This window comes from Epinephelus lanceolatus, chromosome 17 (assembly GCF_041903045.1).
Source record: "Epinephelus lanceolatus isolate andai-2023 chromosome 17, ASM4190304v1, whole genome shotgun sequence".
NCBI lineage: Eukaryota > Metazoa > Chordata > Actinopteri > Perciformes > Serranidae > Epinephelus > Epinephelus lanceolatus.
This window is the reverse complement of record NC_135750.1, coordinates 35,516,168-35,660,346: the sequence shown is the minus strand read 5'-3', so window position 1 is coordinate 35,660,346 and position 144,179 is coordinate 35,516,168. Positions and strand designations below refer to the sequence as shown.

Genomic DNA, 144,179 nt, shown 5'->3' with positions numbered 1-144,179 from the left:
GGTCATATAAGAGCGAACAATTGCTTATTTAAAGTTTTGCAGTACAAGCAAACGTACAAAATAAGCTTTCATGTGGAGTTGTGTTTCTGGTCACCTGACAAATATATTTCCAATATTCACTCTTCTTTTGACTCTGTTTTGTTCATTGGCAGGTGAAGGGGACGTTCCAGCAGCATTTGTGCCCCCAAATGTGGATGTTTTTAGCAACCCATTGCTGCATCTCCAGCAGCTTTTCTAATTCGTCACTATATTTTCAGCCGCCATTGTGCCACCACGCGTGGGTGTTTTTTCATGACCTAACGCTAGAATTGACCTATGGCTAAGCCACGCCCCCCTCCACTCATTTGGACAAACTATCAACATTCAGTGACCGGCGCTATGGCAGGTGTCACAGTACACGGCATGTCGCAGGAGGCAATTGCTGATTTTTGGGGACATAACGATCAGATGTCATTGAGAAGTAAGCAAAAGGGCCTAAACTACGCATTGGGGGGATATATTCATCATTTTATTGTTGAGCAGGTCGATGAAAAGCTTACAAGCCGAAATTTACAGGTCGCACTGTACGCTTGTGAACCTCATCTTGTTGCCGTCGCCATCAAAGACAACAAGTTAAAGTGCCACTGAAGTTAAGGTTTTTGGCTCAGAATATAAGAAAAGGATAACGGCCTTTTTACCATCTTTACCAAGAGTGTCTCTCCGTTAGTTTGGTGCTACAGTATTTACACTGAATCATTCAGCATAACGTTTGCCAACCTTTGCTATCTCTGCGATTACAGATAAGTTAATGAAGCTAAGCTCCAGAAGTTAACGTTAGCTTATCTAGAGCCCTTTGGACAACAGCTAACAATGATGTACGATCACTAAAGTACAAAACTAGAACAAAATAGGCTAATGAACTCCCAGCAAACAAGGTGACATGATGAACAACGCAGCTAGGAGCTAACGTTAGGCTAACTTTAGCTAACGTTAGCTAGAGATGTTAAAGATAACTTTATATTTCTTTCCAGCAAAGTGACAATATGTTGCCTCAAACACAATGTTGACTTACCTTAGAACAGATGTAGACATCATTGTTAATCTTATTCACGTTGAGTTGATGTTGTGGTCTAATGTTACCACACAACTTTATCCAAAGGAGACACTTTTCTCGGTTGAGATGTGGTTTAAAGTGTAAAAAATACAGCTCTTTGTCCAGCCTCTCAGGATACCTTGTGTCGGAGTTGCATGATGTACCCCATGCACACTGTTTGACCATTATTAAACTTCAAATCTCCGAAAAAGCTCATAAAACCGAACAAAACTGACTTTCTGTAATGCATTTCAATGAACGTCCAGGCAGAGAATGTCCGAGGTTATGGGAATGGCTATACACACTGTGATTGGCTGTGAGGGCGGGACTTAGCCATAGGTCAGTTCCAGCGGTGTTTGTGCCACCTACAGTACCTGCAATTCTAGTGGCACTTGTGCCACAAAATGTGGGTATTCTAAGCCAAAACACATCTATTCCTAACCATGTCAAAGTTTTTTTTGTGCCCAAACATGACCACGTTATCCACAGCCTTGTTGAAATATAAAGAAACGTTAACTTTCAACATATCCATCATACAACGTACATGTATCTATGGTTTACAGAAATGTATAACATTTATTCTGCCAGTTTGGTTGGATAAGTCTTTGCAGGTTAATCACTGCAGGCAACACATTTAATCATTCAATCCATCGTCGATACAAAAATATTGATGAGTGCAGCTCAAAATTTAAATTGTTGGCATTGGCAGATCCTGCACTGCCAACAGAGTGATGAGAAGGAGAAGAAAGGTTGTCGTGATTAAAGTAGTTCTTTAGCAGATGTTAATAATTGAAAAAATGCTGCAGATAAAGTGAGCCAAATACAATGAGAAAAAGAAAAAAATTCAAATTCATGACAATGGGAGGAGTGAAGTGACTAAAGTCCCGAGAGGACAATGTGCTATCATCCTTGCAGCTTGCAGGCCCTGCCTCCATAGCAGAGGAATGAGGTAGCATTACTTTAACAGCTGTGCAAACATAGTTAATGCCTGCTACTGCTGTTTCCCCTCTCAGTCTGCAACACTGCTAATCATAGCACATAGCCCCTGTGACTTCACCTAGAAGCCCACAGAAGCAAACCAATGTGCACCACCAAAAATAACGTCCTCCTCCAGCTCCCACCAAATGACTCAGGCATTACAGAGAAGATTAGATTGGTCTAAACCTGAGAGGGTTTAACTGGAGGCGTGCAATTAGGTGACTGCATTTCAGGTCATGCAACAAAACAAAGATACCAACATCAGCTGTACAACCCTGACCATTGTTCTTAGGTCAGGCTCTAACCACGTTTAGTTTTTCTAATGACATCTTTTGAGACCTTATTAGATGCAGGAGTGGACACTACAAGATCATAATACTCAAGTAAAGGTGTTGTGGTTGATGAATTTTTTGTCACCTGCTCCATCCTCTTCTTCACTAACTGCTATCAGCCTATGAAGCCTCTGCCTTTTTTTGTTTTCTTCTGATGTATCTTTTTGCAGTTACAGCTATCCCTCACCTTCACTCATCCACAGTGTGCTTTCTCGATCTGGCACTCCCCTGAACTCCTCACCTTTTCCTTATGTGCTAACTAACTTCGGTGCTTTAAAGATATTAGAAAGAAAATGTCTGGTGGTTGAATATATTGGAACACTGCAATCTGCTCCTTGACCTTTAAAGCATTGTTTCTGATCATCATTGATGATCCTTTTAGCCAGCTGTGGAGTGAGAGGACATGGAAGAAAAAGGTCACAACCATGTCCCAGGAGTGGGATTGATCCAAAGATGAGAAAACAGCTGCCAATGTCCACACAGGCAAGTAACACCTGGAAGTTTGCACTTAGAATTTCACATTGTTTTTGACGGTCATTTCTGTGGATTGGGACCAGGTTGTAATAACTGGGATGGTGTTCCATGACTGAGAGCATGTCGAGGAGGCAGGCCAACACTATGGAGCTCCTAATGATCAGTGTAGAGTTAGGAGTGTCACAGTAACACCTGCCCTGTTTCGTTCTCTTCCCCTCCAGCCTCAAAACATGTTTCTCTCCAGCCCTTGCATTTTTAGACCTTTAGACCTTGTCACACCTTTCACACGTGTCCACCAGTTGCCCTCACAGTGTGATGTCTTTACTAGTCACTTAACCCTGCGCTTCTCTGCACATTGCCTCACATTAGCCTCCACAGTACAGAACAGGGTAATACAGGGCAAGAATTGAAAGTCTGCCCGTCTGAAAATCTTATGATCATTGACCATTGTGACCTTGGTACCAGGCTCTCTACCTGTACTTGATTGGTCAACATTCGGGTGTGTTCGTAAATATTTACTATCGCCCCTTTACACCAAACACTTTCAGTATGGCACCTTTGGAGCCAAAAGTAACCCTTCAGACATGGTACATAAACCCTAGGTCCATTTAGCGTTTTCAATGCAAACAGTACTCTTAAATGTAGGCGGGGTTGTTGTCACTCACCGCTCCATCCAGCACTGTATTTGCTCTTCACTGGTGACACAGATGGAAGTCTGCACCTTGTTTATTGTCCACAGAACGAGGTTTTACGCTGACATTTTCAGAATTAAATAAAACAGGAGAACAGGCTGGAGTGAGAGTGTCTCTCGATGTTTTTTTTTTTTTTTAAAAAAGTGCATTTAACCCTTCTCAGGCAATCACAGGGGTTGAGGGTTGCTGTAGCCCAAAGGAACGACATTCCAAAATGCTTTTTTTTTTTTCAAGTGAGAATTAGAATATATGGAGTTCACATAATTCAGTCAAAATTAATATATATTTTTAAGGCTTGAAGATCCACTCATTACTAAAAGTGTATGTCATCCAATAGAGACAATAAAAACTAATGGAAGTTGTCATATTGAAATTTAAGGTGTGCGGATAGATTGACGTTGTTGACTCATGCATTGAGTAACAATACAAGTACACGTTCCACCTTTAAGGTTGACAGCAGTCAGCTCAGTGAATGAAGTTTTTTTGTTTTCTCAGACTAGAGAGGCAGCAAAAACACCCTTTCATTTTATAGATACTAGTCCATACCCATTAATTGCACAGTTGCCCATGTACAGTTTCACATGGTGTGTGTTTGGGATACAGGTCATAGGAAATTGCAGATTAAATAGTCAACTGAACCCATTAAGAAGAGCAAAGTATTCAAACAGAGTTTTGGGGGATTTGATAGCACGATTGCTGCCACAGCGATCTGTCGCATTTTAGCCATTTTTCTGTTGTTATAGCACTACCCAGTTGCTAATTAGAGTTAAATTTCTCCTGTTCTACATATCTACCAAGTTTAGTAAAAATCGATATGGCGGTTAGGCCTAGATAAGAAATCAGCTCTCTAGTGCCCCCATTTTGTTTGATTGGGTCAATAATGGAGGGATCCCCTCAGATTATGTGTGGTCATATGCCTACAAAGTTGCGTGGTGATCGGTGAAACCCTTGAGATGTTATACACCTTTATGTGATGAGCCACGCCCTCTGCAATATTCATTGCCTTATAGAAGCTCAGTTTTAGTAAGTTTTCCAACTTTTGCCAAGAGGGAACTTTAGATATTGGTCCCTAGATTATGTTCACCGAGTTTCATGCAGATCGGTCAAACTTCCTAGGAAGAGATCAATTTTAAGTGTTTTTCAAGAAATTCAAAATGGCAGAAAATCTATATGACCGGAAGTTATGGGTTCTTGAGGCAAATTTGTTCCTCATGAGGAGAGGCATCTCTGTGCAAAGTTCCATGTCTCTACCAGTGTTGGGTAAGGGTTACTTTAAAAGTAATCAAAGTACGTTACTGCGTTACTTTTTAAAAAAGTAACCAGTTACTTTACTGCGTTACTCCCTGAGTAAAGTAACTCAATTACTTTAAAAGTACTTCCAACGTTACTCCCTGAGAAAAGTAACTCAAGCACTTTTAAAGTACTTTTGAGTATTCTACATTTCCTATTGGGCAATGGACCACAGGGCGCTAAGCCTACATTATTTTGTCTCCAAAATTAAAGTTATGGACCACTTCTCCTTCACTGAGATCCAATTCTCCCATCACAGCCGTCACTCTGACCAGTAGAAACACAGAACGATCTGCTGCCGTAGACAACTGTATGACAACAACACCCCAGCATTTTTAATATTTCCTCTAGGGATGTTACCACACAGAGTAAAAGGCGGAAATGATGGTGTGAAACAGCAGAGGCACTTTGTCAACCCGCTGAGTTAACGTTACTGTCATTAGCATCAAGCTAGCAAACAATGGTACATCCTCACGGTCGGACATAAAGTAATAACATTAACAAATAGTGGTGGGGCTTTTACTCACCACAACTGCAGAGGCTCCCAGCTTCATTTGAAACAGACTACATTATAGACGGTCCGTTATTTATTAATCCCTCTGTGTGTTTATATATTTACTTTTTATCCGCTCTGTTGTCTTTGTAAAGTTAACATATCGCACCGTCATTTCAAACTCAACACTTGTTTCAAATTAAAAGCCCCTTATAACCTCGGCTAGAGAATCCCTCCATTTTCTAAATAGGCTTTTATTCTGAAACATTTGTCAGAACTTCCTGTGGAAGATACAGTAGCTTGATAGTTTACATATGGCGCTTCAAATGTAGCTCCTGCCATCTGCTGATGCTTTTAGGTGACTACAACAACATTTTGGCTGGCACATGAACAGACACACAGTGACTCAAATAATAGTAAAAGTTATTAAAAACAGGACAAGAATAACCCGATGACATCACACACATCGTGAAAGACGACCGGGGATAATTGGTGAGTACCAGCGTGTAGTGTGTACCAGGCATAATGCAAGTCCTGAGTCTGAAATATGTCTGTCAGCGAGTCCTACTCCACCTATTTAGACTCCACCGTAGACAACGGCAGCATTTCTCCGACCACGTAGCGAGCCACAAGCTCTGTGGCTTCTTTCAGACTGATAGGTTTAACGTTATCTCCGTTATTAGAACCAAACGACAGCCGTTGCTGTTTCAGAGCTGAAGGACCAGCGTTCTAAAAGTAACAGAAGTAACTGATGTCTTGTTTGAAAATGTACTTAAGTATTTGATTACTCAAACAACAAACTAACGCTTTAGGTTACTCGTTACTGCAAAAAGTAATCAAAGTACTCTAACGCGTTACTTTGTAACGCGTTATACCCAACTCTGGTCTCTATGGCATATAGGGCATGAGATATGCCCATTCAAAGTTTGCAATTTCAATCTAAAGCTATAGCGCCCCCTTTGGCCAGTTGATGTAATATTGCTTCATTGCATCCTCCCATGACCCTCTACCACTGTGCCAAATTTCACATGGATTGACCAAGTCAGTGAGGAGAAAAACATGGAACAGACACACAGACAGAGTTTTTGTCATTATATAGTAAGATAGTTAGTTATACGTATATTTATGACTTGCCACAGTATGAATAGTGGTTCCATAAAAACTTTCTCTCACAATTCAGTGCTGAGCAAGAATGACCCTCCACTATTGACCATTCAACAGACTGCAGTGTTTCTAGCTCCACCTTTTAGTACCAGATCTGCGTGCTAGGTATCCCAACAGAGGGGTGACCAAAAATTGGGACAGTTAGTAACAGTTCCATTGGTACCATCCACAACTTTTCACAGTGGAATCAGAAAAAATACGTACCAATCTGAGCCTTTCCGGACTGCTTGGTCGAAACAGGGCGTATGAGCACACTCTGGCACCAACTGGACCGTTTGTGAATTTAGAGTGCTGTTAGAATATGCCTTTTGGTTATTTATAGCACCACACACAGAGCCCTAGTTAATATGGACAAAGATTATTTCTGAAATGGTGCTTAATAGATCTTTTTTATTTTAAAACGCTGTTTGAAAATGAAAACGTATTATTGTGGATGCTGCCTAGGTTACTCTGATTAGGAAATTAGTAACATTTACACTATTACTGTCTGATGCACTGGACTAATATTTGCCTTTGAACAAAAATCAAATATTGTTCAGTCGGCACATTGTCGATATATCATACGATGGATACGATGCTGTTTATTTATATTTGCATTGATTGATACACTCAGTAAGAATACCTGAATTGGATTCGTCCCGGACTCTCACCAAGTGGACACTGACCAGCAGCACTGAGTGAGTCTTGTATGCAGAGATACAGTATGTTAACCAGACAGGGACGCTGCAGCACTCATGAATAATACACAAAGGACATCATAGACAATACTGCACACACAACTCAGCTGCCCCCCATACACTCCACCACCACCTACATCTCCTCCCTCTCCTGTTTTCCATAAATAATGCATTAAAAGGAGGAAGTGCTTGTTTACTTGTGGTTTGTGTGGTTTTTCTCAGGCAAATTATTTTCCTCTGTTTGACTGATGGGTCAACATAAGGCGAGGAGGAGACTTCATTTCCAATCTCCTTTCCCTTTTTTTACTTTTATGGTTCTTTTTTCGTGTGTGTGTGTGTTTGTATGTGTGCCATACTGCAAAGAAATAAAAACTAAAATAAATATCCAACAGAGACTCCTCCGTATTTCACATAAGCAGCGGTGTATTGTGGGAGGCAGATCCAGAAGCAAGACTGTCAAACTAACAATGCTGGACAAGTGGTAAGTGTGTATAGTAGTGGTCTTTTTACGAATAATTTAAATGTGTGACATTGCTGAAGGTTCAGAATCCGACAGAAATGCCCACACAGCCATACTGGACTGTTAGTGTAACCATCAGCAGGCTGTCAATTGTTCTTTCTCAAAAAAGCGAACACTTTCACAGTTTGTTTACCTCACCAGATGCCACACCAACTAGTGAGGAAAGTCCTTGGTCGTGCAAAGACTTTTTCAAATAAATCCCACCATTTGTCTCCCCAAGCAAAGTGACGACGCAAAGCAAAACGCAACTCCGCCAGAAATGCAATATGTGTACAGTACCTAGAGACAATTAAAACCCCAGTCTATAATGAATGAAATAGGAGTCTAATGAAGAGGCTCAGACAGAGCATCGCTGACCCTCTGACCCCCACATGAAAAGAGAAGCAGTCGGCAGAATGCCTACAAAGTGTCGTCCCTGCCTCTTTGAAGTGACGTGGAAAACTCGCCATCTGGCGTGATCATCACATTTTCACTTTGTCAATCCTCGAATTCTCACACTTAAACCAGCGGGCTGCAGAAGCTCTGCTCTGCCTCGTTTCTAGTCCATCATAACACCTCAACTGCAACACAGCGCAGGCCCATTTCCTGGGAACACAGTCCTGTAGCTTGGCTTTTTGTGCTGTAAAGATAGCACTTTTGAAATTAACCTATTTGTGTGAACAGCTTATCTTCCCTATCATAAGAGACTGCAGGCATAAATGAAAAGTGCTTCAACTAGTGTTGTGTTAAGACTGCAATATTGGTCATGGTGGTGAAATGTTTTAGTCAAGACCACCTTTACCGAGATCAAGTCATGACCAAGATCAGTGTATCAAGACCGAGACAAGATCAAGGGGTTGATCTCAAGGGGTTGAGATCAAGTCAAGACGAATGCCAGACTAGTGCAAGTCCAACACTGCATGACACACTTCCTGTGTGAGAAAATGTGGAACATGCAAACCATAGATACTCATGCATCTATTTGCATGCAAACTGTGCACATTAATGTATGTATAAGTGTACCATGAGAAATGTCCTAAAAAGATAATCAAAATACATTGCAAAGGTGAATTCTATGTGCAGGAATACAAGCTAAGCTAAATATGTAAGCTAAAACCAACTTAACCATCTTTGTTTAGCCTAATACTTGTTTTTATCACAGGCAATTTAATGATATCCCTGCTGCTGTGGTCAGAGGCAAGACTGAGACCTTCATAAAGTGTTCTTGAGACCAAGACCAATCTCAAGTACTATAACAGTATGTTAATAAACCTTGATTTAGAAAGAAGTGAGATTGTTGGGTGGGGTGTCCCATTCAGTGCTGGTACTACTTCAGGACGCTGTCCTATTCAGACAAGGGGTGTCACAACATACCACTATTGACAATAACCTTGATATTTAAAAATACTGATATCCTATTAATAGCACACAAACTATAATATTGTGTCAATAATCCAGCATCCCTTAAATCACTTCTGTTTCAATTCTCGATTTGTCTCCTTTCCTCAATGTCTTGTTCACTATGTATTAAGTGTCATTGCTCTTTTTGTACTCTTTTGTACAGTCATGGTTACAGACTCTCTCTCCACCACCCCACACTCATCTTTTGAGTGTAATTCATTTGCCAAGAACAAAATGCATAATAAACAAATTTAAAAATGTATTTGACTTCAAGCATTTCTTTTTCTTTTCAAATTTTCTAGAGATGTTGCAATATAATTATTATGATGAATTCTTTTAGCCACGATAATTGTGTGTAAAATTCTGATATCATATCAGCCCTAATGCAAACCCATAATCTATAGCTTATTGAGAATTATTACATTTTAGCGAAGCATTTCTAATTTATCTGGCATACCATTTGTAGCACTGATTTAGCAACCACGAAACTCACACACTGATTAAATATGTCAAATCATCTCACACTAGGCTACTCAGCCACTCAAATCGAGGCATTCCAATGAGCGTTGTGACTTGAGTGAGTGAGATACATATACGGAAGAGATGAAATGAGAGACAACACTTGGAGGACAAAGAGTCTAAGAAAAGTAATTTCAAATGGCATGTTTTAAAAAGAGAATAAGAGACAGGGAAACAGAGCTTTTACCCAAAAATGGACTCTTACATGTTCCTACAGACAGTTCAAGCAACCTGCTCTCATTCCCAGATTGTCAAATATTGATGCTTTGTCACACCCCTTGGTGACTTATACCAATGAACAGAGCATACTTTAGTCTATCTACATTGTTATACATGTTATAGTTAATATTTTGAAACTATTTGGGCAATAAAACTACTGGGGTAGGCTTGGAAAAAATCAGGTTTTGGGTTAAAAGAAGTACGTTTGTTACCTACTGTAACCTGCTGTAAATGCATCATGAGTGACACTGGTGCAAGATGACTTTACATAGAAACAACTGGATTCTTTAAACAACTTTGACTCTTGGTTTCATACTGGACACAAACTGCTGGATGAACATTCAGTTTTGTTTGACCCATCCACCTCTCGTCCCCTACACCCTACAAAGACTTTCTCGTTCTTATACCACGCCAGCTGCTATTAATGTCAAGTAGTGTTGCGCATCTCATAAAGATGCTAAAGGTTTCCTTTGGCATCAGTAACACAAGCAGAGGGATGTGACAAAGCGACAGCATTTGTTACCCTGGGAATGAGAACAGGTTGTTTCAAAATCAATATGTCTCATCATAAGTTCTGAGACTGTAGCTATTATAAAAGGCGGCATTGCAAAGTGCCAATTTTTTTTTTTTTTTTTTGAGCAAACATTGCCACTCAAATCCAAACTGAGGGCACAGAAAATCAAATGTATATGAATATCAATACACACACATTAATCAGGGACTGCAGTTCACATTAGTAGAAACGTTTGCTGTGTGACATCGCCACAGTGAATCTGTCATTGTTACTCTTAAAAGATTTTGACCTTACATATACTATACAGATACCTAACAATTTTAATACATTTTCATTTTTTAACCCCCCAAAAATTTGTATTGAGATTCATTGGCGTTAACTAAGAGATCACTTAAAAATGAGATCGAGCACAGTGAGATATGGTACACATCACCCAGAAAACATTGTAATCTGTAGAACCTCATATGTTTTCTCTGCCCCCTGTTCCTGTTGAAGAATAAACTCTGCTTCTTAAGTGTTAGTGATGCCACACCTCAGTGCATCTAAATATGGCTTGTTGAATCCAGAAGTGTTAAATATGCACAGCAAAATCCATCTTACACCATTGGTGTAGGTGCAACCGTCACCACCACTGCCACCCTGTCCACCCAACCTGGCAACACACAAGTGTGAGCCACATCATCAAGCCCTCAACCTGGCAACAGAGACGTGTGATCCTCACTTCAAGGTCTATAAATTATTCAGGTCAGACAGTGATGACAAACCCATCAAGTTTCCTTTCTTGATAGCAACGCTTGATGTCGAGCAGTCAGCAGCACACTGAAACTCTGCAGGCCAAAACAATGACATCAGTGGTGTTTTACAGGCTGCAGAGTGCTGTTCCTGTGTCAGTGCGAGCTGTTTATGTCATCCAATTATGATTCATTCTCGTGAATTATGGTGTTCACCTGTAAAAGCAGGAATGAAGTGAGGAAATAAGATCACCAGCTCACTGGATTCATGTAAACGTGCAGAGAAGAAAGTGTGTAATAGGTTCCCAAAAGCAGAGCATTCTTGAAACGAGTCAAAGGCTTTGACTCGAGTTACCAACACTTTTCTTCACTTACGTAGAAGAATAAAGCTGAACACTCACAGGCGACGCCATGGCGAGGCCAAGCACACACTGGACACATCACGCTGCAGCTCGTCAACAGATGACTACGTAGTTAGTTACTAGTTGTTTTACTAAAAGATCTGTACTTCCTCCACCTCTGCATTAGCTTAAATGTGTGGAGAGCCCCTAATTAAACTTGATTTCTCGCCAACACCTCACCATTACATGTGATGTAACCTGCAGTATTCTCATATAATAGCCTAACTGACAAACACTTGTGTTCCAGATTCAAACAACATTCTGATTCTTAGCAGGGTTTGAATGGCGGTGGTGGTTTGATATTTTAAAACCCGAGTTAGTCTTGTAGTCGAATCACTCCAGCCATGATACAGCAAACCTTAACTTAAAACAAAAGTGAGCTAGGGGCATAAAGTGGGGGGCACTGGCTGATTCTTGGCCCCTACTTCTGGCACCTTTGCTCGGACTGCACCAAGTTCACCAAGTTCACCAGCCATCCAATAAGGCATTGTAAGCCCTTTTTACACAGAGATTAACACTATAGGGCTGCTACAAAGTCCTTTCTTTATGCTGCCTTTGCATTTTAACGCCAAACCAAACAATGGTGGCATCATGCCGTGCCAGTGTGTGATTTTTAGATAGCATGCTGGCATTGTGAAAGCAAAAGAGTAATGACAGGCTTGGCGTGTAACCAAGTGGAGGCTAAAAAAATAAAGCCAATGCAGAAGTGCCAAAAACTGCAGTTCCTCTAATGGCCACTTGAGACTAGCTCAAAAACACAATTGATCCCTAGTCCTATAGTACAAAAGACAGTTTTGGTCCCTATAGCTAATTTCAACATTCATGACAACTCCACAACAGTCTATGAGTCAGATTCACCTCTCACTCCTCATAGCTCCACCCTCTCATCCAAACAGGCTTCAAAACGGCAGTCCACAAACAATTGGGTCAGCCTCTAGTGTGACGTATAACATACATAAGCAGCACTTTATAGACAATAACAATGGCATTCAAATTGCAATAACAATCATTTACCGTCCCTGCGATATGGCGGCTGATGGTCCTCTGGTCAGAGGGTAAGGAGCTGCCAGGCCTAATTTGTTTTTCCAATTTGTGGACATTTTCAGCTGCTGTTCTTCTTTGAGTTAGCTGCTACCAATCAATCAATCAATCAATCAATCAATTAATCAATCAATTTTATTTATAAAGCCCAATATCACAAATCACAATTTGCCTCAGAGGGCTTTACAGCATAAGACATCCCTCTGTCCTTAGGACCCTCGCAGCGGATAAGGAAAAACTCTGCCCAAAAAAACCTTTAACGGGGAAAACAATGGTAGAAACCTCAGGAAGAGTGACTGAGGAGGGATCCCTCTTCCAGGACGGACAGACATGCAGTAGAAACCAGCTACTTTTTCAATCTCCCCGCGGTGTGTCACCAAGTGCACCACCTTCAGTGCTAGCTTAAAGGCAAGACAACTCTGTCCCCTCATACAGCAATCTTTCCTTATTTACAGAACAGTGAGGTGGCATAACGGTGTGAAACTCCTGCCTTGAAGAGGCAGTGTAAAGGGGCTTTAGACTCTGTCACTCTGAAGTTGCTGCCATTAACTGGAGTATGCATCAAATCCAGTAAACGGGTGTGCATGAAATTCATAAGAACTACATCCATGCTAAGTGGCCTCACCCACCGTCTGACAGCTGATCTCTGGGATGTGCAGCACAGAAACACCACGGTACTCTGTTTAAAATACAGTTCTGTCATGTTTTTGATCCCTGTCCAACAGCACCTTGTTTTTGTCCCTGCTGCCGCATTTCACCACACACTCAGCATGCCAGACTGATATTCACTATTTTTTATTGCGTGTGAATGTGCTCCTCATATTTTACTGATATTTCACCTGCCCACTGGGTGTCATTGGAATATGAATGTCTGTGGCCATCTTCCAATAGATATTACCACAAGGAATTTGGGGATTAGTTAGGAAATAAAAAACTTGGTGACAAGAGATGATTGCATACGTGCGTGTGAATGTGTGTGTTGAGATTTCTCTCTTTTCCTTGTGCATGTATATGTGTGTGTGTATGTGTTAATGTTTAAAACCTCATGCACGTTGCTGAACACGTGGCTACATGCATGTGTGTGTGTATATGTGTGTATGTGTGTGTGTCACGTACGCCGCCGGTCACAGGTGAGTGTCATGTGTGATGATCATTATTGCCATACACCTGCTCCGCTCCTGCAATTAACTTTGCCGATGCAAATGAGCCTTATTGCATCACCGAGGCCTAGCCTCCTCCCCAACAGACTAGACGATGTTCATCTGCTGGATCTAATTAAGGTAATGAGAGAGGGAGGGAGATGGAAGGATGGATGGAGGAGTGGAGGAGCAAAAGAGAAAGATGGAGGGGGAGTGGGAGAAAGGCGCAAGGTGGAAAAACAGGGAAAAGGGGATGAAAGATGTTGGCACAAGAATACAAAATATACAGAAACGGTACAGAGAGAGGTGGAGGTTTAACTGTGTGTGTGTGTGTGTGTGTGTGTGTGTGTGCGTGTGTGTGTTTGATGTGTCAGTGCATGGTTTGCAGGAGTGTTCTCAATCCATCTGACTATATACAGTAGTGACATGACAGCAAGGGAAGTCCCCCGCAGTATATGTGTATGCAGAATTTCATGTGTTTGTGTTTCCATGTGTGTATAGGATCTTTTTATAGTGTGTGTGTGTGTGTGTGTGTGTGTGTGTGTGTAAATGATGAAGTGTCTGAAGAAAGGACAGAGAAGAGAGAGGAGGGGAGGAGACAGCAGGTGCGCTGACAAGGACAACAGCCGTCTCTCTCATACACACACACACACACACACACACACACGCACATACACACACACAACACAGAGTACAATAGCATTATGCACATAAACATACAAACACAAATAAAGAAGAAAAATTGCTTGGACATTTGCAGAAATATACACACGTGTGTCTTCACTACATCCGCACACACAGATATAAACACTCACATAAACAGATGTCCAGGCACACCAGATTTATACATGTGACCTCCACACTTCTGAGTATGGTTGTTCACACACCTGAATGTTTCTCACCATCACTCTCAAAATACCATCTTTTCCCACATAATGCTCACCTGACTTAAGTTTAGCTTAAGGTTAGTGTTGTGTCATTCAAGAAATTCATTATAGTTAAAAAAAAAAAAAAAACTAAAAATTGTGCCTATGAAATTGTTGGCTGCGGTGCTTTTGGAAAACAAAAGTCTAAAGTTCTAATAGTATCCCCTGTAGCATGAATGCCATAAACATTTATTGGTACAAATGATGAAGCTGAGTGATTGTACTCAACTTCAGCTATCAAGAATGATCAGCATTTATACTGAGTAACAGAAGTTAACCTGCATTAAAGGTTCAATGTTTAAGTTTTAGGGGGATTCAGTGGCATCTAGCGGTGAGGATTTCAGATTTAAGCCAGCTGAAACTTCTCCCAATTGCATTTCCTTCAATGTTTATCATTCAGGAGGTTTTCACCAGGAGCTGAACAAACAGACCAGAGGCCTGCACTATGAAACTATTTCAACTTACCCAGCATATCTTTGACAAAGCTGGTTACAAACTAGTTCAGTCATCTCTGGGTTTTCCTATCCAGCCACGAGCATGTTCATGTGAAAGAGGCGGGGGTGTTAATTACAGGTGACATCAACCATGAATGATGTAGGCTACTTCATCTGATATGTAATGAATATGTACCAAGACAGTGAAATGTAGGTGGTGCGAGATGCAAATCATACTCTGTAAAAAAAAACTGAAAATGTAGAAACATTGGCAATACAATCCAAAAATTAACCATCATCCGAGACTTAAATTACGTGTAGGTATCACTAAGCTGTATGTGACATTAATACAAAGTATTTTTTGCTATTTAGTTGGATGATGATAAAACTTTTCTGAATATGTCAGATGAAAGACTTTAGTGATGCCAGACTGTTTCTGTTACCTAAGTTATGGGTGGAAAAGTAGCCTAGTTAGTGACTGATGAGGTCTATCTGGCCCAAATGTTGCATTTATAGTAACGGGAGTCAATTAACAGTGTGTGGATTATTTTTCTAATATATTTTGAGCTGCAGTGATGGAATCAGAGTTTGATATAGCCACACTATCACTGCAGATTAAAATAAAGTTTGCGTAAATTAAAATCCTGCTAAAATCATGTGTTAAGTGTGTAAACGATCTCTCTGTTTGTTAGAAGCTCTGTTTTAAAACCAGTGGAAATAGAGCTCTGAAACTATTAAATGATTCTACTGACTTATAACAATATATAGGCTACTCTTCTTTACCTAGGACTCCGAACCTTTGTCCATGGCTACTTTTCACGTCAGTGATCTGATTGGTCAAAGGTCGTGGTGTTGACAGGCTGTGATCCAATACTCTGACGTTAACATGCTCTGGAGCACATTAGCTGTTCAGCATAAGTTACCATGGTGATTTATCCCGGGAAAAAGAGAACCAGGTTGGTAGTAATGAAAACCTACAGTTAACCCTGAAGTTACCTCACTATCTCCTCAAATCCTGCTTCATAGTACAGGCCTCAGGTGATTGAAACCAGTATAAACATTTTGCAAATCAGTGTTTCTTCTATGCTAAAACACACATTTGAACCAAACCGCGTGAAAATCAGTTGAAAATTCAGTGAGTTATTCTATTTTACTTGTGCATACAGCTCCTTCCTCAATAGAAGTGAATGCACTGTGGAGGCGAAGCAAGACCCATCCAAGATGGCGGCCGGCTAGGATGTCGGCTCCAATAGGCAGCGGCAGTCAATGCGGCGTCTATGTATATATGTCTATGGTTTTGGTAAGGAACCGGAACCAGGGCGAGTGAGACAGGATCCGGAATTCGATGGATGCGCCTTTCCGTCAAAATAAAAGCACCAAGCTAATAAAAATGCAGTGAAACTTTAATTTAAAGAATATAATTTACAAGAAAAGCCCCAAGCCATTAAGTTAATCGATTTTCTTACACCCCTCATCACCCCAAATCAATGGTCGCCAGAATTTAAAGTTTTACTTTGGCGAACACTTTTACTTTGGTGAATTTGGTGAATTCGGCATCCACTCTCTAGACTGGAACCAGAATCCAGACAAAATTCAGAGTGAATAGAAACCAGGCTCTTCACTTTATGTGAAGAGCCTAGTGACGCGAGGCTACTTTCACTCTCTGAGTGTTTTGACCTGACTTACCACAACAAACAAAGCTTTGTTGAGCTGTAGCCTACAGACAAAGTTAATATTGTTAAAATTTCAGTTATGAATGACATGGATCAAAGATTTGTGACTCTGTTGAACTTATTGAATATACATTCATCTTCATAATTATTTTATATCTATATTTCACATAGTGCTGTCAAAAATAGACAAGGCACATATTATCATTAGCTTCTGGGACGCTTCTGAATTGCGCTGCACCACACTGGCTGGAGTTACAAGAATTGTCTACAGAGGTCATGGTCAGCTCAGGTGACAACTTGGCCACCTGGCAGAGATCTGCACTCTACTGAGTGTGCTTGTAGTTCTATATTTGTTACACTTTCTCTCTAAAGAATTAATAAGTTTGCCATGCTTAAAACTGGGTCTTTTGGCCTGCTAGAGAATACCAAACACACTTTATGAATATACAGGATACCATCCATTGACCAGTCACCTTAGTGACAGTGTTAACTCAGGTTTATATATGACAATATTCAGCATCTGTAACTGTGACAAGGGAGGTCACAAAAAATTACCACATGCATTATATATATATACGGACTATAATAACATTATTATGGGTCATTAATATGGTCTTTGCCAAAGGACAGCCAGGCACACACACACGCACACATGTGCACCTTGTGTGTGTGAGTCAGGATTGGCATTTCCACTTGCATTATGTCCTATATGTGGAAATACTACTACTACTGTTTCTGCATCAAAATCAGCATGTTGAATCATCATTTCTTATTTTTCCTGTATTGTTAGCTAAACAGAACTTGTCAGCTACTGTTCATACATTCATTTTTTTCATTACAAAGTCAGTCCCTTTGTTCTTTGTTTCTTAAGTTCACAGTGCCATCTGTGATAGTTTCTAGGCACATCTTGGGCTGTGAAATATTGCCCTTAAAAGGGTTAGTGCTGGGTCAGTGCCATGTGGTGCAAGGCCCGTCCTGCTGTAAACTGGCCAGTTGTTATTCTTTTGGTGTCCTTCATGTGTCCTGCAAGCCTGCTCCTAAACCCAGGGGTCAGGCCAGTGGAAAGGTTAAAGAAAGTTTATGCAACTTTCAGTGAAGGGAAATGAAGTTCTGATCACGCTACACCCCTATGAGCTACAAGTAGGTTTATACCAGCAGAGAGGATAGCAGGGGCACCGAAGGAAACATTGTGGGGTTATCATTAAAATAATTCAACCTCAAGAGAGCATGAATGGATGCACATTTCACATAAAAGTTAAATATTACATTAAGAAATACTAGGCCTTCATGTGTAAAGTTGACATTTTGAGCTAAGGGTGGCACTGGTTGCTTCATGTACCAATTACAGGTCAAAAGCTCACCAGATTTACCAGGTGCTAGAAAGCTGCATTGGCATTGGGATCACATGAGAGCCAACATAAAAATTAATAAAAATATAGCTTTAACATTGCTGCAGGTGGGAGTGGATACCACGCTTGATACAGAAATACAACTTGTGCTCAGTAGCTCTGTCGCTACTGTTGCTGCTGTAAAATGGTGGATAAATTATTTTGAGCGTCACAACCCACAAAATGACTTGGTTCATCATGATCAGTCCCTATGACAGTCAGCACAGGGCTGAAGTGATAAGCAGCTCAGCAGGCCGAAGTCTTTTGAGCACATGCCTATTTCATGAAAGAAGTAACAATAACCATTTCTGGAGTGTAATTGGCCTTAAAGGGCCAGTGTGTAATATTTGGCATGGTTTATTGTCAATCTGAATCTGAATCTGAATATTCTACCCATTAATATGTTTATACAAGTGTATAATCGCTATAAAATAAAATTTGTTTGGTTTTCGTAGCCTTATAATTATGCTTTTATGTATATATATATAGCAAGGGCCTTGCTTTAGAGAGGTTGCCATCTTGCGCCGCCATGTATGTACAGCAGACCGAGCGGACAATCCAGCCAGCCAGAGAACGCGTTTCGCGTGTATAAATGAACCAATGAAGACAGCGGGAGGAAAGAAGAAGGAGGAGGAAACAGCAGAGAGTGTTAGTCATAGAGAGTAGTGAAAAGTATTTTTAGTTATAAAGTTTGCGAATGGACCACACTTACCACGCAACAGGAGAAAATGAACCCGAACCGTCATCTGCGAGGAAAAGAAGATGCAACTTCACTCCTTGTGATGCACTCTCTGCGGTGCTTTTCCTCCTGATGATATATCTCCCCAACGATGGCAGCAGTAGCACCAAATCCCATTCTGTGCATTCAGCCTCTCTTCTCGCCCGCTCAGCATCAAACACATGGAGTTCCTCATCTGTGTGCTCCGGCTCAAACAGGTATGGCTCTGGGTCTGTGTCCGCTACAAGAAACTCTTCAAAATCGCGTTCAAAGTCGTCCATTGCAGCTGCTATAGTCCGGAGATATTGCTAGGCTAAATAAACAGCTGAGCTCTGTTTACAGGCTACGCTGTCAGTCAGTGTGAGGTCTGGAGATTGGTGGAGCAGAGAGGGGAGGGGGGTCCCCACTCGGGATGGTAAACAAGTATGTGTGTATGAAGTGTGTCTGTTACGCTAGAAGAGTCAGAGTTTGGGACGGAGTCTTTTACCCCCTGGGGTGTTACCGGAGTTTTTGGAGTGCTCAAATAAACTGGCCTTTTTCCTGAACGCTCCTCTGGTCTCCTGCTCGTGAGGGATTCATTACAATATCGTAACATGGTTTAGATTTCTAAATAAATATTCACCTCGTCGCTAGATAGACCTACTCCTGAAAAACTCGTGCACAAGGCTTTTTGTGCCTACGAGGCCACCGTCATTTACCCGATGGGAGGGGTGAGCGAGTGAGCCCAGCCCTGCAATCTAGAATTTGACCACTGATGTCACTGTTTTCAACCCATTTTACACACTGGCCCTTTAACACATGACACAAAATGTGATAAACATTTGCATTTTTTGTGTTTTGGGTTGCACCAGTAACTGACTGCATGCCCGGTTACATAAATCAGTCAGCTATAACTGACCACACGATCAAATGCACTGGTGACGTTCAGAGTCATAAAGCGAACTGTTGCTGAAAAGAAATGGCACGCTGTTTTTCTACGGTTTCCAACTTTTTATAGCTATGTTCCAGCGTAATCTTTTCATCAGGGGCCACGCTCAAGACCTGTAACAGTATACGCTATGTTGCTGTTGCCAGCCTGCACTGCAGCTGCTAGTGCTGCCCCACTGATTACAGATACATTTTGTTGTAGAACCAGCATGCATTATTGTCATTATCAATGCCAGTCAAACAGCATTAGTAGAGGTCAACCTGTTAGCCAGCACAAGGTGGGCATGAGCAAGAAAGTCTGCATAGGGCAGGAAGGAGCAATGATGGATGGGTCAAACCAACATGGATTTTCATCCAGGTGACTGCTGTTCATGTCTCATGAGAAGCCAAAGGCCATTGCTGTTCTAACATAATGACACATAACTTATGTCTGTTCCTCCTGTACTTACATCCCATACTTAATTTAACCGAAAACATTTTTTTCTAAACCTAACCAAGTAGTTTTGTTGCCTAAACCTAACCATGACTGTTTGACAACTTTACCCACGTGTTATGCGTGTCACCCGGGAGCCAACTAAAGGGCGACTGCGGCATTCATAAAGTACTGGTATTTAATAACCTGGGATGAGAACACATTGCAAGACACATATCCAACTTAAGTTCAACAGGTCAGTGCTCAAATTTAGTCTAATCCACCCCTCTTTGTCCAGTGTCACTGTAATGCACAAAGAGATGCAAAATGATAGATCAATATCTCATCTAAGGCTCTTTGGTAAATGGACTTGCATTTGTGTAATGATTTTCTTGTCGTCAGACCAATTTGATTCCTTTTTGGCTTTTGCCATATGAACTCTACATCCTGAGGCTAACCCTACTGGTGATGTCTTGTTAACAGACAATAACTGTCCAAATTATTCTGGATGAGACTCTCTCACTGTACACTTATATTCTGCATGATAAGGTGTAGGCCTCAATGTGTGACAGTAATTGTTTGGTTCATGTAATGTACTTACCCACAGACAGAATGTCCTGCACTGTGTGGGATAAATACACTACTGTAAATATAGCTATACTGTTCTTTGGTATAAATATTTACGCTAAACATCTGCTGCACATTGATTTTTTTAGCTGTGCCTTGTCCCTGGACGATCACCTACTGCTTTCACCTAAAGTAAAATTTTAAATGTTTTTTACAACAACATTGTGCCCTTAAATGTTGTGAGGTGTTAATATGAAACACTACAGTGTATGACCCACCAGGTGGTGTGCTCATTACTTACACAGTAAATGGGACCAAATATTTCGCATGTATAGTATTATTGTCTTTGTGTCTTTGTCTCAGCTGCCCTCTCCCCGTTTCTCCTCTAAACCTCTTTCTCCTCTGCTTTTCTCTTCTCTCTGTCAACCTCCGCTGGGTTTAATCTGACTAGCCGCTGTGGTGACTGATTGACCAGTGAATGAGCTGTTTATTGGATGCAAGGGAAACAAATTGCAGTTTGACGTGTTCCCCGAGTTGTCTAATGAGAGCCAGGATGAAGTATATCACTCTCTGCTTCTGCTCTCCTCTCTCAGCATGGGCTAAACCCAAAACAAGGTTTGGACCTCTGCCAGGGCAATCTCAATCATTCTGATGCACCAGCAACCCTGCACATGTGTGTGTGTGTGTGTGTGTGTGTGTGTGTGTGTGTGAGCGTGCGTGCGTATGCATGTGCATGTGGAGAAATAGTCTTGTGTAAATACTGTACATACCCTCTGAATTATCTTTGCACTCACACTCACATATAGAATGCCTTTTGAAGACACTGCTTTGTCATTTAATAGGTTTTAACTTATTTTTTCCCTTAATAGGAGAGTACTTCATCACTCAGCTACTCTGAACAATGCACACTTAAAGCATTGCACACTAAAACCTGACCAGAGTTGGCTAGCCATCTCTAATATATATGGATTTCTTTGTCATTTAAGGCTTTTTCAGTGTGACAGAGATAAAAGTCATAGAATGAAAGAGATAAATCACCAAATACTTGTAATTCTTTGAGTCTTTGTTTAACTGCCTGAGCAAGCAAAGGCACTTCGGTGTGCAGAGGTTAATATTCCACTTAGGACAGACATGAATTGTGCTTATTTTCAAAGGCCAGTTCACTCAAACAAAAGGAAGCAAAAGAAAATATACAGTTGCTAAGAGCAGCAAACACAACATAAAAAAAAAATCATCACCTTGTAAATGTACGAGCATCTTTCAGGTGACTGTTCCACTGTATGTCCAGTATTTACTTTACTTTTAGCTCTGGTTTGGTCTCAACCAGCTCCTGGAAAAAAGTGGGAGAGTGAGCCGTACAACCAAAAGAATCAGCTGAGAGATGCTAAGAGGCTCCATACAGCAGAGGAAAATCCAGAGAAAGGTGTTAATTATTTGTGGGTTTGTAATTTTGAGTGACCCCATTCAAGCAGTCATTTGATCCATTGTTAACAGACCTAAACACACAAAGTCCAAAAATTGCGATGAGTGGTGACAAGTCATGTCATGACGTTTTTCGACAGGAAAAGTTAAAGGATTACTCACGATCTTATGTGGAGCTGTTAGGATGCACGTAGCTGTTTTATAAAAGGTAAGAGTCTCACTCCTACCACTATTTTTGGCTGAGATATACCACCTAGAAAGTGGGATTGTAACTTTCACGTTTAATATGGCTTTATTTGGTGATATTTTATAGTGTTTGTGTGTCAAAAACAACATCAGCTATCACAATCACACCTGATTTCAATAAGGTACAATGTTTGAAGCTGGCTGAGTGTTATTTGATCACTGATAGTACTGTTTTGAAGCCGAGTGACCGACTTGCCTTTGGAGCTCTGTCTGGATCTTTTCATGGAAAAAACATTGTAGAATGGTCATACTTTGAGCAATCTTCTTCAAATTTGAAACGAATGTTCATTGATAGTGTGCCTACAGCCCCACAGTGTCATTTACCTGCTCAGATGAAGCCACAGACAGTTATTCATTCTGAAACACATTTTTTATTTTATTTATGCAAAATCTTCAATTTTTTACTGACTTCAGAGGCCCATTACTCTGTCTCTGTATCACCTAAAGTGTTTCTGATACTTTCACAAGAAACTTCAGGGAGTTTTCTTTCTGGCAAGACCTCATGCATGCATGTAGTCAGAGCGGTTCAGAAGCTACAGTCATTTTAATTTGGGTATGTCATTTTAGCCATTTCTCAGCCTTGATCTGCCCCTAGTGGAATAGTCTAGTTATTCAATTTTTCAGGTACACACAAAGTACACAGGCAACTATGTGAACAATAGCACTGGTAATCATAACTCAAACTGTACCTACATAACATATGATATGATATGATATGATATGATATGATAAATGATATATTTTAAAAAAAAATATTTACAGTATTACAATACAAAGTCTGCCATTCACACATAAAGTAACAGATCTGTCAATGAATACGTCTTTGCAGAAAAGTATCACTCATGATCTTATCTCTACTTGTCATATTTTGCTGATTGGACAGAATCTTCTTAAAGCAGAAGGGGTTGGAGAAGAAGGAGGTCAGCAGATAGGTTTATGCGGCAAAACAACTTGGTTATGGTTTGGAAAGAATTGCAGATGTCATTAAAAAAACATCTCATTTTGAGTGGCACAAATGCCGCAGCCAGTGTTGTTGATTGTTGGTCTCTAATACTGGTCTCCTGTGTCAAAGTCAGGTGTTTGTTTGACCCATCCACCTCCCCTCCCGCCCACCCTAAAGGGACTTTAACTTTCAGAAATACGATTGCCTGTCTACGGACCCACCTAAGTTGATTTTTGATGATTATGATATGTAAAACAACAGCTGTATTTGTTGTTATTTAAGTGGTTTACTCACATATCGTTTGAAAGCTACACCATTAACGCTGACCATTTCAAGATACAATCACCACGGCAGGCTTAATAAATGCTTCTGTCAGGATAAAAAACAAACAGTTATAACTATGAAGCTTTATCATAATCCACGGATCATATTTTCCTCTTGTTAACATTCAAGGCCATCCACAACCTTGCCCCTCCATATCTGTCCAATCTCCTCCATGCTGCCACTCCCTCCCGTACCCTCAGATCCTCCTCCTCCATCCATCTGACTGTCCCCTCCCCTCACCACCATGGGGAGCAAGCTCTGCTCCCCGGCTCTGGAACTCAATACCACCCGAACTCAGAAATATCATTTCCACTCTTTAAATCCACACTCAAAAGTCATCTGTTAAAGATTGCTTTGTCCATATTATCTCAATTGCACTGTCCAATTCAATGTTAATTTTAATTTTAATGTTAATCTACTTTAAAGTCATACTGTGTATTTCTCATGGTTTTATTGTTTGTTCTGTATTTTTTAATTCATTGTACGGTGTCCTTGAGTGTTAGAAAGGCGTCTTTAAATAAAATTTATTATTATATTTTCCAGACCAAATCACAGTTTACACTGCTCCCACTTCCCTTAACACACACTCAAAGGTCCAGCTGATCTAAATTCAGCAAAATATTTGTCCAAACACATTATTACATATATAGATATCTACAAGCTGCTGTTGCATTGTTTCAAACATTCATATTGTTCCTCATATTATCCATAATACCCCCAGTTCTTATGAACAAACCCTATGGCAGCTGTCATGATGAAGGCTCCTGGCCTTTTTATTAAGACCTCACTCGAGCCAATGAGCTTCCAGGACCATTCCTATGGCCTCGATAGCCAACCAGGACATATGTGACTAAGGTTTCCTGTAGTTTCAAGACAATTATGCCGCCAGTGATTGGCCGAGGCTCATGGGTCTTGCAGTAAATGACACTCCTAACCTCCAGAGGAGTTTTTAACCTGTAATTGTCAACACAGACTGATATAAATGTACAGAAATGATAAACAAATGGTTCCAATGTTGTCTTAAGGGAAAAAAACAGCCTTTCTAATCAATTTAGGTTTTCTTCTAAGTGTTTTTATATTCAGTAAGCTCCTAAATAGACATTTCTCTCTGTCTGAACTATGAGAGGCTTCATGATATGGTCACATTGTGTTTTCCAGCTAGTAACTCCCAGTTCTAGTCGTGTACAGCATCTTTTGTCAAGAAAATATTCAGGCGAAGATTAAAAAAAAAAAAAAAAAATGTATTTCATTGTGTTGAAACATATAATTCAATGGCAGATGTACAGTACAGGCCAAAAGTTTGGACACACCTTCTCATTCAATGCGTTTTCTTTATTTTCATGACTATTTACATTGTAGATTCTCACTGAAGGCATCAAAACTATGAATGAACACATGTGGAGTTATGTACTTAACAAAAAAAGGTGAAATAACTGAAAACATGTTTTATATTCTAGTTTCTTCAAAATAGCCACCCTTTGCTCTGATTACTGCTTTGCACACTCTTGGCATTCTCTCGATGAGCTTCAAGAGGTAGTCACCTGAAATGGTTTCCACTTCACAGGTGTGCCTTATCAGGGTTAATTAGTGGAATTTCTTGCTTTATCAATGGGGTTGGGACCATCAGTTGTGTTGTGCAGAAGTCAGGTTAATACACAGCCGACAGCCCTATTGGACAACTGTTAAAATTCATATTATGGCAAGAACCAATCAACTAACTAAAGAAAAACGAGTGGCCATCATTACTTTAAGAAATGAAGGTCAGTCAGTCCGGAAAATTGCAAAAACTTTAAATGTGTCCCCAAGTGGAGTCGCAAAAACCATCAAGCGCTACAACGAAACTGGCACACATGAGGACCGACCCAGGAAAGGAAGACCAAGAGTCACCTCTGCTTCTGAGGATAAGTTCATCCGAGTCACCAGCCTCAGAAATGGCAAGTTAACAGCAGCTCAGATCAGAGACCAGATGAATGCCACACAGAGTTCTAGCAGCAGACCCATCTCTAGAACAACTGTTAAGAGGAGACTGCGCCAATCAGGCCTTCATGGTCAAATAGCTGCTAGGAAACCACTGCTAAGGAGAGGCAACAAGCAGAAGAGATTTGTTTGGGCCAAGAAACACAAGGAATGGACATTAGTTCAGTGGAAATCTGTGCTTTGGTCTGATGAGTCCAAATTTGAGATCTTTGGTTCCAACCGCCGTGTCTTTGTGAGACGCAGAAAAGGTGAACGGATGGATTCCACATGCCTGGTTCCCACTGTGAAGCATGGAGGAGGAGGTGTGATGGTGTGGGGGTGTTTTGCTGGTGACACTGTTGGGGATTTATTCAAAATTGAAGGCACACTGAACCAGCATGGCTACCACAGCATCCTGCAGCGACATGCCATCCCATCCGGTTTGCGTTTAGTTGGACGATCATTTATTTTTCAACAGGACAATGACCCCAAACACACCTCCAGGCTGTGTAAGGGCTATTTGACCAAGAAGGAGAGTGATGGAGTGCTGCGGCAGATGACCTGGCCTCCACAGTCACCGGACCTGAACCCAATCGAGATGGTTTGGGGTGAGCTGGACCGCAGAGTGAAGGCAAAGGGGCCAACAAGTGCTAAACACCTCTGGGAACTCCTTCAAGACTGTTGGAAAACCATTTCAGGTGACTACCTCTTGAAGCTCATCGAGAGAATGCCAAGAGTGTGCAAAGCAGTAATCAGAGCAAAGGGTGGCTATTTTGAAGAAACTAGAATATAAAACATGTTTTCAGTTATTTCACCTTTTTTTGTTAAGTACATAACTCCACATGTGTTCATTCATAGTTTTGATGTCTTCAGTGAGAATCTACAATGTAAATAGTCATGAAAATAAAGAAAACGCATTGAATGAGAAGGTGTGTCCAAACTTTTGGCCTGTACTGTATTTGAAGTGATTCTGACTGCTGGGGACAAAACTTCAGAGTATTCCTTTTAAAATGAGACCATGCATGTACATGTACTAAAAATGGAACAAGAACGCGTTTCAGTTTACTTTGGGTGGTCCTTGGATAGATGTTTTAGGTGAATTTTACAGGACCACTATTTAAACTATGCCCATTGCTTTAAGTGTCTAATGATGACACAGATGGATTTACACTGGAGTTGGTGGAAAACCCGGTGCCCTTGGCATCATTATATTGAACCATGGGACACCACCCAAGTGACGTATTTTGACGTTCTCAGAATGCAACCAGGCTGATATCTAATACTATATACAGTAAGGGCCGGATCTACTAAGATCCCAATATTCGTGTACTAATTTGCGTGCACAATCTAGAATTTTGCGTGTGGGGCTGAACCGCAGTTTGCGGTTGATTTACTAAGAGTGATTGCGTAAATGACAATGGGTGCAAACGTGTTGGAGACACGCCTATTTAAATGAGGGTTTTGCATGTTTCATGGTTTGTAGCATGGCGAGATTGGAAAGACAAAAGCGCAAAGTGAAATTTGACCCTATAGAATTAGAGGTTTTGGTAAATGAAGCCAATAAACACTACAGTATATCTGACTGTCACACAAAGGAATTCTATATGGGAGAAAATCTGTGAAAAAGTAAATGCTGTTGGTAAAACGATGTGAACAGTGGATGAAATGAAACGAAGATATCAAGACATCAGAAGAAGAACAAAAGAAAAATTGGCGTATAATAAAACGTCTGAAAATAAAACAAGTGGGGGCACAGTGCACGTGATGCCTCTGACCAGCATTGAGGAACAGGTGCAGTTGACGTTCTGCGAAGAGCAAGTCACTGGAATTGCCAGGTATGACACACTGGACCTAATAGCAGAACAAGGTAGGCGCACAGTAACACAAACACACTATTTTTCTGAAAAGATATTTATTTACCAAGTGAAAAATGAATGTACCTCCTATGGTAACATTTTGCAGTCTTTCAAGTCAAATCCCCAACAAAAAACATTTCTTTTTTATATGTAGAATCTTCAGCAGAAGTTCAGCCATCTCCCTCAAATCCCCCCAAAGCAGCCATCACCCCTGCAGAGCCTCGAAAGGGCCCAGAGGACATTGATCTAGAGTTGCTGCAGGAACAAAAGAAACAGTCTGCAGCCCTTCAGACAATTGCACGGGAGATGCGAGCAGCATCATCGTTGGCACGGGCGGTCAGGCGCGGCACTCAGGCCATTGCCACACACTGCAGGACAAATGGTCAGCGCAGTATCTGCCTTGACGATGGCCGTCAATTCTGTGGCAAGAGGACTACGGGAAGGGGTACAGGCAATGACTGCCCTCAATCCAGGTGTAGAAGCAGACCGACAAAGTCCCACAGCGACAGCTAGGCAGCCAGGGACCGGAGAGGGAGGAGAGGTGCACAAGGCGGGCAAGTTCCACCTGCGTAAAAGGAAACACAAATAAAACACTCAACTGTCACGTTAAAGTTTTCTTACATTGGCTGTGAATAGTCATTTTGTGTAAAATAGGCTATACGATAAAGAGCTGTTTAGTTTTGTTTTTTGCCACCATAAATGTTAGAGCTATAGCCTAATATATTTTGTGACTGAAACAATGTGTCTTTGATATGATTTTGCGTGGCTTAACATAATTAGACGTTAATGAGACTAAGCATTTCATTTGATAATAATGTTTGGAATCTAGAAAGTGATTTCAATCATCTTTTTTTCAATAAATGTTGATTTGCTTAACTTTGCAATGCTCTGCAGTTTATTGGGTCACACTAGCCAGAGGTCTTGCACTCGTATTCTAATCTACAGCATATGTTTAATCAAGGTGTATTTCTGCATTACATATTATTGAATGAAAATAGAAAAATAATTGCATGTACCAAACAGCTCACAAGAAGTGACTTTGAATGAGATTGCTGCGTGTCTGCCTTCCTGCAGCATTGGGTTGTTGCTCCATACGGGGGGGTGCAGGTCAGTGTTCTCTTCCGGCATGGCATCATGCTCCAGCCCGTGTTGCTTGGCAATGTTATGTAGCATGCAGCAGGTCACTACAATCTGGGCCACTTTTTCTGGCCTGTACAGCAATGCTCCTCCAGTGCGATCCAAACAACGGAACCTGCTCTTCAGGATTCCAAAGGTGCGTTCCACAATATTCCATGTGCAGATATGGGTCTCGTACCTCATTTCTCTGGCAGTGGTCGGGTTGAGAACAGGTGTCAGGAGGAAGGGGTGTAGGGGGTGAGCACTATCACCTTATAAAACATATGAATCAATATGAAACATGCTCTTGTTTTTTAATGTAAGAAATGATTTTTCAAAGGATTTTACAAATTGACTCACCTACAAGCCAGCCATCTCCAAACTTGCCATCTCGCAACTTGGAAAACAGAAAACTGTTTCTCAGAATAAAAAAATCGTGTACTGACCCGGGAAAAACGGGACTGGGAGATCCCAGCTGTAATAGCTACCGTACGCTGGAATGACCCAGATGCAAAACTATGTAAACTTGCAAGGAGTTTTGTCATTGCAGGTATTGTGTGACTCCTTCTCGTGGCTGGCTCCAAATCTCCTCTGAGTTCTTCCAACAACTCCAAAATGGCAATGCTGGATAGGCGATACGTTGTATGATGTTTCCTCGCACATTCCAAAAATGTTCACACGAGGGTCAAAAATGCGTTCTCTGCGTCTTCTTTCATCATTTCGACGTCTCTAGGGCTGTAGTCTCCTGGTCGACTAGTCAATTATTTGGTTGCTATGCTCTCGTCCGTCCAAATTCTCATTGGTCGAATATTTGCCATGTTACTTTCATAAGGAGAAAAGTGCTCTATCAACAGCTTTCCAGGAAAGCTTAATCCATTATTTCCTGCTGCGGGGGGACAGGCTAAGTTACCTGTGAAAATGGGGGTGTTTTGAAAACACCCCCGTTGTTGACAGAAAGTTGAACTCGCCCACCCTACACTCAGCGCGGTGACGCAGACCTCCTGTCTGTTTCTGTATACTGACACCATTTCCCTCAGTGGAAACGAAGCTTGTATTTACTTGTATTTCACAGATAAGAAACAATAAATTGTGAAGACAGTAAAGCCTCCACTAAAATAGCATTTTGTGTGTGATTTATCCTTCAGGGATTTATACTTCGGGATTTATCCTCCGCTTTTTTTTTTTTTTTGCCTAGGCTTATGTATACCATGTAAAATGTCATTGGCTGGAAAAACATGTTTAGTATAAGACAGTTGTTTTGTCGGTGAATCAGGGCTGCCAACTTTTGACTTTGGCTTGGAGTGAGATTTGTTCAAAAAACATGTAATTTAAAACAAATTTCCTGCATTTCTACACCACCTAACCTCTTGGATTAAGACAAGAAAGAGCAACCATGTATAATGTTAACCAAAAATGTAAAATTATATTACTAGATTTCAGCATTGAGGTAGTTACATACATAATCCAGACTAAAATCCATGGCCCAGAGTGTCTGTCGCTAGTGCGCATCTTAATGTGTCGAGGAGTGAGGTTTTACACACAGCACTGTACCTGCTGGCTACCGCTACACATAGGCATGCCAACCTAAAAACCTATTATTGGGAATCGTGAGAAAGCGACAGAGACACAGAGCATTCCCGTAACCATAGTAACTCACTCGCTTCTGCCTGTGTGCGCACGGCATGAGAGGAGAGGAAGAGACGCTGACTGAGATTACTCGGAGCAGCATGCATGGGAATAAATTACAATATAATAGATATCTGTATATTTCTTGCTTTCCCCCTGATGACCTGAATAACACGGTGCTGCCGCTGCGTTTTGCTGTTCTGTCTTGTCTGTCCGTGCGCTGTCAGTATCCTCTTTTCACGCCACAACGTTATCAGTTATGAATTTAGTTTTCACTGCGTGAGAAAATGGACATGTGGCGTGAGAGCATGTGAAAAGGGTCAGTGCGTGAGAGTTGGCAGCTCTGGTGAATGTTGTGAGCTGTAATGGAGCCAAATTATGTACCGTTACCTTTGTTACATGTCACTGTTGTCCCTGGCTTTATATGAGAAGAGAAAAAGATTGCTAGACGCAAGGCTAATTTATACAATGTAAAATGCCATAGACTTGTGCTAATAATGTTAGCATGTTGTATTGGTGAGGGAAATGTGTCCAGATAAAGACAAGTGTTTGTCTGTCAGTTCTGTGATTTATAGTGAAGCCAATTTGTGCACGTGTGTTTGAAATTGTCTCTACTATGCCATATTTAATGAGTGTTTTGAACAAATATATAAATAAAGTTTTATTTGAACTAAACTTTACAGCACTTAACACAGTCCTCCACCGCTGACTAGTGTTTTGGAGGTGTAACTGCAGAGTGACAGTTTTTTTTTCCCACGACTAATCGATAAGTTGAAGATTATGTGTGACTTTAGTCGACCAAGATTTTCTTTGGTTGACTACAGCTCTAGACGTCTCCTTCTTGTGACAATAACCACAGCCATGTGTGCGCAATTACGCATAGGCCTACAAACCGTTTGCACCTACCTTTGAGACATGTTAAATATAGACGCAGTTTCTATTAGCAAAATTGCTTTCAGGTTTGATAAATCACTTTGCGTGTGCTCAATTAATATATTTACATTTTCTCCTCCCAGCCACGCGCAATTGTGTGTAAACGCCCCATATTGTATATTCATTGCGGCAAACGTACAAACTGGATGCAGACGCGCTATTTTGTACCTTTGAAAGATGTAACCCTTAGTGATCACTGTTAGTAAATCAGTTTTTATGTAGTTTTTATGCATGCAAACCTTTAGTAGATCCGGCCCTAGTGTGTTAAGTAGGACCACATAAAGGGTGCAACCATTCAACAATTTATTTTACAGTTAAGTTTAAGAACTGTATTATAATAAATACCCAATTAACTCAATCAGTGAGGAGGCAGAAATCTCAAAAAGGGATGTCACAAAATCAAGTCTAATAAAATAAAAAGTTTCTATATTGCTGGATACCACATAAAGGAGAGAATATTGATTTTTGACTGACTGATTTTTTTTATTTTTTTGCAGTTTGAGTCAACTAACACTTTAATCCAAAAAGTCTCCATTTTCCTTTGAATCCATGTACACTGAGTTAGTTTTCTCTGTTGCTTCAGTCCCATCCCGTCATGGTGACCATGCTGAGCGTGGCTATTTAACAGTAAAGATTTAGTATTCATGCGGCGTGCTGCAAGATCGCAGCACACTCATAAAAGCTCAGCCTGAGTCCATCACCAAACAAACGGGAGCTGCGTGTTTTTCTGATTTATTAGAGGAGCCCTCCCTTCTTGTTCTCCTTCTCCTCCTCTTAATCTTTCATTATTGTCTTTTCCCCTCTCTCTCTCCCCTCCTCTCCTTCTGTGTTACAGTGTGAGGGCAGCACACATACTTGTGTCTGTCTGTCTGTGTATGTGTGTGTGTGTTGCTGTCATCGTGATCATGTGTGCATGAGTGCAAACATGACGAGTGTGTGCATGTGCGAGGATGTCACATGACGCCCTTAATGACAATCTGTCTGTGATCTCACATTTCTCCCTTTAGCTTCTCCTGTTGATGAAGCATGATGCTTTCCTTTTGTTGCCCTTAATGGAGGCTTAACGTCTCTACTCACAGATCAATATGACTTTATGAATTATTTGCTCCGCGGCTGTTTTCTTTTTTCGTTCTTTTTTTTTTTTTTTTTTTAACGGAGGGCTACACTTGCTCATTAGCATGCTGTCTTTATTAGCCAAGGCCACCGGTGTCTACTTCTGCTCATGTGTGCGTCCGTGTGTGCGTGTGTGTGTGTGTGTGTGTGTGTGTGTGTGAACACAAAGCGTGTACTTTAGGTGTTGTGTGTATAAGTCGTGGTGTAATTAATCTGCTTGCCCTCAGCTCTGATTAAACTCAGATTCTTCCACACAGCTGAACACTCTCCACCTCCCGTCTTTTTGGCTTCTGCTCATCAACATGCTGTGAAATACACAGTCAAATATGATGATTTATGATACTGTGTGTCAAAAAATACAAATAGTGACAAAAAATAAAGGGAATGCATGTTTCATTTCTCAAAAACAAGCTGTTTTTAAAAGAAGTTAAAGGCGATATTCTCAAAAGTGTCCCTGTCAGAGGTCAAAGCTGCTTTCTGAATCATGTGAGGAGGGAAAAGTGAAAAAATGTAATTCATTTTCTCTAACAGTTTATATAAATTGTGTGTAAAATTAGCAACCGCTAGTGAAAAGGGGGGGAAGCAATTCCCACATGCATACTCAATAAAAAAGAATAGAAATATAATTCCCCTATTTCATGGGTGTTGCCCTTTAGGTGATATGAGAAGTCAATACGCGCTATTGTACAGATCTAATAAAAAGATGCTTTATGTGTGTGTGTGTGTGTAAGTGCACACACACATACACACACACACGCACACGCAGACACACACACCAACACACACACTCTCTCCTCTTCCCTTGGCGTAATCTGTAATAATTGTAGCCGTAATAATCTTGCAAACAGAGGAAAAGGTCAAGTCTGGGAGGTGAATATGGGAGGAAAGGGGAGGAAAAAAAGAGAAGAAACAACAGGAGAGTGATTGAGAACGAGAGGAGAGGTAAACAAAGATGACGAGAATGAAAGGAAAATGGCAACAGAGGAGAAAAGTAGGTGTACGTTGCCATCTTTCACCACTAGTCCCTGCTGTTGTATCAAGGATGAATGATCCTCTCCTTCACTAGATTGGACGCTGCACACTTTTCCTCCCTCTCCTTGCTTTTATTTCTCTCTTTTCTTGGAAGCCCAAGGTCTCCCAGGCAGTGTTGAATTCCTGTCGAACTACACATACGGCGCTGTTACAGCTCGCGCTGACAGCTGTATTGTTCCATTGCAGGGGGAAACAGCACGTCGTTCACAACAATTGAGCTCCACTAAGCGCGCTTCCTATGGAGAACAAAGGTGACACTCTACTTAAAGCATTATGTGGAGCATTATGCATTATGGAGTGTTACATAATGTTTACAGTGCACTCATTATCTTCTCGTAGTGGGCCTAATAAGCAGGGATGGAGTGCAGGATGAAAGCACCTTTACTCATTTTACACACCTTTTTAGACTCACTAAGATAAAAGATTTATTTTAAATCAATCTCCATTGACTGCTGTTGGATTTTATGGGTGAAGCATTTTATCACCACTGTGACTCCAGGATTTATTTTTGCACAAAGTGTTATATTTGCAAAATCACACATTGAAATAGTCAGCGCAGTTATTTTCATGTCAGCTTGTTGAGCCGCAGCAATTACATCCAGTCTGGCTTTTGAACAGTTAAAGAACATTAACACAGTTCTGAGAATACAGCGTAATAGTAGGGAAACACTTTATATTAATCCCACAATTTTACCTTTATTAGCAATATATAAACAATTAATGGTTTTAATTTAATGTAGATAGTTTAAGCAGAGATGTGAAGCATCTGCAGCAGGTAATGAATGACAGACATTAAACTGAAGCTCAGCTGTAATCTTAGAAAATGTCTTTACATGAATATAAAAAATATGAAGTATTCATGTTATATTTAATAATTATATTGTTACATTTGGTCATTAACTACTCAAGGGTGTAGGTTTTTTTTCAATTTTGGGGTGGATATGTATGAAACAGGGAGTTGGGGGTTCTCCATCGGGAAATTTTGAGCATCAGACAGTTCATTTCCTGCATTCTGGTGGATTTTTCTGCAAACATTTTGTGCCTCTTCTGCATTAGTTTAAAGTGGAAATCTCTTTGACTCATTCTTGAGAACTGGGACAAAACCTTATTTCCTTGGGGTTTTGATTTTTACCCTTCAGTTATGCTGTGAAAATGTATTTTAAAAGATCAAAGTCTTGCCCATTAAACCTTGTAATGGGCCAACTTCCCAGTGATTTAGTGTTTTCTTGAGTAGCAAACATAATGGATGTCAAAGGTAAGATCTGACGAAGTTGACTGCTTACGGAATTGACAAAAAGTTATATATTCATTAATTTCTCAGCAGTTAGAGTGAGGAGACACTTTATTTTTCAAAGTTGCAAAGACTTCCCCTTGATGCCAGTGAAAATACTGATTTTTAAATCATAATTCTTATTTAGTTTAGATTTTGAGGGGGTACAAATTAGACCTATTATGGTTAAGATCCACCTGATAGCAATATTATTCAATTCATTTATCAAAGAATAGAAAGCTTACCAGTACTTGTGCTGCATCCCTGCCTTGTTGGAAACCGGGAAGTGAGACAGGAGTCTTTGTAATATAGCTAACTCCTTTTATGCCTGATTAGTTTTTCACAAAAAATTTGTTTTAAAACAACAATGATTATGTTTTTACATTGATGTTATCAATACACACTGTTCGTTTTAGATTTTGAGGGCTTTTATCACATTTTTTAATTGTTTGAAGTTATGGATTCTTGTGTGTGAGAAGGCTGTTTTCTGGCATAGGGTAAGTTCAGAAATTAAAAAATGAAAAATGATCAAAATATTCTATAAATCATTAAATCATGTTTATTTCATACGCCTAAATCCTTTAAAAATAATGTAGCATGACATTTCTTCACTCTTCATGCCAACTGAGCAAACTCCATCTGCTGATAAAGACCATGCCATGAAACTGGAAGCTGCATAATAAATCAAGTAAGTGCACCTTGAGTGTTTTCTTTTTTTTTTTTGCTATGTCATCGGGAGTTTTCTGCACATCTCTGAACAGTTTTAAACCTGCCTGTAAATGATTATGTCAAAGTAAAACCACATATCTCCAAAATTAATGATTTTTGAAACATTTGAAGGATTAGCATCTTACATTTCTTAGGAAAAATAAATCATTTAAAACCCACGGGATTAGCTAAATGGACATTTCCACAAAGTTAAAAACAAAGCTGTTTTGGAGAATGAGGATTTTCATGAGACAGAAATGTATTAACAGCAAATACATGCTTTTCTACGCACTGTAAGGATTTGTGTATAATCCAGTCATTAAGTATGACTGCAACTGTTTTATACTATGTTATCAGTCATTCATCAACTGATGTTATACATGCTTCATAAGAGAAGTTATAATCAACAACATGAATCTAAATAAACTCATAAAATGTCCTTATATCTGCTTGTAACTTTAAGTCTTTATAACTGTTTAGAAATGATACACATGGGGTTAAAGTGTTAGCACATAGGCTTTTACTATACTGAAAAACACAGTTTCAGTAGTGATTGCACATTTGTCAAAAAGAACATAACCTATTACATACAATACGTAGCCACAAAATAAAAATACAAACATAAAACGCCCTTCATCTTCAGTGTCAGATAAATCACATGACAAACACAGCCATTAATCCTGTCTGTTTCTGTAGCTAATAGAAAAGCCACATGCACGCTAAATGCCCACAAGAGCCACGTTATTTCACAAAATATATAGATATAGATATATATAGTTATATCAACAAATTTCACTTAGTGTTTCTTAACATGAATCGACGTTCATTTGTTAAATTGACACACACGTTTTGATAAATTTTGACATCAAATCCCCAAATATGAATTGTAGTTTTTTTTTTCCTCAGACATTGATGATGGGTGCAGTGAGACTCCACTTTCTTCCCATTGTGTTGCGTTATTTCCCCACAGAGCAGCAGATAAATGGGTCATCACAGATTAGCAGCAGGGATAAACTCTTTAAGTCTCTATATATGGGTGCTGACAGGAGTGGATATTCAGAAATACATAAAGAAAACACACACGCTGTGCTCAGTGAGTGCTGCCAGAGGTAGGGCTTTTTTATATACATTTTGGAAGGACGAGGTGATCTTGTTTTAAGGACCATTAAATTCCTCTCATTCTGTGAGGCTAGTCTGTCATGCAGATGGCACCATCTTCCTGCTGAACTAACAGCATTTGCAAGTCACGATTCAATCCAGTTTCACAGTGATTATTGTTTGGAACTTAGATCAAAGAAGGAGAAAAGATGTCTGGGTCACCTGTACCTGCATGTTTAATCATTTAAAGGTTTGGCTGAAGTGGATAAACTCAGCTTTTGACTCATGATTGTTACACTTGTTAGAGCCATCCTATTGAAGTATGTCAATAAGTATCTCTTGACAGTACTGGTTAATAGACTCCATGCTTGTAGGTAGCAACCAGTGCTATATTAAACTGGACCCAAGACATGATGAATTTCACAGATAGTGTCATATTTCATATAAAAACACATCTCTGCTTCAGGGACATTTTTACATATGTTATGGGACGGCCGTCTCATTGCTACCTTTTGGAAATATGTTAATGATTCTTTATCAGATGTGGCTGGGTTGATCGCCGTTCCGAATCCATCTCTGTTTTCTAAATGACAATTCACTCTTTACCCTTAATCAATCAACATAAGCTGTTTGCAGGCTTTGCGGCTGCAAAAATGTCAGAGTGTAATGTTGTACACTCTGAGTCTCTCTTTATCGGCCAAAGTGGATTCTTGCTTTGGAAAAGAAAATAAAAAAAAGGGCAAACTTTCGACATACAACAGCTAAGTTAAATAGAGCATACCCAAAGTCGGTAAGAGACAGTAAGAGCATGCATGAATATCATATCTGCCCTTGAATATCTATTATCTAAATGCTTTAATATCCTCTGGCTCCGCTGTTTTGGCTTGTTTGGTCATTGTATTAGTCTGTATCTTTATTATATGTTGTGCTTAAAAAGGCAGTAAACATTTGATCATAAAAACGACACACTGCAGATATTATACATGATAAAACTGTATATTGTCACTGTCCAGCACTGTCCAACATTTCTAGGATGTCTAGGTCTATGATTACTGGTATCTGACTCCACCCAAATGCACAGACTAATTTGATGTGACATTTACAAGCCAATCAGTGTTCCACCTCATCTAAAGTGGACTGCAGTAGAGCCACACCCCTTTTTAAAAAATCATGGCTGACCATGAGGCAAAGGAGCATGTTTCAGTCTATTAACCATATCATAAAAGTACATAATTTGTGTTTAATCTGTGTTAAAAGTAAACATGAGATGTTATATTACCTATACATTAAAATTTCATATGAAAGATTTGCAGCTTTTACCTGAGATTTTTTTAATTATATCCCTCCACTGCAATGGACAGGGGACCTGAGTGTCACTAGAAAATAATACGATCAGCTTATATTGATTATGCACACAGAATATATTTATCTCAAGAGGTTTCCAACATACTGTTTTCTGGAGATATTTCAGAAATATAGGGTATTTTGAGTAGTGATAAAAAAAAATACAATACAAAATAAAAATGCAATGTGTTTTAAAGTATCACTTTATTCATTAATATGAATCAACTATTCATGAAAAAGAAATAAACTCGCTTTTTTTGCTGAAAAAAAAAGTTCTGTTAAAGTCTGTTTCTGCTTTCAGATCCTTTGTCCATTGAAATGGACAGACAAAAATGACACATAATAAAGTATCCTAATCAGATGATCTTTCTTATTATTATTTATAAGGGCATGTAGAGTAGAAACGCACCATTACAGTTATTTTTGTGTGTATCTGGGGTTTTTTCAGATAAATTCAAAGATTAGGGAATATAACCCTTTTATGGGTTGAAAAAGACAAAAATTTTACATCGACAAGACAATGTTTCCACCACAAATGGTTATCAAGAAACACTGTAAAGCACTGCCCTGTTATTGTCCACTGATTACTGTCTTTTACGGACTGGGAAATTAGAAAATTGACTAAACTTAAAATGCCCCTGCATTATGTGCTTAAAATCAACACACAAGCTGATCTAAATCATCTAAATGGATAAAAACGTTACTCTCACTGAAGAGTGAGTGAGTATCTCCAAACATCCATTTCACACACAGATTCATACCTCATCCAGACTTTGCAGAATGTGACCATTTGAAAAACACAAAAATCTTCACAGATATCAGTGTCACAGTCAGAATCTGGCAGAAGGACTTTATTTCAAAGTAAACTTATGTGGTGTTGAAAAGGATAAAAGGAAGTAATGCAAGGCAAATATCACACAGTGCTGATTCACTGTGTGACCAAACACTGAGCCCAAGTTGAGACTAATGAAGTCTTTAATTTGGTTATAGTTTATTAATGTCAGAGACACTCCCCCATTAATCATATTATAACGCCCCTGAGTGTGCGTGTGCTCGCACTAATGTGTGTACAACCTGCATGTGTGTGAGTCTGTTTGCGAGTGTGTTTGAGCATATGCCTGAGTGTTTCTATGGGTGCCTGCATATGTAGACACGTGTGTGTGTGTGTGTGTGTGTGTGTGTGGAGGGAGAGAGACAAGAGTGTGGCTCTCCACCAGCAATAATATCGCATACATTTTAAAGGACCGTCATTATCGCCGTGGGTTACCCCGCGGCCCCCCATCACAAACCCCACAAACCATTTTCATTCCAAACTCATTAATATGCAAACTTATTCAAATGAGATTGTAATTAAGCATCTACTGAGTGGGAACCCTTTTCATGATAATTTATGATAAACTCCTCGCCACCTTTGATTGAGATTGATTTTTGGCGCAGGCAAGCCGACCTGAATACAAAGCTACACCTGAGAGACCTGGAGGGAGAATAACACTTTTAAAACAGCAAACTTATTTCATGGCTGATTGTGCCACAATCATCTTGGAGGAGTAACAAAGATCTATTTGAATAATGCATTCCCACTGTGCTGGCGATGTGCTCAGCCTAAAAAAAAAAAAATAAAAAAATAAAAATCCTTGGGCATATCTGTTCTTGGCATCGGGGTGACAAAGTGATGTGTGTGAATGTGTGTCTGTGTGTGTGTGTGTGTGTTTTATAATGGAAGGTAAACCAAGCATAACTCTGTTTACCCAGCACTTTATTGGAAGGATTACAACATTTTCTCACGGAAACCGACACTTTATCAAAGTATGATCAGTTTTATGTTCATAAATATGGCCTGTTGGCCTTACAGTGATCATCATTTTATTTACCATAACTTCACTAATTACATTTTCCTGTAAAAGTCCAGATTGCGCATGTACATAACAAAAGCCAGCACAAAACTGAGAAATCTGTTTTCCCAACATGACAGGGTTACATGAGGGAGATACATCTCTTATGTAAAGTGGTGGTACTTTTGCATGGCTCCTTAAAAACGTACTCCAGTGATTTAGTGTTGCTCTTCCATTAAGTTGGGGGACTCGCATGAGACATATTTTAAAAAAGAGTGGTTAAAATCAAAGCAGCAGAGTAGTGATGTGCAGGATCGAACCACAACCCACTGGTCAGGCATTTCGGATAAGCTTGTTACAAAATACAGCATGTTCTTTTTCCAAAGTTGTCAAATACCACCGCTTTGTCAATAATTTTGGTGTAAGACACCTGACACCAAAAGCCATCATTCACGGCGGTATGATACACGGCGGGGTGGCATCAATACGTAATGCAGCCAGACGTAACCTTTCAAGTTGTTATGATATGCTGCCAGTTAGCTGGAATGGCACCTGTTGCAGCGGTATGATATGCCACTGAACAGTGTCAGGTTGAATCACTGCCGTTAACGACATAATATAAGGAGATGGAAAGTTCCTATAGGGTGGGTGGGAGGGGTGGTTGATGGGGCAGACAAACTCCAGACTTTCACCCTGGTGCTCCGTGTTTGCTTCCTGAATGTCAAACCAAGTTGTCTTTTTCTAAACCTAATCATGTGCTTTTGTTATTATCCCGGCACTGGTAGTGGCATCCTGGAACATCAATAGCAGACTCAGAAGGATACCCAGCACGTAATATGTAGACATGAGAGGCCATTGACAAAGCAGCAATATGTGAAGACTTGGGATGAGTACATGTTGGAAATTATTGCGGGTTTCAGGCAGGTGGGTTATTAAGTGACAAACCAGCATCCTGAGTAAGTTATTAATTTAAAGAAATATTATGCAATAGTCCACTTTCTACCTCCTCTTCCACAAACAGCAAGCAGCTTTGCCACCAGTGCTGCTGGGTTTCTGTTATCCATTTTTTCCACTCTGACATATTTAAATCTCTATTGCCATTATATGCAGAAAAAATATTTCCCTCTAGTATGTAGGCCTAATACAGTTGATTAACCCATTAGTTGTGTGGGTCAGACAGGGCAGATAGGCTCTCATAATGGGCTGGGTTGGTAAAAAACTCTTAACCTACAGTAGAGGCTGAAATACTATATGTATGCTACTTCTTCCAAATTCCAGATAGCCGATTCATGAGGAATTCTGTCATAAATTAATGTTACTACAAATTGTGTACTTAAAGCTGGGTTAGGCAGAGATCTCGAAAAGGCAAAAACAAAAATGGCAGAATCTGAAAATACACCCTCTTCCTTTAGCACTCCCCTCTCTGCCCTTCCACCAGACGACCCGGGCATTTGCAACTTAGATTCTGACCCAAGTCAAGTCATGTGACTCGAGTCCCCCACCTCTGTCTGACTGTACTCTATAGGTAGTCATGCATGATCAGTGACTAGCAGGTGAACAAAGAGGAGACATTCAACAGCTTTAGAGAGAGACATTTGGGTAAAATGTTTAAGACATTTGAAGTTGTAGAAACAGTTTGGTGACCTTTTCTCATCAAAAAACGGGAGGAAATGGTTTATGCTTCTGTAGCATAAGCTTAGCATCATTTTCCTGCTCATGTCATTGCTTTGTTCTTGTCTGTTTTTATATTTAAAACAAAAAATCAGCCTGAGTAAAACCCAGTTTATCATCTAACTATGATATTCACTTTCTACCTAACTCACAGTCCCTCTCAGAGCTGTGTGCGACCCACATCAGGATCTTAGCCCACTGTTTGGAAACCGTGGTTTGGATGCAGATGGTAATCGCCTTGGTAATTAACACTCTGTGAGTACCAGTGGGGGATGAAGAGAAGGAAGGCATTGTTGTTTGAGGAACAACATCAAAGACAAAGGTAGTCTCCAGCAAATGATAGTTGTGTAATTGCCCTGCGGTACCTGCGAGCCATATGACCGTACTCTCCGAGCTAGTTAGAAGCCCCAGGTGAGAGAACAGTAGGGCTGGATCTCTGCATCCCCTTTAGTCTGCGCGCGCACACACACACACACACACACACACACACACACACACACACACACACAGAACACACCTGCATAAATTGGATAGAAACTTTCGGATCAACATCAGAGGTGCTTTTGTATTTTCAAAAGTATATTGTTTATTGGGGTCAGAATGATTTAGGGGCGGGACTTGGGATGAAACAAAAGAAAAGTGAAGTGCTGATTGTTTGTGCAACTGCAAACTCCAGTTAGCATAAAGAATAAATCAATAAATTCTTCTCTGCCAGCAGTGTTCCTTTGTTGTTGTTTCTTTCCCTTTTTTTTTTTTCCAAAGGCAGGTTTTTGTTGGACGCTCAGTGTTGCTGTGAGGAGCTAAAGTAGGTGAGTCTTGTTAGTGTGAATGGCTTGCAGGCCAGCGGCCTTCCTCCTGTTTGTGAGTGTGAAGCAGCTCCAAGTGTTCACAGAAACACGTGCATAAGTGAATATGAGCACAGTTTTTCAAATTCTATACGCAAGATTTTTATTTTTCCACATCTCATTCTTATACTCATGCCCTCAATGTCTCAAACCCATTCATACATTCATACTTCACATATTTGTGGGAGAAAAGAAAATATTTCCGTGAATGTGCAGACACTCTTGAGACACAAGAGTTATGCCAACATGTTCTTGACTCACTGAACTTTCATTTCTTATATATGTGTCTTGTGCTGTGCACCACCATAAACTACTGGTTATGAAAGATGAAGTTTTGAAATGAGCAAGGCTGTGTTAATACTTACAAAGTTACCTTTTCATCTGTAAGTAGCAACCTGTTATTTCAAAAGTTACACAGTTTCACTTTAAAAGCTCTCAAATCTTGACTAGCAAATTGAAAAGTGCTTACCAGTAGGCTATTACAATTACTTTAGATATAAAAATAAAATAGCATGTTGCATTTATGGAAAGTATGCCTATAGACCGACAAGTCACAGTTTAAACCTATTCAGTCTAATCATTGAGTAGTCTTGGGCAAAAATCAATTTTTTTAAACAGATTTTAGTATACGGTATGTAACAGGTTATAGTTGTAGTGCTCATGAATCCCAACTTTTCCCACTTGCTGTTAATGTAGGGTCCTCCTCACGCTGCCTGCTACAATGAGTGAACAAGAAGCGATTAGATCAGACTTGAATCAAGATCTCTGCCAGCAAAGGCCATTGGCCATAGGATCAAATGAGCCATTAAATTTGATCAGGAACACAGATTATTCTGACATCACTTAAACACAGCACAAGGCAGCAGAGGTAACTGGGATGTCTGCTACTTGCCCCTCAAAGAACGACAGATTGTCGGTCAGTGATATTCCTGTAACTGTACTGAGCTTACATAGCCTACCCACATAAAAGTGTAGTGCTGTAAATGGAGCATTCTATTTCTATATGAACTAATGAATCATTACGTTTCACTTTCACTGCATTTGGGGCTCTGCTGCTACATTTCCTCAGACAGTACACTATGGTGCTCTGAGAGTGTGGTGCTCTGAATAACCTGACAGTATATTACAATAGTGCTCTAAATTTACAAACAGTGCAGTTTGTGCCAGAGTGTGCTCTGGAGCTCAGAGTGGCTATTCATGAATGCACCCGACTCTTGACCAGTCAAGTACAACATTCCGTTGCCAGGGTGGACTTGACAGGAGAGGGCAGAGAGGAAGGGTGGGGAGAGAAACAAACAAAAAAAACAAAAAACAGGCAGAGAGCAGGGCAACAAAGACACAATGGCCAATGAGCATACAATTTTCATAAAGACAGAGAGGCAACAATGGTCATGGCTATTTTAGCATACTGATGGTAGCATTTAGCTATTTAGCTCAGTATAATGTCAAAGAGTTGCTAACAAGGTTAGACTCTTGCTTAATTATATCCAGAAAGGAAACTGCTATGTGTGAGTGTTTTCCTCTTCTGTTCTTATATTTGCAAACTGAATTTTAATTTTGTCGATTTACTTTTTGTAAACCTTACCTGCTTTGTGCTGACTAATATCTGAATCCTGTCTAAGACCCCCTCAGGAGCATTTAGAACACGAGCGATGACACATGGTTAAAATTACTTTAAGACAAAATGAGCCTTGCTGTGTTGTTTGCTGGTGATTAATGACTCTTAAAATCCCTTAAGACCAATAAAGGATCATGTTAATAAGCTGCTTGAAGAGACTTTCAAACATAAGGAATCATATGAAGTTTTAGGTTTATCGTTCTTCAACAACTGATGTAATACTTCAAAATAAACAAATACTGCGTAGAGAGTTTTGTGTCTATTTACAGGATGTTGAAGCTTCCTGTTTGCTTTAAACAAGTCAGCAGAAGGTAAATATAATCATATTAATGATCCATCTATTTAATCCTGCAAAACTAAATAATTAGAGACACCATAAATATGGTAACTGCTCATTACAAAACAAATTATATATATCATAACAACTAATAAATATGGTATTAATTGGGCAGCAAATCAAGGCACAAACATTTTCAAACTCTAAGAAACCTACAAAGATTCAGCCTGAAATTCCTTTGAAATCATACAAGAGTTTCATTATATCATATGTGGACAGACATAGTGAGTAAAAGAGTGCACAGAAGTCAGAGAACACTTGAATTTTCTTCAAACTGATAACTTTTACAAACTCTCAACCCTGAGAGTACAAAGAGGGTACTGATGTAACGTGGGACTGCTTTCTCAATTAAATACAGCAGTGACTGCAGTCCATGAACTGCCAGACAAAGCCACATAGAAGAATGAAGACTAAAAGGAGGCATGGTCAGTATCCAATGATCGAGAGACAGAGTAGAGGCCCATGAAGTGTTTTTAAGTTTCTTTGAATTTTTTTTTTTTTTTCACACCGCCTTTCTTTCTTTCTCTGAATGTGTCAGACTGAATGTATCAGGTGCTATAGAGCATTTTGCACTGGGCATACTGCTTTTTATGATGTACAACAAAGACATTCAGGCCAGTGCATTAACCTTCCATGCACCTGGTAACACAAATGATTTTGTCCAACTTTCTCTTTTCACTTTTTCTCCATGTGTGCAGGGAAATGTAGATTGGGGTTTGATGGAAGAGCTTCCAGTGGTATTGTATCGATCATTCTCCAAAGAGATAATTGATTTGGGTGTTGAGTTGTTGGAGGCTATGGCTACTGTGAGGAGAACTTGAACAAATACACAGAGGTTTACAGAATAGTTTTGTTGCTAGTATCAACTTTGAAATGTAAAAAAATCACAGAAAAGGAAAAAACAAGGTAAAGGTACTATGTGGAGTTTTCTTTTACGTGTAAAAAAAAAAAAAAACAAGAAAGAAAGCTGGAATTACTACCTCATGGTTGCATGCCCCCGCACACTTGTCAAGTTTCTCTTACAGTTTACATCCATATCTGTGAAAACAAGGATGCTTCACACCCATTGTCCTCCCCGACAGCACATAAGATCTATACAATCAGCACAGTTTTAAGATTAGTGTCACCATTTAAGCATCTCACCAAATAATTCCCTTTCTGTTCCTGATGTATGACATTGAATAATGGCAAAAATGGAAAGTGTTTTATGCTGAACATTATGATGTCACAGTCAAGTTGACCATGACCTTTTGGATATAACATGTCATCACTTCATCATTTTATCTTATTAGACATTTGTGTGAAGTTCTGTCATAATTGGCGTGAGTTCTTGAGTTTTGGCCAAAACCACATTTTGTGAGGTCACACTGACCTTGACCTTTGACCTTCAACTGCAAAATTCTAATCAGTTTATTCTTCAGTCCAAGTGGATGTTGTGTCAAATTTAAAGAAGTTCCCTGAAGGTGCTCTTGAGATATTGTGTTCACCAGAATGAGACAGATGCAAGGTCACACTGACCTTGACCTTTGACCACTGAAATCCATCACTTCATTGCTGAGTCCAAGTGAACATTCATGCCAAATTTGAAGAAATTCCCTCACTGTGTTCTTGAGATATCCCATTCACAAAAATTAGATGGTCACACTGTCCTTGACCTTCTACCACCAAAATCTAATCAGTTCATCACTGAGTACAAGTTAACATTTGTGCCGAAATTCAAAGAAATTCGTTAAAGCTGTTAAAGCTGAGATATTGCATTCACGAGAATGAGATGGATGCAAGGTCACAGCAACCTTGACCTTTGACCCTTGACCACCAAAATATGATCACGTAACATTACACAATTTACACCTTTCTGTTACATTCTTCAGTCATTCACGTGATGTATTTACGTCATGTTACGTACTTATTATAACCCAAAATATGTTAAGTACTTTTGTTGCCTAAACCGAACTGTGAACGTTTGACAATGTTAACCACATGTTAGAAGATTTCACCCTAGCAGGAGGGGTGGTGGATGGATCCAGCAATCATAAATTTCACCCTAACCCTAACCCTCTGAATTTCCCCCGGGAGGCCAGTGTTCGTTTCCCATAAGATTGCCAAAGCCTTTTCTTTTTTCCTCAACCCAACCACATGCTTTTGTTGCCTAAACTCAGCCACGTGGGGGTGTTGGCAAAACGTGACCGCATGTATTTGTCGCTGAAGGAAAAAACGTCAATTTGCGGTAACGTAGTGCAGTTATTTTGAAAGAGACTGTATGCAAACTGTACCTTTCCTGTGAAAACAGAAGTGTAATTTTAAAACCGACAATGCATGTAATAGGCAGAAGTTGACAGGGCATCCCAGGTTGGAGGTTGGAGTGAGAATGTGTTGTCTGAGATGGTTTTTCAAATATCAAACCTTTTTTTTTTTTACACTGAGATTTGCATTTTGAGATGTTCTGTCAACAGTTTTACAGAACCCCCTTTAAAATGGAAGAGGAGAGGAGAAATGCTTTTTCAGCAGAAGAGGAGGTTCACCAAAATATTACACCCTAAGGCCACTGGTGATGAAATACTCAACACTGCACCTTTAAGGATGTGGCTCTCACCAGATTTAACTGTGATCTGTTGACCAGTGCATTGATTAGCTGAGCTGTCAGGCCAACAACATTGGTCTTACATCTAGTCCAGTCTGAGTTGTCCACCTCTGATATGATGGATATGATGTAATGTGATTTTATTGCAGAACTGATCCATACTGGTTGTTTATGACAAGCCTATAAGCTGAATTGACTCCAATGCAACATTTTAATTGATCTTCACATGACCACTGCTACCAACAAATGACAGTCAAAATAATTCCTGTTTTTTTTTTTAAACCTTCTTTACCCCCTCAGTACTGCCTAATGTATTCTTCTGGCTAATACACACAGGAGGGAAAAACTCATAAGTGCTCAAACAGTGGAATTTATTGGGAGGAGACCGCTGAGTGGACACAGATTAACAGAAATGAGCAGTCGTACCATCTCAATGCAAATCCAGAGGTTCATCTCTGTTCATGTAGCACAGCCTCTTCAATGCAATGTTTGCACGAAACAAAGCAAATTACAGTTAAACAGCTACATGTCTCCAATTTCCACTTGCTGGGCCACATCAAGAAATGTAAGGACTAAATGATGTTTGGTTTGGGGTTTTACATTTCAATTTAGCCTCAGGCCTGGAAGCCATTAAGGCCTAATCTGAATCCTGGTCAGTGCTTGCTCCCTGGAGCAGAAAGTATGGTTTTATTAGCATCAAATCATACACAGCACGGAGAACGCACACACACATACACACACTGGCATAGACCCAGCCCACGTCCAATAATGGTGAAACAGCATCTCATTACTGGCCATTAGATTTGTATTACTTTCATTTGAACCGGCAATACATCTCATATTCATAAATGGAACAAAGTCACAACATGAAATAGTGACACAGCTGCATGATGGGAGCTGAGAGACAAGGCCAGGAACAAATGATTCATAAAATGAAACAGTTTGAAAATGTCGTTTATGATACGAGGGCAGGATGTCCATAATTACTGACAAAATGTAATGTAATTAAGCACATACATTTTGAGTGAATTTTGTCTTTTTGTCAATGGAGCCAAAATGTAAATTTACGTGTGTATGAGATGGTTGAAAAGGAAAAGAGGGCAAAGAGAGTGAAACCCGCTCCATCTCTTTGGCACAACATCTATACTGAGTATCTCTTGCTGATGGACACAGCACATTAACTGGCTCATTATCAGCCTCCCACCATATGGACTCCGGCCGGTGTGGGTCAGAGTGGCGGCCGCCCCGATCCGCGGCCCCCTAATTAGGACAATTATTCCATCTCCATCACGAGGGCCAGTTACACAAAATGGTGTCGTGCCCTCGCCAAGATTGGTGTCACCCGGCCCAGACTATGAGAGGTGGCGAGAGGAAACCACGGTGTCGTTCAGCAGGCACCGCTGAGCTCACAGAGCAATTACCCCGGGTGAGAGGTGGCAGAGTCGGAGGGGAGGGGGAGAGAGACGAGAGAGCAAGAGAGGTGGAGGGCAAGAGAAATGAGGAAGACAACAGAGAGAAAATGGGAGAGAGATGGAGGGAGGCGAGGGTTAAAACCTGAACCACAGTGAGAGGTTACAGTACCAATGAAGTTAACACCGATGACTTTTGGATCGATTGGGTGTGAGGCTGTACAACGGTGCCCTACTGGACAAGGACACTGGCTGTATTCAGTCATTTAACCTCCATATGATTGGTTCCATTGAAGTTAAGAGTCTCTTCTAGTGAAGAACTGGTTAAAGGAGCAGTTCTACATTTCAGAAAATGTGCTGCAGAGCGAAACAGACTGACTGAGACTGGCCATTTAAAAGTAAAAAACAAACACCTACCATCAACTGTAAAGGTCGCTCATTAACGCATATCTCACCTTTGTCAGGAGGGGGAAACGCCCAGGACACATTACAACGAGCATGCTCAAACAATATTATCCATAACCCTGCAACCTCGGTGAAAACTGCAAAACAAAACAAAAAAAAAAGCCCAACGCATATGGGCTGGTTACCCTCTGGTGTTTTATTCCAGAGGTTATTAATGATGCTTCATGTTCCAGATACTGTTGCTTGGGAATTTCTCCTGGAGACCGGTATTCAGAACCGCGTGAAGTTTGAGTCATTTTTAAGGTACATCTTCACCATATTTCTCCTCTTACACCTAACCACAATGAGATAACGTTAATTACGTAACTAAACATTAATGATATAATGTCATTTGTGGGGCGATAGATTTTAGGATATCATATGAACTGTTGTATGAGGACCCGTTGCTCCTCTAAACATTTAGTAGAGGTGAAGGCCTGCAGTCACAACAGTACAAAACCATACACGTGTTTATCCTTTAAATTCATTTGCATTTAGTTGCATGCTTCATATGTATCATATCAGTGTTTCTAAAGTGACAAAGTCTATGACCTGACTTTGTAATCTAGATGTAGAAGGGGTGGTTTAATGCATGTCACCTGGGAGAAATGCCTGCCAAACAACAAAACCAGCTTTTTAGGCACCAAACATTGGTGTTTAGGGGGTGGAAGGAGTAGTACATGTAGTAGTAGTAGTAGGGGTGGGAATTGCCAGAGGACTCATGATACGATGTTGTCATACTACTTAGGTCATGATGCGATATTATTGTGATATTGTGATATGCAGAGTATTGCGAAACAAAATATTGCGATATATCGTGATTTATTACCTTTTTTTCCCCCAACTGCAAATTATTTCCCCAAGAAAACTGTCAGCATCAGTTTTACCTCATAAGATAAAATTTTGAGTCTGTCCATCTGACTTAAATCATTTTTATTGCAGCAAAATGTGATGCAAAGCAGACAGACTGACCAATAGCGCCATACAACCTGTCAGAAATGCTGCATACACCTGACAAACTGTACTGTTGGCAGATTTAACGTCCTCTGTGAGGCCAGATTAAGTGCATGAGTGAAACACTTCATATGCAGGTATCCTGCTAACTGAAGGGCAACACCTATGTTAGAAGAGTTGTCTGTTCCAACATTCTTGTGCTGCATTTTGCAGGAGGTCTGCAATGTTTGCTCCAGTGTGACTTTCGTGTACTGCTCCAGTTAGCTAACGTGAGACAGCAGTCGCCAGTTCGCTGTGAGATAATGTGCCGTTATAGTCATATATGAATCCACTGACCTTGAAGTCCAGGCGTCACAAGTTATTGCCACCCTTCCTGCTGTACTCAAAGATTCCTCAACTTTATGCTTCACTTCTCTGTAGAGCTTGGGCACGGCTGTGTCAGTGAAAAAACTTAAGAACTGAGTCACATACCTGGGTTCCAGTGTTTTTAGTATATAACAAAAGCCTTTGTTTTCAACAACGCTGTATGGACACAGATCTTTGCACATGAAGTAGGTGATGGGCTGTATTATTTTCTTCGCTGTCTCAAAGTTTGATGGCAGTTTTGTCAAACTAAGTGTGTCCAGTGTTGGTTGATTTTTTGTCCGAGCGGGTTTAGCATTAGCTTGGCTGTCAGCAGCTAACGCTATCGCTGGACGATGGCGTGTGAGGTGATGCGTGCAAAACGCATGTGTCATATCCATGTCCTCATTTGCTTCTGTGTTAAAACATCCAAAATAAGTCCAGACTTTCAATTAAAACGCTGATGGCACATTTCTGATTTCCTTCTCCAGTGCCTCCATCTTTGTTTAGATAACCTACCTGCCAAATGCCGCTGACTGAGACATCAGCTGACCTCACCAGGAAAAAAGAAAAACATCAGCACCATCTAGCAGACTAAAAAAGCAGCTGATTTTATTATTCTAGTATCAAAAATTGTATTAAAATGTGTATTTGCAAAAATTAATAATATATAATAAAAGATTGATACTTGGTGTTCGTGTATGGATACGAACACATTATATGGCAATACTATGCTGTATTGATTTTTTTCCCCTACCCCTACTGAATAGTACCATGAAAAGCAGGTCTTTTTTTTACCAAGACATCGCTGCCTTTCCAACAAGGATTGTGCCCCCAACAGCAGGTATTTTTAAGCCATGATCTTTTCCTAATCACAACCAAATGGTTTCTGTGCCACAACCTAACCACACATTAACCACAGTGATGCTGAGCTTCAGCGTATCCACGTACAAATGTAACATATTTATGGTTTGCAGAAACATAAAATGCCAACACCTTTTATGGCGACTGAGTTGTTCAAACTCCACCCACCACTTTGTAACGCAAGCTTTGAATAGAAAAATCCAAATGACATCATGGTTAGTTTTCCAGACTTTGCAAAGCTCCTCTCCAGATTAACAGAAGACATACAACAAATATATGTAAAATCAATGAAGGGGTGTCTGCTCAACAGTACAATTATCAATAGGAAAAATAAGAAACAGGTAAGGACACTTTGCAGAGCTGTATTACCAGCAAAATGAAAAACATAGTAACACCACACTGAATTGATGATGTACACATTTTTAAAAAGAGGTTAGGGAAGGACTGTGCAATTAAAAGCATTCCTGAGCCCATTAAATATAAGCTCAGCTAATAGCAGGTATTCCGACATCATAGGCTCTATAGTGCAATAATTGGGCCACATTCATTGTAAGTGTTGTTCCATTGATCTTCAGACAAACAGCACGCATGACTTAGAGCTCATCTTCAATCCAAAGCAGACCCACTTTTCCCCCAGTTTTCCTTATGACTACCTGATGTTCAACCAGTGATGTTTTTATTTTCTTTCATAGCAGAATCCTTGAGTCTTAAATTAGGCCCTGAGGGTGCCTGTAGATCGATAGGCTCACTGCAGGTGCACGCCGACAGGAACAACAAGAGAAGGCATTTTCCCTCTCCTTTCATCGGAATAAAACAGGCTTGATTGGGAGCGATGAGTGGGGAGAAATGTGTGAGTTCGTGTCCACCACCAGTTCCAGCGTTGCATTTGTTCCTGCAGCCCGTATTCATTAGCCAGGCGTGGTATTGACCATGTTGTACAGCAAAACGGAGATCAAGCTGGGTTACAACAGGGACGCCTGAATTCCCGAAAACAAACTGTTATTGATTTGTGTGAGTAAGTTGAATAAGCAGTATACAAGAGGCTGCTTTGAAGGCCCAATCCCACGTTAGAATCCAGCACCACCTCTGCTTCCATTTTACTGCATGTTGCTGCTAACACTGGCTGCCCTTATTGACTTTTTCGAGGATTTATGCATAGGTGGAGTCCACTTTAGAACTGAGTGTAACAAGGGTGTACCAGGATCTGCGTAAAACTGCAATGTATGGATGACACCCTCAGCACCAGCCACAAGCCAAATGCCAATTCAGTTTAAGCATTTTCATTCCAAAACATGAGAAACACTTAACATTTTTGTCTCGCTTGAGTGCAAAGTCTTCTGAAGTAGCCAGTTTAAGGGGGGGTGAGGGGGATGCCATCCCACTTTTTAGCCAAATGACCAAAATGTGTCTCCCTTGTTAACCTGCCATCCCTCTCCATCTCCTGGGTTTGCACTCAGATGCTGTCCTATCTGGATCCAGACCTATAAGCAATGAAATTTTGAGGATAATTAAATTTTGACTGAGCATCCATTTTTATCGGCACTGATTTGTAGCACTGGTTTAGCAACCAGGATACTCACGCATTGCATGCATTGCATTGCCTGCATTAAATCATCTCATGTGCTACTCAGCCAATCACTATGTGCACTATGATTCAAGTGAGAGATATTCACACGGAAGAGATGACACAACAGTCAGATAAATAAAAGTCAGGGATTTTCACATGGCATGTTGTAAAGACAGAAAAGTGGACAGTGAAGAATGAGCTTTAATCCAGAATGGACAGATTCTTACGTTCTTCCCACGGGCAGTTCCAAATCATGTTGGATGCAACTTGTCACTTAGCAGTGATGGGCAAAGGTGAATGAACCAATATTTTTGAATGACTCTAATCAGTATTCCGTATGTACCAGGTCAACCTGTAAAATGTCTGAGTGCTCATGAGCTGTTTTCTTATAAGAACTCAGGACAATGTCCAGAGAATCAGGTCTGGATATAATCTGTTCAGTTTAGGCGAGGGGTAGGAGGCATGATATGATAAAGATTACACCGCAGTCAGGTAGCCGGATTGTAATTTGGTCATAAACAACAGTCTCTTTCCGTTGCTTTAATTTATCTGCTGATTTCAGCTATAGCCCTTACTGACAGAAGTTCCCAAATCTCATCATCTCTCCATATAGAAATTTGTGTTGCCATCTTCATTTAAATGACCCTTCCTCTTCACCCTCTAATGTTTATTTTTCTTTCAGATTCATTTTGATAGAAACATGATCAGCAATCACACATGGGCTCAATCAAACATTACACAGTCTTTGTACCAGCAAGCTGGCAGGGAAAAGTCAATTTAATGATAATCCAACTGACTGGGTCATTTGCGTTCCCACATACAGCTCCTCTGGGTAATGTCTAGATAATATCAGGTTTGCATTGCATATGTGAAAGGGGCAATGGATCACCAGCTTTTCCCACTCGCCCCCTCACTGTTATCATAGGGTACTGCTCACGCTACCTGGTACTGTGAGTGAACAAGAAGCAAATGAACTGGACTCAATTCGAGACCTTCGCCAGCCAGGACCAATAGTGCATGCAGTGTGTTCATGAGCTTTAACTCTTGCTCAGAACACGTAAACAATACGTTAATAACAGAGACAATAGGAACAAGATCAGGTGAGCCGTGAAATATGACTGGGATCTAATTTTTCAGATTATTCCTACAGCTCATGAATGGAGCATATGAGCCTGCTACTTGTCCATTTGTCCATACATTTACACATATTATCTCGAAGGAACCGATAGGGTGAAAAGAATTGGTCCACCCATCGCTAACACAGGTGGGCCAGGTGGGATTTTTTACCTGCTGCACAGACTCCATCTTTGTAGAGTGTGGTTGCACCAGATTCACCATGTGCATATTGAGTTTTGCCAAAGTATTATTGCAGTTGGTTATGCAGGGTTTGTGTCAGGTTGTCCGTCTATCATGCCTGTTAAAAATTAACAAATGACCTACTGGAAATAGAATGTAGATGATTTTAAGATGTTAAAATCTAGACTAATGAGTTAATTGTGTGGGGATGATTTGCACTGTAAAGCAGGATGATCCACAGCTTCAATGGCAGTGGGATTTCAGCAATAATGGGGCCTTTAAATAAAATTGAATCTTGAATATTATTGACTAATTAAATGAATTAATGCATTTTTTATGCAGGGCAGGCTTCATATTGCAGGTGAAGGACAAGGCCTAGCTTTAAACAGTACTTATTGTATTCAGAGAATAAAATGACACTGATCAATAAAAGTACAGTCTCTGCTATTCAGATGGCTTTGTGTGAGAGTTCTTTGGATGATTTATTGATATTTTGTTGGTATATTTTTTAATGGAAATAATTTCATTGGAACAGGTGAAATCATCGCCATGTCTTTTCAGAGCTTCCTTTGTGCTTTTGAAATTACAGTTGAACAGAGCCCAATACCATCACTTCACACGACACTGTGACGACTCGATTGAATGTAGGGATCGTAACATTGAGAAAACCTATTGTGGTGAGAACTGTTAGGCTTATGGCAGTAATCATGATGATTTCATACCAAACACTGAATGGGATTTGAAATAAAGATGGGTTATAAGTGGGCAGGTTACATCGCAGATGCTTGGTTAAATGCAGTAGCTCCACTAGAAGGCGCACAACAAAGTCAGGGACTTTGCACTAAGAATCACAGATATGTCTATCATTACTTCCAGTGAAGTGTTAGCATGCTCCTGGCCTCTGTGATAGGCTTAACCATCCCCCTGGCTTGATAAGCTCACATAATGGGTGATTTACTTGCATATCTAACGTGCCCTCATCAAAATTTGCACAAAAATATCAGGTTTGTTGGGCAATTTAGATGAAAATACAGATGTAAACACACCAAAAAGTGTGCAAATCAACAGATGATGACCCTGTGGACAGCTGTAAGATCACTCATCTTCCAGCTGGTGCATGAACAATATGGCGGCAGAGGTGGGACCAAGGCATTGTTTTGCAAGTCTCAAGTCTTTGAACCCAAGTCCCAAGTCAAGACAGGCAAATCCTGAGTCAAGTCCTAAGTCCTCAACTTTGAATCTGGAAACTTAAATAAGTCAAAATGGCCTCTTTACCAACTTACCAACTTCATTGGTGCTTTTTTATTTATTTGTTAAAACAAACATGACTGAACTTAGTCATAAAAAAGCAGTGCTGACGTTGTACATTCACAACATATAGCATTAACAGACACCACAACGGAATGAATTTTGCATGTTTCTGTCCTGTCTTCTTGTATTCAGCTCATCACATATTGATAAAACATCGAGAACTTTCTCTTTCAAAATTTGTAAGACATTTTCTGTAAGACTATTCTTTTTTTCAAGTGATATTATATGTTGTTGCATGTGTAATGTTTTATGTGTTAATGGAATAAAACGATTAATGTTAACATTAGTTTGTTCAGGTAATGAAGGGAAATAAATTGATTTGTGGCAAACTTTTAAAATACTTTTTAATATTTAGGTGTGGGGAAAGGTATCACGTATTTTTAAGTCAAAAGGCTCACGTCCAAGTGAAGTCATGATTCTTTGGTGTTGAAGTCCAAGTCGAGTTGCAAGTCTTTGTTTGATTTTGTTAAGCTGAGACTTATGTCATGAAAGTTGTGACTTGAGTCCAAGTCATGTGACTGGAGTCCACACCTCTGTGCAGCAGTATAAGCACAGGAATTCCAGTGCACACCAGAAATCTATGTTGTGTTTATTTGTTATTTCATTAGTTTTACAAAACTCTGAGTGAAAAACACATTTAGAACTTTGGCTTCTTCATGTTCCCTCTTCACATGAACAGCAACAGGTGTGTCCTTCTGAATCTTCTTGTGACTCATGGTAGTCAATAATCAGTGATCAAATACAGTACAATAGTCACCAACCATATTCAAGGATTGGGTTAGAGCATGTGAGGAATGAAAAAGAAAAGAAAACCCTCAAACACAATTGGATCCAGCTAAAGCCAGAATCCAAGAAAATTCCCCAAATACTACATCCATTTTCACTGTCTGAAAAACCAAGCACAAATGTGCTCTTCTTAGGTTGAGAGACTTTTACAAATTCCTACAAATTAAATAATATTTTGAATTGACCATTTTGAATTATTTTTGAATTGCACTGAAGTAGCCACTATCTAAGGTAACGTAATATTTATCCAGCAAACAGCAGGTCTGATTGTTGGTTATGTTTGCCGCGTCTACTGTATAGCTTTCCTATACAATATAGTATTGGTTTGCATCTTTTTCTTTGCTTTTGACTCCTTCCATAAATTGATGTTTACCTGTTACATCTCATCACAAGTTGACATGGACCTGAAATGTGTACAGTCAAACCAATGATTCTTCCTCTCTGATTGTTTCAATTAAAGGATTTTATGTGATAGTATTCCACAAGAAAAATGCAATTGAAAAAAATAGAACTATTTTGTGACTCTTCAGATTTATTTCATGAATCCCTGAGGTGTAACGATTCCCACATTTGAAATCACTGTATGTTGATATATTGGTATCATGATTTTATAAAATTATTTCAGTCCGTCCTGTCTGTTTTGGTTTAGCTGCCTTATTTCAGCTGTCTTTACATGCATGTTGATGACCTGGATGAGAAAGAGTAATATATTGTTAATCTTCCTTCATGTAAACAGTGTTTACCAGGTGCTGAACACTTTATGTTGCTCTTGTTCATAGATTTTCTATCTGTCAGAAATCTCTGACAAATTCTAAACTGTAAATTTTACAAAGTCAAACAACAGATGAAGGTATAAGGTTTTCATTTATAATTTATGATTTGACAAAAAGAGTTGTCACTTAAACTGATAAAATACATGTACAGCCAATTGAATTGTCAGCATGTTGCTTATTCCCGCCTCTGCTGTTTCACTATTGGCTATCTGGTTGTTGAGAAAGTTTCCCTGGCGTGCCATTGGCTGTGCGGTGTAGCGGGGGGCAACTTTCAGGAAGTGGTGTGATTTTGTTTCTGTTTCTGTGGCGGATAATTGAGGAACGTCTTATGAAGGAATACCGAATAGTTCAGAAAGAGAGTCATGATAAAGTATTCATTACGACAGTTTATGGAAATATTTCTACACAAAAGGCTCAACTAACGACGTAGGGCTTGGACTATCCTCGGAGGTTGGTGCATATTTTAGCATGTAACAGTTAACAGCTAAGTCATATAAAAGAGGTACTTATTAGCTAAGTTAGCCGCTAGTTGTTGCTACTTACGTTGTCCTAACATTGCCTTTTAGCCACCAGAGTTGTTTAAATCCGTAACTGATCAGTCTCGTCTGACTGCAGTGTGTTAAGGTTTTCGGTTGTTGTTACATTCAACTGTCCAGCTTTATCTGTTGTGACTCTTGTGTATCTTGTAATTAAACTAAACAGACAACTGCAAAGTAAGTGTATAGCCATCTGGACATTCACGTAACGTTAACAGTTAATAATGAGGAAAACTAGCCACATCCAGTAAGATAAAATACTGTCCCTCACACTGGACAATAACGCAGCTTGATAAAAGACCAGGCAGCTAACATCTACAATGTGTACTGTGCTATTGCTAATTAGCAATCTTAAGTCAGATTTCTAAAGCTGCCTTTAAATTGTGTAACACTAGAAAAGTGGCAGCATCGGTACAGGGCAATTTTGTACCAGCCAGACCATGTGTTGTTTCATTTTTGTTTTTATATTAGACTGAGTCAAAGTACCTCAGAGGCTTACAGATATGTTCTGTGGTTAGGGATCACAGCCACACTAGAAAATGTCATGCTAAATGTCATGACTTTGGTGGTCATTTTCATGCTGTTTTTTGGTATTATTGTCTCCTCTGAGCTGTAATTGAATGTTTTATTGATGACTTGGATATGGTGTAGGAATTTGTTGTTATTGACATTGTTATCATTATCAGTAGGTTTATTGCTGTTGATTCATTGTTGATTGTTTTGTAGATGGAGTTTATTGGTTTTTTTTTCCTAGTTATTTTCTGTCTTTTTGTCTCTGAATTTTGAATTTTAAATAGATGTATTTTACTTCTGTGGACCCCAGGAAGAATAGTTGCAACCTTTGGTAGTGACTAATGACTAACTTTTATATATTTCCCTAGTATGTAAAAAGTATTTTTCTAATATTTTCTTACACATACTTCCTGAAACTTGTGCAGTTGTCATGGCACCGCCAAAAAAGAGGGCATTACCCAAGCCCCTGCCAGAGGGCTTCATACTGACCGACACAGAGAAGAAGCAATGGAAGCTGGGAAAAATCATTGGTCAAGGTGGCTGTGGGCTGATCTATCTAGGTAATGAGAACACTGTCTGATGACACACATGCACAGTACACACCCTGATCAGTGATGCTGTCACATAAGTATGTACATGCATGCAGACAAGCAGAATAACTTCTTTTGTTTTTACACACAGATACACACATTATGTTTTGGACACACATCCTGATAGGTCTGTTTTCTTTCAGTTGTGAAAGCTGTTCACAGATCAGATTGCTGCAAGAATTTGAATTCTTCAGTTTATGACGTACTTCATATCAGTTTCCTACCCCTCTAATCTATGAAGACCCATCCAGTCAGTAATAAGTCTCAACATTTACAAATCCATTAGTGCTCAACACAGCATTTTGTTATTATTTTCCCCGGTCTTAGATAAACTTAAAGAATCCAAAGGTCTGATCTAATCCAAGAGTTAACACTTAACATATTTTATCACAACTTTGAAGCTTGCATTTTGTCTGATCTTTTCTCACTGTCTTCTGTTGTCCTAAAGCTTCCAATGATGTGGCCAGACCTGTCTCAGCAGACACTGACTTCGTCATAAAATTGGTGAGTACATTTGTGCTGCACACAGACAGCCTATCCATCTTAAAGATGATCAGTTTAACTCATTTCATGTTTATTCATGTATTTAAGGTTTCTACTAGAACATATTTACATACTTTAATGGTCAAAAAACACTTTAACCTCACCACACACTATTATGTCATACTGTGGCCAGAGTAGAAAAAACTGTTGGAAACTTAGTGTTCATAACAGTAGGAAACCTTAGGATTTTGCTCACAGGGATTCTCCTACATGTGTTTAACACATCATTTGAAACTTTGGCCACATTAAATATGAACATCCAATACTGTAACACTCTATATAAGACACAAAATACAGAAAAACACAATATGTCCCCTTTAAAGTACACAATAAAACTATATAGTATATACTACAAAATGCTCTTCTTACTGCACTCTGTACTGGAAACAGAATCAGGTGTTACCATGGTTCCAGACAATAATGCATACAAAAATTGTTTTCAGCTAATTGGCATATCTGCCTTTTTAGTTTCAGTTTCACCAAACATCACGTGATTTAGTTTAGAGTCACTATGAAAAGGCGTGTGAGAAATGTGCAGCAAATGATAACCAAAATAACTTTTGACAACACTGCAAAATGGAACTTAAATAAGTGTGGTGGTTCTGTTTAGGGACAGAAAAGTGTCCTGAGCTGGCACAGATGCATTAATCACTTGTTACTGGATTAAAATGTCCACTTCCTCCTCCGATTAACTGGTTTGGTGTAGCCTTCAATATGTGAACCCTTCATGCAAGAAGGCAAATGATGGCAGAGAGTACAGAGTGACACTGCAGTGGCAGGTTAATTTCAGGCCTTAGAGTATGTTTGGATTAAAATGTAAAATATATATCATATACACCTTCTTGTGCAAGTGATATTTAAGTTTAGCTAATGCTAATGTGAGGCTTCAACATTTGCAGCAGTTCCCTCTCTCCTTCTTTGTGTTACTCTACCTTCATATATCAGCGTGGTAACAGATCCCAGTACAACGAAATGATGGAATTTAATGCTAAAAAGTTAAAAAAAAAAAAGAAGAAGAAGAAAATCTTAGAGAAATAAAATAATCCCAGGATAAGAAAACAGGAGTTCAGACTAAAAACAGACCTGTGTTTAAAAAATGCAGGGGGCTTTGTTTGCTTTAGCAAGTTCAGTTTGAGTATCAGACACCAAAATGCTTCACAGTGAACTTATTTACACCTGGTATTAACATGCATTTTAGGTAATCCTAACACCTGGCACTAGAATTCATCCCAATATGCATCTCTATTGACCACTTGTGATCAGATCTCACTTCCCCCCCTACTACAGGCAAATGAACACGAACATCATTTCTATTTGCAAAGGCCATATACCTTGTGTTTTTTTTAACCGGCGGGTGGTTTGTTGTGCTATACACACACAGCGACAGAGTAAAGTTTTAGCATCAAATGACTGCTAACTAAAGGTTATTAATGCGTTTAACAACAGACTCGAGCTGTTGAACTGTCAAGTGTGACTTGTTAGGACCGTTTCACTAGCCTGGTAAAACCATCCTGATCTTATGAGCTCATATTCTATTTCGCTCCGCAGATCAGTCTGGCCATGCAATCATTAAGGCGCACTCTGGCATCAGTTAAAGCTTACCAGGCCAATCACAACCATTTATTACTTTGGGGCGGGCACGTCATCAGAATAGGAGGGACAAGGAGCGGAGTGAATGCATTTCGTAAACAACCAATAAGGCTACTGATTTTGAAACTGCCATGGTAAATGTGTTGAACAAACTGGAATGTACATTTTCTTTAAAAGCAGAACAAACGGCTGCACTGAAAGCTTTTATTGAAAAAAAGGATGTGTTCGCTGTCCTTCCTATGGGGTTTGGTAAAAGTTTAATTTACCAACTGGCTCTGTTGATCGGGAAAAAGATGGGACTCAGTGAAAACCCAGTGGCTATAGTTATTTCTCCGCTAGTTGCTCTCATGGAGGAGCAGGTCAGGGAAGCGACCAAGCTGGGAATCACAGCCATTCAACAAAGTCCACAGTGAGGAGGAAATCCGCAAACACGGCAACACTCTTTCCCAGACATCATCACAGCTCATCTCCGCTGCAGCTTGCTGGTCTGTTTGCAGTGGCGTTGTGCTAGCCTACGTCACACGTTTCGTTTACTCTGATTGGTTTTCCGTCTTTCCAGTTGTGTGAAGGGGCACTTTGAGTGACAGCTGTTGATACCGCCCCTCGGGAATAGAGGAAATGTAAACTCCGTGTCCAGACCCATTCACGTTTTGCGAATTGGGTCTGGCAACGCCAGGCTATCGTTCCACAGCTGCTGCGGTGTTAGCTTGCGCTAATCGTGCAGATGTTGAATCGGGGTGTAAAGTTTCATCACGATACGCTATTATATCGCTTCTTTGGGCAAAGATACGATATTTTCCAATATTACAAAGTCTGCTACAATACAATTCCGAGTCGATAAGATTCAGGGGTCTGCGATAGATATTAAATATTAAATGCCTATTTAATGCAGTCTGTTTTACTTTGGGCCATAAAACACATAAACAACACATGAATAATAAATGCAGTAAAGTTCACATGAACTGACTCCACTAACACAAGTAAAACAGCAAATGGGATAAGTTAACCTTCAGGGCTTTCTGTCAGAGAGACCTTTGTGGAAGAAATCTTTTCATTTTAACCCAAACCATTGTCTTTTTCATAAAACATCAGGAATATCTGGCATAAAGACCTGAAGCAAAACTTCTCCAAACAGCCATAAGACATGGATTAACAACACAATCATTTGACAAAAGTATCACATTCAGCTCAGTAATAACTGTCAAGTTTCAGAGACAAAACAACAGTTTTTTGCCAATCACCCATTATTAGCTTAAGCAGGTTTACATTGCAAAAATTAGCCTAGCGCCTAGCTGACTTTTTTTCCTCTACTCATAGCTTAACAAATTACATGTAACGTTATTATTTTTCTTACTCACCGGTGGTTTAAGTCACTGCATCTCATGACAGAACAGCACGGTTGAATTTCAGCCTTTATGCATGTTTTTTCAGCCAAACAGTGTTGAAACAGAACAGCTAATGTTACTAGAGCAAGAAGTTAGTGGAGTGAGACGCTTGTCCAGGCAGGTAACACTACGTTGTGTTTTATCTCGTAACATCATTGTTTACATACGCTGATTTATTCCCAAGTAAATAACGTTATCCTCATCGTCTTTCTCTTGGCTGCTTGCTATCTGCCTGCCGCTGTTTGACAGTAACACAGACTTTCAAAATAAAAGACTATGCGAAAGATGACGATATTGATAGATGTTTTCACTTTGCATCGATGATATTGGATCATTGATCATTAAATCGATATATCAATCCGCATCGATGGATTGTTACAACCCTAATGAGATGAGAGTGCCTCTGGGGTACAGTTGCTACTAGGGCTGGGCAGTATATCGTGTTTTTACAATATATCGATATATTTTCAAGCAAGATATAAATTTAGACAATATCGTATATATCGATAAAAGGTCAAGTTGCAAAGGTCAAGAGAAATAAACATTTATTTAACAAGAATATTTAGGAATGCAAAAAAGAAAATTTAAATATCCGAAAGAACGTATAAATATTGAAATAAATAAATAAATACAAAAAAATAGACTCTCAGTCTCACTGTCAGGTGTGCAGTTAAGTTGGTCGTATTCGCTCTTTTTGTTGAGATGGTTTTAGAACAAACCCGGCACACTGGCTCGTCAAATTACTGGGCTCGCCTCTGTAATTTGGTTTAAATCCAAAATACTCCCACACAGGGGCCGTGGCATTTGGTTTAGGAACAAGTTCCCTGTCTTTCTCTAAAGGTGTGGACACACCAAACCGACATCAAAGAACTAGCGGTGACGAAAGTCAACTGTTGTATCGTCTACGTCGTCTCATGTCGCCTCACGTCGCCCTGTGTCAGTTGCATTTGAACACACTACGGACTACATCCGACAGCCAAGTAGCACGTACGTTCTGTGCCTGCATGAGAGAGAGTGGAGTGAGAGAGTGGTACATCCTGTCAGCTGAGGGGGTTTCCTATCTGTGCAACAGAGCACCGCAGCACCTCCACAGACTATTACATTCAGACGGTCCTGGTGTTTCCTCCACAGGCTCCACTTCGCTCACCTTCACTCAGCTGCCCGATAAACCCGCTGCTTCTTCCCACTTTAACCTGGATAACAAACCAGGTCTGGGTGCTCCGGTTGGATCCAAACGGAGAGCCGGGGCTAGCTCAGAGACTAGCGGAGGCTAACTGGCTGTGCTTCCCTCCGGTCACGCTGCGGCTAACGCTCCGGTTTGTTATTAAGGTTAAAGTGGGAAGATGCAGTGGGTCTGTCCAGCAGCTGAGTGAAGTGGAGCCTGAGGAGGAAGCACCTGTTAGCCCCAGTTTCACTACAGGCAGATTCAGGCGCTACAGGGGTGAGGAAATAAAATCCGAACAGCCAATCAGAGTGATCTCTCTCACCGACGAGCTCCGCTGCCGATTCAACATGCTCAGTGTCGATGGCCGAAAAGCCATTGACATTGAAGTGCCAACGGTGTGGGACACACCGCAAAAACTAGGCCGACAGATGCTCACCAACGGCCCGACTTTGGTCAACGGCCGACTGTCGGCTTGGTGTGTCTGGGCCTTTACGCTTAACTCTTTGTTTTTTTTCTCCACCTCGTCTCCTCCTCACGAAGATCACAGTGTGTGTGCAGTCCATAGCCCCGCCTCCCCCACAGAGACAAAGACACTCGATGACAAGAGCTTTCCCTCCGTTCATTACGCTATTGAACCAACTCACCTGGCTGCCAGACGATGCACAGCAGTGAACGCTCTTGCTGTCCAGTCTCTTTGGTGGAGAGAGACAAGGAAAACAAACACGCATGAAAATGGCAATTACTCACGGCTGGAAAAGTTACCGTCTCCCTTTTAATTTACCGTGCAGTTAACTGACTTACTGCATATCGCGACAGGCCTAAAGTTACCGCAGCATCACACCTACAATACTGTGGGCCTTTTTGCTCTGTAACTTTTAGCCACATCCAGTAAAGCCATACCGTGGCGATTTCTGTTTCTGTTATCAGTTTAGACGTGCGATGCCACGCAGAGCTGCGCAGCAACTCCTTCTCCGGAGTAGGTCCAAAAGCCAGGCCACCCGCCCTTAAGCTGGTGGCGGTGGCGTCTCGCTGACCGCAGCCAACCCCCGACCACCCCGTTTCTACCCCCCAAACAAGCCGCGTGTGAGACTCTACTCACCTCTGTCTGCAGGAGACCAGAGAGAAAGGTGTCTTTAAAAGTCTTTGTGTGTTCAGCTCTCAGTTCTTTTGCAGCTTCTAACTGAATCTCTGTGGTTTGGAGTTTAGCTTCTCTCCTGTGTCCTGTTTTTACTTTAGATATCTGCTTTATTTTACTGTTTATGTTCACTATCCTCAGTATTAGAAGTTGTGTGAAGCTGTTGCTCGAAAACTCAACATTTCCTTATTTTGCTGCTTCACAATAAAAGTTTTTACGTAACAAATTAACGGGGAACTTTTATATTTAAGACTCTATAAGAATTAAAATGTTTATTAATGAATTTGCGCAACTTTAATAGTGGCTCTTTTTCAGTTAAGACAAGTCTAATAATATGGCAGGGAGGAAGAGTAAAATCAGAAACAGCCATATTGAGATGTTGATGAAGAGCTGCAGACAACAGGCTCTTACTGCACCTCTGCAAACAGCTCACCTCCAACAGGTAAACTTCTTTTACCTGCCCTGCTGTGGAAAAACACATGCAGCAAAAACAACAGGGGACTTTAGCTGTGGATCAGTTTGCAACTGAACATGTAGCCCACATAGTAGAAAATACTAGGATATATATTGTGTATCACCATTCAGCCTGAAAAACCAGGATATGAATTTTTGTCCACATTGCCAAGCCCAAGCCACTACTACTGGCTGGTAGTCAATAAGTACGTACGTCATCTGAGTCGGCAGCCCTTCAGTGTGGCCCAGGATACATGAGCATACACACTTCTGAAAGAATGTGGCCCTATGCAGCCCAGACCACCTCTGAATATGATTAGAGCAATAGGATCTCAAGATCCACTGAGGACGCATTTGGTGCATCCACACCTGTATTTAGAGCTGTCCACTTGTGATCTGCTCACCAAGGACACATGTTAATACCAGGTGTAAAAAGGGCCAGTGATTTGTATTACACTGAGACAGGATTTTACAACCACAGAAAAGCTATAATTGCCAGGTAAATAGCAAAAATTTGCTGTTGATGTTGCATGATGAAGTATACAGCCAGGAATGTGACTTTAAACATATTTGATTGCTCAAGTTTTGATTGCCATTGCAGCGAAAGTTGAGTCTGGTTCAACTTTTTGCTGGAGGACTGCATTTTTTTAACTGGCCCTATTCAAATTCAAGTTTGAATGAAACCTTTTGAGGATAGTCTTCAAAAATCCAAATCTATTTTTAATGTTCCTACATAGACCATGAACTACTGTAAGTTCTCAAAAAATAAATTGCACGTAAAGCTGTTAATGGCCTCTCACTCACTCTACAACTATTAAATGTACAAGTAATTGCACTTAGATTTGTATGGAAGGTCATTTGTCTCTCTCATTCTATCAAAGAGTATTGTGTTGTGTTGAGTACTTAGTGTTTACTTGTATTTACGCCCTTGTTTTCAGGGAAGGGGAAACAAAGGAATGAGAGAAGTGGTTCTTTGTTTACTTAGTTGAATCAAAATGGTGTGCCATGTGTTGGGGTGCCATGAACCATCGAGGAATTTGATTCATCCATCTTTGATTTAAGGGACGTGAGAACAGAGACAGCTTTGTAAAGGAACAGAATGCACAACCAGTTTTATTTATACAAGTGGGTTGATGCTTATTAGTTGGGACACTAACTTCTCACACCCCAATTTGTGATGAATGTAAAGACATGTTTTGACATTTTTGTCTCGCCTTGTGCTTCTTTAACGCATTATAATGAAACTGGTAATAATATGCTTCTATGTGCAGGAGTACCATGAGAATGGCCCCCTGTTCTCCGAGCTCAAGTTCTACCAGAGGGCAGCCAAACTGGAGAGCAGTGAGTAGCACCACCCGTCCAGCGTCCCGGCAGCTCACTGGAGCACAAGTGTGTTTGACTGATGAAGTGGCCGCAGACACAGAGGCTTTGCTGCCTGCAGCACAGTAATTAATAATAAGCCAAAGCAAACATGCACCTCAGTGGCAGTTAGCCCCCCTCTCTGCGCTTGTCTGAGCTCTCCAACGCCTTCGTTTGGAGAGGTGCAAGTGAGAGGAAGCCACTCACACGTAATGATGCCCGGGCCTCCGCTGAGCCCCTGACCACCTGCCAGTCTGGTTGAGCGCCAGTCAGGCCAGCCGCCATCGAGCCCTGAGCCAGGCCCACTGCTTTGTCTGGGGCCTCTGTGTGTGTGTTTGCAGTTGTGTGTTTGTACCCTCAATAGTGTAAGATTGATATTTGTATGCACGCATTATTACACTTACAAGGACAGATTGGAATTCTGGAGAAAACATTTCCCTACTTTTCTTAGAGTTTTAGGGCTTTTATTCAGACTCCTCTTGGAATGTTAGACTGGGGGTCAGTCAAGGTTAGGGAATGATTAGACTCTCAAAGTGTTGGGAGTAACATCAAAAGTTCTTCTAGTTGCCAACCATTCCCTTCAGACTGACTGTCAGAACAACAAAGTCGTCCTTTCTCAATACAGCCATGGTTTTGAGTTCAGTTTAGATGTTGGTTTGACTCCTGTAATTCAGTTTTTTCAGACACAGCAGGAGTATAAAAGCAGAAATGTATGAACACGCAATGACAATTATCCCTCTTCTGATCGTGTTCCAGTGCAAAAATGGAAGAGGAGCAGGAAACTGGACTTCCTGGGCATCCCAACGTACTGGGGATCAGGACTGGCTGAATATAATGAACTCAGGTATTGACAAAGCCAGCACTTGCTGGACAATTCAGTATATTATAAGATGAGAACTGCAATACATGTCTGCTCCCTTTTTGAGTGTAAAAACAACATCATTTTCTCTGCATTTTACAGTGTTACTGTGGGTTTGTTATGCCTTCACGCCAATGATATGACAGCGGCATTATTTTTTCCCATTGTCCGTCTGTCTGTCCGTCCGTCTGTCTGTCCGTCCATCTGTCCCATTCTTGTGAACACGATATCTTAAAAACAGCTTGAGGGAATTTGGCACAAACATCCACTTTAAGTCAAGGATGAACTGATTTGAATTTGGTTGTCAGAGGTCAAAGGTCATGGTCACTGTGACCTTGCCTGTTGCATTCTTATAAATGCTGTATCTCAAGAATATTTTGAGGGAATTTCTTCAGATTTGGCACAAACCTCTACTTGGACTCAAGAATGAACTGATAAGCATTTCGTGGTAAATGGTCAAAGGTCACTGTGACCTTGCGTCCATCTTATTTTATGAATGTAATATCTCAAGAAGGCCTTGAGGTGTTCCTCAAATGTGGCACAAATGCCCACTTGGACTCTAGAAAGACCTGATTAAAATTTGACCATCAAAGGTCAAAGTCATTGTGACCTCATAAAACATGTTTTTGGCCATAGCTCAAGAATTCATACACTAATTATGACAAAATTTCACACAAATGTCTTATAATAGATAAAACAGTGTAGGGACCCTAACCCTATACCCAAAAGGTCAAAGAACACTTTCTGGCCACTATTTAATGTCATATCGCAGGAACAGAAGGGGATACATTTGGTCAGATACTGAATTGGTGACACTCATCTTGAAACTATGCTGATTGTATAGATCTTCTGTGCTGTCGTGGGGAAGATGTGTGTGAAGCATCCCTGTTTTCACAGACATAGATGTAAACTGAAACTGCAACTTAACAGGTTTGTGGAGGCATTAAACTGCAAGGTAGTAATTCTAGTTTTAAACTGGCATCACTAATCAAATGGACGAAGTTGTTGGAACAGTGTTGTTTGGAGAAAATCTCAGTACTTTCAAAGAAATTTCAAGTAAATTCTGGGGTCTGGTGGGATGTATTTCCATCTAACAGTTAATCAAAAATGTTACAAGGGTGGTTTTGCCCTCCTAAGAGTGTATTTATCTGCTTTAAACTCAGGTTTGAAGGCAGTCACATTCTCAGTCACAGCTGGGTGGGTGAGAGTTAACTTTCAAGGTTAGTTTGTAGTGGTTTGCCTTTGTGTAATTCTTTTGACCACAAGTGAGAATTTTAACCAAAGATCTTCTTATGTGTTGACTCATCCTGTTTCAGGTGAATTATATTTTTGTATTTTTTACCTTGGAAGAAGGCTTCAGAATGAGTTCAGGAGTTCAAACTTTAGTTTTTATTTTCCAATAGAGTGGTGCAGGAATGAGTCCTAAAACCCGGAAATGAGTTAGCAATTTAGCCCTCCCAGTTCCCTCATCTCAAAGTCAGTGTTTGTTTGTTTTTGTTAGTTGGCTGAAATAAGGTCTGAGGTTAACACAGGATTAAGAGACTTTCACGTTTTGTTCAACCACAAAAAATATGTCACTAAATAACCCACATGTAAATTTTCAAGCCTTTACATGTCTTAAAAAAGACAGTTGCTAACAAGTGGCTACATGAGATTACAGAGCATCATCACGCGGGACAGTGGTGAGCATGGTTTTACAGCTTTGTTGTTGTGGTGGTGACTTTTAAGTCATGTGACTGTGGTGTAGATTGTCTACAGCTTAATATTTGCTATGTACTTGTGGCTATTGCATTTATGCTTAAAAAATTATAAGTGGTGTTCTAACTATCTATCTGTCCGTCCGTCCATCCATCCACCCATCCATCCATCCTGACTGTTTTACTTAATGCTAAACTCTTTTAAAAATATATGTTATAATCGTTGTGACTTCCATCCCTCCATTATCTACAAGGGAATAGTTGCAGTTTCTGATGACATTCCACCATAGCATTTATTGCATGGTCGTTTAAACTCTCTAATTTCTGGTATGTCTGATTTTAACCTTTTATGGTTTATTTTGCAGTCAAAAAGCCATCTCCATGTCAGGAGGTAGGACATGGGGTTTTATTCAGAATCAGGAAAAAAAAAAGATTATGACCTCCTGATCGTTTCCTCTCCCACCCAGGTATCGTTTCATGACCATGGACAGACTGGGCAGTGACCTTCAGAAAGTCTGCGAGCGCAACAAAGGTCGACTGAAGAAGGCTACCGTTCTCCAGCTTGGTCAAGAACTGGTAAGATCATTTTCATAGAAAACTTAATGGAAGAAGCAGGGTGGAGCTGGAGCTTAAGGGCCACTTTAACAGATAATGACCTTGCTTTAAGATCTTTAAGAGCTCACACCTCTGACACCGTGCATTCACTTCTGTGTCATTACAACCTTCTTCTCATTATAATTGTCATTCTTGTTTTTGTGTGTGTTCTCTCTGTTTGGCCTGTGTCAGGTGGATGTACTGGAATATATTCATGAGAACGAGTATGTCCATGCAGACATTAAAGCTGCCAACCTCATGTTGGGTTTCAGAGACCCTGAACAGGTTAGTCCACTGTAGATCACTAATTGTCCTGTATGTATTATTATTCATCTGGCCAGCAATGAGAGGCTCAGAAAGTTCCCAATCCCAAACACTCACATATTATACTATTTTTAATGGATTGATGGAACTGACACCTGCATTTCACTAAAATCATATTTTATGATTTAATTGTAACAAATAAATTGATGGAATTGTTAGCATAGCAGTGAAGTGTGCTCTTGTCTATAGAATACACACTTTATGTATATGATGCAATGTGTGTGTGTGTGTGTTTGTGTGTGTGTGTGTGTGTGTGTGTCTGTGTGTGTGTGTGTATGTGTGTGTGTGTCCTGTAGGTCTACCTAGCAGACTATGGACTGTCCTACAGATACTGTCCCGATGGAGTCCACAAAGAATACAAGGAAAACCCCAAGAAGGGCCACAATGGAACCATTGAGTACACCAGCATTGATGCTCACAAAGGACTTGGTAAGCCTTCCAGTTCGAACGCAGATGAACACATAAGAAAAAAAAAGCCAGCCATAAAGCAAAAAATTCACCTAAAACTGTTAACGTATGCTCAGGGAATCTGTCAGCTGGTATATGAAGCCATGTGACTCGTAAACGTTGCACATATACATTTGTTACACACAGAATATGCCACATTGCAGAAGATAAGGATGCTCTAACTTCAGTTTCACTGTGACATTGAGTTCAGGCTGGGGTTGGCAGTATTATTTTGGCGTCATTGGGCAAAAAACAACGTTGAGTATCTTATAATTTAAGTGGCCTGAAAGAAAACTAGGTTTCTGTACCTTTTCTCAGCTCTGCTCTAAGGCTTTTGAAAAGCTAGGCTGTGATGGGAGACATTGGTCAATCACAGGTCGTTTCAGAGAGAGGGCGTTGCTATTGGCTGTTCTACAAGTGCAGGTGTGTGTGCACGTCCCTTTGAGATGGTGAAAGCTAGATGCAGTGAATCCTGCAGAAAAAGTTGCTATGTCAGCATTGGCAACAGCTACCTAAACTTCAAAGCAACCCAAAACAGGAAGACTGGCTAATCAAAAAAAGGGTCACTAAAAGAGTTTGACAGTAAATGCAATAAAACACATGTCAGTATTGCCAAGCCGTCTCAGAGATGGAGAGAAAATGTTGCTAATAGTTTTGCCTTCTGTTAACCGGAGCCAAAGCTCACGGCTGCAGCTTAAGTTCATGTTCCATTTTAAAAGGATACCCGCCACAAAGCAATTCATTCACAGCACGACTACACTGTAAAACATTTGGGACAAAGTCCTTAGTCCTCTTTAAGTGCAAAATTTCCTGTTAAAGTTCAGCCAAATTAAACATGAAACTTAAGCAGTCTGAGTAAGCCAACTCAAGAAGGTTACTTCCAAAGTGACAATCTTGTCTTTCCAAATTTCATCTTGTTTTTTTCCTTGGCGGTGTTTTCTTGCTGACTTGGAGTGGATATGTCCTTGTAGGTGAATTGCCAGGACACCACCAGCAATAAACCTACACACAACCACCAGGACAAAGATACCCATTGATACTGTATGTCTTTTTCAGAGTCCTGATTTTACTTCTAGTGATTTTGGTATTTAGTGTGTGTGGGAAGAATCACAGGTATTCACAATTCCCAGTATTTAGGTATTTTACAGTATCTATATTAACCCTGCCGTAAGCGCCGTCCTTTTAGTTGGCAGGTTTTGTTTGTCAATACATGTAAAAGAGTCTCGTCTCTCCGCCCCGCTGCCCTCCGCCTCTCTCGGCTGATATTGGGAACACATTAACTGGCAAATTGCCTACATGCTCCCTCTCTTCATTGACCATCGATTCCCCATCCGCAGCCCCTGCTGAATTCCCCAGTACCGTCTCTGTTTAACAATTCCCTAATTAGCTAGAGTCATAACCTGCATCGTGTATTCATCCCCCATTAATTAAGGGCTTTGATGTTTGGTTAGAGGGAGGCCCGAGCCACAGATAACCTCTATGAGCTCCACACCGACCAACTCCACTACCCTCCAGTTCAATATTGTGAGTTAGCATGGCTCGGACTGCCTAATCGCTGTGGTAGTGTTTCTATCAACATGATCAATAAGTAAAAGAGGGGCAGAAAATGTCTTGTCAGCGGTAAATATCAAATGGATGCCATGTCAATTTTAATATGATTTTAAAAGAGTGGGAGAAAGGCGAGCTGTGAAAATTGTGATACACCTTTTTGCTACTTTACATGAAAGAACATAAAGTAAAAGTAAGCATCTGTCTTTCTACCAAGTGCTTTAATTGGAGATATAACAATGCTGCAAGCTTGACAGAGTTAGTCATTGTTTTAAACACAGATCCATTCCCATAGTACACTAGTCCTTCAAAGAATTCAACAAACCTCCAGCTATGGGAAGAAAACACTAAAATATTTATCTTTCTGGGCTCGTATTCACAAAGATTCTCAGAGTCCTCTCAGAGAGCTCCTAACTTAGCCTAAAAATTCCTAGCAAGGAATCTTAGCTTAAGAGTGATTCAGGAAGTTTCTGAGAGCAACTCTGAGCAAGGAGGGGACAGAAACTTTTATCTTAGTGAGGAGGTGTGGTTGACCCCGTTGCTAGGTATGACACAGTCTTCTTAAAGCTGTGATTGGTTGTTACAAAAAAAAAAAAAAGCACTCCTAGTAAGGAATGGACAGTGAAATCAACCGATCATAGAACTTAGACTGTATTAAGAAATGTGTAATCATGAAAATAATTTTATGTCATGATGATGAAACTCAGCAAAATTAAATTAATTGTTACACAGCTTCAAAATGTTCTGAATGTAGGCTATCTCATTCACATGCCAATTATTATAGCCTATTGATTTGCTTATTGTTATGTTTACTCGCCATGCTGGTAATTTTACTAGGCTACTTAATCTATTTGATAGCCTATTAATGGTGGACGCAGACTCAGCTGTCAGCAATTACTGTGATTGCTGGCCTCCTTGTAAAAAGCGGTTTGATTTGGCGGAATGACCAAAACAACAAATGAAATGGAGAAAAAAGAATGAGAAAGCCGAACTGGACAGAAGAGCAGTGCCTGCTGTTTGCGCAGCTCGTGGAGGAGAACAAAGGAGTTTTAAGAGGGAAATTCGGTCCCGGGATCACGGCACAAGGGAAGAGGTAGACTTGGGAGCGCATTGCCCAACAAATCAATGCGTCATTCCCTCTCCTTTTACACACAAGCGATGAGTGTGAGAAGCACCGGTATGTGCTGCAATCCAAAGTGGGCGTTATTGCGTTACCACGCTGGGTGGGAAAAGTAAGTTAATCCCTGATGAGGTCAACCACAAACATTATCCCTGCACTATCACGCCGGTAGCATCTTATTAAATCACTGTCGTTCAATATACGGAGAATATCTCTCCTTCATCTCCGTCTTTCCGCCATCTTCTCTGTTTAAGACACTCTTAGGCTTCGTAAAAGTCCTCCTCCCTCCTCTCAACAGTTTTTCACCTTAGGAGCTCTCTTAAGGCCTAAGATGCTTTGTGAATTACTTTTATCTTACCAAGGGAAAATTCTAAGAAAAATCTTAGAATTCGAGGAATTCTAAGATTTTTCTTAGAATGACGTCACTAAGAGCTACTTTTAGTAGGATTCTTTGTGAATACGGGCCCTGGATATTAGAAGAATTTAGACTTTTCCTCTATAACCCCATTTGAATTTCTTTCCCAACTTTCCCAACTTTTATGGCATTAAAATTAAGGTACTTGTATAAGTTTACAGACAATTTTTGCCAATCACCATTATTAGCTTAAACCCTTGCTAAACACTTGCTTTTATTGCATGTATGTAACGGGTTGTTGTCAACCTGAGTGATGTCCACTTCACCTGTGTCTCCTCTATGTCAACACTTAACCCCCACTGTACAAAAATGGAGCCAGAATGGTGATGTCATTTGAAGTCAGAGGCCATGTAGTGGTGATCTCCGGGGGTGTTGAGTTCCCGCCCAAACACCTGTCTGACCAATCGTGAGCAGCGCCATTGATGGCAAGCACACCGATTGGCATACTGTCGATCATGATGGCAAAAACCATTTCTATAGCATCAAACTAATTCAAACCAAACCTAAAAAAATGAACACTTGAACAAACATCAGTGTGGTAAGAACCACTGAAAATGACAGAAACCATCTTTAGGAGAACTTTATTTGACTTTTACTTTAGGTTTATAGTTTGGCTCATGTCCCATCCACTAACATAGAAAGGGTGGGGTTTGTGAGCTGTACTGCAGCCAGCCACCACATGGTGATTGTGAAGTTTTAGCTTGAGTTCTGGAAAGCTGTCATGCCGGCCATATTTATATAGTCTATGGTGTGGACAAGCAAAGCCCCGCCCTCAGTTAAATACAGAGAAGAGGATTTTCTTCAGCTGGCTGGAGGGACTGAAAGGGTCTGGTTTGCTGTAGTAGTATTATTAAGTTAAATGACCATCACCACTAATAACAACCTACTTGCTGTTGTATGGCATTTCCAGTAAATATCACAACATAAAATCTGTTGTGTTTTAAAAGCACAAATGAAAGACAGCAAGTAGCATACTCAACCCACTTTTTACATGATTATGTCTCCAGTCTAATCCCGAGCACAAAGCTGATAAGTACAGTAAGTGCATATTAAAGGGTTTCAGTGTGGTTGGAGGGTGTTCAATGTAGTATGATAACCTGACGCTCACTTGCTGTCAGAGCACACACAAAATATACACATTTGAATAGTAATTTCAGCATTTCATTAGTATAAACTAATGTATCAACTCCCGAATTTCATTCCAGCAGCCTTACAGGATATTGTCATCTTTGAGTGTTTTCAACTGCGCATGGAGATTATGACCGAGGACCAGACCCTTATCTGCCCCTCTATGACCTGATAGCACCAATCCCCACAAAGATGTTGACAGGTTGCCATGGTGAGGTTTGGTGATGCAGCTGGCGAATGGCAGGCCTTTGAACCTTGAGCTAAACGGTGTAATTACCACCATTCGGTGGGCGTCCATCGGACAGAAGACGACAGGACTGTGAAGCAGAAGGGTTAAGAGTGTGACACTACAGCATGCTTTAGGGAATCTGAATAACAATAGGAGATAATTAACAACAACACAATCGCTGCCGCCTCACCTCCCTGTCTAAAGCATGTAGAGAACGTGTAAGGTGCGTGTGTGTGTGTATGTGTGTGTATTTATGGGGGTGTTATGTATTTATGTATTGTGCGTCTCTCAAGCATGTCCAGACTGCCTCTGAGAGCTGTTTATGTGAACACACGTGCATATCTCTTTGCACTGTCCTGGGTCTTTCCTCATATGAGGGTGAAATGCATTAAATCCAGAAGAGCAGACACACAAAACACTATTATGAGCTTTGATAACGTGCTCAGAGCACGCACAGAGGGCAGCAACGCTTAATGTAGTCGTTGATCTTTTTAATTGTTAATCTATTACGGCACTCTGGGAGTTGCACCACTTTTTCCAGTGTCAGTATCACATGTATTTTTCATCTTTATTCTCCTTTAACGGGCTCTCAGTAGCAATGAAGTGTTGTGCAATTATTTACAACAATAGGAAGCCACATTGTAACACTGGCTTAATGCACACTTTACACCCACAAGGGCAAACACACCCAACTCTTATTATCAGAGTTGTTGAGATGTAGTGTAACTAACAATGGCGGTGTCATATTTAAACCTGACGTATGGTTGACACTTGATGCTATTTTTGCTGCATGTTTGTGCGTACCCGTTTGGTTTAAAAGTAATATGAAAGTCAACGTAGTTTTCTTGGGGGAAATGTCTGTGCTTTGCTCACTCTGAACAGGGATTTAATAGTTCATTCAAGTAGTTTTATTACTGACTTTATAGTCTGTGCATTTTAAGACACCCTCAACCTAAATTCCATATTCTGACTACACACTGTTTTTGTCTGTAGAAATAATCACTGAACAGATTAGTCAGATTAAGTATTCAGCAGGTGTGTTTACATGTAGCCTAATATTCCACTAATAATCACAATAATAGCCCAGTCAGATTAAAAATGCCTCATGTAACCACATTGAGATTGTAACCACAGATTGGAAGGAATTTTTGGGTTGGAAGTTGGGGTATAAACCTTTGATAAATCGTTCAGTTGGATAATATTAGTGCCTAATAGGGACGCACTGAATATTCGGTAACCAAATATATTTGGCTGAATATTGCAAAAAAAACACACATTCGGTATTCGGTGGAATAAGTTAAAAGCAAGGCCGAATAATAGTGGCGTGTTTTGATAACGCAATTAAACAGCGTGCCTTGACGGGCGGATTAAATGTCGGCAGTGTGGCGATTCGTCCATCAACGCACTCGCATTTGTGACTAAAAATAGTTTTGAGCGAGCAAAATAGGCTTAAATCATTCAGCATGCTGTGCGAGCAGCCTACAGATTTCAACCAGCAGCAGAAACGAAAGGCGAATCCCATCGGTTGTGGGTTGAACGGGGGTCACAGACACAGACAGTAATGTATTCCTGTCAAATACAGCAGCCATCGGCTTACCAGCGACTGAGAAGTCGGCTCCAATAATATCCTCTTCTTGGTGTCATGACTGCCCAGAAGTACCTGAACAGCTGAGCCAGCCGAACACAGACCGTACGTGATGTGTCAGAGGAGAAACAAGCCATTAACGGCCCACAACCCTCACCGCACTTTAGGAACTGTTCGTTACTTATGAAGGGACTGTCAGGGGAGGAGGGTGGCTGGTTGACTCTTATTTTATTTATTTGTTTTATTTTGATCCCCCCTATGTTCATCACTCATTGATGCTGTTTTTGAAGTATGAATAAGTCAATAAGTAATTTATTCCATTGAGATATCAGTGATGTATTATAGAAAAGTGATTTATCTTTTTATAATGACAAAAGGCACATCTGCCTCATTTTCGCTGTGGTATTGTGATAGCCTGAGTGTCAGACTGAAGCTCCCAGAACCTTCAGTCTGACATGGCTTCCATTGAAGGCGATTTACAAGGGGGAGGGAATTTGATTTTTTCCCTAACCAATCAGTAGAGATCAACGACTCACCCAGAATCTGACGTCATTAGTATCCATGCCTCGGGGGTGCCGAAAACAAGCGAGCATTCCCCGTTTAAAATGTCTCCGTCATCGTGCACGCCCAGCTTAAATCCAGTTTAGCAGCTTCCTTAATTTGGTCCTCCATTAACGCGAGTAGTGGCGAAATACCTCGATAGTATCGTTAATGTGGTCTGTAGGATCTGTAGCAGTCGCCATTGTTGCTATCCTCACCAGTTACCCACCGGTGTACAGCTTGACATCAGCGTGGCGCTGATTGGCTAATCGCTAGACCCCCGGCATTCATTGGTCCGTCCATCGTTTGGACGAGATAAATCGCAAATTCATTGCAGTATGCCAAACCAGAGATGCAAGCCTACTCAGTTGAGTGGGCGGGGTCTATGGTCTGGAACCAGGCTAGTATTGTGATACTACTCAGAACCATAATATTTTCGTTGGTATCGTACAGTGGGTCCCAATTTTGGTACCGTGACAACACTAATCTGGAGGGGTTCATCTGCAAAAACGAATGAAAAACTAAACTTCGGTATTCAGTACTCGGTATTCGGCCAAGCGCTTAATATTATTCGGCTTTGGCTTCGGCCACAAATTTTCATTTCGGTGCATCCCTAGTGCCTAATAACCATGTAAATGCTTAATCTGATTGTTTATCTCTGGTTGGAATAAATATAGTTTTTCTGTGTATGTTTGCCTCGCATGGGGTTAACACGAAGTTAAGTTGCTGGTGTGTGTGCCATATACAACTTGCCGCAATGGATGTTTCTACGAGCCACCCACTGCTGATTTTTTTGCTAGTACCTCATTCTCATGTGAGTGCTCTGATAAATAAATTTATTATTTTCTTTTGAAACGGTGGCCTTATTGGAAGCCGTACACAAGATGCATCTTTAACCACTTGGAAAAGCCAACTTTCGAGAGCGTGGCAGCAAGTTGCATTTGAGGTTGCTAAGCAACCTCAACAAGCACCATATCATAGCCTATTTACCTGAAGTTCTGAGTGCCTAGCTGATCTTTTTCCAGGGGCTGTTTGTGTGTAGGCCTGTTGTTTGTGTGACAGATGTTAAGCTCTGGTAGCCTTGCACTAAAATGATCAACTTCTTTTCCATATTTATCACAAACTGATATTTATGGAGCTGGGTGCGGTGGTGCGCACCTGTAATCCAAGCTACCGGGAGGCTGAGGCTGGCGGACCGTTTGCGCTCAGCAGCTCTGAGCTGCAGTGGACTATGCCGATCGGGTGTCTGCACTAAGTTCGGTATCGATATGGTGCTCCTGAGGGAGCTCGGGGCCACTAGGTCGTCTAAGGAGGCTGGAAATGGAGCAGGTCAAAGCCCCCGTGCCGCAGCAAGAGGGTTCCCGGTTCGGTGTGGGAGCCCTTCTGTGTGGAGTTTGCATGTTCTCCCCGTGTCAGCGTGGGTTCTCTCCGGGCACTCCAGCTTCCTCCCACAGTCCAAAGACATGCAGATTGAGGATAGGTTAATTGATAACTCTAAATTGTCCATAGGTGTGAATGTGAGTGTGAATGGTTGTCTGTCTCTATGTGTCAGCCCTGAGATAGTCTGGCGACCTGTCCAGGGTGTACCCTGCCTCTCGCCCAATGTCAGCTGGGATAGGCTCCAGCCCCCCCGCGACCCTCAAGAGGATGAAGCGGTTAGAAGATGGATGGATGTATATTTATGGATGAAAGGAAAGACATCTGTTGGCTGTGATTAGTTGGTCCTCATCACATGACATGTGTGTGACATGTGATGACCTGTGTTTCAAACTCAATTTATCTCGCACCCTGAAAAATAGGCTCTCAGGAACACGTGCACACAGCGACGGCATTGCTCTGCCGATTGAATGCGCCTGCTGGGCGTTTACTTTGAAAGCAATGAATTTGAAGGCGCAAAAAAACATGGCATTTGTACGGCCCCTGATGTGACCTCTAGCTCACCAAGTAGAGTGTGCGCCCCCTATGGGCTAAGTGGTGTTGGTTTGAATCTGACAAGCAGCCCTACTCCAACTGCATTCTCCAGCTGCTCTACCATAAAGGAAATACAAAAACTAAATTAATTATTTAAAAAAAGAAACAGTAGCTTAATGTGACGTTGTTGCTACAGGCTAAACCGTGGAGTCACTGGACATAATTATTGTCTACTGCTACCATTAGCATTGGCCTACACATGAAACTTTAAGGAAACAACAGTAAATTGTAGCGTCTGCATGTGAGATGTTTAGGGGACATCTGTAATTTGTAGCTTCAGAAATATCTAGGGTTACACTTACTTTACATACTACCAAAATGTATAAACAGATGGAACCACTCCTCTTTTAACACTTTATGTATTGAATGAATTGAATTTTCTCAATGCAGCAGATTTGGTCCTTCACAGCAAGCAGAACCACTTTTCACAAGTCAAAAGGTTACATTCTAATTAAATGCTGTGGGGGCACGTAAACGCAAATTTTATTGGATCACTTTATTTAGTGTATTTAAACAATTCAGTTTGAATCTCTCATCAGAATGATTTCAATTGGATTGAAGAAATGCTGTCCATGTAGCTGCAGCTATAGATTTATATTGTGGCCTGAACACACGGCAGACCACATGTTTGACCCTGACCAGTAATGAATTTGATTAATGACACATTGCAAACCTTTATTAATTGAAAACAAAAATCTCCTTAGAAACTACACATGGGTCCCCAGCCTCAAAGTTGGGTTCTTTTAAGGTTTCTGATGCCAGCATGTAAGGACATTAGCTAACATCACTCTTCTCAAGGGCCCTTCCTACACAGTCAGTGTCAACATTCAGTCTTTAACCACCCTTTCCATTCTGATCATCCTCATTGATTGTTGAGCCTCCCTGCTGAGTCCAAGCAGTTTAGTGTTCCCAGCTAACCTAAGAGTTTTTTATTCAGGCACATCTCAACATTTATGTCCTTGAAGTGGTTTCCTTTCATCTTGCACTCTCCTTAGCAACATATCCCTGTCTTAATATTTTGTCCTCATGTCAAAGATCCCAGCTATGATGACCAGGTTAAAAAAAAAAAGTTGTAATACCTATAACACCAATGTGCTTTTGTGTAATCAGATTACTGCCCACCCATTCCATGTAATCTGGTCTTGTGTAGCAGTGACCACGCTTCCTCTTTAGACCAGCCCGGTGGCTGGGGAGGATCAATGCTGGCCGTGGCTCAGGGAGGAGATTTCTCCCCTCTGATGGAGCCAGTCGATAGGTAATTTCTCTGGAGACGTGTGGCGGCCGTTACAGTATTGAGCTGCTAAAACTCCCCGGGCTCGACCCCTCTGGATGGACTTGGTCGACAAGTATTGATAGACCTCACACATTAATGTAGACCCCTGCAATCACACACACTCAGAATAAGCAAACACACTCTAGACTCGTTCTTAAACAAGTCTTAGTATATGGGAAATCACGCTGGTATCATACATACAATTTTCATGTCTTTATGAAATTCCCCAGTATTAAATTCTGTTGTTCCACCTGCCCTTCTGATCAAATCCCTGAAGTGCTGAAGTGTTTTTGGTTATGATCTGTGGAAAGCCTTTGTACCCTTAGGAGACATTTACAGTGCAGACACACAGCTGATTACAGTGCTCTTAATAATTAAATACCTAGGTGTAAAGCATGTTTTGAGCACAGTGGTTCCTCAGAGTGCTGTTAAATTCAATTTAGATGAATAAAGAATGAAGAATTTGTCACTGCTTTACTCACATTTATTGCACATAGCAAGAAAAACAGCAGAAACAGCAGTGACTCAAACCAAAGTCTGCCAAATAGCGGATTTAAAAAAGGATTAAAAGAGTATTGCACTCCTGTAACATTGTTGGATTCATGATGGGTGGGGGGGGGGGATTTTTTTGTTATTACCGTAAACTGCATATGATAAAGGACATAGCCACCATCAAGTCACCCATTCCTGTTTTGAAGCCTTAAGTTTGACATTTTGGCTGTTGCCATCTTGTGTATTTGCAACCAGTAGTGACAATATTTAGGTGAGAGGGTGAAGATAACTCTAACGCTAGCTTAGTTAGCATGGTGCATTTACAGCTATGGTTAATGCAAATTCAAATGTTTGCCTGCACTAAACAGACCATTAAAACCATTGAACAAAATTTACTTTAAGGAAAAACTGAATATCTATTCTTAAATGGTCCTTTAGTATAACCAAACACTGAACAATACATTTTTTAGGTGACCAAAATGTTACACTTAACTATTATGAACATAAAACACACTGAAATAGCAACAGCTACAACTATGCCTATACTCAGTGAATCTGGGTTATGCCCTGGTTACATTACCTTTTGGAACTTCCACATTGGCTTTATTTTCCAGCCCTGTAGGTTGTCACTTGTTCAAAACTTGGTGTAGCCATTACCCACAATGCATCACAACTACCGATTGTTAAGTGGAAGATTCAGGCAGGTAATGCTTATAAATAGCCTTGATCCTCTAGCCTCAAGTCAGAGATGAGGAGCAGGTTACACAGGTCTGGTTACTCACTTCTTTGCAACTCCACACCCACAGACAGAAAAGGTTTTATAGAGCTATAAATATGTATGCTAGTAGTACTACCCAGTACCTGTAAACAGTGTATCAGTGTAGTTCCCTTTGGAATCATGTTAGGGATGGCATTGTTGGTTGGTTGGTCTGTTATGGCCAGTATACACTGTGCGATTTTGGGCTGTCCCAGACGAAAGATGACCATCGTGGGAGAAACATGGCGATATCTTGCGACCAAAGATAACCTGAGATAAAATTCTGACGGTGTGACAGCTGCTACGACCTACGTCTACTAATCAACCAATAGAAATGCAGCACGAAATGACCACAACACCGGCGCTAAACCCAGACAAATAATCGCTTGCCATGGAAGTAAAAAGAACAAAAAGAAGTCTGTGGAACTCCCAGAAAGAGGAAAGTTTGATGGAGCTGTGGCAGCAGAAGCCTTGTTTATTTGATGTTTCCTCCAGTTGCTACCATGACCATGAGAAAAAAGACGCTGCATGGAAGGTAATTGCGGAGGAACTGCAACTTCCAGGTGAGCAAGCTACCTATGGTGGCGCAGATGGATGACGTACGCTGATGTGGTGCACACTGATGACGTTACATATTGACGTACGTTGTAACCTGCGATTCAGTAGTAAACGGCCATCGTACAATCTGCACACACACATCTGTGTGTCATGCAATAGTCTTATAAGATTGCTAAAGTCGCACAGTGTATAGAGGGCATTAGTTGTGGATGAATCCTACTCACTTTGGTGACGCTGTGACTTCTCCTCTAGCACCACCATAAATAGTTAATAGTTTTGGATCAGAGTGAAATGTCATGCAACTATTCGATGGACTGCCATGACATACAAAGCAAACAATAATGTCTCCCTCAGGATGAACACTGAGAAAGCTGGCGATTCCATAACATTTCTTCTATCATCAGGTCAAAATTTAACCTTCAAATCTAATACCATTCCTATCTGCCCCAGTTGTGCTTTGTGTTTAGTGCTAATTAGAAAATGTAAGCTTGCTAACACGCAACATATTGTAAACATGAGAAACATTAGCTGCTAAAATTTGGCTGTTAACATTGTCAGCATTAAACAGCTAAAATATCAACCACTAGTCCTAATACATTTACTTCACCACAACTGCTAATCATCAGAAGTAAACTTTGTATCTCAGCTTTTATGTATCTTACAATTTGGTCACAGAGCTCCTAGCATGGCTTGAGTCTTGCTTATTGATACAGAATTAGAGGTTTTTTTTTTTGTTTTTTTTTTTTAATCTTCCAAGTTTGAACATAAAAATGGCCTCAGGTTGTGACCATTAGAAAAGGTTGTCTTTATGTATCAGGCTCACACACAAGTACGAAAGGAGTCAACAACACACCATTGTTGATTTCTGTAATGTGGTAGTAATTTGGTCTCAGACATTTCTATGTTTTACACTCAGTAAACAACCAGTGGCTGTAGCTCAAGAGACAGAGCAGGTCACCCACTAATTGGAAGATCAGCAGTTCAATCCCCAGCTCCTTCAGTCCCCATGTCGAAGAATCCTTGGCCAAGATAATGAACCCCAAATTATGAATGTAGCAGGTGACACCTTGTGCCACCAATATGTGAAGGGGTGAATGTGATTCGTAGTCATGCACTTTGAGTGGTTGGAAGACTAGATAGGTGCTATGCAAGTGCAAATCAATTTACTAAGTCCATTACCAGACAGTGTCGGGATCATGTCAAAAGCCACGGGTATCTCGTTTCATAAAATCGGCCACTGTAATAATAAATAATTGTAAATGTCATTTAGAGAATTCCAAAGTGCTTTTTGTGTGTGTGGAGAGGGAACCATAATCATCCTCTAGTTATTCTACAGTATGTAATATCATTGGCAGTGTGTTTCATCTGAATCCATGCAAACAAACTGTAAATGAAGTTTTCATCTTCATCAGTCTCCATCTAAGGCCAAACAAAAATGTCTCATTGACAGGAGAAACAGTTTAAGAGGTGATTGAGTATCTGTGCTGCACGGTTCTTGATTTATTCATGAATCACAAATCTGCTACACCTTTCCAGTGCTGTAAATGGTACTTGTGTCCAACCTTAACTGCTCTGGGGAAAGATCCGTGGTTTGAAAATACTGTATAGCAACTCTTTGTAATAAGAGTGAAACTGCTAGCGAATTTGGTACTGCTGCTTTTTTATTTTGTCTTTTTAGAAGTATTCTCTTGGTCTGAAGGGGAGAAAAAAAAGCTTTCACGCACTGAAACTTGTGATGGAGTCGGGTGATTTATGACTGAAAGAATATGAATTGCAGCTGAGTATTAGATACGATTATGAGATAGATGGTATTACTTTTTCTGACCACCTTATCTTCCTGTCTCTTTATAGCTCCATCTAGACGTGGTGACCTTCAGATTTTGGGTTTTTGTCTTCTTCACTGGTTATGTGGGTCTCTGCCTTGGGACAGAGTTCTCAAGAACCCAACTCAGGTCCAGGAGGCCAAGGCCAGGTAGGTAGTCACTTGTATTCTTACTACAGCAGAAACCTATAGGGATAGTTTGGATCTTTTGAAGTGGGGTTGTATGAGGTGCTTGTGCAAAGTCAGTGTATTACGTACAATTTCGGGTGGCACAGTACCAGTTTGGAGAAGCAGTCAGGAGTACTGCCACACAAGCAAAGCAGTGTACTGCTGTGGATGGGAACGGCAGCAAAATGTATTTTAGCCACTTAAAAAAAATCTGTTCAATGGAACACTATGTTAAGAGTATTTTCACCACTTAACCTTACTGCAGACAGGCCTTTCTGACTGGTAAACTGTCAACAGCTTCACTTCCTCATCTGTGCTCTCATCAAAGCCACCAGACTCCCATTGACAAAAAAAGTATTCTAGCTTGCATAACTTGGAAGTTGCTGGTCTACAGCTGTCTCAGTCAAATAATTTCTTTGTGTTATTTTTTTTACTTTGGCGAATCCAAACTAACCATGTCAAACGATAAAGTCACACAATACCACAAACTAACTAACTGAAGCAGCAGTTGTTTTTTGGCAGTCCTCCACTGTGTTCTATAGTGTAAGATAAAGGTTGACCAATTAATCGTTTTGCCCAATCTTAATTGGCGGATCTTGGCTCTGATAGTGGCCAATGGCTGGGCAGCCTCCACCAATCAGGCGGGGTCACACATCACCAATTGGAGCAAAGAGAGGAGAGAGAAAGCAGGTCCCTTCTGCTTTGTAACTGTGTCTAGTGTATTGCAGCTGCAACATCCTTGACTAAGTGAATGCTGCCACTCCCTGTTTGAAATTAAAAGCCCTCATTGCAATTTAAAAGCCCTCCAGGATTTCATACGTGGTCTATCTTTATACTGGGTTCTGACTTAGACTTGTTTTGCTCTGTTTTCAAATCAAATAAAATTGAAATTAAAAGCCCTCGTTTCAAATTAAAAGCACACCAGCATTTTATACATGGTCCAGCCATACACAGTGTACTAGGCTCTGACTTACTGTGCATTCCAACACCCATACTACTACTACTACTACTATATACTAGTACTAGTATACTATACTGCTATATAGTGTGCCAGAAAAAGATTTACTATGTCCCACTGCATAGTGTGTCAAATGCAGTATACCAGAAATACCTGGATGTTCTGTTACATCCACTCAGATTTTGCAGTATGCAAGCCAGCATGCCTTTCCAGCCTTTCTGACCCACAATCCTCTGCGCAGTGAAAGATCTGTCACATCGACGGTCAGGTGTCTCACTTATGGATGACAGTGCTTTCAAGTGGCAGATGACCAGTTGATTAGTAATAATAGGAATAGTAATTGCTTATTTGAATAAAACAATCATAAATATAACCAACAACAAAAGGGTATAAGTATTAAATAACAATGACAGAGAAGTGCACAGCTTATGTAATGTAACTATTGTGAATATAATATGTTAGTACCTCTGAAATAGCTCAAAAAATAAATATGGCTCCCACCTAGATTTTTTACGGTTAGTTTGATGTTCAGTTCCAGATTCATATATTTATTTAGCTATTTATCCCTGACTGTGATATTCAGTGATCGGACTTATTTTTTCACTTAGATATCTATTACTTTGACTTAAATGTTTATTTTCAACAGTGATCCAGTTTCTAATGAAGTCCAAAGTTTTGACTGTAAAATATTTTTTTTGTTGTTAGTTGTGCTATAAAATACTTGGTGAAACTTAACATCAATTTTAGAGACTGTTGAGAGATGTTGATTTCATATAATTCTTCAAATCTGATTTGTAATGTTGTATTGAAATGAAAGTTGTTCATAGTAGTTTGCTCTCCACCACATTATAGGTACACTTGCGATGGTACAACGTACTAGAATTGCAATGCTCTAATACTAATAAATACAACATATAAATGTACTGGTTATCACTGTGTTTTATGGTTTACTTTGACTTGGATTCATCTTGTTCTCCTGCTGTGTTCTTCCCACCTTACTATCTACCCCTGACCTGCATCTCTCATAATGTTTCTCTCCTCACTGTTTTATCTCCTCTTACTCCTCCCTCAGACTGATGGATAATCTGCCAGGCTCAGTCCAGCAGCTGTCAGTAAGCGGAGCCAGCACAGGTAAGCCTGGGCCACAGGACATCATTTACATCTCTTACATTATACTGAAAATTTGGAAATAAGACGACAAGCCTGTGGAGCAGCAGAGACGAATCTCTGTGTCTAATCGTCTGCTTTTTTAAGGGAGCTCCAGAGTAAAAATCAGAGCCAAGACTAATTCAGGTAGAGGGGCTGACATGCACAGGGCGCATATGGGTAGCAGCTGTTGTAACAACACTATTACTGTATGCATAGACGAAATGTTTAAAAGGTTTCCAGTCAAAAAAGGAATCTCATGTCTCATTTCTCATGTTTTCCATCAGCTAATTTGCAGCTGAAACTCAGACAAGAGACAAGCCACAATTCAGATCATATAGATCACACCTCAAAGGGTACAGAACTTTTAAAAGCAAAGTGAGTAACACTTTGTCGAGGGTTATACTGTGCCCTCAACTTTCTCTACTGTTTGGATGGATGAAACTCAACCCTGACTGAAGTTATTTTCATGATTTAGGGGCACCACTACGTGCTTTAATGACAGGAAATGTATCTTCAACATATCAAATTACACATCACACAAGAGCAGCAAGCCTTGGTGCAATTAGATAATTCTATCTTAGTTTAAAAATTATCATCTGCCAAACACAAAAAGCAGTACACAAAGTCATACAACTGTAGTTACAGCAAGGTAAGGTTAGACCATATCTATGACAGTAGTTTGGTAGCATTAATGATGTTTGGAGAAGCTGTCAGTGTTTTTACATGTGAGAGTCACCACCTCTAGGTTTAAGGCCATGGTTCTCTGCCTCTGTCTCAGGATCTTGTTCACGAGTGAGGGTAGATAGATCAGTGGTTTGGCGTGGCGTCCTCAGTGATGCGGGCGCTGTGCCAGGCCGTCATGGTGAAGAGAGAGCTGAGCCAGAGAGCAAAGCTTTCAATTTTCTGTTCCATCTACAACCAGCCCTCACCTATGGTCATGAACTCTGGGTAATGACCGAAATGAGTTTCCTATTAAGGGTGTCTGGGTTCAGCCTTAGAGATAAAATGAGGAGCTCGGACATCCGGAGAGAGCTCGGACTAGATCCGCTGCTCTTTCGTGTTAAAAGGGGTTAGTTGAGGTGGTTCAGACATCTGATCTGGATGCCTCCTGGGCGCCCTCTGTTAGAGGTGTTCAGGGCACGTCAAACTGGTGGGAGGCCCTGGGGCAGACCCAGAACATGCTGGAGGGATTACATATCTCTTCTGGTCTGGGAACGCCTCGGGGTCCCCCAGGAGGAGCTGGAAAGCGTTGCTGGGGAGAGGGGCATCTGGAATACTTTGCCCAGCCTGCTGCCCCTGCGACCCGGCTTCATTTAATCGGTTGAAATGGATGGATGGATAATTTATCCAGTCCTATGCTCAGTACCTCCCTCACATGTATTTTGGCTAAAACATTATGATTTAAAACACATTAGTTCAGACTGTCTCATGCACAGCCAAGTAACGCACCTGGACACGCGTGAGCTTGAACTCTGGTTCGGCATAAACACACACAGGTGCTCAGGGCATGCTGCTCATAGATGGAGGCTGCTCATATATATATAGGTTTTAGCAAAATGCATGTGTTTTAGAAGTACTGAGTCTGTGACTGGATAAGTGTCATTTTTTATATTGCATGAGTTGATATAATTTTGCTGTTATTAAACGTTGTCTACGACTTCAATTCAAGAAAAATGTTTGTCTCTTAGATTCTCCGTTTAATTTGGAGTTATGCAAGAAAAAATGTGTTTGGATATATTAAACTGGCCAACACAGTGTGTTGCCAGATGACGTGTTCAGCTTTGCTGTGGTGGGAGAGAGGGAATGCCAATGCAGTGGGATTCATTACTGAAATGAATGACAGGCTGCTTTTCTTCATGCTGGGCTAATGTTAGTTTTAACATGGCCTAAGCTTGCTTGATGTTAATAGGACCTTTAAATGGGTTATCACCCAAGAACGTGAAGAAATAATGCTTAACAACAGTCCAGACTGTAGATCAAATGCTCATTCTAACAAAGAATAAGACACTCCGTCTCTCCCTCAGTTACCTGAAGCTCCTGAGTAACTTTGTACCAATTAAACACCTGTCCCATTGACATGCCTTTCAAAGTTTGTCGTGTTTTATCTCACCTCTTTATAAGGAGAGGTCACACCTGTGTGAGAGCTTACTGTGTGATGTATGTCTGGGACCGGGTGCTCCTCTGCTGACGAGGCCCGGCTGCCCGCCACAGATAAGAGCCAGGGTATGCATCAACTACGTGTGTGTGTGTGTGTGTGTGTGTGTGTGTGTGTGTGTGTGTGTGTGTGTGTGTGTGTGAGAGAGATACAAGTTTTACCGCAGTATGTGTCATACACGTCGTCTGGCCAGTGTGTGATGCATCGTGTATGACACTTATACACACACACACAGAGACACACACACACACACACGATGCATATCCATAGCTGTGTGCATGCCTAATCTACTCTGTGAGGAGATGCATTGCCAGGCAGTGTATTATCTGGACTGTGAGACCTTCAGGTTCATCCCATCTTTGCTGCTGCATGACTCAAGTGTCCCTGAAATGGTTTCATACGGAGGACTTAGCACTACTGAATCGAAAAGTCTCAGTTGGTAAAATGAAACCAATGTCATTAAATGGTCTGAATGATCTGACTTGATCCATTGTTTTGTTCAAGGTTGAACCCACTGACGTAAATCTTGTTTGACATTCATTCTGTTCCTGTCTTCAGATGAGGTGGCCGCATTCCTCAGTTATGTAAAAACTATAGACTACCAAGAAAAGCCAAACTACCAGCGTCTCAAACAGCTGTTGGCCACTGTTGTCACAGGAAGACTTGACCTCTCCATACCACAAGGACCTGCAGGGGAGTCAACCACCAAGGCACAAGATCCCCCCACCAGGGAAAAGGTGAGAACATAACAAGGTCAGGGGCCTAGTATCAAAGACTGTCTATGTGAAGCTGTCTCAATTTTAAAATGGCCTTCTCATGTATACACAAATTGCATCCACATGAGCTTTTCCGTGTCATTTCACAGAGACCTCTCTGTGTCCACAGTGAAACACCTGAACAACATAAAAACAGCTTTATCTCTTCTTCATTGACCTCTTTTCAGCTGGCAAGCAACAAAACTGCACTGTAGAACATCTGATAAAGAGTGAGAAAGAGAGTCCAGCTGACTGAATCATTATTACTATGATTGACATTTCAAATGAGTGATCACAGAGAAAGTTAGAGGCAACTAAAGGTGGTTTTCTTAATTTAACTACCACTCAGGCCCAGAGCCTCATGTCGTTGTTTTGAAAAAGTCGCGTATACCCTGTACACACTGAAACACAAGCTGGCACTTCAAGATTCGTTTGCTCTGAAGATTGTTTTGTGTCATATTTTGTGTCAAAGTGACGAATGGGAACAACTTCCTAAAACTTTTGTTAGCTGTGAAACAGGCTGCAATGTAAACAGCGTCAATTTAGTCCACTGAAAGTTCTTGATTTTGCCACCAACGTTAGTCTATGTGTCTGACAGCTAATAAGATAAGATACAGCTTTATTGATCCTACAATTGAGAAATAATGGTGTAGCAATGGCAAATTTGAGAATGTCAGTGGCAAAAACAAGGAATTTTATTGGATGACATAAACTGACGGCGTACAAATGCCCTGAGTGTTTACACGTCAGCCCGTTTTACAGCTGCCAGAACACTAAATACTGGATTGATTTAAAAAACTGTTGTTCCCAGTAGTCACTTAGACAAAAATATGGGCAAATGGGGACCACTTTGAAAAATGCTGGACTTACCTTTTACCCGGCTGAATTTGGACGAACTTTAAACTTTGAACTGAATCAGCATATGATGCAAGATCGCTTTCAAACAGTGTCCTTAGATTTATACATTGAAATATAAGATTGCATTGGTTACTACTCAAGCTAATTTCTTTCATTTCAAACAAAAGGGTGTCATTTACAGACATGACTGGTTTAAGCTGCCTCCCAGATTAGCTCAAGTCAAAAAGTCACAAAACACATTTAGAATGGTCTCTTTACCACCCTGCTATGAGAACGTCCCCACCCTTATCCTCACATCTTGAGTGAGTCCTCTCAAATCAAACAGGCTCACACAACACTGCTAATCATGTCATTCTTAGGCAGGCCACCCAACTATGGTATGGCTACCCATAAATATTTACCCCCTGTGACAGTAGCAGAGGTTCAAACATTGTTTGATGTCATCCTGTCTGCCCCTGTCATGTACTACTCCTCAGCATCAGCTCTTGTTAATTCAGCCATAATGGCAGCGAGGTATGAAAGTCAAATTAACAGTACAGCACTGTGTACATGCCAAGCCTTACAGCAGCAAGTCAGAATCTGAAGAGATGGCTGTATTATTAGCAGGACAAAAATGCTGGTTTTAACCCATAACTTGTCCAACAATAAAGCCCCGTCTTCACCAAATACTTTCAGTATTGTACCTTTGGAACCAAAAGTAACCACAGACATGGTATCAAGACCCTAGGTCCGTTTAGCATTTCCACTGCAAACCATACCCTTAAATGTGGGCGGGGTTGTTGTCACTCACTGCTCCATCCAGCACTTGCAGTATTTCCTCTTTACCAGTGGCACAGATGGAAGTCTGCACCTCAATTATTGTTGACAGAATGAGGTTTCAAGCCAACATTTTCAGTACAAAATAGAACAGGCTGCAGTGAGAGTCTCTCTTGATGGGATTTTTAAAAAATAGTGGGTTTGTGCATTTAGTCCTTCTCAGGCAAGCACAGTGTAGCCAGAGGCCACAGGAACAATGCTCTGTGACTTTTTTTGAGTGAGGATTGGAATATATGCAGTTCACATAATCTGGTTGACATTAATATATATTTTTAAATGCTTGAAGATCCACTCATTAGTAAAAGTGTATGTCATCCAGGAGAGACAATAAAAATTAATGGAATGGTCAAAGTTTATACATTTAAAAGGTGTGCTGATGGATTCACGTCATCAACTCATGTACTGAGTATCATTACAAGTAAATGTTCCACCTTAAAGTTGCTGGCAGTCGGCCCAGTTAATTAAATTACGTTGTGAGAGGGAGAAAAACATCATTTCATTTTATAGATATAGTTAACTAATGTATGTTAAACTTAACATATAACCGGCCACAACTCAGCCCTGAGCAGAGTGACTGTCCGCTATTGACCAATCAATGGACTGCAGTGTTTCTAGCTCCACCTTTTAGTACCAGATCTGTGTGCTAGGTACCCCAACTGAAGGTTAACCAAAAATGGGGACGGTATGGTTCCATGGTAACATCCGCAACTTTTCACAGTGGAAACAGAAGAAATGCGTACCAACCTGAACTAAACTGAACCGAACCGTACCAGACTGCTTGGTGGAAACAGGGCTGTATATTAGGATAAAATTATGCAGATATTATGATGCCACAGTGAAGTTGATCTTTGACCTTTTGGATATGAAAAATCTTAATTTTATCCTAATATACATTTGTGTCAGATTCCATCACAATTATTGTATGAATTCTTGAGTAATGGCCAGAAACATGTTTTGAGGGGTCATACTGACCTTTCAGCACCAAAATCTATTCACTTCATTCTTGAGTCCAAGTGGATGTTTGTGCCAAATTTGAAGAAACTTCCTTTAAGTGCTCCTGAGATATCGCATTTGTGAGAATGAGATGGATGTGAGGTCACAGTTACCTTTGACCATCAACATTTAATCAGCTCATTGTTGAGTCCAGGTGGATGTTTGTGCCAAATTTGAAAAAAGAAAATTCCCTCATTTTCATACCCAAAAGGTCAAAGATCAACTTCACTGTGGCATCATAATGTTCTGCAAAAACACTTTTCTGGCCATTATTCAGGGCCGTACCTCAGGAACAGAAGGGGAGACATTTGGTCAGATACTGAATTGGTGACACTAATCTTGGGTGCCCACCCTGAAACTGGCTGATTGTACAGATCTTCTCGCCGGGTTGAAGATGTGTGTGACGCACCCATGTTTTAGAATTAGTAGCTTCTTTGCAGCAGCATCCATATTTGAAGCATTGCCCGCTGCACATATATGGATGTAAACTGCAACCTGAGTGGTTGGTTGAGGCATACAACTGTGAGGCTGTAATTCTAGTTACTCTGAGTATGGAATACAAAGTGGTGTGTCATGTATATATGGTGTTGCCTAGTGACAATATGTTAATGTTACTGTGTGTGTGTGTGTGTGTGTGTGTGTGTAAGTGTTAACACAAGAGTTTGAAACATTGGCTAATAGGTTTTTATTTAAAACATGAATGCAGTCAGTCAGCGGGGGATATTTTATTTGAAATATTTTTGCATTCAGTGAACATTCAGCAACTCCAGCGTTGGTCACAAAGAGTCCTGTTTCCTCTGTTGAGTCTCTTAACCCCAGAGTGGAGAAACGTGACAGCAGTAAAGGGGAGGGTTAACCTGCTCCTGCCCCCCCACCCCCCAATGAGTATGTCAACCAGGGGCTGGCAGGTCTAAAGCTGGAGGAGGACTGTGATTCCCCTCAAATTCACCAGAATCACTTCTTGACCCCTCGGGCCCAGCGAGTGCCCTCTCAATGGCCCAATTTGAAGAAGTTGATGACACACACTTTCCACAGCACAGGGTGTCTCCAATTATGCTCCTGATTTCCTCTCCTCTCCTTGTGTCATTTAATTTCCATGCTAAAGTGCTGGCCAGTTTGATCCCTAGTTAAACAGAAGTGGCCATTTACTGGCGGTTTAGTGCAGAGAGTAAATGTCAGCAGAGATAAAGGCCATTCAGCGGGCATGTTCACTGAATCATTTGCCACTAGTGTTGTATAAATATATTATTATTTTACTGATGATTATAGTGATGCAGTGAGGCAAAGTTTTATTTAAGAGAAACTAGTCAAACAAAAACCCTGCATTTAGTGTCATCTGATAAAAGTTGCCATACAAAAGCAGCTATCACTCATTTATTTTATAGAGATATTTAAAACACATGGTAACACAGCAGCACCTGATACATGCATACAGCTTAATAATGCCCATGAGAGATTGGTGGAGCAGGAAGGACATGAAAATATGCAGCTCTAATTATCCATCTTCATCTCAACAGACAGCAGGACGAGCCAGAGGGTGCTCCAAAGCCAAGGCTGTGGTCACAGAGGTGGATGATGATAATGATGATGATGATGATGATGAACAAGAAGAGAAGATGAAGTCTAAACCAGTGTCAGCTCGCTACATAAGAGGACCGCCCCTCAGTAAACCTCAGGCACAGGTGAGGTCTCAGACAACACAGGGTTCATAGACATTACTTAGCCACAAGGAAAAGATCCTCAATGAAGATGGCAGTGGTGCCTACTTGTAATCTTTGCCAGTTAAATTGGTTCCCTGTATATGGTTTGGGGATGGCCCTGTTTAATAGTTTTGGGAGCAGGTTTGTAAAATGAAAAGGTGGATCACTCTTCCTCACAAGAAACATTATTAAAGAATGACTCTAACTTGAACTAGGTGGAAACCCTCGTGTTCAATTTGTAAATGGTGAAATACTGTATTAGTAATGGAGTTACCTCTGGTTGGGCTGATGATGGGGACCTGGCACGGAGCACTTGAGACAGCAAAGTCTTGACTTTCATAACCTCTTGAAAGTCCAGTGCTATATTGCATCTATTAAAGGACAACTTCTGTATTTTTCAACCTGGGTTAAGCACAGTTAACCCCAAAAATCAAAAACACATATTTTTCCTGTAGTGCTGTTTATCAGTCTAGATTGTTTAGGTGTGAGTTGCAAAGTGTTGGAGATGTTGGCCATAGAGATGTCTGCCCTCTCTCAAATGTAATGGAACTAGATGGCAAAAAATACGTTTGGAAAAACTCAACAACAATGTCTCATGACCCAGTTACTCAAGATAATCCACAGACCTTGTTGTGAGCGATTTCATGTAGGAACTATTTTCTTTCTACCAAACTAAACCTTCCAACCAGATCACCTCACCTAAATAAGTGTATCTACTCATGGACAAGAGGCTCTTGCTCGTGATGTAAACATTAATGGCGTCCTCCTCTGCTGAGGTGAAACATTAGCTAGCTCAGTGGTGCTAGGTGAGCTAGCAGTAGATGCACGCTTCCTTACGCGTAGTGGTGTGGTTGGTTCGTTCTCATGTATGTTAGAAATATATGAGAATGGCAAAAAAAAAAAAAAAAGCAAAACAACAACAAAAAAATATCCCTCACTCAATATAATTTTGAGGGTTGTATATGTAATAAAAAAATATGTGCTTTCACGACATAGCAGGATGCACTTGTGTGGCTACACTGAAACAGCATTCATCACAAAAAGCCCTTTAATGTGTTCACACCTTCCTCCTACAGCAGGGCACATGTACGGTGTAAACACAGATACGTTAATCATCATCACTGCACTTGATGGACCCAAATTTCCCAGTCAAACATATTTATCAATCAGTAATAAACTGCTGTTTTATGTTTGCTTATAGAAAGAAGATGACAGAGTTTTGCCTGCTGCCAGATCACTGAGGCCAAGGCGTGAACCTGTGACTTATAATGAAGATAGCAGCGAAACTGAGGAGGAAGACGGAGAGGAAGAAATGGAGGTGGAAGGCAGATCCAGACCCATTCCTGCATGCTACCTGAGAGGACCTCCAGTAGGCCCCAGAGCTCAGTCTAAACAGGTGTGAGGCCAAGACGCCAGAGCAGCCAGGCTCCTCGTATAACTGCTTTTAATTTGCTGTGTGTATTAACACTTGTTAATATGGCTCCAAACCAAGCACTTTATTGCTAGAAAACCTCTATAAAGATGTTTAAAAACATTCAGACTTTTTGTTGTGATTCAAGTATTCAGTTGCCAATCAATCGTTTACCAGTGGTTGTAAAAGAGCAAACACTTGAATTACCTCTTCAACAGAAAACTAAATCCAAATGGAGCGGCAGAAAATCAGATGACCCCAGCGTGACCCCAGAGAGACGGGAACGACGACTCCACTCACAAAGGAGAAATCACATATTGACAAACTGTGATGCCAAGGAGCAAGAATACATGGACTACAGAGAGAGATGGGATGAAAGGCTGCTACCTCCCTGTGAGTCTGCCAACCAGGGGTGGACGGGTCGAAGGCTGGAGGAAGACTGTGGCTCTCCTCCAATTCACCAGAATCACCTCTGGACTCCTCAGCCCCAGAGAGTGCTTCACCACAGAACATGTCACAGCCATGGACACTGTTGCCACAGCGACCTCTGTTGCGAACACAGACACTGCTTTGGTGATTGGGAAGGGTCTGCTGCCAGGGGTCCGGAACAGGAAGCTGCTCCCACACAGAGGAACGGACTCTTTTCCTGGTTTGTCTTTCTGGGCGTCTTCCTTTTCCTGGGTGCTGCTCTCGGTGTTTGCCAAAGTGCATATAAACCTTTATGAACGAGGGAAACTTTTAGGCTGATGATAGCGATGCACTGATAGTAAAACTCTGGGCCAACACCGATGTTTAACAATTAGGCCAGTTGCTGATATTAGTGTTTTTTGTTTTTTTTTTGTTGTTGTTGTTGTTGATATTACGTATTGAGTCCCCTCAAATTTTTGCAGGCTTCTTTTGGGATTGTTACAGCCTGAAATTGCAAAGTTGTGCAGAATTCAGGGGGACTGGCTCAATTTGTGTTTGCTATATCCTGGAGGGACTGTTTATCTCCTCCTCTTTGTGCCAGGGAAACAAAGCAATCTTCATTAAAAAAAGGTCTTGAACTTATTCAGCCTTTTATTACACAACCTTTGAATGAGCACAAATTCATGAAATATCTTAAAACATAGTATCTTTATTTCTTTTGTATTGTGAAAACATCAACGCATTTCTACATCCAACAACTGTACTTATTCAAGTATCTTGCCAAAAACAAAATTTCACAAGACTGCATTTGAACACATTTTAATAATGTTATAATTTACCTTTGCCAAATGTTCATTTTTACTGAATAGAGCTTGAACACATCACAGTGTTATTTAGTGCAGTTCCGTCCCCCGGCTGCTAACAGCTAACGTTAACTAGCTCTCATCCTGCTGATTTAAACATGGACTTATTGTACACACTGTAGCATTATTAGGGAAACAGGATGCTTCACTGACACATCGGTAGTGAGTTTATTGCGTCCTTTGGTCCCAAAGGCGTCCCAGGGAAAGTCTCTGTTCATCTCAAACTCAGGACAATGTTAGTCTCGAGCCCTGCTTTTTAGCCCGCGCAAAATTCATGTGACACAACAGTAAGACTTTGGCCACTGCCATCGGTTTAAGTCATTTTATTTGCTCGTAGGTCGGTGGCAGTCTGTGTGGCCAGTATCAGCCATTGCAGACGTTTGGCTGATAGAGGGGTGCATCCCTTGAGTTGCAGCACTATCTTCCAAGCTGTTTCACAAAGTTGAGACGGTGCTGACAGGAACACAACGTCCTTCTCAGGACTTCTGGGCCGCCATTTTCACAGTAATAGGCTGCAACAGAAAGAGAATCCTCAGTTTATGCAGCTTATTTAATGTTCGTCATAGTTAAATGTGGTATGGAAGATTGCTTTGTTTAAAAAATTTAAGTGGCTCTTATTTCTGACTGGACAGGACATGAAGGACTCCCAAACACACTCCAAATCCTATGCACAAATAAAAGTGTCTTTGAATCAATGGCATGCTGTATTCACAGATATCACATACTTTACTTACTCCTTTATCACACAAGGGGTAGTGTGAGTGAATGCAGCACATTGTCATGAACACACTCAGCCTCCTCTCAGCACAGAGAAGGTTACATGATGTATAGAGCCTTGCTAATTAAGAATGCTGAATGTCTATTGACTCTGCAGCGAAGGCCTTTATGAAGCACTGAAGGCAGCTGTCAGTCACACTGTGAGGTGCACACGTACCTTGCTGCAGTAAGGACACTCTCCAAAAACAATGTTGAAGCTCTGCCTGCTGGAAGGGAGCGCTCGCAGCCACTGAAGGAAGGGAAGGACGGAGAGGAAGAAAAGACCACTTCATCAAATCATTACCTTGGATCTGATGTGTCAGTGTCAAGTGACGAGAACGCTTGTTTCAATATACACTCATTAATGCACACTTTAAGGGTATATTCAAGATTATCTGACAAGTTGAAGCATTTTGAGGGCTTTTATGTGGAACTTTAGAATGTCCTCCTGCCACTTTTTCCAGGCTTTAAAAAGAGATGTCAATCTGCTTAGTCTCGTTGAATACAGACAGTGTATAAACAAAGTAATCCCTGCTCAGGCAGATGGAGCTCATTTCCTGTGTCGTGAAGCAGCACCAGTCCACCTCAACAATCCCTCTCTTTACCTCTGAGTGCCGAGCAGAAAGCCCTGTGTGTGCTGTGACTCTCACTCCACTGTCAGTAGAGTGAGTCAGAGCTAATAGTGCAGTCCACAGAACACTAAAAAAACGTTCATCCCCAACCTGAAAAGGACCGATGTCTTTTCTTTTCCCAACAGCTCGGCTCTTAACGGCTGCATTCAAACATCGGTGACCCGGCTCACTTCAAAATAACACCAGCAACATTGATTTCTTTATTTATCTGTGACAACCAGATAAATGGGCTGGTAATGACATGAGATTCATGTGGTTGTCTCCAGGCGGAACTTAAAAGCTGTTCTTTGAACGTAACATGATAAAGCCACACTCAAATCGGTATTGAGCGTGAGTTGCGCATGAAAAGACTCTGTTTTATATAATTTATATATTTATATATATTTCTACTATTTAGCACAAACCAGTTCAGGTCATGTCCACTCATTGAGTAAAAGATTATTCAAATTATCTTTGGGTTTTCTCAGACTACAACCACTTTCCTGCTGGACAAAAAAGCTACTAACACCTACAAACATCTGGCTTCGGTCTACAATGGGAAAGGTTACAATCAGCATTCAATCCAAGATCAAATGACTGCAGTAATCACAGGCATTTATCGGCTCCAGCTCCGATTAGCTCCAATGGTGGTGATGGAAATACGACACCTGGGTGGACACCCTAATTTTCGCCTCCAAAAATGATGTCCGTCTTTGTCAAAGCAGTGCTTGTACATGGTTCCAAATTAGTCGGCACAGAGTTTGAAAGAGAGACTGAATATGTAACATATAAAAAAGAAGTTTCCACCATTATCACTGGCCTCTATGCTGCTTTCTACTGTTTACTTACCTCGTCTATCGGCGCATTAATGATGTCGATGCGACACACCATATCTATCATTTTCACAGTCTGAGTATGTCACATATTTTCAGCATTTTTAAAAACCTGTGTGTAGGCACTAATTTTTGTCGAAAAAAGGGTAAAGAATAAAAAACAATAATAATAATAACAGCTATTCTAACGCTGCCATCTGTGAAGATATTTAGAATCTCCTCTGACCAGACAGCACTGCACAAGTCTCCACAGAAATGAGGTTTTCCAGAGGAGACTGGTGTCAATCAGTTACATCATTTGGAAAAGGGATGCACATAGGGTTGCAACGCTATGAGATTTTCATGGTACAATAACTGTGTCAGAAAATATCACAATATCACAGAATGATTGTTATCATCTGCCAGAATGATCTTGAAAGGAATTAAAAACAGAAGGGTTCTTTTTGGTTAAACAAAAGTTTTATTACTATATTTGAAATTTGAAACCATTTTTTTGATGGAAGTATGAGTAAAAAGTCTTCCTTTTGAAAATAACTACTTGTAACTACTACTACTACTACTTGCTAAAAGAGTCTGAGAAGTCCAGGGCTGTTCATAAACATTCAGGACGCCACAGTTTATTCCACAATACTGAAGCTTCTCCTCTTTCTGGAACCACCGCAGACTTTGTAATAACTTCCCTTTTTACTATGCTTGTTGTTGCCGTGGGTAACAGTATGACATCAATATGTCAACAAGCTTAAATATCGCGAGAATAACTATGAATTTCTTATATGATATTAAAAAATATACTGGTATTATCATGAACAAGATGATATGTCACACCCCTAATTTGTAACAGTCCTCTGTGGAGGGGCTTTGTCAACTCTGCTGTCTGCCTTTGCTGCTTTCATATATTCATTTTCTCTTGTGACTTCCCCAACTAAATGGAAGTGCAATATTAAATCACTGGAATACCCCTTTAACCTATTCTTTAGCATCTCCATTATCCGTAAAGTTATTTTACCATGCTGAACTGAAGCCCTCAAAGTGACACCTCTGTCTACTGGTTTCATGACTTCAGTTTTTCAGAAATATGGAAGCCCACTGATGAGGAAAAGGAAATCTGTAAATGCTCCCCACAGAGCCCTGTGTATGTCTGTGATGTTTTTAATCACAGAGTGAGGACATTTTGGCAGGTCCTCATTTTTTACAGGCCTCTTTGAGGGTTAAGACTTGGTTTTAAAGGTCTAGTGTTTAAGACTTACGGAGATTTAGAATCTAACTAAGGACTAGTTGAGACTTCTCCTTGTTAGAACTCATTGTTCAGGAGGGTTTTACCGGGAGCCGAATTAACCTCAGAGCTCTCTTCCTCTCCTAAACAAACAGACCAGATGATTTAAGCCGGTAAAAACACCAGATAAAGCAGTTTCACGTTACAAATCAGTGTTTCTTCTTTACTCTTTGGCACGTCGCAGACTGTCCATTTGCCCGGCAACTGCTAATGTGTGCTCACCTCATTTTTGATCCAGACACTTAGCAGACTTTCACCTTGAGCCAGATTATCCACAGAAGTATAGACCAGGTGACTTTCACATTATGAGGAACAGTGGTTTTCACACACTCTCGTCACGGAGGGGCAGCTAACTACAGTGGTCAATGCAAATGGCCACGAATGGAGCCGATGTTTAGCTGGTCTGTTCTGTGCTACTGTGGAGACACAGCAATGCAACATGGGAATCTCTGTAGATGAGGACACGCTCCCTATGGAGATGAACGTCTCATTCTAAAGTAAGGAAAACACAAATTCTTATTTTCAGGCAATAATAAACTAAAGAAATCATGCATATTATATTATAATATATTATATTATATTGAGCAAAAAATGTTGCGGTGTGGACGTCTTTCACAGTTCCAGAGGAAGACAACAGGATTCCGCCGAGAGTCTGATCTCCAACCGCCCGACACAGGTTACACACAGAGCTGAAGGACCGTCTCCAGAGTGTTAGCACAAGCTAATTAGCAGCAGCAGCTAACACCCAACACCAAGCTTTTAAAAGGCTCGACTCTGTTGTTAAACTTACTAATAACCCAAGCTATGTGATGCTAGAGCTATCAATTATATGTATCGTTACCTCTGCGTGTGCGTGTGTGTGAGACACGGACACTTGTTTGTCTGAGTTAAGTGTTAATGTGTGAGGTGAATCAGTAGCTCAGTGCTATTCCACTTGGTAGCTGTAAGCTAGTCTATCGTGGCTCAGTGAGATGGCGCCTTGGTGTGTTTATAAAAATGCACTGTGACGATATAAACATTTCATACACCAGATGTAATGAGAACCTGCCAATGTGCATTCAACCCGTTTATATGAGTCAGCTGTTACTGTTTGTCTTTGTTACTGATACACCAGAGAATTACACAGTAACATCATTTCTCTCTCTCTCTTACTGTTAACTACAATTTAATACTGATTAAAAAAAAAATCTCCCTCCCTCTTTTTCAGAGCCTAATGTCAGCAGGTATGGAAGAGTCACAACTGATCTTTGTTTGTAGTGATGTCAGTTTGATTTGTTTGGTCAGAGCTATGGAATATTAAATCAGCCATATTTCCTCACTAAGTCTACGCCTTACTTACCCTCAGGTGTTCATAAACTACAGATTATGCATTTCTTTTTAAAATACAAAAATGTGAAATTATTGGTAATCAGTATTGCTTGAAAAAAATCCAGATCGGTGCATCCCTAGATATGGGTCCAAGGGTGTGTGTGTGTGTGTGTGTGTGTGTGTGTGTCTCCATACCTCATACAGACAGGCCTGGTGGAAGGGTTGGCCACAGCGAGGGTCATTACACACCTGATCAGGGATCGCAGCTTCAAGACGGTAGGAGTAACAGATCCCACACTCAACGCTGAAGCTCTACACACACAATGAAATAAATATTCAGCATGCTTTCTCACGTACTCCGTGGCTACAGATGCTTAAGATTTGGGCATGTCCGCTGTAACCACTTAGTGTAAAACAACTAGTCTAGTTAAAACTCCAGTGCTGACATCACCCTGTAACACCCCGAGCTTTGCCTCTCTCTCTCTGCAGTCCCAGCGTCACACACTTTTCTCTCTGCTCTCGTTTGCATTTTGGCATAATGAGAAGCTCCTGTTTTTCTGGAGCTATCCATTAAGAGAGAGGATGGCAGGTAAAAAAAAAAAAAAATCAACATCTGGTCAACTCAACTTTTTTGCACTCCTCTGAATGTTAATGAAGCCGAGGCATTAATCACCGCGGCGACAGCGGATAAACACAACGCCCTTTTAACCCATCCGCGGAGAGGGGAGGGGAAAGAACGAGTGTTAAAAAAAGAGAGATAAATGGTTTTGCGTGATTAAAGCGATTTGATAGTGCAGAGAATTCTGCCATCTTTGTTATTCTAATGATCTTTTCTGTAAACAACCCAATTAAAGGAGAATTTGTGCCCACCTCATGGAAAAAAACAAAACACAGAGAGAAAGAGAAATATGGAAATAAACAGAAAAATAGGCACTAGCGTATGTCCGCCCCCTTATAACTTGAAGCTCAAACAGACGCACAAACGGGAGTATGCATGCATGGATGTAAACACACAGAGCTCCTTGAGGTAATCGTGATGGGAATGGACATGTTTGAAATGGAAAGGGGGCAACTGTGTCACATACAGATTTTTCGTGGGTGGCAGGTGATGGGAATTCGATCTCCAAAACATCCCGGAGGTTGTGCAAGATGCTGGAGTCCAGGTTCCTGCCAGCAGACCACAGACAGCTCCTTTACACACTAATTAACCACATGCAAATGAGCCTGCAAAGACACTGGGGGATGATTAGGAGACTGGTATACCATTGGTATAAAAAAAAAAAAAAAAAAGAGGAAAAAAGCACAAGCATTGCTTCAAACTGAACAGCGGTGGAGGGAGATTTTCCTCAGACGTGTCATGCAGAGAGGCAAATGTTAAAACCTGTGGTGAAATTAAAAATATGGACTTTACTTGAAAAATTAGTCTTTTTTTCATCAGAGTGATAATCAGAGTCGTAGAACTGGTATGCATGGTTTATAATGTTGAAAAAAAAAACAGGACTGGGCGATATGTTCAAAGTCAACAAATCCATAGAAAAGACAAAAAAGAACCAGGGATGTGTCTACTACCAAGTACAGTGTGTGTACTGAAGCCTGATGTATCTTATTCCTCTGTGCCATTGATGTGCATTGTTTAAAACTATTGAAGACACATCAGTGAGACACACTGTTGCACTGGCTGACATGTTCCTTCATTACCATGAACACAAACTCTAGTTTTGTTTTTTGACTGAATCCTACCCTCACGCAGCCCCAAATACTACAGCACCAAATGTGGATTAATCCGCATCAGAAAATAGTCCCCAACAAATGTACTTTACCTTATGTCTAATTAAAAAACTACAGTGAGCAGAAATTACTGAACCTTTTTTTAGAAATGAATCTACATATTTGTAACTTGTTTTTACAGAAGCATTTATCCATGTTTTGGCAACTTAGGGACATTCACTTTAAGTTGTGTTTTTGGCAACCTGATGCATGAAGGCCCAATGTTCACACTCCTTTCACCTCTGTTTTGGTCTCCACCAACCCCTGAGGAAAAAATATCTGTCTCTGTAGCTGCCTAATGCTCTACCATCTGGTTGCTAACTTGTCTGCAGGTAGCATACACTGGGTTTATCAAAGCTATTAATTGAAAACAGCTGCCGCTGAAGGCCGGTTTATAGTTGTACACAGGCTCAACGCAGAGCCTACACATAGCCTATGCAGGTAGCCTACACCATTGTGAGCATTTATACTTGTTCGGTGGTGTGCCTGTGTTGCTCTTTAATTTCACCGCCACAATGTAAGTTGGCGATGGGGTTTCTATGCCACTGTGTTGAGTTTCCTTGATTCAACTAACACATCTACGACACACCTAAAACATGGCTTGATAGCAACACTATTAAACCAAAGAGCAAAATTCAGCTCCATTATCTCACAAGGATCACAGATAAAACAGTGAAGCATGCTAGCATTATTAGCACAAGTCTAAGGCATTTTACAGGCTAGTGGCTGGCAGAGTTTTCCTCTTAAAAATATAGATTTGTGCAGCTTTAATGTTGTGCATCTAACAGGAACCAATGGTCTTGGGGCTGAGAGCCACACAGAGGGTAAGACATTTAGAAAGTATTCAGAAAAGAAATATATTGCTGGCTTTGATCTTTTCATGTGATTTGTTGACAATAATGGAAAATCCCATGAAACAATGAAACTGATGTATAGTGATCCACATATATATAATCCATTAAACTATTCATATGTGTAAAACCTTAAACAAGTCATTTTTTAAATTTACAGCTTAAGACATTGAGACAACAGGAAATATTATCATTCACTAGAAATTAATAATATCAAAAATCATCAGGATATGATTGCTGAGAGTTCAAATTATTATATTGTTTTAACTTAAGATCCAAAACCCAAATAGGAGCTTGCTGATGCAGAGAACCTTACCACAAGTGCATATTGGCGTTCAGCTTATTCCTCAGCGGAGTCACCACTGCAACAACATAAGAAAGGGAATTATTTGGCTTGGATGTAAACTGTGCCGCTAATAAAAGCCTTCAATTTGATTTCAAGCACCTGCAGATACATTATTATTGTATATAAGCCCTGAGAAAATTAGACTGTCTTAAAAAAAACATACTCTGCATACCCTCAAACGCCGTCTCTTATTTGACAACAGCCCCGTTCACCACAGACAGCGGCGTCACCACTGTCAGATATGAACCATCATTGCTTCCTCTGTTCCACAGGGGAGCTTTGTCTCCGTGCAGCACTCATCACTTTCACTATTTGTTATTCCTACATGCAAAAAGCAATATTTCTGCGCGACCCCTCGTATTTGAGGGTCGCCGCCTGCCTCCCGTCTTGGTGGCTGAAGTGTGTATGTGTTTAATATCTTTTGAGTTGCATTGCTAGGCAACAGGCTAGGAGTTGCATGACCTTGGGTTTACAGAAACAATGGCCGACAATTGACGGGGACTTAAATAGAAAGCTGAAGCCGAAGCTTGCAGGCTGGCTCCGGTGTCCGTGGAGAGAATGAAAACTTACCGCTCTGGAAGCAAGTCTTCTGACATGACAACAGACAACAGGCGACACAACCAGCCTGGCTGAAGTCCAGACATGTAGAGATCACTGAAAAAGCAGTGCTATTCCTTTTTTCATTCACGCCTGATGGCTTCTCACTGATCTGATCTGAATAATGGTGAGCACAGGCTGAATTTGTTCTTTATTGCCTGGGCTGATCCTTGGCTGGCAGATTATCCTGTGAAAACAGGCATCTGATTGCAGTGATATGGGCCTTATGAACACGCTCAGGACACTGTCATTCCCATTAGTGATGAAGCAATTAATCATTTTATTGATTGGTCCAACATTTTAATTAACTGTTTACCTAATCTAAGAAAACATTTCAAACATGCATGTTCTAATTTCTCAAATGTGAGGATTTGCTGCTTCTTGCATTTCTCTTTGACCAATATAAATGGAATATTTTGGGAGGTTTATTTGGATAAATCAAGTATAAAGACGTCATTTTGTGCTCTGGGAAATATAGTGGGGCATTTTCAGTATGTTCTGACATTTTAAAGACTACAAAATGAATCAATGAAATGATCAAAGTAGGGATGTCAGTTTCACTTAATTTTGCTTTCAATAGCCCGACACCTGTTAACTGGTGAAATTTTTAGGAAAAGCAAAATGACATGAAATACAATCTTAGTCTGGCCTTCCACTGACTCAGTGAGCTTTAGCGTCACATTTCAAAGTGCTATCCATTTAGAGGTGGTGACATTTTAATTTTGTGGTGCCATTTATTTTATTTTCTGTTGGCTTTGCTGACAAACAGCCAGCTAGCTGCGTTAAAATGCAGAAACATAGTTCCCACTACCCACCCTCCAGTCTCCACTGGTTCCTTGGTCGCGCTGCACTGTGCACTACCTGAGACAGAAGGGAGCTAGCTAGTGGCGCCACTCATTCCAGTGGAAGGATGCGCTGCTGAGTAAACATGGTGGCCACCCTCCGGTCTCCCCCCAGCTAGCCCTGGTGAGTAAGCAGCTTCATTTTGAGTCGCACCACTAGCCGTACTAACACTACCAACAGTGCTAACAGAACTAACAGTGCTAACAATGCTGAAGGGGGTTTGCAGCTCAAAATTGAGCCACTTACTCACCGGTTTAACCTGAGGGGAGAGCAGAGGGTGGGCACAATGTTTCCACACCAACGTTGTTGTCAGGACAATATCACTAGGGGTAATCGCTGAATAAGCAGTGCAGCTAGCTAGCTCCCACCAGACCCAGGTGATGCACAGTGCAGTGAACTGAAGAGTAGCAAATTCACCTACAGACCGACATGTATAATTGGTCAAAACTATTCTTGGCGGTTGACCAATTAACGGTTAACTGTTAATCCCTAAATAACATTATCAATCAATTAGGTCAAATAACCAGAGTTTGACAGTGCGACTACATGCTCAGTCACAGCAAAATTTCTGATCTAAAGCAATTATTTTTCAGTCATTGGAATTGCGGCAATCTGTACAGATCCACTGGCAATATTGCATCATGTTAAATTTCAGTGGACTTAAACATGTTCATTTGCCCAGTTTAGCAACAACAAACTGCAAACTGATACCAAGGGCATCATTTCCACAGGGGAAGGGATGAATATACCCCCCATCGCTTTTCAAATCCCAATTTTGTCCCCCCACTTTTACTGTTTCAGTTTGATTTTCTAACTAAAATCTCACTGTTTGTGAGGCTGATAAAAATCCAGATAAAGAAACGTTCATCTAAGTCGTCTTTGAGTGCTGCAAACGCTATTATGAAGCTTTATGAGAAGTGCTTGCTGGCTTTGACTCTCAGGCCACATAGATGCTGTCCTAACCTTGTTAAGGCTCTATATACATATATATACGTATATATACAAACACACACACACACATATCACAGCATACATTTTTTGATTTACATTTCTATTCATAATAAAAGAAATGTAGAACTGAAAATTTATCAAAGCTATGGCGGCAAAGGACAGTGGCCCTGAGACAAGAACAGATGGTTAGCTTGTTTATTTCACTCTTTTTTATTTTTATGCTTAGAGAAGTAAATACAGTGAGAGCCTCCATCAATGAAATAATTTAATTTTCAGTGTTGATAAGATGGAAATTTAGGCCCCGTATTTTTTTATTCTTTTGTTAGATTTCTGGAAAGCACAAAGACCAACATCATTTTAATGTGTCATGTACTCTGTGAAAATAAATGTTTCTGATTGAGAGACATCATGTCATATTAGATGTGTTGCATGACCCACAAGTGCTAACTACTGTACAACACCGAGCTGCCATTTCATAACATGGTGGATGAATCACTTTCTGGTGTTACCAGTCACTTGCTTACTGTCAGTCTGTCAGTTAGGTTGAAGTTTCATTGGTGACTTTGGTGACTATCATGTCAGTGTGTCACCTCAACAACAACTGGTTGTAGGAGGAATAACAAACTGTATTCTAATGAGGCGAGGAATTCACATGCTATAATACAGTGTGTTAGTTTTGGGTGTGTAATAGTGCAGATACACTTCTGATGCTCTTGCACAGCCTGAAAACACACTTTCATGTGTTGCCATGTCTCTGGGGTCCTACCCACCGTGCTCGGCTCCTAGCAGGCAGCACTCTGGCAGCATCTTAGGGTGTCTGGGATCCAGCTCCACTTTGATGGATACGTTGTTTCCTGCACACACAGATAGGGATATGAAATTTACTTTTTCATTACATGGTTTGATTAGTGATTCTATATGTGTGATATCTAAATATATATGTATATGATGCATGATCAACATCAACCTGTAAAGTATATTATACTAGGTCATACAAATCAACTGTCCGACTTGTCTTTAACTGTGCTGAAATCAACGTCATGCAGTACCGATAGCGATCCGCCTCATGGTGTCAGACCGGCTGGGTTTCTCTGGCTCTAGAATCCAGGTCTTACTGTCAATCTCGTCCAGGACGTCCCAGAACTCGGTCAGGGACTCCAAAACCAGCAGGAACTGGCTGTGGAGCTGCTCCAGAGTACTCTAACAAACCAGACCACAACAAGCACAGGAGTCACTTACAAAACCACAGAATCAAGAGGTGCTCCAACCACAGTGAAGCTTCTGTTACTGAACAAAATGTGTCCAAACTGCAAATGTAATTCAGAAGTCAGTAGAATTGATCCTCTGGGAACCATTGATGTTCCTAACAAATTTCATGGCATCCCTCTTATATTTGTTGAAATATTTCAGCCTGGGCCAACATGGTGAACCAACCAACCACCACCTGTCATTGCCATCCCTAGAGTCTGCTAATTCTGCTAGCATGGCTACAAATGCCAAACAGTCTCTGGTTCAAGCTTCTCAAATGGGAGTTTTGCTGCTTTTCCTTGTTTGACTGATAGTAAAATTAATGTCTTTAGGTTGCTGACCTTTATTTAGACAAAGTTAAATACACCAATCACCCACAATGTTAAAACCACATGTGACAGGAGAAGTGAAAATATACTGATCATCTCATTACAATGCAATATTCTGCTGGGAAACCTTGGGTCCTGGCATTCATGCGGAAGCCATTAGACACACACCACCCACCAAAACACCGCTGCAGACCAAATACCCCCTCTTGTGTCAATGACACTCCCAAATGGCAGTGCCCCAGCAGGACAATGTGCTAATTCACATTGCAAAAACTGCTCAGGTATAACCCGAGGTACATGACCAAAAGCTGGAGGCGTTTACCTGGCCTCAAATTTCACCAATCATGATCGATTTGTAGGACCTGCTGGAACAATTCCGATCCATGGAGGCCCCATCTTGCAATCCACAAAAACTAAAAAAAAATCTGCAGCCAAGGCCCTTGTGCCAGACACCACAGCACACCCCCAGTGGTACAGTGTCCATGTCTCGACAGGTAAGAGCCAAGTCTGATCATGGTGGGACCTCCTGGGGGTACCAGCATGTCCGGCAGATGCTCGATCAGATGGGGATCTGGGGAATTCGGAGGCCAGGTTGATGCCTTGAGGTTATTTCTGAACAGTTTTTACTGCTATATTGTCCTGCCGGGGGGTCAGCTTCATCAGGGAGTGCCATTGCAATGGGGGTTTGTGTGTGTTTGTGTGTGTGTGTGTGTGTGTGTGTGTGTGTGCTGGGTCTACAGTGGTGTTTGGATGGGTGGTGGTGGGTCAAGTGGCACCAATTGAATGACAGGATACAAGGATTACCAGCAAATATTGCTGTGTACCAAGATGATCAATGTTATTCACGTCACCTGTCAGTGGTTTAAATGTCCTGCTGTTTTTATGCACCAAACTATTAATTGATTAACCACAAGACATAACCACCAAATTAATGATAATGAAAGTAATCATTTCCTGCAGAACTACAATGAAGGTTAAATTAAGCTAACTGAAGTACAGATTGCCTCCCAGCATGGAAACAGTAAACTGTGATGAATGACAGAAGGGCAAAGAATCCTTTTATTTCATTATTAGATTACGATTACAGTGAAATATCACAGTGTGAAGCAAAACATTTTTGTTGTTGATAAGGTAACTTGAGTGAACTATAAGTGCAGATAGCTATTGACCAGTTGGTAAAAACTGTGACAACTTAAGGCACACACACTCATACTCACACACACATACAGAAGAGAAAGGGACGCTGATAGAGGTGTCGAAGACCAATACAGATGGAATGAGAGGGAAAAAATTAGGGGGAAAAAATGAACCAAAAATTATGGGTCATTGTGCCAGCACAGTGCACACAATTAAGCATCGTCCAGGTGCTGAGAGCCTCGGCAATTACAGCCCAATTAATGCCAGTGGCATGATTACGGTTACAGCTCAGGATAACTACGCTAGGCCCAGTTCAGAAAGGGAAAAAAAAGGAAGAAGAGCTGGTAATTGAATTCTTGCTGTATCTGTGAGAAGAACATGAGTGAGAGCGGAAGGCTGTAAGGAAGTATGAAAGACACTGAATCTGAGCTGAGATTTGCTCCTTGGCCATCTCAATCAGTCCTCTTTATCTATTTATGCTATCTCTGAATGACCTCAATTTAGCTCTTAAAAGCAGGCAGGCTGGAAGAATTCACTCCTCTTACATGGATTCCTTTAAACTTTGTAAAGGAATTAAGAATTATTCATTCATTTTTGTAGAAAATATTGCTACTGCTCTCAGCCACTCTCACGTTTTTAAATCACAACACATTCTGGAATTTCATAATGAAACACATGGTTGTCTTATATATACTTTTTTTGTATTATAGTACGATATGTCGACATTGCTTTATTCTCCATACATGACATGAAGGCAGCTAAGAACAAACACAATCATGTAAAGTGATTATTAATTAGGTCTTAACAGTTTGTCAGTGAATGCTCCCTGAACTGTAGTAAAGCCTGTTGGTTTGCATTAATGAACAGATCACAGGCTAAAAAAAGGGCTGCTGATCTGAAAATTATTAGTATCTGACATGGCTTATGGTTTTATTTAAAGAATTCTTAATTGCATTAACTATATGCTGACAGTGTGATGAATTAATATTAGAAAAATTGTATATTTACAGTATACTTACTGTTTTTATGAACCACCACTTATGAACCACTGTCTCACTATTAAGTTAGACATATAGACAGAAAAAGGGAACTCTCTAAATTTGCGTATCATTATATGTATTAGTAAATTTACCTATGACCTACATTATAGTATAGTAGTAGTATACAGCCCCCTACAATATGGGATATATTTAATATATCGCCTATGTGTTTGGAAAGGGAACTGGTTTGGTGCTCAAGCTGCTCTTCAATTCTATTTCTTTTTTCCTCTTGCTTTGCTGTTTGTTATGATCAAATTTGTGTCTTTTTCTACTGAGCCCTTAAAAAAGATGTCTGTTTAAGTACATTTATTTTTACTAAATGTCAAAAACCTACTTCCTCTACTCAAAACACTGTATAATCTTGACATAGTTTGGGACTAGATCCCAAACTATTTTGTTGTTACAGCTTCTGTTGTGTTTCATATTACTAATAATACTTTGAAAACCATTGGCTTCAGCTGAACTCATGGACAGTATATGAAGACGGACAACATGACAGCTCCCCACAAGTGAACCTGAAACATCTTGATGGCCCCCCGTTGATTAGCTGCAGTCAAGGTCATAAAGCCCGCCCTCTCCATGTTAACGGATGGGACTTGGGCCAAACTAAACACTCAAACTTCACATCAAATTCATTTTTTGCAAGGATGGTTTGTGTTATTTAAGGTCTTTTTTTTTTGGACTCTCTCCTTTGCTGGAGTTGCTCCGGGTGAGAGGCGGAGGGCCGGGGTGGGCTTTCTGATAGCCCCCAGACTCTCTGCCTGTACGTTGGGGTTTACCCCGGTAGACGAAAAGGTTGCTTCCTTGCGCCTTCAGGTCGGGGAACGGGTCCTGACTGTTGTCTGTGCTTATGCACCGAACAACAGTTCAGAGTACCCACCCTTTTTGGAGTCCCTGGGACGGGTGCTGGGCAGTGCCCCGACCAGGGATTCCATTGTTCTGCTGGGGGACTTCAACGCTCACGTGGGCAATGACAGCGGGACCTGGAGGGGTGTGATTGGGAGGAACGGCCTGCCCGATCTGAACCCTAGTGGTGTTCGGTTATTGGACTTCTGTGCGGGTCGCAGTTTGGCCATAACTAACACCATGTTCAAACATAAGGATGTCCATCGGTGCACGTGGCACCAGGACAGCCTAGGTCGCAGGTCAATGATCGACTTTGTAGTCGTATCATTTGACCTGCGGCCATATGTTCTGGACACTCGGGTGAAGAGAGGAGCAGAGCTGTCAACTGATCACCACCTGGTGGTGAGTTGGATCAGATGGTGGGGGAAGACGCCGCGCAGACCTGGCAGGCCCAAATGAACAGTGAGGGTCTGCTGGGAACGTCTGGCGGAAGAACCTGTCCAGATGATCTTCAACTCCCACCTCCGGGAAAGCTTCGACCGCATCCCGAGGGCAGAGGGGGACACTGAGTCCGAATGGGCCTTGTTCCGCTCTGCCATTGTCGAGGCGGCGGTTGCGAGCTGTGGCTGCAAGGCCGCTGGGGTCAGTCGCGGCGGTAATCCCCGAACCCGCTGGTGGACACCAGAGGTGAGGGGAGCCGTCAGGCTGAAGAAGGAGGCCTACAGGGCATGGTTGGTCTGAGGGTCTCCGGAAGCAGCTGACGGGTACCGGCGGGCCAAGCGGAGCGCAGCGGCGGCAGTCGTGGAGGCAAAAACTCGGGCGTGGGAGGAGTTCGGTGAGGCCATGGAGGAAGACTATCGATCGGCTCCAAAGAGGTTCTGGCAAACCGTCCGGCGCCTCAGGGGGGGGAAGGCGGCAACTTGCTCACACTGTTTACAGTGGGGGCGGGGAGCTGCTGACATCAACTGGGGACATTGTCGGGCGGTGGAAGGAATACTTTGAGGAGCTCCTCAATCCCACCAACACGTATTCCAGTGAGGAAACAGAGACGGGGGTCTTGGGGGCGGGTCGTCCACTTTCTGGGGCAGAAGTTGCTGAGGTAGTGATGTAATGGTTTGGGAGATATTTCCTTGGCACACTTTAGGCCCCTTAGTACCAACCGATCATCATTTAAATGCCACAGCCCACCTGAGTATTGTTGCTGACCGTGTCCATCCCTTTATGACCACAGTGTACCCTTCTACTAATGGCTGCTTCCAGTAGGATAATGCTCCATATCACAAGGCTCAAATCATCTCAAACTGGTTTCCTGAATACTACAATGAGTTTACTGTGCTCAAAATAGCCTCAACAGACACCAGAGGCCACAGGATGACATTTCGGATTTTGGGTATTAAAGAAAAATGTTTCCTGTATTTGGAAAAAGCAGAAAAGCATTTTATCTTAGGATAGAAATTCAGCTTTTACAGAACCATCCTAACTTATGGATTTCCATGTTAGGAACAGCATAGAACCTGTAATAAATTCAAAATACCTGCCAAATATGGCAGCAGCACTGTTGTTAGGTCTGTATGGTAATGGCAATGAAGATAAGGCACAACATAAGCACCGACTGAAAGGCTACTCAAAGCATATGATGATGCTTTAAATTTCCTGGACCATGTAGTAAAAGGCTTTACATAGAATGCATGGATTAATTTTGAATTCGATCGACGTGCTGCGCCCAGCTTTGGAGAGGCCTACATGTGTGTACATTCTTAACATAGATACAGACATGACAGGACAAGTGCTGACTTAAGAATGGAATTTAGAGTTATAGTTAGCATTTCTTAAGTTAATGTGAGATAGGAAGTCTGAGATCAGATAGGACACAGCCATAAGTTAAGGAATTGCCTCTGTAATAGAACGTAGGCTTCAGGGGTATTATGGTATTACAGTATACCGGGGTACTTGGAAATCCCACCGATACGATTTTCAATACTGTCAAAAATACAGGTGCTTCTCTCTAGATGAAGGGATTATTTTGACCAAACCAGAGCTGGTGATTGTTGGAACAGCTGACTTCTGTTTTGTCAAATTTAAATGAAGTTTGTTTTAAAATGACTTAATGGGGCAATCAATCTAACATTAGTCTTAGTTCAGTGAAAGAGAAACCTGAATTCAGAAGGTGTACGGTTGTATTTTTCTGTTTAATAAAAAAAATAAGTGTAAGACTATTTACTTTCTTACCAGTTTTTGGTATATATTTGATTATATACTGTTCCTTTATTACACTGTTGTGCTGAACACTAACACCATCTTATACCATATACCCTGGTGAAATTTTAGGAAGGTATCAGGAAATAGATGTCCCCCTAAGCCTAATAGGAAGACAGCAATTTCCCTATCTTTGAAACTTAAGTTAAGATAGGACAAGTAGTTAAGATATTTTTCTGTAATGGGACCCCCGATCTCAATCCAACAGAGCAACTTTGGGACGTGGTGGAAAGGGATATTCGCAGTATGGATGTGCAGACAACAAATCTGGAGCAATTGCGTGATGCTATCATGTCAATCTTGGCCAAAATCTCTGAGGAATGTTTCCAGCACCTTTCTGAATCTATGGCACCAAGAATTTAGGTAGTTCTGAGGGCACAAGGGGGTCCAACCCATTACTAGCAAGGTGTACCTAATAAATTGGCCGATAAGGTGTATATATGGTACTTGGATACAGCATAACTTACATTAACAGGCAGGACTATGAGTCACGCTGTGATGCGCGTTCAACGGTGGCTCTGGTGTCCGTACTCACCTTTTTATTCACACTGAAACCTCCTTCATTTCTGAATTCATGCAGTTTTTGGTTGTTAAAAATCACCTTTTTATAGTCTGCTAGCACAAAGGACACAAACCACACACAGACATAGACACAGACACACACACATACACACACACAGGTTTATTTCTCTTCCCATTCTAGTTCCACACAAATGCACAGAGTGGCATGTCTTGGCCCTGCAACAGAGCAGGCAATAATTACTCATTCAAATGAACATGTCAGGACTGCCGACAGACAGGCCCTTCCCCCCGCCACACACACACACACACACACACACACATCCTTCACACATCAGACAAAAACACACTTGGCACAGATGCAGGCACATACACACATGTACACACACACACACACACACACACACACTTCATGTTGCAGTGTGGGAGAGATCCATCAACGGCCCAGCAGGCAGACAGGCTCCATACGGTAGCGCTGTTCTAAGCTGGTCTTCACTGTACGCCTGCCATGTATCAGCTCAACGACACACACACACACACACACACACACACACACACACGCGCGCGCGCGCGCACACACACACACACACACACACACACACACACACACACACGCACGCATATGCTCGCACATTAGCATCTCTCTGCTCAAATTCTCTTTCTCTCTGTTCTCTCCTCTGATTTTTGCCTACACCGTCACTCAACACACACACACACACACACACAGACTGCAACCTTCCGTTACACATTAGAAAAACTGGAGCACTGCACTGGACAACAGTCGGAGCAGTACTTTTTATGATGGACAAAGACACTGTTGGTGTGACTGTGGAGACAAAAAAAAAAAACACGAAATCTGTGTGTGTGTGTGTGTGTGTGTGTGTGTATGCGCACGAGTGAGTTAGTGACACACAGACTCAGAGGCAGTGACAGAGATGAAAAGCAGAGCCAGAGTGAAAGAAGCAAGACGGCAAACAACAATAACGAGGAAGCAAAGAGATACAAAGAGCCCACAGCTGGTTTTACATCAAAACACTTTTAAGCCAATTATAGTGGACTAAATTTGAGGGGCTGAAAAGAAATGTCTTAATACAGCAGGTGGAGAAGTGTTTTGTCACATTATGCAATAGGTAGCACAGGATGAGTCAAGTGTATGATTAATCACAGTTTGAGCCTCAAGACGTCACATTACAAAACATTAACTGGGAATATCAACCCACTCTGTATTTAAGGCTCTGAGGCTAAGCAGAAAGAAATTTACAAAATATCAAATAAATTTGACAATCTAATAATGTGACAGACTTGGTATAATATCATCATCTCCTGACAGAACAGCTGAAAATGTGTGGCCTTGAAATAGGGCTGGGCGGTATGACCTAAAATTCATATCACGGTATAAATCGAATCCCTTCACGGTAACGGTACATATCGTGGTATAAATTTAAGTGTAAAAGTTATAATAGAAGTGTTTCTGAATGGGATTTGTAGTCCCTTAGCAAAGCTAAATTGATTAAAAAAAAACAACAACAAAAGCAAAGATATGATGTATTTTTTAGAGCATTTATTGTGCAGAATGCAGATCTCAAAACTCAAAATTAAAACCCAGTACTCTATGGTGCAAAATGTCCCCTGGGATCTATATCAAAAGGTAATTTCCTTCTTTTAGCAAAATCCTAAATGACTGAGTTGTGTTTTTTCCACCTGGACCTTTATGCTCTGCCATTTCTCCTCTAATCATCACGCTGTAGCCTGTGACATGCTGTTACGACACCACAACTATCACACATTCACATATGGAGTTTTTTGTGGAGCCCCTAGCGTCACATAGGTTTACATTACCAAAGGTTTATGACAAACTCTCTTGCCGAAAACCAACTCCCGTGTGCGCACGGCGAAAGAGGAGAGGAAGAGACGCTGTGCTGCTGCCAGAAGAGACACTGAATGAGTTCCCTCTGAGCGGTAAGTCGCTAAAAGAGTATGAGAAGTCCGGGGCTGTTCATAAAACATTAACCCACTCACTCACAAGTTCTCTAGCACGTGCAACACATGTTGCACGTGTTACGCTAAATCACGGACGTGAACCAGCTCCTCTTGCTCCGCTGTCTCTGTGCTCGCAGCCATTTTCACACTGAGGCAGGTGCGATGACGTCATCAATGATAGGACGGTAGAGCGCAAATCTCTACTGTGGGCCAAATTTATATCATTTCTACCGTCTACCGCATATACCGTGCAGCCCTACCTTGAAATGTCTATTAGATATTGATGTACTATGATGTTTCATGGGATGTCATGAGAACTGATACTTTGGTTCCAAGTTAGTGCTACATTTTTGAAAGAGTGATGGTACTCAGTCTTCTCCAGTACAAAAGGTACTGGGGATGCAATTCTTCAGGAGCCGACAGGGCAGCATATATACCTACAAGTGTTCTAGACTGCTGTAAAAGGCCCAAGGAAGAAGAGGAGGGAACTCGTACCACCACAGAAGAACAAGAACAAGACCAAGCGGCAACCTCTGGGGCTGAAAAATGAAGCCAATGTGGAAGTGCCAAAAGCTGCAGTTCTTTGAATGGCCACTTGAGGCTAACTCCAAAAGTGAGTCAATCCCAATAGAGCCCCATGTTACTTCCCAACTTGACGGCAGAAATAAACATGTTAACAATGTGGTACAAAAAAATGTATTGGTCTTTATAGCTAATTTTCCCATTCATGACAACTGTATGGGGGGTGAATTTTCATATAACTCACCCTGCAAATGTCATTAAGGCTTAAAGTTAAGCATATTTTAGGGTACGGCTGCTTTGAGTGACAGGTGAGTGCTGTCTGTTAATAAGTCGCTACCACCATTGACTGGTTAGGTAAGGTAAACATGACATGACCCCATATTTACAGAGTTTAGGCGGTAGCTGGCGCTATTTCAGTGTGTTTTCAGTTCATGAAAATTAATTGTACCGTTTTGGCCGCCTTAAAAGTCTTGCTCAGCATTTGGTTGCAGTAAAAGTCTCAGTTTTTCTGGTTTGTACATTTTCTGTTTATGGATTTAAGCCTGTTTTCCAACAGCAAAATTTAGCATTAGCATTATCACAGTTAACCATAGCTGTAAATGCACTGTGCTAATCAAGCTAGCAGTTAGCGTTAGAGTTATTGTCACCCTCTCATCCATATATGGTCACTTCTGGCTCCAAAGATCCTAGATGGAGACCTCCAATATGTCAAAGCCGAGGCTTCAAAACTGGAGTCCTCAAACCAATGGATGACATCACTAGGTTTGGGTCGGTGTGAGGAAAAAAAAAAAAGTTTTTTGTGAAAAACCAGATCAAGTCGGTAATACCGGATTTTTGCCACTTGGGGGCGCAATTGTCTCATTTAAAATAAAAAACAACCATAGGACAACAGAGTGACAGTAACACATTGTTTCTTTTATTCCTTACAAATAAATTTGCAGGTTTAGCTTACTCAATCAGTGCAAACAAGGGTTGCCTCCTTCGTCTGGCTCTTCTGCATTGTAGTTTCCTGTTAAAAATGTCCGTGAAAAATCCCCGCGATGTAAAAAATACATGCCGAGCAGTCTTTTTGTGTAACACTGGTGTGTGGAGCGGTGTCCGAGCGGTCGTAAAATCTGAGCTTTGCACACACAGGGCTTGCGGTTGGTCTCAAAAAAAAAAAAAAAAAAAAAATGGTCTAAGATGGAGCACTGCACCGAATTGCTATTACCGAGAACCGACCCAACCCTAGACATCACAGTGGCTATGTTGATTATTTTATACAGTCTATGCTCTGGACTTATTGAAAAGAAAAGCTTTTTTCTTGTGTGGTTTGTTAATTCTTTGCAATGGTAGCACCTCATATTATCAATACGCTACACGCCAACAGCATGACGAAATGCTGAACATCTATTCTGTGCTGAGCACTGTACATTTGGCGTTTTTTTTTCTGGTCACCAAGAACCACTGTTTACCAAGCTGTCCAATCACAGTTGGGGAGGGGCAGAACAAAAAGCCTACGTACCACAAAGACCAGCTGTCACATCTTACATGTACAAGTGCCGGAGGAGAAATACGCTGATATACTGTGGGTTAGATAATAACACGTTACCTCATCCACAAAATCTCATGAACCCACATAGGTTAGTACTTTGCATTTGAGGTGGATCATCAGGAATCAATATACAATTTTTGTTTAATTTCAACGTTCTTAATAAAGGAGTGCATGTTTAGGTACATGGGATTTATTTATTTATTTTTTTGTTTTGTTTTGTTTTGTTTTGACCATGGTGTCAAATTAAGTATCGAAAACCATGGCATTTCCCTGGTATTGGCACCAACTACTAAATTCCCAGTATCATGACATTTCACACAAATGCAGTATGTGATGATGACTGAGTCTGCCATTGTTATTTACTGATGTGAATCATACAGTACATAATTCATCTCAAATATTAATCAAAAACTCTATTTAGGGATGGAAAAGTAGTTTTGGTACATGCAGTGTCCCGTCACGTACATACCTGTGGTGTCCAGGTTATGGTCAGAGGGACTGGCAGGTCGGCTGAACATTCAGGAGCCTCTGCAGGGTGCTGTGGGTGTAGAACACAGGACAGTTATGTAGAGCTCATTTAAATATAAAAGCTAAATGATCTGTCATGTCAGCCAACAAAATTATCGCAGGCTAGAAATGAGAGGCTGCTTCTGTTTACTTCTGTCTGAAATCAAGGGCCATTATAACAGGTAATTTCACCTCACCTTATTGTTTTGTGCCTGACCTTTATTAACAACTTGACTTTATTTGTTTGTGCTTATTATGTGAACACTGTCTTTTATGTTAGAGTTTACAGTAAACCCTGGCATTACTGCTGGTCATTTTAATACGTTGCCAAAATGTCTTTAAGCCCTTAATGAGAAGCTTTGGTCAGTAAACACGAGCCAGATTTCCTCTCCCTGTTCACCTTCAACATCAAGCTACTTTCCGTCCTTTCCCTATACTCTTCCTCCCTCACTCCCCCGCCATCCAAGCCCCTATGTGTCCATGCCAGTGCTGCCTCCTCCCTAGCTGTGCCTGGTGAGGGATGACCTGGCGCTGGATCTGGTGGAAGCAGCTGGAACGTAGGGAGGACTCCAAGCTATTTTTTTACCCGGTTGCCAGAGGGGTGAGGAGGGCCAGGTGGGCAGGTGGACACAGAGTGGGGTCCCACCACCCTCCCTTGTTCCCAGTGGATGTCATCTGGGCTTAGGTAAGCACCACCTCACCATGGCTAGAATACGCAGCCCCAACTGTGAGATACTTACACTCCTGCCAGCTACTGGAAGCTCTGATCTGACAGAGATTTTAAGAAAAGAGTTTCAGAGACAGAGAGAAATGTAGCTTTACCTCCACAAATTAAATATAAAATATACTTTCTTGAGGTATTTTTTCTTACAACTTTTACTTTTACCACAGTTCCTTTCATTTCAAATGTTCTTACACAATCATAACAATTCTAGTTTCCAGTCACAATAGAAAACACGACCATGCAAGATGTTCTGGAAAGTTCATCCTAACTTTTAAGTCAGCCTTACACAGACAGAAAATATCTATCATTAGACCACCTTCAAATAAGTGACATTTTGATTTCATACAACTTTTTTTGTAGCTTTGGTTGTCATTTATAAAAGTGTACTCTCCAATTTAATTGCGGAGATGTGGAAATGTGATGTCACTAAAAAGAAGTCAGAAGAAGCAAGAAACCAGAGCAGTGAGACAATGGGACGGGTTTTAAACAAACACCCGAATAATCAATTTCCCTAAACTGTCTGTTGTGATCATCCACCAGTTTAACTATAGATGCATTTAGAGGATGCAGCTGATGGTCATTTTCATTATTAATTAATCTAGCAATTTTACTAAAGAGCCAACTGATAATTTATTCCACGAAATGTCAAAAAATAGCGACCAAAAACAAAAAATGCTAAGCACAAGTTCCCATAGTCAAAAGTTGCATCTTAATGAACAGCGGCTTTTCTTGGTGCTACAACAAAAATATCCAAAAAACAACCTCCACGTCGGATGTCTGTAAAACTGAGGGGTGGGAGGGGTCTGTGTGTCCCTTGCCTGTGTGTCCTTGTGTAGTATCAGTCTGTGTCCCCTCTCTAAATTCTGAGAACTTTGCTGTCTGTAAACGCAGCACAGGCGGAACTCTTCTTTTTTTCTTCAGCAGCAGTTTGTGGAGTTCGAAGTTGCAGGGTGGGTAACTGATCAGTCGATCAGAGCTGATCAGATCAGATCAGATCAGATCAAATCAATGGATGAAAGGAGCAGCTGTTTGCGAGTGAAAGCAAACTTTTAGACCCAGCACAACAAACCGTTAAGTTTCACTTTCACTGTGCCTGACTTTCTGCTAGGGTTGTCAGGAGAACCGATACTTCGGCACCAAGTCGATGCCAACATGCAAAAAAATACATTGGTACCTGTCTTTTTTTCGGTACCGTAAGTACCGGATACAATTTTGCCCTCAGCGGGCCTTGTCGATTCCTGTCGGAACTGACGGAGGTAGTATACACTTGTCAGCCTGTGCCGAGGATGAGCACCGAAGAAGAACGCCTATTCTCCATCGTCTTTGCTAAACAATGGCTTCTACAAGTGCTAGAGCTTAGATCGGGCCCAAAAAATCCAGTCCGACCCCACCCGAGCCTGTGCATGTTCTGTCCAAGCCCGTCCCTTTAACTGTAATTATGAGCTCGAGCCCGGTTTAAACCCGACTTTTTTTTAAGGATACGAATGTGGACATTGAAGGTTGACTCTCATCTTTCTTTCCATGGCAAGCCTTCGTCATGTGCCTCTTAAGTGTCGAGGTCCCTGTCTTTTTGCTGTCATATACGAGCACCGCGCTGCACTTGGTACACTCAACGAAGCGGACACACGTCGTCACTGTTGATCACTCACATGTGCGTGGCCAGTGGCTCTGTCAACTACTTATCGTAAGTAGTTGGTTCCATAGCCTAGGTCTATTATGAGGAGCCCAACCCATTCGAGCCCAAGGACAGTGGCGGGAAATTACGGTCGGGTTGGGTTCGGGCTCAGGCAGAGGATCTAAGCTCTGATAAGTGCTGCTGGAGCCACTCACAAAACTCGCAAAAACCAGTGTGCAAACGGTGCCTCCTAAGTTTCCAGACCAAAAGAGGAAACACTTCAAACCTGGCTAAACACTTAAAAGACAGACACCCTGACTTGTTTAAAAAAAATTCTAAAAAATTTCTCAATAAAATTTCTGTTTTTTGATTTTTATCATGGTATCGAATGACTATCGAGAATCATGAAAATTCACTGGTATTGGTATCGACTGCTGAAATTCTGATATCGTGACAAGCCTACTTTCTGCTGTTCTGTCTATGCCCAGAGTACGCTTTGCGCTCCGAGAGGTTGGTGGTGAATAACCAAAAGGTACATGTATTTCAACAGCACACCTAAAAAACGGTCCAGCTCCAAAAAAGAAAACCAAAAGTGGCGGCTGATGTTTAAATCAAGGTGGGTCACCACAAATAAATAAATGTGTTGGAGACCCTGGGTTTGTTTACACTAGGGATGCACCGAATCGGCCGAATATTGCAAAAAAAAACCCACACATTCGGTATTCGGTGGAATAAGTGAAAAGCAAGGCTGAATAATAGCGGCGTGTTTTGATGATGCAATCAAACAGGGTGCCGTGACGGACAGAGTAAAATGTCAGCAGTGTGGCGATATTTCAAAGTGTTGAAGAGTGATAGAAGAAAAGCGGTTTGCAAAGAATGTAATACTGAACTATCTACAGTAGTGTTGCAGGGTATACTGGTACCAACGGTAGACCGCGGTACTAAAACACCACTGTACATATGATACCATAATGTTGTAGGGGTAGGGGTTGTAGAGGGTGAGTGTCCATGCACCGTCCAATAACGGCGCGCACTGGCCACCTGGCACTCAACATGCTGCTGCAGCGGTTTGTTCTGCAGCGCAAGATAACGGCTTACCGGCGACGGAGAAGCCCGGCTCCAGGTCCAAGAGTTTAATTTTATCCGGCTTCGGCCACAAATTTTCATTTCGGTGCATCCCTATTTTACACCATTTCTGTAAGTCCAACTCATAGAAACAGAAAGAGCAAGGGACACTGAACTGCTCACCCTGGTCATTTGACTAGTACAAAAGAAAATGGTGATTGGTGTTAGTTTTTGTGGTGGCAACAAATGTCAGTGGGCTCATAAAGTGTGTCACACAATTGAGACCTCTGTTTTAGCCTACTGTTATGTAGTTACATTTTTAAATAAGCAAAAGTACTTTAATGAGTTACCTTTCTTAGTAGGTAACGCTGCAAAGTAAATCTAGCGATCCTTAATTCTTCTCTCTATTCTTCTTTTCTCTGTTTCAACAGTGTTCGACTGGAAAAACATTTATGTTATGCAAGCTGAAATTCAACCGTCTTGTTCTGTCAGAAGATGCAGTGACTTAATTTAAGGTTAGTAAGAAAAACTAAAAGTAATACATGTAATTTGTTAAGCTATAAGAACAAGGAATGTACAGTCCACTAACTGCTAGGCTAATTTATGCAATAAACGTGCTTAAGCTAATAAAGCTTCGTTAATATTTATCGTTGTCCAAAGAATCAATCTATTATTGTACCATGATAAAAGTAGTGATTTACACCCCTACTTCATAGTAATACTCCACTGCTTGTTTAGGCGTTAGTTCAAAGCATCACCTCAGTGACTTTGCAACTAGCCGCAAGTTGGTTTGTTTATGCCGACGTTGCAGTGGCAATAGTACACATAATGACAACGATACACAGAAAAATGGCCGCGGCTTCCGTTCTAATCTCATTCTATTTCTATGATCTGACTGATCATGTTTCCTGCCCCCACTGTGTTGTAGAAGTGTTGCTGTGTTTTCAGATCTCTGCAATGACTTTGGTGAGTACAATATTGTCTTAACTGATAGAACTGATGGCCAGAACTGTGAAAATTAGAGCCAAGTTGTAATATACTGGAATTATCCTTTAAAGTTAACATGAGGCAATAATGTCTGACTTTACTGAAATTTTTATTAATACTCTTTTATTAGAGGTGGTTCTTATAATGGAGCCCAAGGACTCATAGGGCTCGCAAGTCTATTAAAGGGAGTTACCAACTACCTGAGGAGCACTTTTATGTCCCAATAATTGAATTCACACAAAATTATCAGGTTTGGAGAATGTAGAAGTCTTTTCTAGTACACTGTGACCACTATAGAGTCCAGTCTAAAGGCATCTACAATTCAAAACTAAATCACCTAAAACCATTATGTGTTCCTGTGAAAAAATATCAAACACATTTTGTCACCTCTTCTTTGACAATTTGGAGATCTGTGGCATGCAAACATTACAAACGCTCTGTATTACACTGTTATTTCCCCAGCCTACATTTATTTTTACCTACAGTAGTAAAGGTTTTGTGTAGTTTTCTCAACAGCAGCGAGCAGAGACAGCGGCTATGCAGATGAGTGTGGGTGTATTGGTTTTCTCTATGCACAGAGGAAGGTTTTCCATCACGCTGAGGTCTATGTGGAGATGTTTTATCTGTGCTACATCTCAGTCACAGCGGGTTATCATGTCTCTCCACACCCTCTCCAGTTTGACCTAGATTTAGGGGCGCAGATGTAAATCACTGATTTGCTATCAGCAAATTGAACATCCCATATGCGTTTGGTGAAGTCGGCCTGTTTGGATTTGGATTGGTTGTAGGTCAACATCAAGCTGTAGAGTATTCCATTTGATGATGAATAATTTTCAGTGTGAAAATTATCCAGTCCTTACAGTAAACTGTGTGTGCGTGTGTGTGTGTGTGTGTTTGTGTGTGTGCGCGCGCGCACGCGCAATAGAGTGTGTGTCTTACCTTCGACTTGAGTTTAATAGTGAGAGTGTGCTGCCTTCCAGAGGAGTCCTCTGCCTTCAGTCTCAACACTCGGAACTCTGTGTCTATGAAGAGCAGCCTAGAGATACATACACAGTAAATCAAGATCCATTCACAGAGAAGGGTACACAACACTGTAAACTGACAGCAGCCATCATCCATCATTACTCACAGCTGCAGAGAGCAATATTGAGACATCAACTCTGCCTTTAGATTTATCACTCCCAGTACCAACATAGTGACATTACATCAGGCTACAGCCCCTCATTCACGCCCCAAAACAGAGGCGACATAACTACAGGATTTTCTTCTCTAAATTCTAATTTGCATTCTTCTCGAGCAAGTGCCTTTTTAATGCTCTGATGGAGGAATACAACAAATCCAATCATACTGATGCTGGGGGCATTATTTTCATCCTGAGTCACAACAGAACACCATGGATTTTATGCTTTCTAATAAAACTGTACACAAATATACTGTTGTATACACTGTTAACTGCACAGCAGTAACTAATCTGAGGGTTCTTCAGCCAGCACATCACAAGAACTGGAGTGAGTACATCTTTCATGATGCAACACAATAAGCTGCATTTGATAAAATGAATTACAACTATTCAAAACTAACACAAAAAATAAAAAAAAATCAAATAAATGAATAATAATTTCTTGTATAGCTCACAACTATTTAACAGCTAGTGGTTACCCTACCCTCAGAAAGCTGCTTACCCTAAAATATTTTCAGCATTTTAGGTTTTAAAGTGCCAGTGTGTAGTATTTAGTGTCATCTAGCAGTGCAGATTACAACCAGATGAAACTTCTCCCGTTTGCCAAGCCTGTAGGAGAAGTACGTGGCGGATGCAAAAACGTGAATGGCCCTATCTACAGCCAGTGTTTGATTTGACCCTTCTGGGTTACTGTAGAATTAACATGGCAGACTGCTTGGAAAGATGACCTTCTCCGTATGTAGATATAAACAGCACACTTTAGGGTAACGAAGACACAACGATTCTTAGTTTCAGAGGATTTTACACCACAGGAAATAGTTATGAATATTCTATTCAATTTCTGCCAATATATTAGTGATGCACGATATTGGATTTTTTTTGCCAATATCCCATATACTGATATTAAAAACTCATTTGACCAATAGCCAATACCTTTATCAATTTAACCACTTTTTTCTTTTTTTCCACTTTTAATGATCAAGTCTCTTTTGTAGTGGTATTATCATCATATTATACATGCATACTCTTATCATGATGGCCTACCAGCAGGTGGAGACATGAAATACAATGATTTTCAATTTAATGTAATATTCATTCATTGTGCAAATTAAGAAAAACTATGTTGGCCGATTCCGATATTTCATTTTAAAGCCAACATCGGCCGATACTGATGATATGCCGACATTATCGTGCATCCCTACAATATATCCCCCAAAGCCTACACACTGGACCTTTAAACAAAAGTTTTCATATTTCCTGATTGCCAAAATGCTGATAGAGAAACTTAAAGAGTACAATTCTAAAGGAAAATGCTGGATTTTGTAGTCATGAAACCACTAAAATTGGCTGTCAGGAGTAACAACCTTGCTTGAGCAGATTTTGCGATTTGTAAAATAAATAAAAAAATCAAATTACAAAATCAAACTTGGAAAAATGTGACAAATTCCAATGAGCATAAACCACATTCCATTAGACCAAATTTACAGCTAGTATCAATGTGCAATGTCTTTGAATATCGCTTCAAGATAAGACAAAAACATGTCAATGCAAGGTGTAAATGCATGCAGAATTCATTATAAGCGTAATGCAATCAAACCTGCCAGACCATATTGTTGTAAACAATGGCGGGTGAATAATGGACTTACATTTGTCAGGTCTAAGGATGTAAACAGTTAACCGCCAAGAATATATTTTTGACCTTTTATGCATGTCAGTCTATAGGATCATTTTGGTTTAGTAGTAGAGCTAGCACTTTGCTGTACTACATTAAAAACAAAGCTAATAAAGTATTCATGCTACACTGGCTAGCCTTAGCTGCTCTGCGCTGTGGACTATCTGGGTTGGGTGGGAGCTAGCTACTGTTTATTTGGCGATTACTGCTGTCAACCTTGTGCCAACCCAAGTGGCGGGACGGCGATGCTGCAGAAACATTTTGCCCGACCACTGGTCTCCCCCTACCTGGTGAGTAAACAGTAATTTTAATCTGTAAAACCCCTTAAGCTTTGTTAACTATCACTGTTAGCTCTGTTAGCACTGTTAGCAGCGTCAGCATGGCTAATGGTGCTAACATACGTTAGTTAACAACGCTAAAGGGGTATTGGAGCTCAAAATGAAGCAGCTTCAGTTCTCATTTAAACTCCCTTTACGTATGAAAATAAATCCGCGAATTTCAAACGTTGCAACAGTCATTGCCCTCGTACTTACATGCATCCTTTATGATGGCATAAATACAGCCAATAGATGGGGCAAGAGGGCAGAGTCAAGTTTCACACAACAACAAAAAAGGTGCAGTCATCATATGCATCCTGACATGCAGACACAGAATTATTTTCACTATATTACCAATTCGTTCCGTTTTGCCATTTTTAAAATGTCTTCATTGTCTCCTACAGTTGTATCTTACTTTCAGTACTCTACTCTGCCCCTACAATCTCCAGTGGTAATGCTCCATTGTGTTCTTATCTGTAAACTTTAAGAAAACTTGTACAAATATGGACAAAATTAATGCAGAGTATGGACAGGAAGCTCAGTCCATCTCCGTATCAAGCGTTATGAGCAAAAATGAGCCCTCACGCAACGGGGCAACCTGGGGTACACCAGAGGGTGGCCACTATGTTGTGCCCACATCACAGGTTGGGATGGCATTACTTACATGACTTGTGTAGTCTTTTTAATTACTTATTTTTACAGTCTATTTCAGCAGTTTTATTGCTACTTCTATGACTTTCTTGATTTGCAAATTATCTTTGAAACTGACAAACACCGTGGGACGTTCAAACAAGATCATTGACTAGAAATCTCACCGTTGACTACCATACATAGTTTTCAGAGAGAAGGTCCCTTGGTGGTCAACCAGAGGGGGAGGGACTTCACCTCGCTTTCTGTTTCTTGACAAAGGAGATGAGAGTCGCATGAAAACAGACTCAGTATACAAAGTATTTAGTTGGTGAACTAAAAAGTAGCCTGGTTTTCTGTGACCGTCATGTTACAGAGTATCCTACACTGCAGATGCACAGTTTATAAACAGTCTGCCAGCGCTGTCAACATCATTTGTGCATTGATATCCAATCAGAAGTGAAATAAGAAGAACACTTCTTAATATCAGTTGAAAATATTCATGTTTCAGTCATTTTGTCAAGGCTAGATGATGAGCGGATTTCAAGTTTGCTTAAAGACACTGACAGGACACGACTGAAAAACTGACTGTTGACAGGAACAGACCTCAGCCAGCATCACTCTACCACTATTTGAGTAAAAACTGTAACACTAACACGACTTTAGCAGTTGCAGGGAGCTGATTAAAGCTCTCGTACAATGATGTGTCTCTCTGTGACCTTAAGATGGGTTCACATTTTCAAGCTTGAATCAACCTGTAAATCAGCCCCTTTCCTTCCTGAGCTAATTATAACCTATTGAGGCTGAGGACAAAACACTGATCTGCACCAACACTGCTGTCAGATTTACTGCTGCTCCAGCATGCTATGAGGGAGTCAGTTCCTCCCCCTCTCAAGTCCTTCTCCAGTCTACTGAGACCCAAAGACAAAAGACTGATCTGAGACAAAGGATTTGGACAGTCCTTCTCCAGATTTACAGTACATTACGATGGACGCTCTGTACTGAGGCTGACATGGCTGTATATCTGCGGAGGATTTATGGAGTGTGTTAGAGAGGAGTGATGTGCGCAGTGACACACACACTTAGGGAAGTGATGGAATGATGGGAGACTGTTTCCAATGTGCCCGATTCATAAAAGTGTCTGGCTCGCTCTTGCACTTGCAATCAAACGCTGGCGAAGGGCAACGGTGCTCAAGTGTCATATGCACACCAACATCTACACATACAAGCACACAATATCATGATCATGCCAATTCGACTGTCTCTTTCTTACACGCTGACCTGATACTTCTCTGCTCTCACGCTTACTCAATTTAACCACCCCCATCTCTCTATCTCTAAAATCATCTGCATATAAAGATCTTCCAAACACATTGCCCTATCTTCTCACACACACTCACGCATCAATACTGATATCAGTGTCGCCTATCAGGCCGAAATAATCTAGCTGCAGCTTAGAACTTCTTAAATCGACAAGACCCAGGTTACTTATATCCGCAGGTACACATTTACAAAGAGTACAGGCCCATAAAATACCCATTACTGCTAACAACAATAAATACACAAATCTGTCAAGCATGACCGGTTAATAGACCTATGCAAGTGAAGGAAGTGACAAGCATCCAAATGAACAAATCAATAAATAAGAAGTTGAATCGTTGAAATAAATTGCCGGCGATTTGCAGAACACATGAATAAAAGAGTGCCAGTTCTCTCAAAAGGAAAAATCTGTTTCTCTTTAATCCTATTTCAGTCGTGACACCTGAGTAAATCACTGCATGTTCCTTTGTGTTACTGCAGTCTGTTAAGTCTAATGGGCAAACACACGGTACAATGATTCTGCAGGTTTTAAAAAGCCAGATATTAGACATTATAACACCTTTTAAAAGCCACCTGGAGTTAAATGTTTTACTACCCACTGTTCTACCTGCAGGAGACTGTGCAGACTGCTGTTACTATGAAAAGTTTCATGAATATGACCATGTATATACTGTATGTATTGAACTGGGTTTTATAGCTCTTTCTCCAATCCAAATCAAGTACAGATCTGCATCTTGGATCCAAATATTTTTTACTCTATTGTACTGAATTAGGGCCTGAATTAGTGTTCTTTTCCTGTTTTTTTTAGCGTCAGCATCTTTTTTTTCAAATTGTTCCCATTCCCAACAAGGAGAGAGTGTGTACAGCCACCGAAAGAAAAGGCATCGCGCCCAGCATCTTTACTCAGAACACTTCAGCTTTTACGTGAGGCCGCTCAGAGCGCTTCTAGTCAAAAACCTCTCAACTTTTCAGAAAGGTACTGGTTCTGTCACTGCCACTCCTTCTGCTACTATCACCTTCTACCACCCCAAGCTGTATGAAACTATCACAACAGAGACAGAAAAGCCCCTTTGTGGGAGCAGATCAGCGGGACACTGAATGTTGCTGCTAAGTGTTTTTGCTTTATAAATAAACAAGCAAGGCTGACATAACAGCAGATGTCTAAGTTGTAAACAATGGGCAGAATGCAAAAGAAAGAAAAATGACTAACAATAAGAGACTAAATATTCAACTGTATTCGGTATAATGAGTATAGGTCAGAGCAGTACTCAGTATCGACTAACTTTAACAAACACCATTGGCAGTGAAAAAGTCTCCTTGGTGTACATTTCCATCTCCTCTCCTCCGAGGTCTCACACCCAGGAAGCAGGGACTAGCTGCCGCCCCTACTTGGCCATGATGGAAACAGCGTGACAGTCAGACGTCCTGCTGGGAAGACTGATGAGAGCATCCCATTTGCAACTCCACAGCCAAGTGAGCTGCTTCCAGACAGCGCACAACACACACAACTGTGCTCGTGTACGTGCACGTCTCTGATTTTTTTTTCTTCTTCTTGTGTCGACAAAGTGATTAATGAACGGTGAGATCAACACATATGTACTGTTGTGTGTGTTGCATGAGGAATCCACATGCAAAAGGATGGTACACCAAAGGTACGGTAGAGGGAATAGAGGACGACGTAAGTCACACGCACAATGTATGTGCAAATCAAGTGCACAAAAAAAAACACACACTAATCCTATAAAGCACAGATCCACCTATGTATTAATTAGCCTGGTTTGCAGTCTAACTGCGCTAACCAGGACATTCTCATTACTTACTGGATGTAACTGCATAAATCCAAATACTATCTGTGATTGCACTTACATCCCATGATTATAGGAGTCATTTATTAGCTGGCCTAATAATGTAACAATATATGAAAAAAAATCCATGTTTGCATCTAATCCCTCAGCCCTGAGCCTGGTTGGCCCAACAGAGCCCTGCTGTCAGAGAGCTGCTATAACTGGCCTCAGAAGAGCAGCAACACAGTGTGACAGAGTGATAACACTGTGATAAGAAGAGACTTGGTACGTACACCAAGAGGCTGCGAACATGGAGTGCCAGCTGTGCCCGTAATGAGCCCCGGAGCTTCCAGGGCCACGTTCTGGGGCCACCGAGTGATGGCGGCTGACCTACTTGACCTCATTTTCCATTAATTAACACATGGTATGCCATCTCCAGCCAATTAAGATGACCACACTCTCAAATGCAGGAATGGAGACACACTGGGAGAGAGGAGAGAGAGAGAGAGAGAAAGACTCACTTACCTGGCCCAATCAGCAGACAGAATTACAGCTGAAAACCCCTGGTGGCTATTAGCACGGCCCATACCAATTAAGACGCTAAGCGAATCTCGAGTGCTTTGGAGATTGAGGCCCACTGTGTATAATGCCTCCTAACCGTAACACGACACTGAAAATGATGTTGGTCCCATTTCCAGCATAAAGCATACCTTCACCCCCCCTCCTCCTATTAAAACCTGAGAGTCTTCAATTAGAGCCATTTGCATTTTGCTAATATCATAATTGTAGCCGTGGTCATTAATAGGAAAGTGGAAAATGAGTGTAGTAGTCAAGGCTTAATCCGAGCTGGGGGAGAATAGAGATCTTCCGACTAGCCACCGCTGCCGCCGCCCCCTCCTCCTTCTTCTCTCCTGACGGGTAGAGACGACAGTATTAGCTGGGCCTGTCACCGCACGTGGGCTCAGAGTTATTAAATGTGACCTGGATTTAACTATAACTCAATAACTAAAAATAAGGAAGTCATTAAGAGCCATTTGTTAATGTGGAGCTGTGTTGTTGCAGGCTCTCCAATCAGTTTAGACTGCTGGGGGGAAAAAAAACAAGGAGTGTTCCGTATAGCTGTTTAAAGCACCAGAGGTTTTTTAGCCATATATACACCACAGCATGTTAAGCTTACCTCTGGGGAAAATACACAACAAATAAAAGAAAAACTATATTAATAACGTGTAGTTTCAATAATAACTTTCCTTGCCTTGGCTGTGAGTTGCTCACAATTGCCTATTTTTGGCCCACAAACTCTGATGTTTACAGTAGGTCCCTACGTACTGTAGCGTCTGTAGAGAAAAGGAAATGTTGATATCTAGATCATGAAGAAGCAAACTCCATCAGCGAGCAACTCTGTAGTCAAATTACGCTATCCTGGGAGTATCCTGGGACCATGTAGGTAAGAATGGGAAGATTATCATGTTGTTCATAAAGCATAATTAATTATTTGCTCTTCACTTGCAGTCAGTTTAAAGGACTAATTTAGTGATGATTGATTCTGTAGCACTGCAGCACTTGAGATGGTTATCGTTAAGACATTATCGATATTACAACTCTTATTAATACTCCTTATCGGTTCAGTACTTTATTGATACTTTTATTGCTTCTTTTTCATTACAAAATAATTGCTTTTAGAAATATATTAACTCAAAAAAGAATAAATTCAGAGCAGGACTAGGAAGATATGCAAGTGTTATTTCTAGAGCAGCAACAGTAATGTTTACAACAGCGAAGTCATTCTATATTATATTCCTGATATCACAATACTGAGTGTTTAGTTTTCGTAAGTCATTCATCCTCTCTCTGCTGATTGGATTCACAATCTGCAGGTACTGCTGGTAGAAGGAGGAGGGGCTGTTTGTCTCAGCCTGCAGCTGAGTTTGAAAGACTTCACTCAATTTTAAGATATGTGGCAAACTTAGCTGAACAGTTTGACTAAATACAGACAGCCTGCATTTGAGCTTGTTTGTAACAATTAGCCGAGGTAGCGCGCTGTGCTTGTGTAAAACGTGACATTAGTGGCAGTGGATGTGGACAGAGCAGACTGAAATATCACGTTTCTACATATTTACGTCTATGCTTGTTAAACAGGTGTATTACTGTAATAAAGTATTGGCCTTTTACTCGTGACGGTTTGATTGCACTTATTTACAGTAACACCTTCAGGATATTTCAAGTTATTTTCACTTCCTCTCCACCGTCGCCTCTGTGCTCTGCCGTTCCCTGACTCCACTTAGTGTTGTGTGTTTGTTTGTGTATGCATGTGAAGGAGTTCAGCCCCGACACACAGAGCAGGTGAGAGGCTGCAGAATAATAAATTACACTAAAACATTAAAAAGTAGCAATAAAGGAACTTATAATGTCAGAGCTTATCAGTGCTACAGTGTTTGATAATTCAGCCTTGGGGCCTGTTGAATACAGGGTTCCCGTGCCCAACCCCCTAGTCTGCTAACTGTTAATCAGTTAACTGCTGAGAATTTTTTTTCACCTGTTACGCATGCCTGTCTGTAGGTTCACTTGCATATACACACACTCCGGTAACATTCACCCATTTAGGTGGCCGAGGCTACCATATAAAGTGCTACTCAGTTTTTAACACACTCACACATCGATGGAACAGCCATCAGCAATTTGGGGAAATTTGGGGCTCAGTATCTTGCCCAAGGTTGCTTCAACGTGCGGAGCCACAGCCGCCCTCAGTTTTATCTTCACGGATATCATTCCAGATATATTTCATATAAGTAACATTATGACGTGAATGACATCGTCGATCTCCATGTTAACTTGTTAACTTATATAGTGTCCAGTATGTCAGATTTTTCTCATCATTCCTGTTCCACGCTTGGTGGTGAGACAGACATGCACCATCAGCTGGAAAAGCTCCTCTTCAGCAATAAAGTCCACAGTTTCTTTTCAGATAACAATGCATTAGACATGACATTTATCTTTCACTTGCCCAAACACAGAGTTTACTAGCCCTGGGCAAGTATTAATGTCAAGGCGTTTTGCCTCTCTTTTTTTCCTTTAAAAATTAAGCAGTCAGTTACCAGTGATCACAATTACATCTCATCTCTAGGGATCCTCTTGATAACCAGATGACACACTTTGTGTACAAATTTGGTGAAACTAAATAAAAAAAAAACAAGCCACAAACTTTGTTTCCTGCCAGGCCTGCAATGAGGGCAGGTAAACATTTGCGCTTGCTCTCAGGCCAATTAATGTTCAGCAGTGTATAGAACGTGAAATCTGAGAACCGCTCAGAGTTTTAGCATCCAGGAACCACATAACACTACGATTCAGTTTCTGATTAGTTTCACTTCAATCACTCTCTCATGCTCTCGGTCTCCTTTCTCTCTTTTCCCATCCCTTGCTTTAGCTTTAGAGGGTTGGGGGAGAAAGAGAGAGATCACGTCTGAACCAAACTCTACATACATTATTTATAAACATGCATGTGGACCATTTAGGTAACTAAAGACTGAAACAACTGCAGATTCACAGTAGTAATAGTACTGAACTTTGTCACAATCTAAACATGGTGAGAGACACAGACACAGTTACTGGTGCTTACTGCTAAATAGAATAAAATTAAACTTTCACATAGTCCTATTGTTATTGTGTTTGATGGCCAATATGCAGTGTGGTGGGGAGCCAGTACAGCATGCACTGTTTACACAAGCACACAAATGGACAAGCCAAAGCAAAATCCATGAAGACCAACAACAATGCAGCCTGCAGGTGACAGAACAATCTCAGCTGGATTAAAGTGATGTAGATTTTAATCCAACTTTCAAACTGTAAGAAACAGGAGATGTAACCGGCGTTCATGGCAGCCCTGGTTAGGCTCGGGGTGGTAACAAGCCAATATAACCAACAGCTCAGTGTTATCTACAGTTAACTCACAGTTCACAGCATGATGCTTCAGTTGGCAGCAAGAATAGAGAGTTTGTATCACATCACACGTAGCACGTGTATTCACCACAGACTGTATAGGGTAATGGATGTAGCTACCGTGATGTCACACATTGGCGGATTCCCGTTTTGACTCTCAGGAAGTGACCATATTTGAAAGTGAGGGTGGAGCTGTGGATGAGCAAGGGGTGGATCTGACTCGTACTGTGGTTACACCTCACAGACAGCCTGTCACTCAAGTGGCCTGCCCTCAATTATGCGTAGCTTTAAGCCTTAATAACATGTTGACGGGTGAGTTGTATAAAAATTAACCCCTCATAAAGTTGTCATGAACAAAAACAATTAGTTATAGAGACCAAAACAGTTTTTTTGTACCAGGCTGTGAACATGTTTATCTCTGCTGTAAAGTTAGGCATTTTAATATGGGGGGTCTGTGGGGATTGACTCACTTTTGGAGCCAGCCTCAAGTGGCCATTAGAGGAACTGCAGTTTTTGGTATTTCTGCGTTGACTTCATTTTTCAGCCCCATACGTTGCAGCTTGGTATCCACTGATTACATATACTAAACTAAATCAGAAAGCATAGCATGACCATCACATTCACCATGTTTTCCAGCTCAGGTAGACATCACTGTCCCAAACTTTGACTTCAGAGCAGTTTGTAAGAGTAGCGAGCAGACAGAGTTGAGTGACAGCCTGTGCTGGAGGAACCCTTTGTCGGACATGTAAAGCAGAGATAAAATGATGAGTCCATTAAGCAAATTAGTCGATCTAAAGAAAATTAATCTTCAGTAATTTGTTAACTGATAATCAGTTCATCGTTTGAATCATTTTTCAAGCGAAAATGCCATCAGCATTTAGATCTGTTCCCAAAACACCTTGCTTTCCTGTGCAGCTCTGTCTGCCACAGTATACAATCTCCTGGGAAAATGAAGCTGCAATTTATGGCACAAAAGACGTGCATCAACCATTGTGCAGCCAAAAGTGAAAGAGGATACTGCTTTCATTTTCTACCAGTAGCTAACTGTAGCTGTCTCCAGTTACCAAAGAGTATTAATGAAAGTTCTTTGCCGTTACTATCCCCAGTGGCAGAAATGGCGGACAGTTCAACATCCGAGGTATGCACTGAAACTGTGCTAGTAGCTAGGCTCTGAAGAAAATGGAAAGCGAACAGGTTGTCTTTGCAACATCGGTGCCAAAATATTACCTCTTGGTAACATCTGGGATTGAAAATTTGTCTGTTTTCACTTTAATTATGTCACATTGAGCTCTGTAAAACTGTGAAGTATCATTTGTTTCACTGTTTCCTGATTTTTACACCAAATGATTTTTTTGCTTATCCAGAGAATAGTCTGCATTCTGATTGATTAAAACAATAATTTGTTGCACCCCTAATGGTAAGGTACTGGAAGGCTGCTTTAGACGGCTTACCGTTTACAACTGCCAACAAACACACCCCTAAGCCACAAACAATACTGGCTACCTGTCAAAGTCACTTGTAGTACTGGAACGTGGTGGTAACACCCAACTTTTGCGAATTGAAAATTGCATTCTATTAACTCATGATGTCAGTTTGAATGCGATTAGATCGATCGTTCAGCCCTACTTAGTGGTTTATGCTGCTTTGAAACCTGGTTTCACATACAGTGTTAGTGCTCCCAGGTGTCACTTACTTGCCCCACCCAAGGGTCTCCATCTCAGAGATGAGCTGAGAGTAATACTGTGGAGGCGGGATGGAGCGGCATTCAGGACGGCTCTTCAGACCCACCTCCTGTAAACAACAGAGAGAATGCTTCTTATTTTAAGCCCAGATTTCAATGCATATCATATCTCAACTGCACCCTTATCCTTCTACCAAAAGCAAACTACATAAATAAAGCAAAACTAAATGAGGGCCAAATAGTCTCATACCTTTGTTTGTTGACAAGCACATAGGTTGTTACACTCTTCATTAATCAAACAAAATATACATGTACATGTGTGCCTCACAATCAAGGCTATTGATAGTGCCTGAAGGTTCCCATTTACTTTCTATTCATAAAGCAACAATGTCAGAGTGACCGTGCCAACCACTGTGTCATTCTCCTCCTTACCAAGACGGTCTTCAGCTCCAGAATGAAACTGACAAGATCAGCCGACTGCTGCAGCCTCTGAGAAGTCAAACAAGAGAGAAAAGACATCCTTGAATGGGAGGATAATGAAGTGACAGTGTCTATTTTTTTCCTCTAGCCAGCCATTCAAATCAAACACAGTGTTTGTGATTAATGGGGGCTGCCACCAGCTTTAATAATTAATGATAGCTTAAAGGCTGTGAAAATAATGAACTTTGCAGCCCGGGGTGAAATATCAATCTCATCCAAATAACCCTGAGGGGCAGCATAACAAATAGGGACATTTTCCAGGCGATGTTAATTAAACAGTGAAAAATATTTTTCTCTGCTTCTGAGTGAGGCGAGCCTGATGGGTGACAGGGCGTACAAGTACGACGCCAGGCGCGATGCAGGGAACACAAAGGAGCCAAAATGACATGGCAAAAAATATAAAACACAAAGCAATCAACCTGATCTCAATAAGAGGTGGCAATATAACACAAATGACACAACAAAAAATATTATGACTCAATTTTCAGCAAAATTCAACAATGCTGAATTTATTTGGGGCAGTATGTAGAGTTTACCTGCTTCACTATGTGCTCATACCCATGCAACAGGTGTTTTAACTGCCAACAGCAGTGCAGCCTGTAAGAACAAAGTTATAAATATTAAATAAAACACATACAGTGGCTTATACTCCTTAATGTCATTCTTGCTTGAAAGTTGGACTATGGATTTGTAAAAGGAGCATGATCTCTGACAAATACAATGACTCTGGGTATCTTAAGTATCTTTTAAAGAGACGTGAGGTGATCATTTTTACCTGGCCCGTTTAAGTTGGCGATCTGGAGGGAGAAGTATCCTCAATCTGAAGTCTCGTTCCTGTGAGAATCGCAGCATGACAGGCACAAAACAATATTACTGACCAGTGGAACTATTACAAGTGAAAACACCAACCGACTTAATTATTTAATAACCTCTAGAACTGGCTCGGAAGAAAAGGAACACGTGGCCTGCAAAACTGCTTTTAGAAATGTAACAATATTGAGTTCCTATGCTTAATAGCAAAGGTGCGTATTGCTTACAACATAACATTGCACCACACTTGAATTAACAGTATCAACTCTTCAATTCGACATGCACCACACATAGAGAGTAACAAATGTTATCTTTAAATATTGCTTTTTAAAGACACTTCGCATAACACATAATGGTAATGCAAAGTGGCATAACTTAACGGGGCGTAGAAACGTAAATGTGTATACAAATCAATTATAAAAGTTAACAAAAACATATTTCCAGTGTCCGAGTATTTTACATATGCCGAATTAACCAGAAGTTAGTTGACATTTGTAGCATGTCTGTAGTTATATTCTACCAAGCATGAAAATGTGTCCATAGCTAGGAAACTTTAAATTGACAAATGGTTGAATGTAGTCTGGAGAAAGTTAGCAAGAGAAAAAAAGACAAAAAAAACTTACCTGGACTGTGATGAATCCGTCATATACAGTTTTCTCCTTATTGAGAGGTAAAAGCAGCGGGTTGTCTTTCACCAACGAACTCTCCATCGCATTAATCTTACCGTGAAGTTAGTCAAACTTTGATGTAGCTGTCAAAACAGAAGGACTGCTTCCTTAAGCTAGCGTTAGCAAACTCGACAAGACAAACACGGGGTACGTTGAAAACTTTTAAATAACTCGGCAGCCTGAACCAAACATTTGAACTTAGTCGCTTCAATTAAGGCTGTTAAATCTCAAGAAGTTGCTCGTTTTTCGCCAGAAAACAGTCAGGACAAAATCCAGGGTGAAACACCCACATCCCGCCATGAAAACAAAACAGGCAACGTCACGCAGCTGCCTTCAATGACTGATAAAAATATCGGAGTTTAGATGTACACACTTGTTGGCTTGACGTGTAAATAATTTTACTGTCACATCATATCGTTCTTGCATATTCGTTGTTTAACTGTAAGTGGTTGCAGGATATATTTAATCATTGCTTGTAATAAAAAACACTTTTTACATTCTCTAATTTAGAACTTCTAAAGAATACTTTGTGAGCATTTGAACGTTGCATAACACAGACTGGCTGTAAAAAAGTTTTAGAGCAGGTAACAGTCACAAGGAACTTAATAAAGCTCCCCGAACTCTTCTGCCTTTCACTATGTTTATATACAGTACAGGCCAAAAGTTTGGACACACCTTCTCATTCAATGCGTTTTCTTTATTTTCATGACTATTTACATTGTAGATTCTCACTGAAGGCATCAAAACTATGAATGAACACATGTGGAGTTATGTACTTAACAAAAAAAGGTGAAATAACTGAAAACATGTTTTATATTCTAGTTTCTTCAAAATAGCCACCCTTTGCTCTGATTACTGCTTTGCACACTCTTGGCATTCTCTCCATGAGCTTCAAGAGGTAGTCATCTGAAATGGTTTTCCAACAGTCTTGAAGGAGTTCCCAGAGGTGTTTAGCACTTGTTGGCCCCTTTGCCTGACTCTGCGGTCCAGCTCACCCCAAACCATCTCGATTGGGTTCAGGTCCGGTGACTGTGGAGGCCAGGTCATCTGCCGCAGCACTCCATCACTCTCCTTCTTGGTCAAATAGCCCTTACACAGCCTGGAGGTGTGTTTGGGGTCATTGTCCTGTTGAAAAATAAATGATCGTCCAACTAAACGCAAACCGGATGGGATGGCATGTCGCTGCAGGATGCTGTGGTAGCCATGCTGGTTCAGTGTGCCTTCAATTTTGAATAAATCCCCAACAGTGTCACCAGCAAAACACCCCCACACCATCACACCTCCTCCTCCATGCTTCACAGTGGGAACCAGGCATGTGGAATCCATCCGTTCACCTTTTCTGCGTCTCACAAAGACACGGCGGTTGGAACCAAAGATCTCAAATTTGGACTCATCAGACCAAAGCACAGATTTCCACTGGTCTAATGTCCATTCCTTGTGTTTCTTGGCCCAAACAAATCTCTTCTGCTTGTTGCCTCTCCTTAGCAGTGGTTTCCTAGCAGCTATTTGACCATGAAGGCCTGATTCGCACAGTCTCCTCTTAACAGTTGTTCTAGAGATGGGTCTGCTGCTAGAACTCTGTGTGGCATTCATCTGGTCTCTGATCTGAGCTGCTGTTAACTTGCGATTTCTGAGGCTGGTGACTCGGATGAACTTATCCTCAGAAGCAGAGGTGACTCTTGGTCTTCCTTTCCTGGGTCGGTCCTCATGTGTGCCAGTTTCGTTGTAGCGCTTGATGGTTTTTGCGACTCCACTTGGGGACACATTTAAAGTTTTTGCAATTTTCCGGACTGACTGACCTTCATTTCTTAAAGTAATGATGGCCACTCGTTTTTCTTTAGTTAGCTGATTGGTTCTTGCCATAATATGAATTTTAACAGTTGTCCAATAGGGCTGTCGGCTGTGTATTAACCTGACTTCTGCACAACACAACTGATGGTCCCAACCCCATTGATAAAGCAAGAAATTCCACTAATTAACCCTGATAAGGCACACCTGTGAAGTGGAAACCATTTCAGGTGACTACCTCTTGAAGCTCATGGAGAGAATGCCAAGAGTGTGCAAAGCAGTAATCAGAGCAAAGGGTGGCTATTTTGAAGAAACTAGAATATAAAACATGTTTTCAGTTATTTCACCTTTTTTTGTTAAGTACATAACTCCACATGTGTTCATTCATAGTTTTGATGCCTTCAGTGAGAATCTACAATGTAAATAGTCATGAAAATAAAGAAAACGCATTGAATGAGAAGGTGTGTCCAAACTTTTGGCCTGTACTGTATATGATTATACATATACAGTACAGGCCAAAAGTTTGGACACACCTTCTCATTCAATGCGTTTTCTTTATTTTCATGACTATTTACATTGTAGATTCTCACTGAAGGCATCAAAACTATGAATGAACACATGTGGAGTTATGTACTTAACAAAAAAAGGTGAAATAACTGAAAACATGTTTTATATTCTAGTTTCTTCAAAATAGCCACCCTTTGCTCTGATTACTGCTTTGCACACTCTTGGCATTCTCTCCATGAGCTTCAAGAGGTAGTCACCTGAAATGGTTTCCACTTCACAGGTGTGCCTTATCAGGGTTAATTAGTGGAATTTCTTGCTTTATTAATGGGGTTGGGACCATCAGTTGTGTTGTGCAGAAGTCAGGTTAATACACAGCCGACAGCCCTATTGGACAACTGTTAAAATTCATATTATGGCAAGAACCAATCAGCTAACTAAAGAAAAATGAGTGGCCATCATTACTTTAAGAAATGAAGGTCAGTCAGTCCGGAAAATTGCAAAAACTTTAAATGTGTCCCCAAGTGGAGTCGCAAAAACCATCAAGCGCTACAACGAAACTGGCACACATGAGGACCGACCCAGGAAAGGAAGACCAAGAGTCACCTCTGCTTCTGAGGATAAGTTCATCCGAGTCACCAGCCTCAGAAATCGCAAGTTAACAGCAGCTCAGATCAGAGACCAGATGAATGCCACACAGAGTTCTAGCAGCAGACCCATCTCTAGAACAACTGTTAAGAGGAGACTGCGCCAATCAGGCCTTCATGGTCAAATAGCTGCTAGGAAACCACTGCTAAGGAGAGGCAACAAGCAGAAGAGATTTGTTTGGGCCAAGAAACACAAGGAATGGACATTAGACCAGTGGAAATCTGTGCTTTGGTCTGATGAGTCCAAATTTGAGATCTTTGGTTCCAACCGCCGTGTCTTTGTGAGACGCAGAAAAGGTGAACGGATGGATTCCACATGCCTGGTTCCCACTGTGAAGCATGGAGGAGGAGGTGTGATGGTGTGGGGGTGTTTTGCTGGTGACACTGTTGGGGATTTATTCAAAATTGAAGGCACACTGAACCAGCATGGCTACCACAGCATCCTGCAGCGACATGCCATCCCATCCGGTTTGCGTTTAGTTGGACGATCATTTATTTTTCAACAGGACAATGACCCCAAACACACCTCCAGGCTGTGTAAGGGCTATTTGACCAAGAAGGAGAGTGATGGAGTGCTGCGGCAGATGACCTGGCCTCCACAGTCACCGGACCTGAACCCAATCCAGATGGTTTGGGGTGAGCTGGACCGCAGAGTGAAGGCAAAGGGGCCAACAAGTGCTAAACACCTCTGGGAACTCTTTCAAGACTGTTGGAAAACCATTTCAGGTGACTACCTCTTGAAGCTCATGGAGAGAATGCCAAGAGTGTGCAAAGCAGTAATCAGAGCAAAGGGTGGCTATTTTGAAGAAACTAGAATATAAAACATGTTTTCAGTTATTTCACCTTTTTTTGTTAAGTACATAACTCCACATGTGTTCATTCATAGTTTTGATGCCTTCAGTGAGAATCTACAATGTAAATAGTCATGAAAATAAAGAAAACGCATTGAATGAGAAGGTGTGTCCAAACTTTTGGCCTGTACTGTATATATATATATATATATATATATATATATATATATATATATATATATATATGTATATATATATATATATACATATAATTTTTATTATTATTATTATTATTATTATTTTATTTATTTATTTTTTTTTTTCCTACTGCTCTTTCACTGTCCCCTGCTCAGGTTATTACTGCATGGGTTAATGCACAGGTTGTTCCCGAACAGAGGAGTTGTGACTGTGACTGAAAGCTGACTGGAAGATGAATAACCACAGCACAGCCAAATTATCCTACTAAAATATGCCATAAAATGTGATATCAGGTAAAAGCAGAGTGAGCTAACTGGTGGCCTAAAGCTATGGGTTTGCAATAGAATTAAGATATTAATAGGATAACGACCATTTTCCTCATAACAAAGGGATATAGATTCATGCAAATTCCAAATCCTCATGCTGAGGTGTTTCAGGTGTCATCTTCATTTTATAAATGTCTCTCATTAAATTTCTTTCTCACTTCTGTCTCACTTTCACTTTTCTTTTTGGAATAATGTTGTAATAAATTAGACAACACACTTCTTTAGTATGTGCTATAAAGGCAGACACGGAGGATGATTCACATCCGTATGAATTATTGGAAGGGTGTTTTCAATTTAATTAATGAACATAAAAGATGACTTCAAAATATTTGGTTGAACAGATAACTATAGGAGTTACTTTACTATACGTTTCAAGTTTCAATGGAAAGCATCCAGGACTGTCTACTATTGTCTGCTAGAGACCCAGGGTGTAGCAGGGTTTAGGTGTTTAATGGCACATCATCCCTCTTAAGGCTGCCCTGACTGGGACTGGCCTGCATCATCACACGACCTGGCCATGACGCCCACTCAGAACAGAGATTTACTTTGCTTTGATATCTGTGTCTTTAAATGTAATCAAATGAAATGCTTAAAAAGAGACTTGATGCATCAGTGATGGGCAAGAGACTGTGCTGGTGGAGGATACAGTCTGATGTAGTATGTTATTTGAATGAAAAAAAAATCAAAAAGATGTCCAGAAATGTGCAAGGATTAATACTTTTACATGAAACACTTAGTGCCTATGGCTTAAATTAAATAAGTAGTGTAAATATTATATCATTAATATCATAAACAATATTTAATGGCACAGGCAGATAACTGAACTTAAAAGCAGGACTGTTCTGTTAATTAATATGTTTGTTCACCCTTTTAGCTAAAAGAACACACAGTTTTATCCTAGGCTGTCTTTGATCGCAAGACCATGACAACAGCCATCCTTGAATCTCTCTCACTGTGCCGTTTTAGAGCCATGACCAAATGTATTGCCACGTTTCTTTCACGTTGGGCATCTTTTGTCTGAGACAGCCCAAAATCACTCTGTGTATACCAGGCTGTACACATCCAGCAAACACAGGGAGCAACATTAATTATCATTTGTAGTTGTTTCTGGCAACCTAGTGAATTCAGGTCCAACTGTTTGTTTTGCTCCGTCTTTGGTCTCCACCAACTCCTTTAGCTAATCTGTGCTCCACTGTGTTCATCAGCAAGTTGCTAACTTTGTCTGTGTGCTCTCTGGTACTTGGTATGTAGTGTAGAGTGGGTTCATCAGGGCATTTTATCTGGAAACAGCTTCCTGCTATGAGCAGAAACAAGGTTGACAAGAGTGGTGAGCTTGAAGTAAAAGAGTAAGGTTTTGAGACCTAAAGCTTAAACTTTAACTTACAAGTCAGCAAAGGGTTTAACCAAAAATTTTAGTTTCCTCATGTGCTTGCCCTACAGGCCCGACAATGTGTCAGGAAATTTTATACCTGGTAGTTAGACTCACAAGTCAGTCTTTAGACACTCACATTTTTCACATCACTGTATCACCGTTTAGACTAATCCGATGTTTGTAAAGTCTATAAACACAATGTTTGAACAAACATTACTATTTCTTAGCCATTAGCGGTGACTGTAATAGGTAATAACTCATTAAACGGTCTGTGAAAAAAATATTTTTTCCAGCAGATATCTTAGTTACAACATGGTTGAGCTAGCAAAGCAGTTTTGTGTTGCTATGTGTGGTATTTATTCAGTTTTGGGAAATCACGATGTCTAGAAAGCATCAGTGGCTGCAGCTGACAGGGACAGCTAACACTAGCAGCAAAGCTAACATCAGGACATCATCTGTTAAAAGCCTCCCGTTGTCGGATACGACATGAAACTACTCCAGTTAGCTCAATCATGTTGTAACTAAGACATCCGCTGGAAAAAATATTTTCTTCACGGATGAGCACACGTTTGATAAAACGGAGTTTAATCTCTTGGCATCCATTTTCAAGCTCTCTGTGTGTTTGTGTCCTTGCAGACGAGAAAAGGGGGAGCACACATTTCCGAGAAGGCTTGTCCTTTTCAAAAATGCAAGAGGCGTTGCTTTGTTGCCGGTGTTTTTCGCCAGTGTGTTAAACGCACTTTAGAAAGGAGTGTCCCCAGACTATCAGAAGGCGGAGATCTCTGATTGTCTGGTGGCAAGACTACCTGGTAGTCAAATTTTTTGGCACCACGCACCACAGAGCAACTTTCATAGGAATGAAGAGGGCCCTGCAACCAATGCTGTATCCAGTTTTCTTTATACACCCATGGCACAGCTCTGTAATATGTATAATTCATTACTGCTCATGTTTCTCTTGTTGATTTTGTAAAATAAGAGAAAGTTTCCGAACTTGCCGCCATGTTTGTCGTGTATAAAATCTGGGAGCAGACAGCCCAGATACCTAATGGCACGCCCATCATGCATCCAATGCTGGGAAACGGTGTGACCCCTTATGTCCAAAAATGCCCCTGTGGACACGTATCATAAGTATAAAGGTACTGATATTGGGGAATCGATTCCTGGCTCTGCTTCCTGACAATGCCAAACAATTTTTCTGACTGATCAGGCTCAAATCATTAAGTCTACGCCCATCTTATAACAGTGAGCTAGAACGCATATTGGAGAGCTGAGAAAAACTGCAGAATTGATGGTAATTCCCTTTGGGTTCATCAGGAGTCATTTTCCCATTGTTGATAAAAAAAAATACAGTAGATGCCGGTGTGAACAATGCTGAATGTGCGCTCTTTACTTTTTGTTCTTGAGCCATTTTCGATTCTGTCTTGACTCAGATTTAACCCCCATTTGGACTCAGTCTGAACTTGATTTTGAAACTGCTCACTCCCACAGCATGACTACAGCCTGGATATTTATCAGTAACCAGTGGCATCTTGTTTGGGCCACAGATAACCTCTGTATGCACAGAAACATAATGAATAGTATGAGGTGATTTAAACAGGGAAAACAATCAAATGGACACCTTATGATTCTGACTCATGCTTATTGTCTGTCACTAACTTGCATCCATCAGCCAATGCCCCCCCTCTTAACCAGTGAGCATAAAATTGCCTCAACATATGGCAAATGGAACTCTGGAGATATAGCAAATTCCCATTCTAATCCAATCAAAACATGATTACAACAAAAGCACACTCCAACAATGCACACTTGTCCTTCAGTTTCCTTTTGAGCCCGTATTCACTCGTGGAGCTATGAGGAGAGAATAGGAATGTGTGATTATACTGTATAGAGCTGGTGAGGGGAGTGTGTCAAAGCGTGCATGCCACACAATGTGCCTGGAGAGATTGATGTTTTTGTCATCCACCTGCTTCAAAGCTGTAAAAAGCCGGCTGATGCAAATAGAGAAACCTAGCCAGGCAGGCTCACAAACAAAAGAGGGGGAACCTCACTGCTCCTCTTTGCACATCTGTTTTGGAGGAATATCTGAGGTTTCTGTTGTGACGCACACGGGGCTCAAATGAACACTGAATCTGAGTCTTGTGTCTGGGAGTGGGTAAGTGTTGAATGCCTTTTTGTTCTCTTAGGGAAATGGGAACAATTTAAGGCTTTTTTTGTGTGTTATTGAATACGATGCATCAGAACAGTGGCAGTGGAAGAAGGAAGCAGCAGCAGCAGCAGCAGCACTCTTCCCTCCCTCTTTCTCTCTCTTTCTCTTCGGCTTTCTCGTCATGGAGAGCAAATCTGCAGGCGTGCAGCACAGCCGGCTTTAATGGCATTCCACTTGCAAAAAGGGCGTCAAAATGTAGCATCAGAGGATAGCAGAGGGGCAGATGCATATAGGCGGTGAGCTCTCTGTCGTCTTCTGTCTCTGTCTGCT

The 144,179-nt window shown here is 40.9% G+C and overlaps 2 protein-coding genes across 3 annotated transcripts; one reads left to right on the top strand and one right to left on the bottom strand.

The window, feature by feature from the left end:
- The first annotated feature begins 56,579 nt into the window (after nucleotides 1–56,579).
- vrk2 (VRK serine/threonine kinase 2) lies at nucleotides 56,580–94,939 on the top strand. 2 transcript variants are annotated; one of them, XM_078176199.1, is made up of 14 exons: nucleotides 56,580–56,800; nucleotides 57,773–57,907; nucleotides 58,386–58,441; nucleotides 65,480–65,549; nucleotides 66,324–66,411; nucleotides 68,591–68,699; nucleotides 68,910–69,002; nucleotides 69,338–69,470; nucleotides 82,956–83,076; nucleotides 85,125–85,183; nucleotides 87,915–88,093; nucleotides 92,296–92,460; nucleotides 93,680–93,874; nucleotides 94,108–94,939. In XM_078176199.1, the coding sequence occupies exons 2-14, from the start codon at nucleotides 57,778–57,780 to the stop codon at nucleotides 94,612–94,614; spliced, it is 1,905 nt and encodes a 634-aa protein (XP_078032325.1). In that variant the 5' UTR covers nucleotides 56,580–56,800; nucleotides 57,773–57,777; the 3' UTR covers nucleotides 94,615–94,939. The 2 variants fall into 2 exon arrangements, with proteins under 2 accessions (XP_078032325.1, XP_033469598.2); XM_033613707.2 differs by having other exon boundaries at nucleotides 56,581–56,748.
- Nucleotides 94,940–94,986: 47 nt separating this feature from the next.
- Nucleotides 94,987–136,382, bottom strand: fancl (FA complementation group L). The gene is made up of 14 exons (XM_033613710.2): nucleotides 136,033–136,382; nucleotides 135,375–135,433; nucleotides 135,136–135,196; nucleotides 134,552–134,608; nucleotides 134,132–134,229; nucleotides 122,545–122,641; nucleotides 117,177–117,245; nucleotides 106,346–106,496; nucleotides 106,067–106,150; nucleotides 102,876–102,921; nucleotides 101,027–101,108; nucleotides 100,137–100,253; nucleotides 96,095–96,166; nucleotides 94,987–95,672 (listed from the first exon to the last, which is right to left on the bottom strand). Exons 1-14 carry the CDS (start codon nucleotides 136,117–136,119, stop codon nucleotides 95,637–95,639), a joined length of 1,116 nt encoding a protein of 371 aa, XP_033469601.1. The 5' UTR covers nucleotides 136,120–136,382; the 3' UTR covers nucleotides 94,987–95,636.
- Nucleotides 136,383–144,179: the final 7,797 nt, after the last annotated feature.

Bases quoted from the DNA above. Each gene is read 5' to 3' on its own strand.
- vrk2 (XM_078176199.1), top strand. From the start codon at position 57,778: ATGGCACCGCCAAAAAAGAGGGCATTACCCAAGCCCCTGCCAGAGGGC. The intron at 85,184-87,914 runs GTAAGCCTGGGC...TCCTGTCTTCAG, and splicing joins AGTAAGCGGAGCCAGCACAG to ATGAGGTGGCCGCATTCCTC. The intron at 92,461-93,679 runs GTGAGGTCTCAG...GTTTGCTTATAG, and splicing joins TCAGTAAACCTCAGGCACAG to AAAGAAGATGACAGAGTTTT.
- fancl (XM_033613710.2), bottom strand. From the start codon at position 136,119: ATGGAGAGTTCGTTGGTGAAAGACAACCCGCTGCTTTTACCTCTCAAT. The intron at 134,230-134,551 runs GTAAGGAGGAGA...TGTTGTTTACAG, and splicing joins TGGAGCTGAAGACCGTCTTG to GAGGTGGGTCTGAAGAGCCG. The intron at 117,246-122,544 runs GTAAGACACACA...CTACACCCACAG, and splicing joins CTATTAAACTCAAGTCGAAG to CACCCTGCAGAGGCTCCTGA.